This window comes from Acartia tonsa, chromosome 7 (genome assembly GCF_053477335.1).
Source record: "Acartia tonsa isolate MP-2025a chromosome 7, ASM5347733v1, whole genome shotgun sequence".
Taxonomy (NCBI): domain Eukaryota; kingdom Metazoa; phylum Arthropoda; class Copepoda; order Calanoida; family Acartiidae; genus Acartia; species Acartia tonsa.
In genome coordinates, this window is record NC_137266.1 from 30,301,062 (window position 1) to 30,445,240 (window position 144,179).

The window sequence follows — 144,179 nt, forward strand, 5'->3', positions numbered from 1 at the left end:
GGAAGAAATAATCGTCCGTGTCCTCGGCCTGGCGTATCATTTTTTCTACGGCTTGTTGTTGTTTTTCATATTATTGTGCTCCTATTATCTCATATAGTGACTTTAACTCCCCTGCCCGTCTCATAGCCTTTGCTAATCTGGCCCTTAGGATCTTATTAGTGGCCCAGATTAGCATAGTCAGAAGATCTTCTATGCAATAATTGATGAATAGCAAGTACAAGTCGACATATTGGCGAGTCATATCGCTAGTCATATTATAGCAAAGATGAACTGAAATAGGCCTGGTAGGTATCATCCTATTGAGAAAATAGAAGCAATTACATCGATAAGGATGCATATTAAGAAAACAATATTCTGAAAATCGATCATTACTGCGTGTTATAAATATTTTCCCATTAATTATTATTATAGAAGTCTATTACATTTGTTGAAATAAGTTTTTCTTTAAAGGAAAGACAAGGCGGCGGACGTTATTTCCTCAGATTATAAAAATCTTGCCTTAGTCTTTTTACTGTAGGTTTTAAACATAAGAAACTTCTATTATTATTACTTTATATCTTTAATAATTAATAAAACTAAAATGTTGTAACACTATGTTTAAAAGGTTTTGACTAACTGAACCCTTTGTTGCTTGGTTTTCAGGTCTTTGAACTCACAAAGTACCTAGTTTTCAGGAATGTAGGAATATTTTTAAAAAGTCTTTTCTTATTTATTTTAATGAGTTCTTTTTTCTAATATTAAAAATTATTTTATTATTTTGTAATAATTTATTTTGGTTTAATTTAAATATTTTCCTATATTCCTTCATTCCTGTACTCGCTTGGTCTTATACTTTTTATGTTTATAACATTCAAAGGAGTGTTTTTTACTCGCTTTCTCTTTTACTAGGACAGGGAGATATATTTTAATGTTTTTTTGTGTTTGTTCTAATTTTTTATTTGTTTTCAGGTGATGTTGTCCTGGAGTGCTATGAGCCTTTATCTGACTAAACGCCGTTTGTTACGTCAAATCTCCAGTCTTAATAAGCAGCTTAGTGATATGGCTGTAGAGCATCGTGGTACTATTCAGCGCATGTCTCATGAGAATGACTTATTGAAAGGCCGTTTAAGTTTCTTAGCGCTTAGGTACCATGATGCTCTGCTGGAGGTTAGTAGCTGGCCCCAACACCTCCGAGAGATAACTGATACGCGGATTAGAGGTGCTGAGACTGGGAATTTTGGACCGCTTTCCTCTCATTTCGCGGTTATGGAGGACAGAGGACGTGAAAGTGCCGAGCCCATATATGCTGCTTTAGATTTTTCGGGCTCGGCCGCTGGTGTGGCGGTGACCGGTCTTGTTACCGCCGCCCAGCAGGGAGTTGAGGAGAGAGGGATTTTTGAGAGTGTCTCCATATCTGAAGTCGAGGAAATTGATCGGGTAAGTTTTTATTTTGTTTAGCTTGTCTCATAGCTCTCATTTAATAATTATGTTTCTTTTGGTAATCTTTTAAAGTATTTGTTCATTTTACTGACTTCATTGAATCTTTCAATGTCGTCAATAGTGACGAGCCTAAAGTGCTTCGCTATTTTGGGGGGTAGTTGATAATTTCCAATCAATTCTGTCTTTATCACTTTTAACTGTGTCGGATTTACTCTCGCTATAGCCGTTGATACGATGTTTTCTATCGTAATAAGTGTTTTTCCCACATGTCTTACTTTATAAACATATAGGTCAAATAATGGTTTGTTTTTATGAAATACGTGTCCTTTTTGTGCGTCTTTTTTGAGTAGCACAAATTGGTTAATTTTTATTTTATGTGGATATCTATATTGATTTAATTTCTTAATTTTCTTTTCTTGTCTTTTTATAATTACTTCTCTTGTTTCGTCATGTAAGCTTTTGAATGGTTTTTGAAATTCTTCAAATCTTGTTTCTAATGATTTTTCATCAAAACTAAATTGAGGCTTAAATAAATCGTCTGTTTGGGTTATCCCTCCCTCGAAACCGTACAGACTTAACCAGTGTAAGTTGTACGGTGAGAGGGAGGTTCCTATTAGTTTCATTGTATTTACAATATGGATTTGTGTGCTTAACGCAGTTTTGATCTTTATACTTCCTGCATGGGCCCTAGCTATTCTTATTAAGTTTTGGACTATTTTGATACGGTTCTCTATATTTCCGCAACTTGCGGATTTATAGGGAGCCGAATCTAAAAATCTAGCCCCTAATTGTCTCAGTAGTTCTGTATTATTCTGGTTTTTTAGATTTTTTCCATTATCACACCATATAAATCTGACTTGTCCATGAATCATAATATAATTAGCTAGGCCCATTTCAACACTTTTTTGTTTAAGATTTGGTAGGAAGTATAAAGTAAGATACTGTGTTGCCACATCCATCGCGACTAAAATTCCTGCGATATTTTCTAGTTTCATATCTTTGTTTTCATTTAGTCGCTTAGGAAATTCTAGAATGTCAATTGTAACAATATTATTTCTATAAAAATTTGCTCTTGTTATTGACGTCTGTTTTTCTAATTTCATATGATTTGCCTTGCTTTTCAGGCAGGTGAAACATAATGATATTTGGGCTGTTATTATTTCAAATAATTTTGACTTATGTTTTACATAGTAGATTGTTTTTATATTATCATATACTTTTTGAATTCCACTATGTATCATATCAGCATGCGTTAGTGCTGCAATATATCCATAAAGTTTAAAAGGCAAAATTAGTTTATTGTTATAGTATTTTAAAGAAAATGGGTAAACATCGTTACTCATGCCTTCATTTATTTGTAACATTATAAAGGTGGACTTATTGAATACTCTAAGTCTTTCGAAAGTTGCATTAGCGTTAGGCCTTAATATAATGCTGTCATTTTCCTCGTCTTCTATATGACTGGGAAATTCATTTTCGTTTTCTTTAGAGTTTTCTTGTTGTTTTACTGATTGGTCTAGATAATTTTCTATTATTTCTTTTCGCATAATTTCCCTTTCTTCCCTGGTTGGTTTTTTATTTAATCTGTGTTCTAAAGATCTTAAACTTTTTGCAAGCACTGGTTGATTTGAACTATGCAATATTGAGTTTAAGTCATCATAATTTATTATGTTGTTGTCGAAAGTATTTTCTAAGCTGGGGGAAAGTGTGCTTTTATTCTTACTTTCTCCCTCACTTGATAATTTATTGTCTGGTATTTTAATGTTACTTTCTAATTTTTCCCCTTCAGGTTTTTTAGAAAGTTTATCTTTATTTTCAGGGGTTAAGGGATCATTAATTTTATTGTTTTTATTCTCTGTTATTATTATTTTGTTGTTTTTGTTATCTGTTTTTTCTGATAATTGTTTACTTTCAATTTTCTTAGAAATTTGATTTGTAATATCTCTCTTCGGAGTATTTATTACCTTTTTTTCTTTATTATTACTTATTATGTCAGTAATAATATGTTGTGGAGTGGGGTATTGTACCTTTATAGGTTTTTTGGTCGGCGTTTTTTCAGGCATTATACTTATCACTTTTTCTTTAATTGCCTTCCCTGTTTTTTTCAACTCCTCATATTTTTTAATAACTTTGTCCGCCACTCCCCTTGTTATGGCTTGAATATCTACTTGATTATTTTTATTTTCAAACCCCTCTCGGTCACGAGCAATGGGTGTAGGTTCGTAGATTTCAAAATCTTTTCCTATATATACTGGTTTTATGTTGTCAATTATGAAATTTAGTCTTTGTTTTTGCTCAGGCAGGAGCCTGCTTACAAAATCAGCGAGTTGCTCTTTTGTTGATATACTTAAAAATGAAATATATCGTCCTACCCAAAATAATATTTTTTGACTTATCCAATCTAATTTTGACTTTCTATTTTCTATTTTAGTATTTTTTAATATTTTAAAACAAGCAATGTTGTCTGTCAATACTAAAGTTTTTACTGGCTTTATGTCTGTCTCAAAAAAAGTAAGTCCCTCAAATATTGCTAAGATTTCTAGATAGACAATGCCTGTCTGCTCCATAACGTTCGGGGCAACTGTCTTTGAGAAAAATCCTAAAATTTTCCCTCTGTTTTTTATGTCATTTGTGCCTTTTTTCATTGATTCTTCTACTAGAGAATATATTTCTTTATCACTTATATCTAGATTTTTGTCTACCTTTTTGTAGATTTTATCGTTTATTTTAACATCTTCTTTTGAGCCAATATAATAATATATCCCATTATAATGTATTATATTTATTTCAGATGACTCTGTCTGAGAAAATCGACGATGGAGATCTTGGTCAATAAACTTCCCGTCTCTGCATGACTGGTAAGTTAATTTTATTTTTCTTTTGCTGAAAGTCGAAAAAGACATAAATAGGAACATTTGATAAAAAGGACACTCCGGGGGATATCCCCCAGCCCGCAAAGTATTCATTCTTTCTACGAATAATTTATTTTTCTGTAATTTATCCAATTCTACATTATCTTCTGTTGTTTCAAGAAGATAGGCTAATTCTACATTCATTGTATAATGTATAGAAAAATTTGTTTTCCATTTTTCAAAATCTTCATTCTTGTCAATGTTTAAGAAATTAGAAATTTTATGAAACAAAGATAAATAATCTTCATCTTGGTGTATTATACCAATTTCATTTGAATTATTTAAATATGCCTTTATTTTTTCTGGCATTTCTAAAAAGGGGGGGAGATTGACTGGTATTAAGTCCCTTATTTTATATCCTATTAAACTTGCACCGATTGCGTTCTTAGACGCGTCGGTATAGAGCAGTTGAACATCGCAATCGATGGCTGCGTCATTACTAAGGGAATCTTCTAAGAAAATCTTTTTTATGCTTTGGAAATTATACTCGGCTTCTTCATCCCAACTAAAGTTTCTTACTTGTTTATATAAAGCATTCATATGGCCATGTATAGTTAGGGATAGAAGGCTTCTATAGTATTGAAGATTTCCTAAAAAGCTTTGAAGATCTTTTAAGTTTTTTGGTCTGTCTATTTTGGCTATAAATTTCCTTTTCTTATCAGGGATTACAATTTTCCCTTCTCCTATATCGTAGCCAAGAACAGTTACTTTTTCCTTGCTTAAATCTACCATAAATTTGCATTTATCTAGATTTAGTTTAAGATTAAGTCTATTTAATCTGCTAAGTAGTATATCTAGTTTGGCTAGATGATCCTCAATGCTTTCTTCTTTCCAAGAAAACATTGAGAGATCATCAAACCAAACTAGAAGTAATTCAATAATTTCTTGTAGGCCCATCTTATTTATATGGATATTGGATAAAATGTAGTGTAAAAGTAGACTAGGTGTCCCTGCATATTAAGTGCAGTCAATATTCTCTAAAATGGCTATAACATTTGGAATGATTGTGCAGCTATTACCTTTTATGATACAAATAAGGATTTTAATTGCCAATTATCTGAAAAGTTTATATCTTTGAGCTAAATTTTTTTTTTAATTTATAACTCTGCTAACCCTAAATCTTCATGCGGTTTTTAATATCTTTGTTATGATTCAATCCACGCATATAACGATTGCTTTAATTGTTTTCCAGGTCCCATAACTGTGCTGCTAGACCTTTATTTTTTAAAAATCGGTTCAGAAATAAGGATTTTAGAAGCTATAATATTAGAATATTAGTTGTTTGATCCTTATCCTATTGGGGAGTCTGATGGAGGTCAGGAACAAAGCCTAAAACCAACCCTAAGACATTTATAAACCTTCCCTTAAAAGTGTAACCAAATTGGAACAGTATTAGCAAGCTGTTTTCGTTATCGGCCGGCCGGAAATCGGCCGACTTCGGCCGGATTCGGCCGATGAACATAATCGGCCCAAATTTTCTTCATGTTAAGTTTAAAAATATCGTATTCGGCTATTCCTCAGCCGATTTAGTCGTCTAAGGTGGCAAAAAAATAGTCCTGGTCGTAATAAATTCAAATCCGTTGACCAATCTAAAATCCGTCCACTGGTTGTCGCGTAACGATGTTTTTAAAGTTGTAGACATGATAATAATTGCATAAAATAGAAGTAAAATTTAAAAATACCGTAGCCGGTTATTCCTTGGCCGATTTAGTCGGCCAAGGTGGCAAAAAAATAGTCCTGGTCGTAATAAATTCAAATCCGTTGACCAATCTAAAATCCGTCCACTGGTTGTCGCGTAACGGTGATTTTAAAGTTGTAGACATGATAATAATTGCATAAAATAGAAGTAAAATTTAAAAATACCGTAGCCGGTTATTCCTTGGCCGATTTAGTCGGCCAAGGTGGCAAAAAAATAGTCCTGGTCGTAATAAATTCAAATCCGTTGACCAATCTAAAATCCGTCCACTGGTTGTCGCGTAACGGTGATTTTAAAGTTGTAGACATGATAATAATTGCATAAAATAGAAGTAAAGTTTAAAAATACCGTAGCCGGTTATTCCTTGGCCGATTTAGTCGGCCAAGGTGGCAAAAAAATAGTCCTGGTCGTAATAAATTCAAATCCGTTGACCAATCTAAAATCCGTCCACTGGTTGTCGCGTAACGATGTTTTTAAAGTTGTAGACATGATAATAATTGCATAAAATAGAAGTAAAATTTAAAAATACCGTAGCCGGTTATTCCTTGGCCGATTTAGTCGGCCAAGGTGACAAAAAAATAGTCCTGGTCGTAATAAATTCAAATCCGTTGACCAATCTAAAATCCGTCCACTGGTTGTCACGTAACGATGATTTTAAAGTTGTTATAAATGCTGCGTATATTATAAATATAATAATGTCGTCTTCGAAATGAAAATGTCACTCTAAGAAAATTTTTGAACTACAAACAAGTAACAAATGTGATTTAGATGGACCTTTTACCATAAAATTACTTTTTCATAAACTAATTATTATTTAACTACCTTTTTTAAAGTAGCTGCAACCATTTTCCACCCAAAAAAAATTATTGACTGCACTTACTGCATATCCTGTTATAGCACGTTTGAAACGAAAACACCCAAAACTAGTCACTATGTTACTTACACCACTTTCTAATACTTTATCTGATAATCTTAAGTTATAAAAAGCGTTCTTAATGTCTACAAAAGTGCCATATCGGACATGGGGTAAAATGGATTTAAGCGTTTGCATGGGGTCCATTGTTATACTACTTACATTATAAGGGATACTTTCATTAACTTGCCTAGCATCTATTATTATGCGGGGGGGAGCTTGCCGGTCTTTTCTCCCTGTAACAAATACTGGAGAACCAAATTGTTGGTCTGGGGGCGAGCATTCTATTATATCCATTTTAATGCAAAGGTCTATAAAATATCTTAAATGAAGGGTATCTACTAGAGTTAAATTATAAACTTTGGTATTATGGTTAAAGTTTTTTGGGCAAGGAAAGTCCATTTCTACATTTGAAGCCCCTATATCAAAATTATGACTAGCACCCGAGTTATACTTTAGTAATAACTCGGCTACTTTTTGTTTATGATTTTCATTTGTTATATAATCTAACTTTGCTTTAATTTCATCTAATGTTAATGGCGGAGGGGGGAGTGGAGCGGTGATTTCAATTCCTTCTTTGTTATTTATAAACTTATCTTCTACATCTTTTAAGCAAAGAGCGCTATTTTCATCTGCAGAAAATATACTATTTATCTTAAGTTTTGTTTGAATACTTTTATATATTTGGTCCTTTTCAAATATAATAGTCTTAGGCTGGGGTTTTTTCAATTTTTTAGTTTCACTTCAAATGGGAAACTTTCTACTAGTTTGGTTAAATAATTTGCTACTATATTATTTTTTATGTAGTGTTGTAGGATAATAAAAATGGCTGAAACTATAGAACGAAAATTCATTTGTACTACTAGGTCTTTAGATTGCTCATTATTTTGATTTTTTTCGTCCATTGTCTCAACTTTTCTTATAGATCCTATCTTACTTTTTTTAAAACCTTTAATTTTATTAATTGGTTCTTTTTTATTTTCAGGTGTGTAAGGGATTAATCCAAGCAGGAGATCTCCGCTTTTCAAGACAAGATCGTTCTCTCCCACATTCTTTATTGTCACACCGAGTGTCACGCTGTTTTTGCGATCAATTTTGTATATTCTATAGTAAATGCTTATATTGTTGTGGTTGCTATGATGAGGTAGGTAGAGTTCTTCTTGACCTTTATTTTTTATACTAAAAATTTCCTCTTTTTCTTCCCCTTGACTGAGTTTAATATTATTGATGTTTACACAATAAGGTATTTTAGCTTCTTTAGTTTTTTTCACTGGGTTAAGGTTTATTGTTATTTTCTCCCCTTTAACTTCTAGTGAAATATTCATCTTGGTCATAAACGGGCGTCCTAAAAGGCTAATATTATCTTCCTTTAGTATATGAAAGTCAAGAAAAACTTTACCTACATCGTCGAATACGCATGGTATTTTTTTACAGGATTCAACTTCTATGTTGGCTCCTTCGACAGAATTAAGGCGATATTGTTTGGCACTTTTTAGGAACTTGTATGTGGGGAGCAACTGTTTAATTAAGTTGGCTGATATACAGTTGACTGCTGCCCCACAATCAAGTTCCGAAATGTGCCTCTGATTGTTAAATAGATAGGGTACCTCGATTTTTTCGAGTACAGAAATGTTTGATTGAATAGTTTTGATTTTTAGGCCTTCTTCAATATTATTCAAATCAAACATTTTCTCATTTTTGTTACTGATTGTGCTCATCCACTCATTCAATTTTAACTTCCCATAATTAAAACAGTATAACATAGTGCTTATACCCATTATTAACCATGGCGCAAAGTGACCGAGAGAGTTAATGAGCATTATCAGTAACAAAGTACTAATTAGTGTGTTTTCCTCTAGTTTGTTTTTAATCTTTGATTTCATTTTATTGAATATGCTATTATTTTCTGGGTCATTGTTTTCAATGTTTCCCTCTGATTTTTTGTATTGATCTATGTATTGTGTTTCAGAAAACAATGATTGGCTTGTGTTTACTGAATTGTCTGGAGTTTGTGCGCTATTCCCTTCAATATTTATTGTACCTTCTAATAAGGTAAATATGTCTGTTTCTTTATCAGAGGTTTTGTCTGTTTGTTCGTCATTTAAATTAATATTAGCAACTACGTATGCTAATTTTTCTATTTTTTCTTCTATATTGTCCGTATTATTATTTTCTTCGAATTCTTTAAAAATTTCGCTTATATTGGTTAGATATTCTTCAGAATTTGTACTATTTGTACTTATATTGTCATCATTAATACTGTCCTCTTTGTCTGATAGAATATTAATATCGTCATCGCTATTGTTTATGAATTTTTCTAATTCATCTTTTATTTCCGCTCGACTCATATTACAGTTTTCCATTAGTAAGTCTGTATCATCAATGTCATATTTAAAAATGTCACTTGGCAATTCTTCATTGTCCTCGTTACTATTATCTGTGTTTAATGATTCATTATTCGGATTATTTTCTATTTTGTTTATGTCTATTTGTTCGTCTTCTGATTTTTCATCAGACTGATTTGTTTGGACGTTATTATCATCCATATATAATGAAGGGGTTATTAATGATTCGAGACTGCTTGTCCGACTGTAATTGGGGGTGGACACGTTACTTGTAGTTATAGAAAACATATCATTAAATTCCTTATCGATTTTATTTACATGAATATTTAATGGTTCTAATAAGTTTTCCTTATCAATGTCCGAATTTTCTTCCTTATTTATTGTTATCTCATGCATTTTTTGATTTAAAATTTCAGAATCTTGTAATTCTTCAAAATTTAAGTTCGTGTTGTCTAGACTTTTTTCTACTTGTTCTAATTGTTTTAACTCTATTATGTTATCTATTTTAGGTTGAGGCGTTAATTCTGTATTTGTATCTGGCTCCATGAGTGGAATGTGTTGAATATTATTTAAAAGTGAGTTTTTTTCTTTTATATTTTCTTGGCGGCAACCGCCGGGCATTTCCCAATAAGTGTCGGACATATTTACTTTATTTACATTAAGTTGGGCTTGTTGGGAGATGCTCGGCTGCCTATCTAGTTTTTTTCTGGGATATTGCAGTGATTTATGGGGTGGTGCCTATGGAATAAACCGTATTTTTCGCACCTCTTGCATGGATCTTGGCAAGGCGTCACCCCTTTAAAAATAGGACAAGTATCGGCAGCGTGGCTGTCCTGATTGCATAAGAGACATTTTAATTGTAGTCTTATAGCTGCTTCCATCCTTTTCTTTTCAACCCAATCCCTATTCTTTTGACGCTGATCTGGGTCAGGATGTCGCATACAATGTTCCTCCAAGTGTGTTTCTTTTGCACAATGAGGGCAAGGGGGGTATGTTTTTCTTGGGGGCCTATAGTTTTGATTTTGGACTGGCTTATTTTGGTTTTCATTTGTGTCCACTTTTTTATCTTCAGTTATAGGCATTTGTTTAACTGGTTTTGGGTTAGACTTATTTTCCTTTTTTCCCTGTATTTGGCCTATATTTGCCTTATTTTCGGGCCTTTCTTTATTTCTCCTTTTCCTTTCAATGGCTTGGTCAAAGAAAATTTTGTTCACACTAAACCAGTTTAGAATGACTTCAAGGTTGCAATCTGGGGTGTTAGTTGCAGTTATAAAACTACTTTGCAAGTTACTAGGGATAAGATAATTATTCACTTTTTCCCTTAGCTTACTCATTTGAGCCTCTGGTGTCTGTCCAGTCTTTTTTAGCCACGCTGCCAAATTTATGGCACAAACATTAGGGCGATCCTCATCTTTAGGGGTGAACTTGTATGTATGGAACTTTTTCTCGTAGTCCGACGACGTAAGTAATTCACCTCCTATTGTTGTGATAATTTTGGTCACAAATTCAGTCCCTTTTAAGTTATTCGGATCTATTTCTAATTGGTCCATTTTATTTCGGGCCTCTGGGCTGAAGTAATGAGCCAGAAGATTATTGTATGTTGAGTGTGTGAACGGCCTTTTAAAGTCATTTATGTATGAAAAGGATCCTACAAAAAGTATAGGATTAGTAGCTTCAGAAAAGGTGTTCGGTATCTTACCGAGCACCTTTATCTCTTTGCTAATTCTATAATGATCACATGGTCCTTTAATTAGTGATTTTGGCACAAGTTTTATAATTTTCTTTATATTAAGGTCTACAGCTGAGTGAGTGGATGTTAGTAACTGCTTGAGTTGGTGGACTTGACTGTCTGATAGCTCTAATTGTTTTAACAGGTTGGTATTTTTCTCAGCTTTAGTTTTATAGCCGTAGGAGCGTTCGTCATCACTTGACGAACTGCTTTCTGACGAACTACTAGACCAATAATGTTTATCCCTTTTATTTTTTCTGTCTTTTTTTCTGTCATTGTCACTGTCAGTGCTACTATCGTCACTGCTATCTCCGTGACCTTCTCTTTCTCTTTGTTTGTTTTCTCTTTTTTTATTGCCTTTTTTATCATTTTTGTCATTTTTGTCATTTTTGTCATTTTTGTCATTTTTGTCATTTTTGTCATTTTTGTCATTTTTGTCATTTTTGTCATTTTTGCGGCGTTTGTCATTGTCCTTTCCACGTTGGTCCTTGCCGTGGTTTTTGTATTTTGTGTCTTGTCTGTCATTATCTGTTGTGTCATCTGTATCACTTCTGTCATTTTTGTGATACTTTTTTGTTTTTGTCTGTCTGACAGTTTCAGACTCACTATCAGATGAATCACTGCTGTATGTGTCATATTTTGTTTGTTGCTTTTTTGTCTTGTTAGTTCTTTTTCTTTTATAGCTGCTGTCTGTATCTGACTGGTCACTAGGATCTTTATTGTGACTTTTTTTATTTTTGCCTTTTTTATCTATTTTAGTTCTCTCATCTACGTCAGTTGCGTCATATTCAAATTCTGTGTAATCTGATGGGAGGCCTTTAGCTTTTGGATATGAGTCAATGTCATTTGGGATATTTTCTTTGATTGGTCTATTAGTTTTGTCTAGTTTTTCTTCCTTTATGCGCGGAGGGGCTACTGGCCTACTCTCCTTGTGTACATCGGCTTGTACTGTTATATTTTGTGTCCTGTTTTTTAGTTTGTTAAATAGCGACATTGCGGTAGCGGAATTTATATTTTGACGAGACTCAGCTCTCTCAAGATATTGTATATCTCCGTCAAAATCGTTTGCACGGAGATATATTTCGCTACCGCTGGAATGTGCGTATTCTGGGTTAAATGGATATTGGTTAAAGGGATGATCTTCAATATATAGATCATCATCTAATGATTGTATATGATCTCTAACTTTGCTTGTCATTATAATTTTATTTTATTTTAGGTGTTGCTGTGAGATTATGTTGCCAGAGGCTGCCTTTGTCTGGGCCCTGACCTTCCTTCTACTCTATGTTGCCTTAGCTGTCCGATTTGTTATAATGATCTGGTTCTATTTTGAATATTTATTGGTAAGTTTATATATAATTTACATCTGTATCCCACATTACTATTATTTTCTCGTTTTGGTCCTTTTTATGAGAATAGAATAGTAATTCCGGGGAGGTATTCACTTTTTTATCTATTTGGAAAAATAGGTAAAAATGTGAAAAAATTGTATTTTGAAACAGCCTAATGTGTTATTCAAGTAAATAGGCCTTCTTTACTCAATTATATTAGCTAGTTCCAAAATATCCCCCTCTGGAAAAAAATTTCTATTATTACTATGGTTACTTACTTTGATTGGGTGACGATGAATCCGGTAACGGAACCACTTCTGGGACGTCTCGCTGGTCCCGAGGAGCTAGATTTGTTAATGTCACCTAGCTACAACTCTCACTTACTCGTAGATACAGCCGATTTAACCGTCCCGTCAGAAATATCAATGTATTTTTTAACCCTTTTGTACCATGTCCTAAATTTTAGGTCAGATTGAGACTAAGTTATTTATACTTTTACACCTAGAGTCAGTCTGCCCTAAAACTATCAGTTTTCCTACTCAAGTTCTACTGCCAACCCTTATCCCTGGCCTTCAAAGTTTATTAAACAATTTGTTAGGACGTTATTTCCTCTAGCCTGGTTTTTAACCCAGACGTTTGTTTAATAAGCCAAAAGCGGAGGACATTCTGCTTTACATATTTATTAACAATATTGGGATTAAACCCTTAAATTAAATAAAGAGAAAAAAAACCCATTTAAGTTTTAGTATTTTATTTACAGTTCTAAAATTCCAATTTAATTATTAAAAACTATTTCATTACAGGTTTTGTTGCTGTACGAGTTTACATCACAAAGGAACGGGCTTGCTGCAAGATTTAGAAACTGAACCTGAGATAGTGGTACCCCGAAAACTGATGATGTCTTCCCTTGTCTTCTCATATTTATAGACACATCCAGTGAAAGTTTTAATATGTGGAAGGTGAGCTAACCCTTTTTGTGATATGTACTCGAACAATACAGTGAAAATTTTATGGGAAAAATAGCAAAATCACACATTTTATAGAAAAAATATTTAACATACACTATATCATTACTACTATTTTTAAATTACTGGTTTATCTACAATAATATATAAATGTTATCATTTTATTTTTACATGTTAAAAATCACAAATTTTGATAATCTATTATTATTTGATTGTTATACAAATTTATTGATATTTTTATAAGTTTATACATATCCACTTTCCAAAGAAGAAAAATACACTTTTTGTGGTAAATTTGTTGTTTTATGGAAACGTTTATCAAAGTAGAAAGTGTGTTTGTCTGTCTATTGCATTATGATTTTGTTTGCGCAAAAATAGAAGGTTGTAGCGCGTTTTATTCTAACTAGGCCATTTTAACATATCTGGATAAAACTGGATATAGAAACTGGATAGAGCGAATGTTTTATTTAAATGATTTTTATGTATGTTAAAGTGGAATGTTCGTCCGAGTCTTTGTTATGTTGGGTGATTCTGTTTTATTTATGTTCTTAGGCCCCGTGAACAAAGACAGGGTCGAGTTCCACGGATTTTACTACTTTATTACTGTTATTTTATAACTTTCTCTTTTTCATAAAGGTCAAAGAAAAGTACTTGTTATTTTATAAAATAATTCTTAGAAACTGTTTTTTGGGTCATATACGACCCAGAGTTTTTTGTGAAGATTTCTAAATCAATGAGAATTCCATATATATATACTTTAGTTGTCCGTCAGACTGTCGGTCATAAAATTTTTATTTAACTAGCAAGTTTCATTCTATATTCATATTTGCAACTAACCAATACATATGACTTTCAGAGCATCTTCCCATCTTAAAACACTGACAGTAGAACAAAGAAGTTTTGATGTCTATAGTTTATAAGAAATTCCATAAAAAGGTGGCTTAAAATATCACAAAACAGTAACAACAACAAAAAAATTTCTATTGTGCTTTTCTATCAAGTAATAAAAACATACTTTTATAATTTAAAAATACATACTAAAATCATAGAAAAATGACAAAATAGCCAAAAACTATCTCGTGGCTTAAATCTAAAAATAAAAAAGCTTCCTTTAAAAAGCGAACTTCATCATTTCATTTTTAATTTTGGGACTTTCCTTCCAGGTGCTAGTGGAGCAAAAGACCCCCCAAAACACAAAAAATATGAGATCTGAGCTTATTTTTAAAGATATCAACCTGATTTTTTTAAAGAAAATTTTTAAAATAAAACAGAACTCAGTAATGATTACACATTTCATTTTGGGACTTTCCTTTGAGGGGCTTGTGGAGCAAAAGACCCCCCAAAACACAAAAATATGAGTTCTGAGCTGATATTTAAAGATATCAACCTAATTTTTTTTGAGAAAACTTTTTTAACATAACCAAACTCAGCAGGGGCGTCCAAGCTTTTTTTGGGGGTGGGGGCACGCCCAAATTCGTTTGGGGGGGGGGGGGAAATCCCCACTTTACCCCCCTCTTGGACGTCTATGAAACTTAGTAATGTTTACTGATTTCATTTTAGGACTTTCCTTCTAGGGGCTAGTTGGGCAAAAGACCCCCAAAACTAAAAATATGAGTTCTGAGCTTATTTTTTAAGATATCAACCTGATTTTTTTAAAGAAAATTTTTTAAAGAAAACAGAACTCAGTAATGATTACACATTTCATTTTGGGACTTTCCTTTGAGGGGCTTGTGGAGCAAAAGACCCCCCAAAACACAAAAAATATGAGTTCTGAGCTGATATTTAAAGATATCAAACTGATTTTTTTAAAGAAAACTTTTTTAACATAACCAAACTCAGCAGGGGCGTCCAAGCTTTTTTTGGGGGGGGTTAAAATTTTGTTTTGGGGGGTCTTTTGCTCCACTAGCACCTGGAAGGAAAGTCCCAAAATGAAATATGTATAGGTTGCTGAGTTTGGTTATGTGAAAAAAAGTATTCTCAAAAAAAAATTAGGTTGATATCTTTAAAAATGAGTCCAGAACTCACATTTTTAGTTTTTGGGGGTCTTTTGCCAAACAAGCCCCTAGAAGGAAAGTCCCAAAATGAAATCTGTAAATGTTACTGAGTTCAATTATGGGGGGTCTTTTGCTCCACTAGCACCTGGAAGGAAAGTCCCAAAATGAAATATGTATAGGTTGCTGAGTTTGGTTATGTGAAAAAAGTATTCTCAAAAAAAGTTAGGTTGATATCTTTAAAAATAAGTCCAGAACTCATATTTTTAGTTTTTGGGGGTCTTTTGCCAAACAAGCCCCTAGAAGGAAAGTCCCAAAATGAAATCTGTAAATGTTACTGAGTTCAATTACGGTACAAAAGATTTTTAAAAAATCAGGTTGATATCTTTAAAAATAAGCTCAGAACTCATATTATTAGTGTTTTGAAGGGTCTTTTGCTCCACAAGCCCCTAGAAGGAAAGTCCCAAAATGAAATATGTATAGGTTGCTGAGTTTGGTTATGTGAAAAAAGTATTCTCAAAAAAAATTAGGTTGATATCTTTAAAAATAAGCTCAGAACTCATATTATTAGTGTTTTGGTGGGTCTTTTGCTCCAAAGCCCCTAGAAGGAAAGTCCCAAAATTGAATGTGTAATAATTACTTAGTTCAGTTTTATTTAAAAAGTTTTCTTTCTGTGTGTTGATATCTCTTTTACTTCTTGAGATAACTACTGTTTACCGAAGAGGGGGGCAAGTAGGGGCACAGAAGTTTAACTGCCAGTTTTTGCCGGTTTTGGTGCTGGAGGCGCCGATTTTTTTTAACTGAGCATAATATCTTAATAAGTTTTAACTATAAGCAATGAAAAAAGTGACAAAAAAAGATATTTTTTAGGCCTTTTCAAAGGGAAGTTTTGAAATACCGTTATTTCATAAAAAAAATTAAAATGCCTAGAGAATGGCTTGGAAGATGAATTTAAGTGTTCTGCATATTTCAATTTAAACACATAAGGCCAAAGATATAATATCCCAAAAATCTTTTGTCAAAGTCTACTCTACACCTAGCGCTGGCGATTTCTATTTTCACAGGTATAAAAGGCATGATTTTAGAAAACTGACTGGCGCTAGGTGTAGAGTAGACTTTGACAAAAGATTTTTGGGATAATATATCTTTGCTCTTATGTGTTTAAATTGAAATATGCAGAAGAGCTTAAAACCTGCACATTGCTGTGATATTGTTAAAACCGCCGTGCTACCGTTATCTGTTGATATTTTACATGCCTGGCGCTAGGTCGCCAGTAGAGATAGAGAGCTGAAATTTTGTACATGTATTTCTAGGCTCCTAAAGTAACTTTTTAGGTTAGCAGAAGACTAAAATTCGAAAAAGAGTATTTTCATGAAAAGATCTAGTATCCAGGATTAAAAGGGGTTAAATCACAACCTCCTGTCTTTTTTTATTCAAGTGTATTTGGTGATCTTTTTTTACACATATAGAAATTCAGAAAAGGTTGCTTACACTTATACCTGTAAATGAACAACCAGAACCCAACCACTATCCTTTTTTTAAAATAATGAATGCAATATGAAGGAAAAATTAAAAAGCAAAAACATTAAGCATGAGTAGATGTAACCTAATCTACCTAATAGTTATTATGCTAGTTTTTTGCAATCCCTTTAAACAAAATTCTAACTTCCATATTTTTTCTGTTAAAACTAAAAATCTAAGGAAATACACAATTTATATCACTGACAAAATATTAGTTTGTATTTGTGAGTGTGTTTTGTATATGGGTATTGAAGTAGGATTTTAACAGATTTTTATTGCAGTTGCATAACAGTACAATATCAGCTTTAATATAGCCTAAATCCTGCTGTTATATAATTTTCTTTAGGAATGACCTCAAGTGAGCCAGAGGTTAATATCTGAAGTGGGCCGGGGTGGTCCTCCCCCCTCCCCGAAAATGCCCAAATTTCTACCTCTGTTACGCCTCTCAAGGGACTCTCCAAAAGTAAACCATTTTTGGATTTTCAAATTCATTTGTAAATATTGACGATGCTTTTATAGTTATCTTTATTACCTAACTCCTACAGGGAACCTCTACCTAGAGGGACCTATACACGCCATGCTCAAATCCCGTTAAAACACCATGTTTCCAATTGTAAAAAAAGGAGACAAACTTTATTTGAATATGATCATCCTAAAGCAGTATAGCGAGATGTCTAAAAGATTATATTACAGAATAAGAGAGTGTCCTTAACACTCTAGTTTATGCCTATGCATATGTATGGTATGGTGGAAGGTCTATAATCTGGCTCACACAATAAATAAGACTCACAGAGTGTACTCTTAAATCCACTTGATTACGCGTGTGTGTGTGTAAGGTATGGTGGAAGGTCTATAATCTGGCTCACACAATAAATAAGACTCACAGAGTGTCCTCTTAACTCAACTTGATTACGCGTATGTGTGTGTAAGGTATGGTGAAAGGACTATAATCTGGCTCACACAATAAATAAGACTCACAGAGTGTCCTCTTAACTCAACTTGATTACGCGTATGTGTGTGTAAGGTATGGTGAAAGGACTATAGTCTGGCTCACACAATAAATAAGACTCACAGAGTGTCCTCTTAACTCCACTTGATTACGCGTATGTATATGTAAGGTATGGTGGTGGTAGAAGGGGTATAATCTTACTCACGCAATGTGCATTCCTACCGAATATTCCCAGAGATTCTTTCGTAGTCCATATATCTGTATACTTGTGCTTTCTTATTATTTAAAATACATTGATGCTTTTTGGAGCATATTCTATTAAAATTTAGATTTTTAATCATAAATGGCACAGTATTCATAGTAATGAAGCTTCCGATATTAAGGGAACAGAACATTTCGATATTAATCCCTAGTAAATTTGCTTAAAACTCTAATGCTTTATAATGAACTAGCAGATACGCAGGACTCTAGGGACACGTAAAATCCTTTTAAAAATTTGTATGAAAATCATCCATTTACCAAAAATATTATTTTCGCCGCTAGATTGTGTAAATATCCACAGGGTGGTGTTTTTATTTTTATTATTTTTGGCGATTTATCTGGGGAGGGTGGTGGCACCCTCCCCCAAAGTAACTATAAACCTTCCCAGGACCTATGAGAAGCTGCCCTGTTAAGGAGAACCCGATCGGTAAAGCGGTTAGCGAGATCCATCGGTACACACAAACAGACATCCTGTTACTTTATTATAAGGATTTATTGGCTTATGTATTTTGATAAATAATTATCGCCATTAGAGAGTTACTACGATGATACGTAGCTAAGATTATACCTTATTAATATAGGAATCATTGATTTTATGTTGATCTTTATCTGTAACTTTTGGATGATAAATATTTTGTAAATTTGCTACTGAAACACTAAAAACAATTTAAAATCAACAAATTCTAATAGCTTTTGCAATAATTTCAAAAATACCTCCTATTTTATATGGTTTTCTGAAAATTGCTGCTTAATTATAGGTTTAAAATGTATAACAGTTCAGAAGGACTTTCCAACTAAAAGTAATGTGCTTATTATTGTTATGCTACTTCAAAACATAATTTTTGTTTCCATCATAGTGCCTGTCGAGCACTGAAACCCCCTTATTAGAATTAAGGACGAGGTAGCTTTTTTTCAATGCCAAACCCCTGCTTGAATCCCTAACCCTGCGGGGCTGCCCATTGTTTAACCTTTCCCGAAGTATTAAACAAACTAACAAAAAACTACCAATCGCCCTCTAAATTTTAATTTTATTAATAGGATGTGGGGTTTAATGTGCTCAACAAAGCAAATTGATGGAAAACGCCGACATAGTTATTCTTCTGCTACTACAAACCAAGCATTGTAAAATGGTGCTGCATTCTAATGTGAATCAGAGATGTATAAAAAGAGTTCCCAAGTTATTAAAGGTATCATTATAACATCTTTCTCAAGAAAAGGTCTCTTTTCAAATTATTGTAAAGTTTAGGGTTGTACAGAAATCTTACTTTAATGAGGATTCCTTTAACAAATAAGAATAATCATGATAGCGTAACAAATTTACATACTATAATTGTTTTAATATCTTGATATCTGAAATGGTGATTCATAGTACAATTAGATGAAATTTTAAATTATAAAATAACACTTAATCAGGGATTTAAAGGGATAAGACAATGGCCGATAAATTGTTGTACATCCCCAATGAATGTGAAGATACACAAAATAACCCCTTCTGAATATTAAAATTAGTGGTTAAAACTTTGAACACTCAACTTATTAAACCAACCAATCAAGTCCCCAAAGTTGTTATGCCAACGAATGAGAAAACATTTTTATAAAACTTTGGGTACTAGTGTAATAAACAGCCCATTGTACCCTAGCTCTCTGACTTATAATACTTCATTAAGTAGAAACTTCGACACATCCCTAGGTTATGAAAACTTTTTTCAGATCCATATTATATACTTTTGTCCAGAAAAGGAAAGAGATATAAAAGTGACCGTTTAGCCCATTTCCAGGACAATTATTAAATTTGCACTTTTAGCTTAAAGTAGCTAACTTTTTATACCAACATCTTTTCTTTTCTCTTTTCTTTAATTTATTTCATGGCTACTGTACAAGTTCGCACGTCTGTATGTCTTGTTCTGCAAATGCAGACTTGATTGAATCATACTACAAATTTGAAGCTTTTAGCATTATTTTTATAGAAAAAATGGTACAGAACTAATACAGGTCAATAAGATCCAATATATGTTTCTTATAGGTAGGGAGGGGACATTGGGCGTTTATTGTACTAGCCCCCAAAGTTTTTTAATAACGTTTTCTTATTTAATGGCTTAAAACTTTGGGGACTGGAATCTTAATTGGTTGGTTTATTAAGTTTAGTGTCTAATCGTTTCAAACACTAATTGTAATCTGCAGAAGGTACTATTTTGTGTATCATCTTTGGGTATGTGCATCAATTTATCGGTTATTGTCTTATCCCTTTAGACCTCTCTGTTGCTTACGTTTAAGTTTTTTTATTAATTCTAAGCTTTCCTTCTATACATTTTATCGTCCTTGTTTCGCTCCTTTTTTGGACATAAAACATAATTGCAATTACAATTTTGCAGGCAAAAACATTGGTGGGAAAGTAAGGTTGGGACAGTAGCTGCAAAATTTAGCTTTTTTTGGGGGGGGGGGAGTTGAGCAATATTCTGAAAAACAATTGTTAAGAACAATTGAGAGATGAGAAGAAGTGTAAAAGGAAACCCCTTAAAAAGGATGGATCTATTGACGTCACACGGCTCATTTTTTCAGCCTTTTTGTCGAGTCTTGTTTTCGCAAAATGGGACAAAATACTTGTCATCCTTGCGCAGGGGCCATGCTAATCTTCTCTGTATCGTTCCAATTTTAGTATATGTACTGCCGAAGCAAGTACCGGGACAAAATACTTATCACCTTATTTTTAACTTAATTATATCAAAAGTTGAGAGGAAAGAGGTTTTGTGCTCGACAACGGAATTTGAGTGAAAACGCCGAAAAAAAACCCAGACGAATTAGGTTAAATAAATTCTAAAATTATCACTTATCTAACTTTTCTACAGAATATATGTCCCTAACCTTGACAGAGAGTAGCTGTGCCACTTTTTTTAGGTGTCCCGTCGTGAAAATTTTACTCAAAAACATAGGCTTAGGGATAAATAATCATACATTGATTTCTGTAAAATATCAATTCACCTACATAACTAATAGAATGTTCATGTTAGGTTATGATTATTATGTATATAAAGATATTTGGGGGGGGGGGGGGGCGAGGGCTGACATTTTTCTACTTGCAATTTTTGGGATTTGCACACTTTTTTTATCTTTACATTTTTAAGAAAAAATATTTATCTGTGTTTGTGGTAAGATTAAGAAAATAATTTTAAAAAACTTTTTTTGGGTGGTATAAAATTGCAATCTTTGGTAGCGTAGCAACTTTTATTTAAGAATATATGTTTAACTTAACCCTTACAGATCGGAGGGGGGGGGGCAAAAGGTGCGGTCTGACCGATATGACTAGAAAAAGTAATTTTCTCTAAAAATGTAAATGAACCACCACAAAAATTTTTATGTCTCTAACTGTAACAGGAGCCGAGATAGAGAAGGGGGGGGGGCTAAATTAGTCCCCCCCACTCCCGATCTTTTTTGGTGGAAATTGGGGCCCGATCTGTAAGGGTTAAATGAAGAAACCAACATTATTTTGATTTATTTCTACTTTCTACTTTTTTTGCAGCGATAATTATTATTGCTCTGCTGGTTTAGATTTTGTCATCCTTTCTTTTGTTTATGAATTACAATTCATTACCTTTCATGGATGTTATAGCTTTATTTGGGTCTGAAACCCTCCAAAGTTTTTATATTGGTGTAAAACTGATCCAAATCTTGCGAATAAAGTACATGATTATGCGAACAAACGTACTACCGACAACTAATCCATTTTTAACGTCATTACTTAGGCCGTCATTCGAATTCATCTCCTACCCAACACCTGTTTGTCCTGTTTTGATATTTATTTCCGTGTCCCTGTACAAAGCTGTTATTTGACTATTTGATGGAAAGCCACAGGAGGCGAGTCAGAGCAAAGCAAATTCAAATTAAATAAAATAAAGCCAACAAATACACTCTAGTTGAAGAGTGGTTAGATAATTATGTACTAGTTAGCCTAAACAAATTTAAAGGTTGTATAATGTATCCCACTTGCCGAATCTTGGCGCAAACAATGCCTTAACTAAACTAAAGAAGTTGCTATGTCAGATGAGCACTAATTATGGTATTAATTGGGGAAAATGCCTTAGCCCCAAAAAGGCGTACCATGCACAATTGGGATTTCTAGTTCTTGCAATCAAATGGTTGGTTTTCTGCATTAATTGGGATTATAATTCCCTGATATCTACTTTCAGATATTTAGATTGTGTTGTTTCAAAATGATATATTTCAACTTTAGGAAAAGATATCATACATATTAAAATAAAAGTCATGAACATTCTACATATATAAAAAGTTACTGTGTAATCATAATTACTATTTTAATACAACACAAAATATTAAATAGCAAAATTGTTATAATAATGAGTTATTATACAGGTTAATAGTAAATGGCATACGTATGTCATTTAAACAAGGATATGACTACTACACAATTAATTTATCTCGTAGCTTGCTTTTAGTTTTAGAGAAATTATTTCAATGGGAATATTATTAAAGTTATGTTAGGTTGTATCAACGTAGTGATTAGAATCCTGCCTGGGTATAGCCTTCCACATGAGTAAAAGGTATGATTTGTGCATTTGATAATTTATATACGTTTAAGTTCTACTAGAAAAATATTTATAAAGAAAAATCGTTCATATGGTTGTTCTACATTTTAAAAATATCTTTAATATTCTACTTTTGTTGAATCTACTTTGGTATTGAAAACATATCAGTTGGTTTGGTTGACAAGTAGCTGATATTACAAAGCTGAACAGGGGGGCATTTATTCAGCAATTTTAATCAATTATATTTGTGTTATTTTCTCAGATTTATCCTTTCACCACTAGTGAAACTTTCCTTGATTTGCGAGATCAATTACAATTTCTTATTTGAACAAAATACGTCTTTTTTTAAAATTCATTATTAGAAAAGCGTTAAATGGAAGGTATAATTTAACTAGTAGGGTTTTTTAATTAAAGCCAAGGATCTCGAAATTGGCTGACTGATTAGTTATGCTTTTCATATAAGCCTCATGTATATATTTTTGTGGTTTTAGGCAGTTTTCTTTACATTGCATTGCATTGTAGAGCCCCTAGAGTGTAGGGTCAAAACCGCTAAATTATCCATATCTTTATCTATTTATATTAAAAATAATTAAAATTAACTTAATATAATTGCCATAAACATGTCCACATCCTTGTTATAAAGCATAACAGGTTAACATATTTCACATAGGGGTCAAAATAATAATATTTGGAGTAAAACAGGTGAACACTAAAGTAATAACATTCTAAATAACTTGACATATTTAAATGATTAAGTAACTACTGAAAGTTTAGTGTATATTTCATATCAGTAATTGCTAGAATGCGATTCCATAGATCTAGTTCTAATAAGATTTATTAATGGGCAACATCGTATATAAGTTTCCATGGCTTGCTAGCCAAGGAGTAAGGGTTTCCTTAGCCTTAAATAGTTTTAAAGGAATATGCAAGACGTAGCAAGTCCATTAAATAAAACATGACGATTTTTAACTTTTGTGACAACAATGTTTTTTTATTTTATATGATTATCCTATTCATTCTGCTTATTCAGTTCTGACACAAGTTTTAATGTTAGTTTTAAAGTTATGCTTTAATGGAAGTTGTCATCCTTGTTTTTGTTTCTGTTAGGTTCACAGAAAATTAACACAGCAAGCCACTTTTTCAACTGATTTTATCAAGACTAAATTTTGTCATTTGCCTACAGTTTTATTAACCAACAATTTACCAGAAAAAGAATATAATTAATGGTCAGGTCATTAACAAAATAGTAAGATTAGGGTTTAGTTTTGAAATGCCAGGATTTAAAAATTAGGATGACAACATCCGTAAAAGCAAAGCTCTGAAACGGTAGGACAAACTAACATTAACAATTGTAGAGTGTCAGAAATGAATTAGTAGAACATTAATTTCAAAGTTAAAAGTAAATTTGTTGCAAAACTGCTTAAATACAGGATACTGTAAAAGGACATACTTTCATTTTTACGATTTGATCATAGATATGACTCGCTTATAATATTGAACCTTGTTGTCCTTGGAATTATTGTTTCAAAAAGCAGATGTATAGGATAATTATATCAAACAATAAAATGTTGTCAAAAAGTTTTAAATGGACATACGGACTTTCTGGTAACATTTATAGAGTTGCTACGCTGCTAAATCATTCCTAACTGATATAGGAATCAAAATAAAAAGTTTAAAATCAATAAGACAATTCCGACATGTATAGATTGACGAAAAGGGCTAACCGTTATGACGGACGGACCAACCCTAATTTTAGAAAAGCTTCGCTTTGAAAAATATTTAAGATATCTGGACATACATTTTATGCTATATCTCTCTTATTTAATTGATAAAAAGCAGGGTTTTTTTACACCATTTGATAATCATACTAAATGCTACATCAAAGCTCCGACAGAAGATAGCGAATGTTTTAAATTTTTTTTTACAAAACTTTATTTTCTGTTCTTTTTTAAAAGCCTACTAATAGTAATAAAAGATGTTATTATAAATACAAAGATGGAAAAGTAGATAGTAACTGAAGCGACAAAGTAACTTCGTAATAATCCGTTAGTTCTCTTCTTATTCAAATCCTCTCTCTTTCTTTCTTTCTTTTCTTTATTCAAAGGTGGTCCTATTTTTCCATCTCTCTTTCTCACTTTGCCTTTTCCATCTTTCTATTATTTTCTTATTCTTTCTAAACTTCAAACAATACATAACAAAGTGTAAGAGAGTGTCACCCGCCCGCCCTAACCCACCCCAAAAAAGAATAATTCAAACGCGGGCCGCCTATTTTTGTTTTGTGTCCCTTTTTTGTCTATTTTTGGCTACAACTAGTTGACAATAGACTGACCACAATAGCCAACTAATAGACTGAGTACTTGTAGGGACAATAATAACATCGTGCTATAGCCCTTTTCTTTTGCGCCCTTTTTATTTAGACCCTTTGCCGGTGCAACCTCGGGCTGTAGAGAAATATAACAATAAGTTGAAATAAGTTAGGTGAGAAATAAAGGGGGGTGACTAATTTTTTACCTTATTGTGTTATAGGATAGTTCATTCTTTGACGACATAATGCTTTGCCTCATTTTTACCCTTTCCTCAATTTTTTGCTTTTGTCTCCCAGATTTTTTTTGGCACAGGTTTCAGTAATTAGTAAGGTTTCTGCTTTTTCTTATTTCTAAAATTTTGTAAAGATTTAAATTTATTCCCAAAAAATACTTTTTCTTATAATAAACACCAAAAATAATAAATTCTTTTTAACCTTTAATTAATATCTACACCATTAAGAATGATAAACTACAAATATAATTATGATTTAATTTTTATTAATAATTTGGCATATTTAAATATATATTTATATACTATATGTTATCACAGACATAGAGAGGAAAAAATAAGCTGAAATATGAATTACATTGACAAAATATCATCAATTCCAAATCTGGTGAATTTTTCAACTTTCAGGTTCAAAGGAATAATTTGTTCTTGTTGTGTGGCAGGTTCTGGAGACATGGAGGGCGCAGGACTGCAGGATTCTGATGATCTACAGATAGTTCCATGAATATTACCAAGCTTCTCTACAATAAATCCAAGTTCTTTGGGTTTAACATCCAGGTGAGCTGATTGGAGGTGGGATTTTAATTCAGATCTGTTGTGGAATGTTTGTGTTGCTGGACAGATAGGACAGGAAATATTATGGATATCAAGTTGAATAATATTGTGAATATATAAACTTCTGGCTTGAGAGAATCCTTTACCACAGTCTCCACAGTTATAAGGTCTCTCCTTGGTGTGAGTATATTTGTGATCACGCAGATGATCTTGTCTTCTGAAGGATTTGTTACAAATATCACATGGAAATGGTCTCTCATCAGTATGGGTTCTCTCATGAATTAACAAATTATAAGATTTACTAAATTCACGGTGACAAAACTTGCAGATAAATCTTTTCTTTGGCTTCTTCAAGCTTGCTCCTGTTGTGAGGGGAGGTGAACACGGAGGAGATACACATCCACCAGATAACAAGGACGAATATACCATGTAAGGATAACTCAAACCACTCAACATTGTTGTGGGAGAGTGGGGTGGTGACGGAGGTAATTGGTAGCAATTTCCAAGCATTGTGGCTGCTGTGTTTTTATTTGAGTTGAAGTAACTTATCGAAATGATGACCAAAGGTCTACTGATTCACTACCGGTGTTTCTTCTCTTTATATAACCTTTCCTACCAAAAATCCTCTTTCCCCATTCCCTATCTTACCACCCCTTTTTCTTAACAACCACGCTACTACTAAACCCCCTACCCTTTCTCCTTTTGTTATATGATTAAACACTGCAGCCACCCCCATCCCCTTTTTATTCACCCTTTTTGTTAATCAACTATTTAGTGTGAGCCAATGAGAAATATGTAAAACCTGAGCAAAAGCTAATGAAATATGTAATGAGATTTTTAATAGCAAAACTTTCCTTTATATCATTATATTTTAATTTTTACTTGGTAATTCCTAGGATTATTAGATACAATGTTACAAGAATAGTACGTCTGAGTGATTACTAAAATTAGTTAGGCAAATTCTGAATTGGAAGGAAATGTATAACATTGAAGTTTTGTTAAGACTTACTAACAATATTTTTTCTCTTAATATAAAGAATATCCCTCTATTTGTCGGTGTTATTGTTTTTTCTATGATTTTCTGATTAGTTGAGTTTCGCTTTCATGGATGTTGTCATCCTTGTTGGGTATTCCACATTCCTAGTAAACTTTAAATATTCAAACAAATGTATTAGACGAATATTTACATGATTAACTTGAAATTGAAATATATTTCTTAATGAAACAATTATTTTCAATGGGTTAGAACAATTTTTTTCTCAAAATTATGAAAAACACATATAATGATGGCTAAATGTAAAGTAATATGCTCACCCTTTCAAATAAAATTGCTTTATCAAATTAAATTTTGCTTTTTAGGAAAGCTTTCAGGAAAAAAAGTTTACTTATATCTCGAAATTGTATCAAATATAGGATTGATACAAATCTGCAAATCAAAACTAAAATTATTAATCAAATGAGATCAAAACCTTTAATCAAAAAGAAATATGAAAATTAGGAATAATATTATATTTATGCTATAATTATTAATTTTCATAAAGTGGAATATCTAATTTACTTATACAATAGTTACTCTTAGGCCTAATATTCAATTTTAATATATTTTTTTAACAATATAAAAAAAATACTGGTAAAATGTGCTTTTTTGTCCTTTTTTTCAGGGATCGGAAGCCTCACATAAGCCGCGCATAAGCCTCAGTTTTAAACCTGCTTGTGAGCAGAAAAAAATTTAAGAAAGAAGGATTGTCTGCTAAAGAGCCGTTTTATACATCCAGCTGAATTTTATAGTGATAAAATCACGATTTCACTGAGGCTTACACGCGGCTTACGTGAGGCTTCCGATCCCTGCTTTTTTGCCCTTTTTTTGCCCAAATAAATAAACAGGTGGAAAGAAAGGCTTGGCTCCTGTTATTTATTTCATGAGAAAATACTTAAGGTTTAAAAGCCTAGTGGCTAACCCAGCAGGAGTGGGTACGCAATTGTCAACCCGCAAGGGTATAGAAAGTTTAATGAACAAGGGGGGGGGGGGGAGGTAGGAAATAATTTCTGTAAAAAAAAATTTTACCAAGCAATTTTCATTTTACAATTTTTATATTTGACATACATTACACATCAAATATATGTAGCAAATCAATTTTTTATAGTTATGGGGGGGGGGGGCTAAGCCCTCCTTTAAAAGTAGTTTAGAATATTGTCTATATGTAAGCAATGCTCAATAGATTGACAGTAGGCCGCTGGGTTACTCAATTTTTTCTCTTTTCTAATTTAGTCACAGATTTAAACTTTTGCTCTTTAATTGTATATAAAAATTGTTCTATTTAATATGGAAATATTAAAAGCATCTACTCTTTATATTGAACATAATAATCAACCCTCCTTATAGAATGAAATATTTGATCGACATTGATATACCAAAGAAACATAGAGAATCAAAAGTTTAATTGTTTTATTTTTAAACTATCATGTTTGAATTGTATATTTGTTTTTATAAAAAAAAACTATAAATAACATTAAAAGTCAGCTTATTATATTGAAGAAAAAATATGTACAAAAATATTCGTGGTATATTGAGAGAACTAGAGTATTCTCTAATTCTCACATACATTAACTTTTCTTCAAGGATAGAGTTAGCTTTTATTAAAAATAAATTGTAGAACAGACAAACAAAGATTAGAGCACAATCTCTACTCAAAAGTGATATGATGATTGTCTGTGTGGTTGTACCGAAGGACCTTGCTAACCTCTAACTAGACTGGTTTATCTTTATAGATCCAGGGAAGGTTTATAACTCTTTTGGGAGAGAGTACATCAACTCTCCCATGAGAAAACAACCCAGGAAAAATACCTTGACCCCAAAATTATTTTTCAAATAAAAAATACAAAGCGGAGGGTCGACCTTCCTTTCCTTAAGTACCCCAAGCGGTCTCTGTCGGCGCAGCCGCTAATAGTAGTAAATAAACAGCTAGTAAATAAAAATAAATGCAATATTTAAGTCCATTTTTTCTCTTACACAGAGTTTTAAAACACACAACTACATACATAATTAATGTGATTTTCAATTTCTCCCATGATATCAAACATATTTATCTATTTATTGATGAGAAGACTAGTCCCAAATCTCGCTTGCTTCAGCCCCGAAGAGAAATACTTTCATTCCGTAATGCTAATTTGACCAGCGTACAAGAAATTTTTATAGACCATCTAGGATTTTTTTCGATAAAAAGAATAACCTATTATGCTTTAATTGTTGTAGTCCAAATATTTTGTTTACATTTTAATTCATACTTCTATTTGAATTTAAAAACTTAATTAAAAACAAACTAAACTAAGTAAAACTAATTAAAATTTTTAATTTCTGATTTTTTAATAAGCTAGCATAAAGTATTGTTTTAAACTAATTATTTAATTTGAAATAATAAGAAGTGAAATATTATGTAAAAAGAGTGTTTAATCCTCAAAAGGTTACTGAGTTTTAACTTTGAAATACAATTATTATTTCATTACTTAGGCCCATAATAGAATCTATATTTTTATAAGGTTTCGTGACTTTTTTACAAGTTCATGTAACATGCTTTATACCTTCGAATAAAATTGTGTTATTGTTATATTTCTATTCTGTAATTTTTTTTGTTAAGATTTAAAGCTTAATTCTGTATGCACAAAAATCCAAGATAGTAAAGATCTTAAAGTTTTCGTCTTGATGTAAGGGGCAAAAAAGAGGTTGTAATGTATATTGTACTTACTCCTAACAAATAAATATCTTTCAACACATTTTTCTTCATACAGTTAGTTGACTAAATTAATGAAAAACATTAGAAGATCTTACAAATACCTTTAAATTATAATACATCCTTATTAACTGTAGCTATCTGTCTATTGTGATACTTAAAAATATCTAAGAGACGGATATACAGACAGACTAACGTACTCACAAACTAAAGATATTGAAAAGCTGCACTTCTAATCAATATAAATTCTACTTTGAATGCTGAGTTTTTATTAATTCATTACAGTTAGTAAAATTACTTAAAATCTAGAGAGCTCTATCTATTGTAAGATTCTAAAAATCAGCCAAAATTGGTCTTGAAAATTTCATATTTTTATATGAATTTGTTTTAAAATTGTCTGTACTTTATTTTACTATCTTTTCTTGGAAAAATGCCCTAGTTCTTATTGTTTATCAATGGATATTTAAAATGCAAAATGCATGAACACACTTTATGAATAAAAGCAAAGAATCTTTTGTTTGTCGCTATCGACTCAATAACAACTTAGAGATAAAGATATTTAATGAATTTTAATTAAATGCCAGATTTAAAAAGTCAACAAATAATCTTTACTAAAAAAATAATAGTAAGTGGAAATTGACTTTAATTAATCCTACTGTTTAATTCAGAAGTGAAAAAATATTTGACTTTTGTCGGTATCAGTAATAAGCATAAGCCAAAAATTTCATAGATTTTAAAACTATGCTAAATCCTTCCCCTATCCACCCAGGATCTTAATCCCTCATAATCCTGATTATTTATTGCAAAGTTTTCTATGAAATATTTTCGCGGATTAACTTTGGGATTAATCTAGTGGTTAATAATGGGAACAGGTTAGAAAGTGCGACACAAATAATGAAAATACAAGTAGATTAAAACAGTTTTAATCTGGAAAGATTAAAATTTTAGAATTTAGTGTTATTTACAAGTTTGTACACCAAACAGAAATAAAGGGATTTTTAAGGTAAGTTTCAAGCTTTATGGTGGTTTAACGCTATTTTCTGAATCTTCCCCACCCTCCTTTAAGGGCGAAGAAAATAGTAGAATAGTAGATTTATTAAACAGATTTTTGAAGTGTTAATATTTATTATTTTTAAATGGAAATAATCAAATTCAATTATAAAATAAGTTGGATTTTAGTAATCAGCTAAGCAACATACTGGTCACATATTGGTTTTAAGCTGTTTTTTGAGGTAACTAGCAAAAATCAAAGATCGTTGTAAAACACCCTCTATAACAAATGAAAAAATCTCATTATTTTTTATTCTCTACACATACCTGACACATACTTACCTATGCAATCCCTGATGAATTGAGAGCCTCTTCTGTCAATCAGATTTCTTACTGGGATCAATTAATGGACAATAATTGGGAAACAACTGAAACAAACCCGCGCAGGTTGATAGATAGCTAGTTAGATAGTTGGAAATACAGATAGATAGCAAATAATATGCAGAAATGAGAAAGGATAATAGGTAGACTGCTACATTAGATAGTTACATATGTGGATATTCATAATCTATAAACTTAGATATTACGGATTGCAACTTAAAAATTTCTTCTTACAAAAACATAATTCGAAAAAGTGTTAAGATAATCAAATCATAAAAGAAAAGCTGAAAAATCAGAGAAATTAACATTAAAAATATTACAGTTAAGAAATGGAATATCATTTAGAAATATAATATAAGAAAGAAGAATAATGCAAAACTAATTAAATACAGGATGCATATTTTGCTTAAAAGTCCTAAGAATCACCATTAAAAAAACTGGTTGTGAAAAGTATTGTCAAAGCAGCTGAAAAATAATTTGTATGAGATTGACGCAAATATGGTAATAATTATAGAAATTCTTTGCTTTCTAAATCGTACCTGATCGTAACATTGATTTAATTTAAAATATATGACTATTCTTACATGACTAATCTAACCAAATGAGTTATTGTAGCCGAAGAAATATTGCAAACACTAATTCGTTTGAAATAGATAATGTTTATAAATAGATTTTATTATGAACCAAGTTTAACTGCGTAATGAACCAAAATAAATATAAATAAAACTTCCAAATATTTGGAAAATTTCAAGTTATCTAACCCCGCGGGGTTCCTGCTGAGCTAGGCAGAGTCAACAAGAATTTCTTTTGTTCATCCCAAATTAAATTTACTATGATTATCAGAATCTTTAGATTCTAGTGCATTGTATTTAGCGCGGCTCCGACTGAGCGCGCTCTTGGGCGCATTTACTGTAGGCGCTTACTGGTTGTGGTGTGCGCCCACGCAGGGTATGCACCCCGCTAGGTAAACAGATAAATAAAGCACAAATTTTTGGGTGCTTTAATATTTGATATCAAGAATTTAAGGTACTGAGAATTTCATATAAAAGTATTTTTATCCTACTTATTTCCTTTGTAAAACCTTCCCAGGACAAATATAAAGTTGACGTTGTCCTATAAAAGAGCTCTATTAGTTCAGTAGTTTTAAAAAAATCAAGGAACACAAAGACAGACAGAAAGCTTGCCTGTATTTTTTTGACATATTGATAAGAAGATGGGGGAGAAAACTGGTTTAGTTGACTTCTTTTGCCACTATAATTTAGCATCTACCAGAGCAGAATTTCTCGAATTATAATATAGAACATATTATAATATGGTTTTCTTGTTTTTATGATTGATCATTTTTAACAATACCTTGTATTTCTGGGTATATTTAAAACCATTATGACCAGATTTGAAAAATGTAAGATTATCAAAGTATAACAATCTATAACCTTTGAAATTCTACAAATTTTTGCCATTACAATGGGACAGATGTTATAGTTTTTTTAACTGATTTTATATTATAGAAAAAATAGATAGAAATGTTATTATAATTAAAAGCGTTCTTAAAATCCTTAAGCTTCTACCGTCGAGCCATGAGTTAAGTCCTTAAAAATGTAAATTCGGTTAATCTGCTATAAATCATTTGTGTAAAAATCTCTTAAAATTGGATAATATATATTGTTATCAAACCTTTATATGATTTTATAGATTGATTTGTACAAACCAAATTTAGTGGTGAGGCTATATTATACCCATTAAGTTTTTAAGCACCTACTTCTGTTAAAAAAGCAAATTAATTTAAAATAAACATAATTTCTAAAGCACATTACCAAATTGTTTTATCTCTAAAACCCAGAATCATTATGTCTACCATTAAAATTTATCAAAACATTGCACAAATTACGACATAATGTGTGTGTGTTTTTTTCTGTGTGTGTGTGTGTATGACAAAACAGAAGCATGATAGGTGTCTGCCTATCCCCTCCGGTCCAGTGTGGAAGAAAAACATCCTGAATAATGAGTAATCTGAGCATAATCTTTGCCACCTTTGGGCTGTAATTATAACATTACCGCTACCGTGCCTAACTTGTAATTAGCCACCAGTAAACAATAACATCGCACACAACTTTTAGCAGGTTTTAGAGATCTTTTAAACACAGAGTCACACTAAAACAACACCTCAATTAGCACATTATCGCGTTGTTATTTCAATAAAGTATAAATTACCTTTTAAATTATGCCGCAAAACCCTTGAAGGTATTATGACTAAAGGGGACAGATTGAATTAAACTGTAAAGAAAAGTGTTAGATTTTCATAAGAAGATAAGTTGTCATATAATTTAAGTATAAAATGAAAATAATGTAATATACAGAATTGTTATAGGTTGGTAGATTATTTTTCTAATGATATATTTTCAGAAGAGAGAATGATATTATATGAAAAAGGAAAAACAAGAAAGAAACATTAAAAAAAAACAGAATAGAAAATAATAAAGAAAAGTTAAAAAGATAAAAGGACAGATTATGAATTAAATCTACTCGATAGGACAATAAAGACCTTAAAGTAACACAGAGGCGTAGTTACTAAAAGACAGACCCCGGTTGCACAATTTCTTTCCAACTAAAAAAATATTCATATCTTAAACTAACCCATTTTAATAAAAGACTAAAGTGGTCATTTAAACCCCTCCATCAAAGAAAATTTGTTTGCGCTAAGGCCTGTTATTAAGTGCTTAATTTCTGTCTAAGAATCCTGATTTTTAAGCAAGATAACTTCTGTAGGTTTAGATCAAACAAATTTGAAGAATTTTTATTAAGAATAATTATAAATTAAACACACACTGATAAATTTTTGTGTAAACTAGAATGATAACATCCATAAGATACAAAGCACGTAAATATGAAAGATACAAAAAAGGACAGAGAATGAAAATCAAAGAGTTTATTTCATTAATCAGGAGAATCTTCTCAGGGCCTTTCAGATGCCTATTTTAACTATTCTCACGCAAAAGTTAATTTTTTATTATTAATATATTTGTTAGTAATATAATAGATGCTCATTTGTTATAGGAATTTTTATAAAAAAAAGATGCAATCGTAATCATCTTAAATAGCAACTGAAAAAATCTATATTCCTAAAAAAAATCAATGTTCTCATAGAATTACTGACGGGGATATAGACTAGTAAAAATTAAGCTGTTTTCATATACTTTAATAGAAGCCAAGAAAATAAAGTAAAGGCTAGCTGACGTACGTTGTGTTAAAGATAATAAGATTGGCTTCACAACTAATAACATTTATATTTTGATAGACAACTAACAAATTGTCTAACTCTAATGCATTGATGAACTTTTTTTTAGTAAATCTTTAATTTTAATTGTTTTTTAGGGTCAATGATAACAATTTTTTCACACAAACTTCCATAGACATAAGAACTCTTTTTCACCCCAATATTCTAATCCTAAACTTACAGAATTACCCAAACAAATGATAACAAGGAGCAAAATATCCGAAAAGTATATATATAATAATATGACTTCTATTTATGGTCAAAGAAGGCAAACAAAGTTTTTTTTCTTTTAAAATTTAAACTACTAGGGACTGCGCTCCTAGCATCTAGGAGTCCTGTATTCGAAAGAGTAAGGACAGTAGGAAATTAGCCTAAAACCAAACTTAGTTATTACAACTAAATTGCCTAAAACCAACCATGAGCCTATATGAAGCTTCCATAAAATGTGGAGAAATCAATCTGTTTAGTAGTGAAACCTTCCTACTTTATTTCCTACTGTAAAGGAGAACCCGATCGGTTCAGCGGTTAGCGAGATCCTTCGTTACAAACAAACACACAAACAAACAGACAGACATCGTTCTACTTTGTATAATAGATTTAATAAGATTCTAAATCGATAAGACAATACCAATAATTTGTTATTGAAGAAAAGTAAGTTTTAGAGTAACTACACTACTAATGAACATTTTTTGTAAAAGTTGAAAAGATTTCAGACATTTAACTCTGGAAGAGCTAGGCTCCATATGAGGGATCATGTAAGCTAAGGAAATGTTAATTGAAAGCGACATTTATGCTTGGAAACCCATTACACAAAATATGTAAATATGCCATTTTTTACTAAAGCATTTTGACCCCTTTTCATTCTCCCCCTCCCCACTCCCTCAGGACTTTGGGGGGTTTCATCTTTTTATTACTATTTCCTTTTCACTGTAATATATATTTTAGGAGCGAAACTTCTCTAATAGTTACATACACTGTTTTTCCTTCAATAAAAAAGCATTATATGTTGATACATGTCCCAAGAAAAATGCTCTTTAAATCAAAAAATCAACCTATCCCTTATTTTTTTTTCATCTTTTCAAACTTTTATGTTGTTAAATCGACCTTCACTAAAAGTTGCTTCTTATGGATATAATAATCCTTGTTATTAAGTTCATTTGTGGGGTTAATATAGAAAACTTTCTCATGGACTAAAATTAAGCAATTATAAATTAAAATTTTAGAAATAGTTATCTAAAAATAGAATCAGAAATTATAGTAATTTATCTTAGTTTGGTGTCATCAAAGCAATTTGCTAATTTGTATTTCTTTTAAGATTTAAAAATAAAACATAATCTCAAATCTTAGAGAAAATAAGGATATAAAAATAGCAGCCGCAACAAGTTCAGCTGCCAGAAGTAATAGCAGGTCGCTGCTTACATTCAAAAACTCATTTTTTAAAATTTAACAACTGCGAAGATATGTTTAAAACTTTTCTAATAAATTTTAAGAGGTTTTGCGAAAAATGAAAATAATAAAACATGGATGACAACATACATTAACCCGTAGACAAATCTGACAGACAAACACATTAAATATTTAAAATAATCCGAAATAAATTAAAAATTACTGTTTGCTTTTGAAACTTGATTACACAGATGCTTCGCCTTTAACATAGTGCTTAATCGTCAGAAAAAAATATGTTAAATTTAGATGAATATGATAATTATGTCATATAAATTTTTTGTCAAAAAAGTTGAAAACGCGGACCTACAGATTTTGGTTATGGTATAGGTTTGTATTTCTTTTTTAATTGTTACAGGAACCATCAATGATCAAAGTTTGAAATTAAAACAAATCTGTTACAGACGGACAGGCCCTAAGTTTAGGAAAGCTTTGCTTTAGTAAAATATATTGACAAATAATCACAAATAGGATTTTAATTAAACACAAAAAAATGAACCAAACAAACAAATCAAGGACAATGCATATACAAAACAACATAAAAGGGTTAACAAGGGCTTGTCATGTGTGGGATTTCAAAGCTAGGGGGTTAGCATCCCCCCCCCCTGCTGTTTGTCTTTGTGCAATTATCTAAAGCGAAGCTTTTCTACATTTAGGTTTGATATCAATGAAAACCATTCTAATTCGGAACGGATATTGAACTTAAAGAAAACCTTTGTAATAAAAGATGAAATTTCTCTAACGTTTAAAAATGAAAATCGTAGCAGCTCTATAGTCTATTAAATGTATGCACGTCCAATTTTGATATTTCATTTTAGGCTAGCATCTCTATGAATATAACAGAGAGTTTTTATTATTGAGTTTCTTCGAATATTTTGCTATTTGTTTAAAATTACTACTCTAAATTTTGTAATTTATTTGTATAAATTGGTAAGCTTTGCTCTTATGGTTGTTATTATTCTTGTTTTAGATCAACTAGTTGATACATAATCAAATAAAAAAGGGCCCATTGTGTATACTTAACCCTAACATCAATAAAATCATAGAAAAACAAATTTGATTTTTCCCACAAAAATGTTTTTTTTTGTTAATTGTATTTAATATACAAATGTCCTTACTAGGTAGATTAGTGTTTTTAGTAGTAATTTTATGCTTAACAGGGAAGCTACAATTAAAAAGATTTAAAGCGGCTTTGGAAATTAAAGAAAAAATATTTGTTTCTCACATTAAAACAATTTCCTATGCCTAAGTCCTAGGAGACGCTAATATATTGCTTTTATTTATAACATATCGTAATATTATTTGTTTTATAGAATTCAGACAAATTATTAAATAATAAATCAATAAAATGATAAAAAAGGAGGAGTTTTTAACGAATTATTTTATTTCTTATTATATGTAAATATTTTTGGATCTCCGCCCATTTATTGTTTAATGAAATCTCCGCCTATTTTTAGAGCCTTGTTGGTTTTTTCTCCGCCTATGAGATTATAAAATAACTGACCTTAGAATAATAAAATTTGACTCATTCACATAAACTAATATGTATTTTAAGGATTAATCTAAATGAGTAAATAAATAGATACTTTGAACAATCCCGCCCATTTTTATACTTTTTATAATTTGTATTTTTTTCATAAAAAGTAAAAAACTTTTGTGTTTTTTATTAACAAACAAAATTCAAAGACTAAGTCAAATTCTTTGAATAAAAAGATCAATTTCTTTAAATAATAACCAATATTTTGTTTATTATTCTTGAAAAGCCGGGCCGCTATTGAGTTTTACATTTCTTTTTCTAATTGTGTCGGTTTAAACTCAGTTTTTGTGTGTTTTTGTTGGCGGTCAAACTGAATACCTTTGCCGATAAGAATCTACGAGAGTTAATAACTTTGGATTGTCTCGAAGAATAAAGATTATTGTAGTTTCAACTTCTTTTGTTTGTCCAAAGGTTTTATCATTTTATTGTTTAAAATCTTCCCTCCCATTTTTATTTAAACCACACCCCCTGATCAATTTACCCCCACCCTCAAACCCCCCGAAAATATTGGTCTCAAAGATACTTTATCTACTTTGTTGCTATTGACCGGAATTGTATAATCTATACAATGACAAAAAGAACTGAGCAATTGGGCATGGCTCAATATTTAACCGATTACGAGAAATTGGGGAAAGGGGGGGGGGGGGGCGGATAGAGTCCAATTGAAGTCAAAGGGGGTCACCTTTTCAGGATAAATTAGGGGGAGGGAACTTGTGTCCTTTTGCTTTGGTTATGGTCTAAACATTCAAATGTAACCGAAATTCAATTCTTTTGACTTTTCTTTCTCACACAAAACCCAGCATAATCACCCCTCTCTCCTTCCTCTCGTTCTCTCCCTTTTTTCTACTTCTTTTTTATTTATCAGGAGACAAAAAGGTGGCAGACGCCATGCTGATAAAGAATGTCCCCCTGAACATGCCTTGCAGCGGGGGGAGGTCTTAAAGTTAACCCCCCACCCCTGCCCTTCCTCGCCTACCAACCCTGAATAATTTTCTATTTTGTTCGAAGGAAATGAGGTTTTTTTTTAAAATTTGCATATCACAAAAAGACAAAAAACTAAGACTGGCCCAAAAAGAATTAAAATAAAGGTATATCTGTTACTATCTATAAGATTTTCTCCAATATTTTTGAAGGTTTAATTGTTATTTAAATTTGTAACAAGCTATTAACATTAGTTTAAATGCCAGACTATAGATTTATACCGCAATATCAATTAAGCTAATTGTTTCTTATAAAAATCATGTTTTTTTAATTTTAAGATCTGTCAATAAAAAAAGACGGACATATCTAAGTTATAGAGTAGATGCGCAACTTAAAAATTAAGAGAGGTCAAATCAAATTAAAATGATCCATCATAAGAAAAAACATTTCTCACATTTCCTCTGTGGATGTAAGTGTCATTGTCTGACCAATTTGTAGATAATATCTAACAATACATGTTTATTACCATATTATTATTATTTAGTTAGGTACATATATAGATTATTCTGTATTGGGTAGGAAATATTACTGTAATGTAATGCAGTGACTTGCAAATTGGGTGTGTCGACATCCACCAAAAATATTAAATTTGGAGATCTGCTTTTCCCTTTTTCCACCCCTCATACCCCTCTGGTGAAGCGCTGTGTACGCCACTGCTGTAATCTATCTCTTTAATAGCAAGTGGGTTGATTAGAACATAGAGACCAACTTTTGTAGTAAGTCCTAAGAAACTAACATCCCGATTATTGCAGACAACCAACCCTGTAATTAAGTCCATTTTTTTACATTCATTAAAAAAGATTCTTTTTTCAAAAGCTAACTCGAAAAAGTACTTTTTCTCTCTGAACCTTTCAAAATTTGTATGAAAATCAAATGTAGTCATAATGTCTTTAGAATATTGTTATGCACACAATATGTCAGTAACGATCCCTTTTTTTAATTCCATATTGTCGACAAAAAAGGATAAGTCATTTATAAATGACATTTCGATAATATATCAGCTATGACCACTTTTATTTCATGTCATATAGTCAACATAATTTCTTTTAATAATTGGAATTTATAGAGGGTCATTAAATATCATTTAGCCGTTGATATATTACCCATCTCCACTTTAACAAATGTCATAAGCATAACAAAGCATAACAAACCATTTGTGTATAAAACTGTAATAATTGAGTGGTTCTTCCTGTTGTACGAAACTAGCTGTGTCGGTCACTCATGACGGCCAATCAATCAGATTTACATGAGAAAATAACCAAATAATTATGTAGTAAAAATAACACCACGTGAAATATAATTTTAACCCTAAAGGATTTATACTAAACAAAATTGTTTGATATTAAAAAACCAGGGATGACAACGTTCATGAAAGGAAGCTCAACAATTAAGACGAACTTACTGATATTTTATATTAAAATACTAACGTTTTAAAACTTTACTACTTGGTGTCCAATAGTCATAAGAATCGACATTTCAAAAATCATGGCTATAGAACAACTTTAAAGGTGATAAATTATTATAGTTGTGTGGTTGATAATATTTTCCTCTCTTTTAAGAAAATCTTATATAATAATAATATTTCAACAACAATTTTTATATTAGTTTTTATTTTAAAATATTCTATTGTCATCCTTGTACAAATGGATAAAGTAAATAAGTAATAGATATATTGACAGGGGGGTATTACAAATGTGGACCTAATTTGTCGGTCAGTTCGTTCATTAAGTAAACACTCCTGATGTGAGGGACAAAATATCCCACCTCCCAACCGTGAAAAATAGAAAGATAGCGCAAGTGATAGATAGATAGACAGATAGATATATAGAGAAGGTGGTTTTATGAGTAATTACCGAGTATTTTGTTTGATAAATATGTAATTAGACATTACAGGCTTCCTAATTTCACACCAGTGTGCTTTAGGTTTTTAAGCTTTGGCGGAATAATTTTGGCAAAATTATTTTTCGGGGATTTTGTGTTTTAGAAAATTTTCCTACCTCATAGTTATTTAATCCTTAATTTTATAAAGTTAGTAATCTATTTTGTCAATTTGAATAGAAAAAAAGCAACATGAGCAGAAATCAGAGCTAGGAAGTCGTGCCTTCATGCGCGCAACTGCAACTTCATTCTAATTTGTGGCTACGGTGGCTGAAGGTTGCTGAGACTGAATAAGACTGCGGCTTAGAACAGATAAATCAAAATTTGATAGTGGAGGGTGGCTGAGGCTTTATGGGTGGGTTAGAAATCCGGCAGATGATGGTGGCTGCGGCTGCCGAGCCTTGGCATAAATTAAACAAAGATGGCAAAATGCCTCATTAATAAAGATAACAAGCATTATTTTAATTCTTAAACAAATGAACAGTCAAATATAAAAAGTGAATCTTTATAAAAAAAAACAGCTTTCTATATCTTACATCTGAATATTATCACAATTTTCCCAAAGAGCTGAGGACTGAATATTATGGGGATGGACAGACAAAACTAAGCATCATAATTTTCTTAAAATTTCATCTGGGAAATTTCAAATTGGTTTCTGTTACCAATTAAGCATATATGATTTTACCCAGAGTAAAAATAAGCAAGGGTGGGAAAGTTGTTAATCATCATTAACTTAAAAATACTGGCCATTGGGACCTGCAGATAAAGTTATAGGTAAATGTACAGTTTGATTTATTTCTAATGTTTTAAATGCAATTCTACTCTGTAATTTACTTTGTCTGCCAGGCTTTAATGATAAAGGAAGATTAAGATTTAATTTTTGATAAGTATTATCAATGAGCTTTTTTGATTTTAACTTAATTTGTCCAAAGAACAGTTTATTGGTGGATTTTAGATATCCACGTATAATAATTACTTTATAGTATACTTTAGAAAAATCTGAAATTACTAAAATTTTTCCGTCCCTCCTTGAATAATGGTATTTTCTTTTTTCACTCGACAAGTAAAGGCCGTTTGAAATACCTTAAAGATCATACAAAACGCTGAATTACAAAAATAAAATTTAGCTTATTTATATATCCTCCAAACTTTTTAAAAGACCTATAGTTCTCGCCCCTTAGTTAATGGGTGGGGTGGGGGCGTGGTTGGATGCAAATTGACAGTGACATGTACAAAATCTGGACTTTATCCAGGGCAGACAGGGAAGGGACATTGGGCTGTAAATTACTTTGGTACCCAAAGTTTTATTAGTCTGCTCAAGATCTTTGGGTACTTTTATAAGACTTTGTTTGGCAGGTTCCAAACTAGTAGTGTTTAAGATTTTCAACTAATATTTTTTATTTACAATTTTGTTGATTTTGTTATCATAATTGGGGATATGAAGGCGTTGTCCATTGCCTTACCCCTGTAGGTCCAAGGGACGTTACCCAGGGTCACCTCAAATAATGTGAATTTTGAATAGGGTTGTAACAAAACTAAAATCATTATTCCTAATCATAGTAATTTTTTTAATTCTAAAGAATAAATGTTAAGCATAAGTTCGTTAATTTTTTTCAAAATTTAAAAAGTTATATTATAGTAAATCAAATATGTAATAAAAAAGGATGAAAATAGCTTAATTTTTCTTGAATTTATAAAAAGAACCCCGATTGATATAATGATGGATATTTCTGTAAATTAGGAAAACTGTTACAATATTGTGACAACCCTATTTTCCAAGATTGATGGTTGATGCCATTCTTGGGTGTGAAAATGAGTCATTAGCAACTCTTCTTTAAAAACTCCCACCACCATTGGCCAAATTTCTGCTCCTCCCATACCTTAAAAGGAAATTCTTAGATTTTGTTTTTGATTTATTAAAAAAGAATAAAGTTGTAATTAATAAATGATTCTAAAAGTTACTTCATATTTTTAATTTTCATTCACCATTAGTTCTATTTTATTAAAAAGTAAACTTAGAGACAAAACTTCATAGTGGAACCAATTAAAAAAAGATATGAGTGTCCCTTGAACGACCACTTCCCTTGTATCTAACCCTTAATTTTCTTTTTTACCATCTCCCACTTCTTCTTCTGTGGTTATAGGTTTGAATCTGTGCAGTATTGATGTGGTGTAAATAAGGGTTATCACCGGGGATAAAGGATAGGGAAAAAACCCTAAAAACTTTATGTACTAAAGATATATATGGTTTTGTTTTACATGGAAGATTGAAACATGTATAGATCATGTTTTTATTTTATTTTATTAGTGTGTTGGAAGGGTTTATGACACTCTCCCCCCCCCCTTCCTTACAAGAGAAATAAATATTTGGGAAAAACAAAACTTTTAAAACTTTTAAAATGATCATTTAGTAAGGGGGAAAGCGACCAACTACTAAATTTTAGCTTTCGTTTACGAGTCAAAAATTACTTATTTATCTATTCCTTTAATTCCTGGGAAGTAAAAAGCTTAAAGGATGTCCCGCTCTATAATTACTTATTGTTTATACGGCTCCTACTCCGACACACCTTATACCATCCAGCAACTGATTAACCAGCCATTAATCTACCTATACGACCAGAAAGAAATTAATCTATTTTCAAAATAGAGGCAGCAACCTAGCATCCAGGGGTTATGTATGTAAAGAGGGAGGGAAAGGGCTGAAATACAGGCTAAAACCATCATTGAACCTTTATAAATAATTTCAATCTAAGAAAAGGTAACGTCGATGAAACAATAAGGCTCTTTAACATTGATATACCCCTCCCTCTCCTGAAGCTTTAAAAGCATTGTCAAGCTGCTAGATACCATTGATTTAAAGCCTAATATAATGAAATAGGTATGATAATATTTGTGTTGGTAACCTTATTTTTCTATCCTAATTATTAATAATTAAGGACACACTCACTCTAAAAAGAAAACCGTCTTCTTTTTGTAGATGGTTTTGGTCACGCCCTTTCTTGCCACTTAAACGGAATCTTTTCGTTCTTGGTATATTATTTTAAGCTGTATTTCTAAATCTAAAAAAACGGAGCTTTCATGATTAGGATATCTCTGTCTATCAACGTAACGGAGAGTTCTTATCGATAATTTAGCCATGTTAGAATGTTTTGAATTCCTGCAACAATTGATACATTTTAGAAAGGTTAGCATTTCTATACTCGTTACCATAAAGTCCATACGTACATTATTTACAATTATATAAATTTTTGTTCTGCTTTTTATGTTCTAACACCCTGGAATTGTTGATGTTAATTTGTCCTACCGTCTTGTCTGAGTTATAGAGACACTTTTATGTATTTTGTAATCCTTATTTCTATAAACTGAATAGAATAATGTTAAGGTTAGCTATGGGTAAAAAGTGTAAAAAATTCATGATTGTGAACAATTATACTGCTCTGCACTGATTATGAGAAAGAGAATGTAATGTCAACTTTCAGGTGAGCTTCGCACACTCCCTTGCCAAAAACCTTTGCACGCCACTGCCTTTCTTTTAAACAAATGCAAATTTGTGACATGTAAACGGCTGCTTGAGAGTAAGTTTATATTTTTTTTCGGAGTATCACTGAATTTCCATGAATTATTGAACTCATTATAACTAGATTATTATGTGGGTAAGTAAAGTTTCACCACAAAACAATAATCAAAACAATTTAACAAAAATCTTATTAACTCCGAAAATTATCCTCAAATCTACTCTGGACCAATATTCAGCTTCCCTAAACGATCGTGAAATGATCAGTACAGCTGTTTACAAGATCTTTCCAAACAAACGGACGTAAAAAAAATTACAAATAGCAGACTAACTGTATTTTTTGTTAATTGGATCGATCAAATTGCTTTCTGCTATTTTGCAGCGCTGTGTTAAAATTTCCGAAGCTAGTAGCTGATACTCAAAGACCCAATTAAATGTCGGAAAGGGTACCCACCTCTTGAACATACAGTTGTTAAATCCCTGCCCCCTTTATTATTTTACTTCAATTGACAATCCATCTATATATCTGACTGTCCGTTCATCTGCCTATCAGTTGTGCGTCACCTCTATCATATAATAGCAAACACTATTTTGGTTGACTAAACAGGACAAAAGACCAAAATTAAAATCAAAGTAAAGTGTCAATAATTTTTATCTTTAATTAAATACCCTCTAATTATCAATTATGAAAAAAATACTACTGACAAACAATTAAAAAGAATAATTATCAATTTTCAAAACAAGACAAGGATGACAACATTTATTTGAGCGAAAAACAAAAAGTAATAACATTTGTACAGATGGTTTGGGTTTTATACTATAAATACAGCGAGGAAGGGGACATTGATCTGTTTATTACACTAGTCCCCAAAGTTTCATAATGACGTTTTCTTATTCGTTGGCTGAACAACTTTGGGACTTTAAAGAATTTTCATTGGTTGGATGGATCATTAAGCTGAGCGTTTAAACCACTAATTTTATCTACTGAAAGGGTAATTTTGTCTGTCATCACAGGAGATGTACATCAATCTATTGTCTTATCTCTTTAGATCCCTTATATTACAACTATAATCAAACACTTATATCACGTCCCTGAACGTTGTGACATACAAACCGTAGTTATAGAAAAGCTTGTATTTAAACAAAATTTAATAAATTCCCAAACCTTGATATTGAGAGCACACGAATATAATTTGACACTTTGACTTTATTTTGATTGACATTAAATCATTTAAATTATAGGCAATCAAAAATACTCAACGATAAATTAGTTTTCAAAATTGATTTCCAAGATTTATTCTTATTTAAAATTGATAGGATGTGTGTCTGTAGCTTAAGATCTCGCTAATGACGGAACTGATATGGTTCTCCTTTTTAATAAATTGATAATACAATACGCCTTTTATATTTTTATTTAAAAAATCAGAAGTATAGAAAATTGTTCCCTTTTTGTGTGATGTAAAACATACAAATAGTTACTTTTCGGTGCTTATTTTTTTTCTCTATCTTTTCAAAGAATATTGGTATGGGTACTAACTAGATCAGAAAAAATACATTGAATGTTTACCTTTATTATATAGGTTAATCTGAGTACTTTTCCTATTTTAATATCGTACAAACTTACCAAATTTTGTAAATTACTTTAGTCGAAAAAATCGGATGAAAATAGGTTTTGAATTTGATTGAAATTCAATAAGCTTCATCATTAGATAAAAAGAAAACATGGCCACATGATGCTTATATTATTCATAAACAACTGCATGATATTATTTCAAATTTGTTGTCTATAAAATCAATTCATATAAAGATTATTTTTCATTTAGAATAATTTTTTATTGTTTAAACCAATATCAGTATAATTTTTTTACTTCAAATTTGGACTAAAAGCAAGCCATAATAAAAACATTTTTAAAAAGTTTGTTATGGATTTATAATATTCTAATCAATTTTAAACTTGTATCAAAGTATTTTATTATCTAATTTTATCATAACGATAACGACATTTATTTTCTTCTAAATATTCATGGTTCTTTAAGGTTGCGTGATTATGATAATATATTGGATTATTTAGGATAGAACGAATTTGAGATTTTAACGAATGCTTAGTACTGGTCTATGTCAATTTTGTGGAATCAAAGAGGAGGTATCTCGTGAATAAAACTAAAAATAACTTCTATCCCCCCCCCCTTTCTAAAAAAAAACTAAATTCCAAAAATGCAGACAATATATTTTTTAACAACAAATTTGTAATAACAAAAAGATACAGATATTGAAACTGAGCATTGTTACACACATAAATCTCATATAAAAAAAACATAATTTCATAAAACACATTAAATGTTTTACCATAACTAAAAACAATAATAATGATTCCAAAACCTTGAATATATGCCAAAGCATTTTTGCCTGAAAGATCTGATTTTCTTTTTTAACCCTGACAAAAAATTACAAAATGTTTAACAAAATTGTTCTAAAACTAAATTGAAATAGGTTTTAGAATAAACAAGGATTAATATATCCATAAAAAATGCACTAAGTTATAAAAATATTTCTTGGTTATTAATAATTATTTACAAGACAATTTAAGATATTTACATGAAATTTTTAGACTTTTTTTGTTACTTTTAAAGAATAATTCAAAAAATACAGTAAAAATTAAATTAATAATCAGTCCTTAACTGAAAAAATCAGTAATTTTACCTCAAAAATTGACTGATTTTTTTTAGATAAATTGTTAGTTAAGGAACAATTATTAATGAATAACAGTTTAATACATTATTTCTACAATATTTAATCCTCACCCAAATATCTCCAAAATTATAGCATGGCAAAATTAGGCAAAGTCACAAGAAATCTAATTCTTAAGTAAGACATTTAACTAAAAAAAATGTCAAACTTAGGAAAATTAAATCTAAAAACTAAACTTTAAAGGTTTTTTAGTATAGCTTTTTTCATGAAATTACCAAAAGACAAACTTAAGATTTTTTATACTTTTTTTGGACTAGAAATAAATTCCAAAGACTTAGTTTTTAGCATCATAATATAAGAAATTATTTACAAATTTATTATACATGTTTATTATTTTTTCTTGGTTTATATCTTTTCCTTTATTCTGTCTCACTGTTAATATCAAGCTTGCTCAAATTCTTTCTTATTCCTGAAATTAAATTAATTATTTATAATGATGATATAAAGACGACCATTATTGATAATAATTTCAGTAATGTTATAATTCTAGATTTTGCAATTTTGACCAATTTAAGCAAATGTTGGATGCTGTTTTACTCATAGCTTAGGTTATATTTAGTTAATGATTACTACTGTAAAGCCTACAAGATTCAGACATCTAGTTCATGATAAAATTGAAAATGATGAAAGGGTTTAGTAATCTCTTTCTTTTACCCAACCTTCCATATACCTATATAAATACCCTTTTATTTCAATAATGGGTTATTTGCGTTCGCGGGTATAACAAATAAACAATTTTTATACCTGACAAAAGATCAATAGATCCAGCAGGAGAAAACAAAGAAAATGTGGCCATAGAATCATCCTGAAAAATATTTATTTATTACAGATTGGCTAAAAAACATAATCAAATATATTTTCAGCTTTTCAGTTAAGTGGATTTTTATTTCGTCAAAGGGGGGGGGGGGGGGGAATTTCGGGTTATCGGTATTTTGCCATAAGTTCATTAGAGTACATGAAAATCTGGTGCAACATCCATGTAATAATATATCTATTCTAGTTACTTTACTGAGTAAATTTAGTTTTTAAACACCCCAAGTCTAACTTTCATTTGAAATTGGTAAATTGGGATTTGATTCAAGAAATAAACTAAATAAGGGAGGTGACATTGGGCTGTTTATTACGTTTTCTTATTCGTTTGCTAAACAAATTTGGGGAGTTTTTTAAAATGTCAATAAATGATATACTGTCTATAAAATATGAGTAATAATTTAAATTTAATCAAAGAAAAAATATAGTAGATTTAGATCCCTAAAAGATACAAAAGAAACAATTGTATCCCATGAATAAAATTAGAAATAATCAGTTTTCTGGAACAATAGAATCACAGTGGAGCAACAGTTAATCCTTATTTTCAATTTAAGAGTTGGTAGGGACTCTGTGCTTAACAAGGTTCTTCGAAGGAAAACGCTGATACAAACCTGTTGAGTTACAGGGTGCCAAGAGTTTGTCTTTCTCAGATTTCTTTTCCTGACCTCTCCGGGACTCAAACCATTCATGGATTGATCGTGACGACCACTCATCTTGGGGGACCTAAAAGCATAACGTTCAGTTAAGATTGAAAAATCACGAAACCTTGCAATTTTCTTATGTTATGGTTTAAAATGATAACATTTTACAAAAGTGAAAGGGTGTCTGTCTCCTGTTTTTAACCAAAATATATCGTGATCTATATTATACATTTATGAGGGTTTCATCTATTTGGGGAAGGGTAGGTACCCCCTACAAAAATAAATATATCCTTGTATATGTCTCGGGATAATTTGACATTTCCCTCTCATGTACGAGCATGCCTTTTTAACAAAGATTGTGCAATGAAATGGTCGGTAGCATGTAATGCCACAAGTATTAAATTCAAAGCCCAATAATATCTACGATTAAAGTCACCCTGAAGTCGAAATCATTCATAGTATTGATTACTGATAAAATTAATTTTATTGTTAAAACCTGAAGAACGAAGAGCTGGTAGATTTGACCAGCATAGGTTTCTCCTGCCTTGCAGCAATGTTGATGCCAGCTGGATGCCTGAAGGTTCCAGATACCTGGAGGCCTCCAGAAGCATGGTTATGGCCGTTACCACTTTCTTCTAACTCAATACTGAATATAAATATATACACATTGACATATATGGGGAAGAAGACAAATCTTTATTTTAACCCATATGAAAAGCCCAGTTCAATATGTTGATCAATGTAATCTAAATGAACACCAGTAATGGTAAATATCATCGCGTCATTATGTATAATGTTCATGAGTTTAAATTTAACAGCAAATATTTATTAAGTTGAGCAGCTACTCCATAACTTTGTTTTTTAGTCTTAACAAGCCACGTCTGCTTATATTTTGTGACAAAAGTTGAATGGAATTGCCTTTTTTTCGAAGTAAAAACGCTATATCAGACAATCATACAGACATATTGACACTTTTCTTAATTAAAGTTTTCATATTGATGTTACAGTTCGTAAAAATATTTTTGATGAGCTACCTCTGGACATAATTGCCCTATTTAAGATGTTGTATTTACCTTGGTGTAGAGTTAGCTTCAGATCTTGAATCAGAATCACACTGGTTATCTACAACAATAATTTTTTTTGAATAATAGTTTAACAAAGATTTAAAAATCACCAAATCTCCACTATTACGTTAGTAGCTGGATGAATCCCCTTAAAATATCTTTTAAATGGCTGCCCCAATAGTTATAAAACTTTCAGAAAAGTTTTGAAATGCTGTTTACAGCTGCTCCAGAATAGGCTTAACAAATAGTTGGAGAAAGTTAACAGAGTTATTATCTTTAAAAAATCACGAAATCTTTCCTTTCTAATTCTACTAAAATAACTAGCGGCTGTGCCCCTAGCATACAGTGGCTTTGTATTCAAAGGGGATAGAGAAATAGCTTAAAACCATCCCAAAACATAACTATGAAAATGAATTGCCTAAAACTATCACTGGACCTATGTAAAGCTCACATAAAATAGAGAAACCAATCAGTTCAGTAGTTATTGAGATCTTAAGCTTCAGACAAAAAATCCTTACTACTTTATAAAATAGGATTATTTAAATACATGAGTAATTTGACATGTTTTAAATAAGCTACTCTAAAATTCACCAGAGCCATGTGTATAACTACTATAGTAGTGAAAACTAATTAAATAATGCAAGTAATTTAACGTGTGTATAACTATACTGCAGCAAAGTTACTCTATAATTCACCTGAGCCGTGTGTATCACTACTATTATAGTTGCTGCTGTGATATTCTGAACTGTTGCTGGTCAAAGAACTGTAATCGCTTGTCTGAAAAAAAAAGTTAGTTTAGAAGATTTTAAATCTAATATTGGGGAATTCAGGATTAGAAAAATGGACAATATACTCTTTTTTCTCCTAAATGTTTATTGTGGAAAATTCTGCTTTTTTAGAAATATATCTATTGTATAATCGTCATACTAGAGACGTTAAAAATGGTACAAAGTACTGACATGTCTTGTACGTGACAATAATAAAGAGAGAGGAGAGGGAATGACTTTTCCCGTAAACACAACTCATTACTATGCACAGATAAGACTTCAAGACAAATGTCGAACACAGTAATAGTGTCTGACTCATTATGACGTAACAAAAAAAATTAGCCAATGAGAGGCCACTATAAATTTTACCATTGGTCAATAACGGCCTCTCATTGGCTATTTTTTTTGTTACGTCATAATCAGTCAGACACTATTACTGTGTTCACAAATGTCGTGCAATCAAAGGGTTGATAATAATTGTATAGCCCACCTCTGAAGTCTTATTGATGGGGTTAAAGTAGATAGGTGCCACATAGCTTGGATAGACAGGCATAGACATGGCAGCTGACAGCTTTCTGTGACCAGTTGATATCATAGCCTCCTCACCTGAACTTCCTGACTCAGACCTGAACAAAGAATTATAGTAGCGCAGATACTATAAAAAATTGGGGTATAGTCCTTTCCATGACATCGCTCCATATGGGGCGATGATTTTCTATAGCTCCTTCAAGGAGCTATAGCATAGCCTCTTATCATATGGAGCGATGTGATAGCCCCTTTTAAGGAGCGTTCATATCGCCCCTTATGATAAGAGGCTATGCTATAGCTCCTTCATGGCCTCTTAATAGCTCCTTTGAAGGGGCGTTAATATCGCCTCTTATGATAAGAGGCTATACTATAGCCCCATGATGGCTCCTTCATAGCCTCTCCATCGCCCCTCCGTAGTCCCTTACCTTAATTTATATAACAACCCACTTGATGGCCCCTACATCGCTCCTCCATCGCCCCTTCTCCAAATTTATATTACATTGTACTTTGATGGCCCCTACATCGCTCCTACATCGCCCCTTCATCGCTCCTACATCGCTCCTTCATCGCTCCTTCTCCAAATTTATATTAAATTGTACTGTGATGGCCCCTACATCGCTCCTACATCGCTCCTTCTCCAAATTTATATTAAATTGTACTGTGATGGCCCCTACATCGCTCCTACATCGCTCCTTCATCGCTCCTACATCGCCCCTTCATCGCTCCTTCTCCAAATTTATATTACATTGCAACTTGATGGCCCCTACATCGCTGCTACATCGCTCCTTCATCGCTCCTACATCGCCCCTCCATCGCTCCTACATCGCTCCTTCTCCAAATTTATATTAAATTGTACTGTGATGGCCCCTACATCGCTCCTACATCGCTCCTTCATCGCTCCTACATCGCCCCTTCATCGCTCCTTCTCCAAATTTATATTACATTGTACTTTGATGGCCCCTACATCGCCCCTCCAAACCTCCATCGCTCCTACATCGCCCCTCCATTGCTCCTTCATCGCTCCTTCTCCAAATTTATATTACATTGTACTTTGATGGCTCCTACATCGCCCCTCCATCGCTCCTACATCGCCCCTCCATCGCTCCTACATCGCTCCTTCTCCAAATTTATATTAAATTGTACTGTGATGGCCCCTACATCGCTCCTACATCACTCCTACATCGCTCCTACATCGCTCCTTCATCGCTCCTTCATCGCTCCTACATCGCCCCTTCATCGCTCCTTCTCCAAATTTATATTACATTGTACTTTGATGGCCCCTACATCGCCCCTCCATCGCTCCTACATCGCTCCTTCATCGCTCCTTCTCCAAATTTATATTAAATTGTACTGTGATGGCCCCTACATCGCTCCTACATCGCTCCTTCATTGCTCCTACATCGCCCCTTCATCGCTCCTTCTCCAAATTTATATTACATTGCAACTTGATGGCCCCTACATCGCTCCTACATAGCTCCTCCATCGCTCCTCCATCGCTCCTTCATCGCTCCTACATCGCCCCTTCATCGCTCCTTCTCCAAATTTATATTACATTGCAACTTGATGGCCCCTACATCGCTCCTCCATCGCCCCTTAATAGCCCCTTACCTTAATTTATATAACAAAGCTCCTATATGGCCTCTCTATCGCCCCTTAATAGCCACTTAATTTAATTATATAACATTGCCCCTACATAGCCTCTCCATCGCCCCTTAATAGCCCCTTACCTAAATTTATATAACAAAGCTCCTATATAGCCTCTCCATCGCCCCTTAATAGCCCCTTACCTTAATTATGTAACATAGCCCCTACATAGCCTCTCAATCGCCCCTTAATAGCCTCTTACCTTAATTTATATAACATAGCCCCTATATAGCCTCTCCATCGCCCCTTAATAGCCCCTTACCCTAATCTATATAACATAGCCCCTACAAAGCCTCTCCATCGCCCCTTAATAGCCCCTTACCTTAATCTATATAACAAAGCTCCTACATAGCCTCTCCATCGCCCCATAATAGCCTCTTACCTTAATTATGTAACATAGCCCCTACATAGCCTCTCCATCGCCCCTTAATATCCCCTTACCTTAATTATATAACATAGCTCCTACATAGCCTCCCCATCGCCCCTTAATAGCCCCTTACCCGATTTTATATAACATAGCCCCTAAATAGCCTCTCCATCGCCCCTTAATAGCCCCTTACCTTAATTTATATAACATAGCCCCTACATAGCCTCTCCATCGCCCCTTAATAGTCCTTTACCTTAATTTATATAAAATAGCCCCTATATAGCCTCTCCATCGCCCCTTAATAGCCAATTTATATAACATAGCCGCTACATAGCCTCTCCATCGCCCCTTAATAGCTCCTTACCTTAATTTATATAACATAGCCTCTCCATCGCCCCTTAATAGCCCTCCATCGCCACTTAAAAGCCCCTTACCTTAATTTATATAACATAGCCTCTACATAGCCTCTCCATCGCCCCTTAATAGCCCCTTATATCCTCCTTCAAAACAGTTATACACCTTCCCAGGATCTATTGGAAGCTACCCTATAAAGGAGAACCATATTGGTTCTGCAGTTAGCGATCTTCTTTGATACATACAGACAATGATCCTGTTACTTTTTATAAGGATTAAAAATAAAATGGCCTAAAGCCATCTCATTACCCATAGGAAGCTTCACTGTAAAGGAGAACCATGTCGGTTTAGTGGTTAGCAAGGTACAGACAGACATACATACAGACAAAGATCCTGTTACTTTATTATAAGGATTAAAATAAAATAGTTATTAACCTCCCCAGGACCTATGAGAAGCTACCCTATTAAGGAGAACGATCTCAGGACCTATAGGAATCTTCACTGTAAAGGAGAACCATATTGGTTCAGCGGTTAGCAAGATCCTTCGGTACAGACAGACATTCATACATACAGACAAAGATTCTGTTAATTTATTTTAAGAAATACAGATAAAATTGTTATAAACCTTTCCAGGCCTAAAACCATCTCAGGACCTAATTTCTGCCGTTGACAACTCGAGTTAAGTTACTATATTATTTTTACAATGTTTAACTTATCTGTTATTATTGGCTGACGAAAAGTTTGGGCAAAAAAAAAATTTATTCTTCAATGAAATATCTCTCCAGTATAATTTTGCCAAGTGCTAATTTATTAAGAATAAAGTTTGCCACAAATTTACCAAAAAATCTCATTGTCATTTCGCCAGGGAGGATTAGGATAGTTCCCAAAGTGTTATAAGTTGGCTTATCCAAGAGTGCTGTCTATTCTCCAAAGTTTTATAATACCGTTTTCTTATTCGTTAGATTAACAACCTTGGGGACTTTTTATTGTTTTGTGATTGTTTAGTTCATTAAGTTGAGTGTCTAAATGTTTCAACCACTAATTCTAAACTAAAGAAGGGGTAATTTTGTGAATCATCAATGGGAATAATTAATATATAAACATACATATATATACAGTGTTTTTTTTTATGAGAGCATTTTTGAAAGCAATTTTACCCTACTTATAGTTATCAGAATTTAATGATTAATGGCTTATTCTCTTCGTTTTTTAAAACCATTAACAGAAAAGCAAAAAAATATTTCAGTTTTTATTTAAAAAGTACAGTAAATTCAAAATTTCAAAACATGGGTGTCAACATCTAAAATAGTTATTTCTCGCATCGTATTATAAACGGCTTTCCGCGGATATAGAAAGTACAATTATGAGATTAAAACTAGTTTTTTTAGCCCCGAGGTGCAGAAGGCACCGGCTAAAAAAACTGGGTTTAATCTTATGATTGTACATATCTATATTCGTAGAAAGCTGGATATAATACGATGCTAGACATAGTTTTTTCGTATGGATGAGAACCGGTTCCTATCCACCGGATTCAAATGAATACGAGAAATGGTTTTAGCGCATTTTTCTTATGCTCAAATCTTCTACCCTTTCCAAGAATGGAGGGAGTACATTGGGGGGCCAGTATTCCCTCCCTGGTTGAGATATGGCCTTCAAATTTCAAAATGTTCTAGTACATGTCACAAGTAGTATCTATATAAATTTTTAGCTCAATATCTCAACTTTGAAGCGTTTTGCAGCCATTCTTGCATAGGTAGATTATAAGAAAAATGCACTAAAACCATTTTTAGATGTTGACACCTAAGTTTTAAATTTTTTAATTTACTGTACTTTTTGAATAAAAACTGAAATATTTTTTGCTTTTCTATTAAAGGTTATAAAAAAGAAGAGAATAAGCCATTAATCATTAAATTCTAATAACTATAAGTAAGGTAAAATTGCTTTCAAAAAAGTTCTCATAAAAAAACACACTGTATATATGTATATATATCATTTTATCGACAATCGTCTTATCCCTGTAGATCTCTGATTATCAGAGCATTTTTGAAATATTTGCTGCTTATTTTTTGGCTGCCTTTGGCAAAATAATTTTTTTTCATAAAAAATGTATACAAAATTATCGTATTAATTTGGTAAATATATCATTGCACTTGAATTATTTTTAAGTCACTAACGGCTAATCCCATAGATGACCCTAGGAGTACTTTAATGAATAGATGTGGTGGAGAGGGGGGGGAGGGGGAAGGTTAAGAATTTAAGGGAAGTGATACCTTCCGGGGGCTGAAAGTGTTAGTCCCCTCCCCAAAATGAAAACTTTTCCTGCGAGTAAAATAAGCTTCAATGTAAAGGAGAAGCATATCGGTTCAGTTGATACTGATAAACATCCTGTTACTTTAATGTAAATATTAGTTTAAGGATAGTCTGTATAATCTCAGGGATAAAGGAAACATTAGGCAATTTTTACAATAGTCTCCAAAGTTTTATAATGAAGTTTTCTTATTCGTTGGCTCAAAACTTTGGGGACTTTTGTCATATTTTGGTTGTAGTGTTGCAATTTTGTGTATCGTTATTAGGGATGGATAAAAATTTATCGGCCATTGTCTTATTCCTTTAGATCCTTGGTATAATCAACTGAAAAACAGTTCCAACAACAAAAATTAAGATATTGCTTCGCTTTTTATGGACAAATATCCTGTTATTTTATTATAAGGAAAAAAAATAAACTATCTTAAAATCATCTCAGTACTCAGCGGTTAGCAAGATCCTACGGTATAGACAGACAGACATACATCATATCGGTTTAGCAGCAAACGAGATCCTTTGCTACAGACAAAAAAAAACTTTGTATATCGACTAGCGGCTACGCCCCCAGCATCTATTGGCTCTGTATTCAAAGGGGAATGAATAAAAGCCTAAAGCCTTCCCAGGACTTAAAATAGAATAGCCTAAAACCATCCCTCGACTTAAAATAAAATAGCCTAAAGCCATTACAAGACAAATATTAAGCTTACCCGAAATAGAAAGCCCAATCTGTTTAGTAGTTATTGAGATCTTAAGTTTCAGAACAGAAAGCCTTACTAACGTGGACAAACACAGGATATTTCGGACAAATGTCGGAGTGGACATTATATAAGTAAAACGCAGAAGTGTCTATAATATCTTAAAAATTAGGTTTCAACAACATTTGTTTAGTTATTTCTACACAGGTTAGGTTAGGTTAAGATATAAATATACAAATAAGCCCCCTGCAGGGGTTAGGCATATAAAAAAACATATTTGACAGTTGTAAACAATGTGAGAAAAAAATATGTTTTAGTTTAATGAAATGTTCTATCTGTTTCAAACCTTTGCCTTTCGATAGAACTTACCTACTTTGGAAAACTGTTAGACTGATTTTAAAATTTCAGTCTGTGAGAAAAGATATTCAAGATTTTTTTTTGTTTTGAAAGATTTTTATCTTATAAATAAAATAAAAGACACTCCTGCGTTTTACATAAGCAATGTCCACTCCGACGATTGTCCCATTCCTAGGTTTGTCCACTCCAACGTTTGTTTATGTTTTACTACTTTATATAATAGGATAATATGTATTCTTCTTTTATATTTCTCTTTTCTTATTCACTTGCAGCTGCGCTCTTTTTAATGTAAGGAGGCAGAAAAATAGCCTAAACCAATTAGGGGCTTAAATCTGAAAATGAAAAAGCAAAAAACCATCCCATGACCTATGTGAAGCTTCCCTTAAATGGAGAATTTAGTCAGTTTATGAAATTTTTAAGCTTCAGACCAAAAAAAATACTTTTTTTGTTAAAAGAGAGACTTTTCTACAATTAGGGCTAGTCCTTTCGTCATTGCTCTTCTCATTAAGTTAAGCATGTGGTTTTCTCTGCTATTGTTAAAGATAGACTGTTGAGATTTTTAGTGAATATTCCCATGACATATGTATATCCAGTCTATAAATTATTTTGTCTGTCTCTCAATTATGCTTCAAAAGACTTAGGTTTCGTGATAATCTTTGAGTAATAGCATATTCTCTTAAAGTCTGCTCTATAACTTACTTTGTCTGTTTGTCCATTATATGATCCTTATTCAAATTTCTATTTAACTAAAAAATTTCATTCTCTTAGTTTATTTTTTTTCTTTATTTCATTATGTTATTATATTATTTATATTTATTTTATTAATTCATTATATTTTCATTATAATTTTCCTTTTTAAATGCGAAACTTTTCTATAGTAAGGATTGGTTTGTCCGTACGTCCAAACGGTTAGACGACATTTTCTTTAATTTAGACATGTTATAAATATCCTATCGATTTCAAACTTTGCAGAATGATTTCTATAACAGTTGGGTACAATACTATATTCATTACTAGAAAGTATGTACGTCCATTTTTTTGTATAATATCATTGTCCCATTCATCTGGGTTTTGGAGTAATGTTTCTTAGGACAACAAGGTTTAGTATTATAATCAAATACTAAAAATAAAATTATGCCCTTTTACTATATTCTATACTAGCAGATTCGCCCCTAGCCTCAGGGGCTTTGCCCCAAGAGGTGATAAAATTTTTTTTTGGCGAAATTCGTAATAGGACCAAGAAAATCTTCAGCAAAAAAAAAATGGGGGGGGATTTTTTTGTTTTTGGGGGGGTTGGGGGTATCCCACCCCCCAAGAAAATAGCCTAAAACCACCACAGGACCAGTAGGTATATTCCCTGAATAGTAGAATATAATCGGTCCAGTGGTTACCGAGATCTTAAGGGACTGACAGACGGACAGACAGACGGACAGACAGACGGACAGACAGACGGACAGACAGACGGACAGACAGACAGACGGATGGACAGACATCATTCTACTTTGTATTATAGATTTACGCTAATTTTAACAAAATTTATGTTTGACCTCCTGATTTTAGAGCTATGCTTTTGTGAATGTTGTTATCCTTGTTATCTTGCTTTTTTTTCCTTTTTCATAACCTATTATATAAAGTAGTAATCTTTTTTTTGTCTGTAGAAAAGCTAACCGCTGAACCTATATGGTTCTCCTTTACAGTGAAGCTTCTTTTAAGTTCATAGAGGGTTTATAATTATTTCGAGGGAGGGTATCTCCACCCTCCCAGAAAATTCACCCCAAGAAAAATATTACCCCATCCCCTCAAAAAATCTTTTTAACTTTTTAAAAGCAAAGCTTTTCTATATTAAGGATCAGTCCGTACGTCCGTAACGGTTAGCTATTTTCGTTAATTTAGGCATGTGATTCCTGTAGTAGAAAGGTACGATTTAGAAAGTCTATAATCATTATCAGAATATCCATACGTCCATTTTAAGCATACTAATTATTAACTTACAACAAATTTTTATGTATCAAAATTATCCGATTAATCTGATTTCTGGGATACTGATTCCTAGGACAACAAAATAGAATGTTATAAGCGAATCATATCTATAATCAAGTCCAAAAAATGTGAGTACGTCCTTAAGCATTTTCCTGCATGTAAGCAATTTCTCAATAAATTTACTTACAATTTTGTTTCGAATTTTAAATTTATGTACTGACTATTCAGTTCTGACACTCTACATTATTAATGTTCATTAAAGGACGCCTGCAAGAAATAACACGCTTTAACTGCTAAAAGACTGCCACAAGAAGACCCAATACCCCAAATTATAAGCCTTCAGCTTCAATAACAAAAAAGTTCTAGGCATTTCAAAATAGCATTTTATGTACAATGGAATTTTTGAAAGATTTCCAATGCTCATAAAAGAAAAAACAATATTAAATTACGTTGCCTAGACATAAAATTATAACCTTATCTTTGTCAGAAACTTAGATTGCCTGTAACTGATTACATTTTTACAATAAAAACACCACATTTCATAGTCAAAATCTATGAAAAAAAATCGATTTAAATTGCATTTTTAAACGAAAATCATAGCGGAAACAAAGGGGTAAACTAATACAAGCTTAGCTGTGATTGGTTGTTAAGCTGATTCAGCCTTCTGATTGGCTACAGTACATTCGGTACAACGCAAGTAAAACTTATTTTTTTTTAATGATTTTGACTATAAAAATGGGTATTTTTATTGTAAAAATATAATTAGTTACTGGAAACCTAAATTTATGACAAAAAAAATAAGCTTATAATTTTGTTTCTAGGCCACGTAGTTTAATTTTAAAGTTTTCAACATGAGCATTGCAATTCTTTCAAAATTTCCATTGTACATAAAATGTCATTTTAAAATGCCTAGAACTTTTTTGTTATAGAAGCTGAAGGCTTCAAATTTGGGGTATTTGGTCTACTTGTGGCAGTCTTTCAGCAGTTAAAGCGTGGTATTTCTTGCAGGCTTCCTTTAAACTTTTTTCTACCGTTTCAGAGCTTTGCTTTTATAAATGTTGTCATCCTTGTCATCCTTTTAAAACTTAAATTTAAAACTGTAGAGGGTCACATTCCTTCCTTACCTTAATGCCCTACCTTCTATAATGAAGGGGCAATACAATTACAGAGGCTGTACAGGAGCCATAAAGGGCCTATGTTATATAAATTAAGGTAAGGGGCGATGAAGAGGCTATGAAGGGGCTATGTTATATAAATTAAGGTAAGAGGCTATTAAGGGGCGATGGAGAGGCTATGTAGGGGCTATGTTATATAATTAAGGTAAGGGGCTATTAAGGGGCGATGGAGATGCTATGTAGAGGCTATGTTATATAAATTAAGGTAAGGGGCTATTAAGGGGCGATGGAGAGGCTATGTAGGGGCTATGTTATATAAATTAGGGTAAGGGGCTATTTAGGGGCGATGGAGAGGCTATGTAGGGGCTATGTTATATATATTAAGGTAAGGATTATATAAATTAAGGTAAGAGGCTATTAAGGGGCGATGGAGAGGCTATGTAGGGGCTATGCTATATAAATTAAGGTAAGGGGCTATTAAGGGGCGATGGAGAGGCTATGTAGGGCTATGTTATATAAATTAAGGTAAGGGGCTATTAAGGGGCGATGGAGAGGCTATGTAGAGGCTATGTTATATAAATTAAGGTAAGGAGCTATTAAGGGGCGATGGAGAGGCTATGTAGGGGCTATGTTATATAAATTAAGGTAAGGAGCTATTAAGGGGCGATGGAGAGGCTATGTAGGGGCTATGTTATATAAATTAGGGTAAGGGGCTATTCAGGGGCGATGGAGAGGCTATGTAGGGGCTATGTTATATATATTAAGGTAAGGATTATATAAATTAAGGTAAGAGGCTATTAAGGGGCGATGGAGAGGCTATGTAGGGGCTATGCTATATAAATTAAGGTAAGGGGCTATTAAGGGGCGATGGAGAGGCTATGTAGGGCTATGTTATATAAATTAAGGTAAGGGGCTATTAAGGGGCGATGGAGAGGCTATGTAGAGGCTATGTTATATAAATTAAGGTAAGGGGCTATTAAGGGGCGATGGAGAGGCTATGTAGGGGCTATGTTATATAAATTAGGGTAAGGGGCTATTTAGGGGCGATGGAGAGGCTATGTAGGGGCTATGTTATATATATTAAGGTAAGGATTATATAAATTAAGGTAAGAGGCTATTAAGGGGCGATGGAGAGGCTATGTAGGGGCTATGCTATATAAATTAAGGTAAGGGGCTATTAAGGGCGATGGAGAGGCTATGTAGGGCTATGTTATATAAATTAAGGTAAGGGGCTATTAAGGGGCGATGGAGAGGCTATGTAGGGGCTATGTTATATAAATTAAGGTAAGGAGCTATTAAGGGGCGATGGAGAGGCTATATAGGGGCTATGTTATATAAATTAGGGTAAGGGGCTATTTAGGGGCGATGGAGAGGCTATGTAGGGGCTATGTTATATATATTAAGGTAAGGATTATATAAATTAAGGTAAGAGGCTATTAAGGGGCGATGGAGAGGCTATGTAGGGGCTATGCTATATAAATTAAGGTAAGGGGCTATTAAGGGGCGATGGAGAGGCTATGTAGGGCTATGTTATATAAATTAAGGTAAGGGGCTATTAAGGGGCGATGGAGAGGCTATGTAGAGGCTATGTTATATAAATTAAGGTAAGGGGCTATTAAGGGGCGATGGAGAGGCTATGTAGGGCTATGTTATATAAATTAAGGTAAGGAGCTATTAAGGGGCGATGGAGAGGCTATGTAGGGGCTATGCTATATAAATTAGGGTAAGGGGCTATTCAGGGGCGATGGAGAGGCTATGTAGGGGCTATGTTATATATATTAAGGTAAGGATTATATAAATTAAGGTAAGAGGCTATTAAGGGGCGATGGAGAGGCTATGTAGGGGCTATGCTATATAAATTAAGGTAAGGGGCTATTAAGGGGCGATGGAGAGGCTATGTAGGGCTATGTTATATAAATTAAGGTAAGGGGCTATTAAGGGGCGATGGAGAGGCTATGTAGAGGCTATGTTATATAAATTAAGGTAAGGGGCTATTAAGGGGCGATGGAGAGGCTATGTAGGGGCTATGTTATATAAATTAGGGTAAGGGGCTATTTAGGGGCGATGGAGAGGCTATGTAGGGGCTATGTTATATATATTAAGGTAAGGATTATATAAATTAAGGTAAGAGGCTATTAAGGGGCGATGGAGAGGCTATGTAGGGGCTATGCTATATAAATTAAGGTAAGGGGCTATTAAGGGGCGATGGAGAGGCTATGTAGGGCTATGTTATATAAATTAAGGTAAGGGGCTATTAAGGGGCGATGGAGAGGCTATGTAGGGGCTATGTTATATAAATTAAGGTAAGGAGCTATTAAGGGGCGATGGAGAGGCTATGTAGGGGCTATGTTATATAAATTAGGGTAAGGGGCTATTTAGGGGCGATGGAGAGGCTATGTAGGGGCTATGTTATATATATTAAGGTAAGGATTATATAAATTAAGGTAAGAGGCTATTAAGGGGCGATGGAGAGGCTATGTAGGGGCTATGCTATATAAATTAAGGTAAGGGGCTATTAAGGGGCGATGGAGAGGCTATGTAGGGCTATGTTATATAAATTAAGGTAAGGGGCTATTAAGGGGCGATGGAGAGGCTATGTAGAGGCTATGTTATATAAATTAAGGTAAGGGGCTATTAAGGGGCGATGGAGAGGCTATGTAGGGGCTATGTTATATAAATTAAGGTAAGGAGCTATTAAGGGGCGATGGAGAGGCTATGTAGGGGCTATGTTATATAAATTAAGGTAAGGGGCGATGGAGAGGCTATGTAGGGGCTATGTTATATAAATTAAGGTAATGGGCTTTTAAGGGGCGATGGAGAGGCTATGTAGGAGCTATGTTATATAAATTAAGGTAAGGGACTATTAAGGGGCAATGGAGAGGCTATGTAGGAGCTTTGTTATATAAATAAAGGTAAGGGGCTATTAGGGGCGATGGAGAGGCTATGTAGGGGCTTTGTTATATAAATTAAGATAAGGGGCTATTAAGGGGCGATGGAGAGGCTATGTAGGGGCTATGTTATAAAAATTAAGGTAAGGAGCTATTAAGGGGCGATGGAGAGGCTATGTAGGGGCTTTTTTATATAAATTAAGGTAAGGGGCTATTAAGGGGCGATGGGGCGATGGAGGAGCGATGGAGGAGAGATGTAGGGGCCATCAAAGTACAATGTAATATAAATTTGTGGAAGGAGCGATGAAGGGGCGATGTAGGAGCGATGGAGGAGCGATGTAGCAGCGATGTAGGGGCCATCAAGTTGCAATGTTATATAAATTTGGAGAAGGAGCGATGAAGGGGCGATGGAGGAGCGATGTAGGAGCGATGTAGGGGCCATCAAGTTGCAATGTAATATAAATTTGGAGAAGGAGCGATGAAGGGGCGATGTAGGAGCGATGAAGGAGCGATGTAGGAGCGATGTAGGGGCCATCACAGTACAATGTAATATATTTTGAAGAAGGAGCGATGAAGGGGCGATGTAGGAGCGATGGAGGGGCGATGTAGGGGCCATCAAAGTACAATGTAATATAAATTTGAAGAAGGAGCGATGAAGGGGTGATGTAGGAGGCACATTATTTACGAAAAAAACATTTTTCTGCATGAGGTCTCAGATTTTGATAAAAACTTCCAGTCCCCTTCATTTGGTCATAAAACTAAGGGCTGGGTGATTTTTAACCTTTTTAATCCATTTAAAGTCCGATTTTTCGCGCATTTTCTCACTGTGGTGTTTTCACAATGAAAAAAAGGCATTTTTTCATGATTTTCAAGTTTAAAATTTTTACATTAATTTTCAACTTACATACATGTTTTATATATCAAATTAATCCCCCAGATGGGTACAATATAGAATTTGTCTTTAAAATCACAAAAATCATGAATTACAGGGTGTCCCAAGAAAAATGTCAAAACAGGTTTTTTAAACTTTTGACACTGTCAGGAAACGAATTTTGCCCATTTCTTGCCTTGAGAGTGAATATCATCCATTTTACAACACATATGAAGTAAATTTGGCGTGGTAACTCCAAATTTGGACACCTGAGAAATTTTTGAAACACCCTGTAAAAGTGATTTTTGCGTCTGTAGAGCTAAAAATTGGTCCAAATTGATTATTTTTTTTCAAAGTAGCATACAAAGTATTTAAGTATGTTAGGCCTTAGTGTTTTCTGACCAGATTACAATTTTTATATTTTTTGGACACCCTGTATTTTCAAAAAAATGAGAAATTTTTTTTGTTGTTTTTTTTTCTTTTTTTTCTTTTTTTAAGTTACCCAAAACTGTCATATAGATACAGATTTTGACTAATAACAATAATATTTGCCTATTTTACAAATTTACACACTTTTGGGACACCCTGTGCATGTTTTTAAAAAATGGTGGTTTTTGCCCCTTTTTGGTGGGAAGGAGTCGTTTTAGGACCAGAGACTATTACTTCATGTTTGTACAACTTTTCAAGGCACATAATTTGTTATTTATACATCAACCGCCTCCGGCGAACCGTTTTGCCGTTATTCACCGCCAAAGGCGGAATTTTTACCTTTTTTACTGTTCTCGAGGTTTTAACGGGCATTTTTGGTCTGAAGGCGTTGGTTTATCATGATCACTCTGAAATACTTTTATTTAGGCAATTTTATTTACTAAATTTTATGTGAAGTAAAAATTTTTGTGCATCTAACCGTTTTTCGTCAAGATGGATTTCAATTGTTAAAACAAGTGAATGGAGTGAATATAATATTAATAATTGATATAACATTAGTAATAAAAGAAACATAAATCACGTCCATTTAAAATTCCTTTTGACATAAATGGGTTGGATATACAAAAAATTTTACTTCACATGAAATTTAGTAAATAAAATAGTCTAAATAAAAGTATTTCAGAGTGATCTTGATAAACCAACGCCTTCAGACCAAAAATGCCCGTTAAAACCTCGAGAACGGTAAAAAAGGTAAAAATTCCGCCTTTGGCGGTGAATAACGGCAAAACGGTTCGCCGGAGGCGGTTGATGTATAAATAACAAATTATGTGCCTTGAAAAGTTGTACAAACATGAAGTAATAGTCTCTGGTCCTAAAACGACTCCTTCCCCCCAAAAAGGGGCAAAAACCACCATTTTTTAAAAACATGCACAGGGTGTCCCAAAAGTGTGTAAATTTGTAAAATAGGCAAATATTATTGTTATTAGTCAAAATCTGTATCTATATGACAGTTTTAGGTAACTTAAAAAAAGAAAAAAAATTTAAAAAAACAACAAAAAAAATTTCTCATTTTTTTGAAAATACAGGGTGTCCAAAAAATATAAAAATTGTAATCTGGTCAGAAAACACTATGGTCTAACATACTTAAATACTTTGTATGCTACTTTGAAAAAAATAATCAATTTGGACCAATTTTTAGCTCTACAGACGCAAAAATCACTTTTACAGGGTGTTTCAAAAATTTCTCAGGTGTCCAAATTTGGAGTTACCACGCCAAATTTACTTCATATGTGTTGTAAAATGGATGATATTCACTCTCAAGGCAAAAAATGGGCAAAATTCGTTTCCTGACAGTGTCAAAAGTTTAAAAAACCTGTTTTGACATTTTTCTTGGGACACCCTGTAATTCATGATTTTTGTGATTTTAAAGACAAATTCTATATTGTACCCATCTGGGGGATTAATTTGATATATAAAACATGTATGTAAGTTGAAAATTAATGTAAAAATTTTAAACTTGAAAATCATGAAAAAATGCCTTTTTTTCATTGTGAAAACACCACAGTGAGAAAATGCGCGAAAAATCGGACTTTAAATGGATTAAAAAGGTTAAAAATCACCCAGCCCTTAGTTTTATGACCAAATGAAGGGGACTGGAAGTTTTTATCCAAATCTGAGACCTCATGCAGAAAAATGTTTTTTTCGTAAATAATGTGCCATGAGCGATGGAGGGGCGATGTAGGGGCCATCAAAGTACAATGTAATATAAATTTGGAGAAGGAGCGATGGAGGAGCGATGAAGGGGCGATGTAGGAGCGATGTAGGGGCCATCAAGGGACTAAGATATATATAATAGTGAAGGGGCCATGAAGAGGCGATATTTAATTAAATAGCCCCTTGGGATAAGAGGACATATCATCTCCTCTTTAGAAGGGGCGATAAAGGAGCGATAAAGGATCATTTAATCGCCTCTTAGGGCAAGGGGCTATTAAATCGCTCCTTTCAAGGAGTCATAACATCGCCTCTTGTTATAAGGGGCTATTAAATCGCTCCTTTCAAGGAGCCATTACATCGCCCCATGTCATAAGAGGCGATCAATTAAAATCATCGCTCCATATGGAGCGATGTCATGGAAAGGACTATACCCAAAAATTGTCTATACATCAATACGCTCAATTATAAATAAGCTTCTAAATAAGACACATAATATCTGCTGTTTTGTGTAGATTCATAAAACTTACAAAATTTACAGTCCTTCTATACATGAACAATGTTAATTGAGCAATAATTCATCTGCCTGCCCGTCTGTACGTTCATCAATCTTTATATCTATGATTTTGTTGAACAAAAATTAATAACAATTCTTCCACCTATTAGTCTACGACTAAAAGCTATAGTAAATCCTTAGATGATTCATTATTATCTTATTAATCATACTAGTCTCTAATGGTTGTCCACCTTTTTGTAGTCAATAATCTGCACCTACCTAGAATCATAGCTGGATTCAGCAGATAGCAAGCCTTGTGGCAACCATTGCTTCTCAGAACCTATAAATCAAAATATAGCATTAGCAATTGAACAAAATATTTTGTGTGTTAAAAAACGTCCACTCAGACACTTTTAAAAAAAGAAAAGTTCAATATTAATGCATCTTTATTTATTGTTTCCAAACTAGAAGTGTTCAAACTTTTCAACATATAATTTAAATCTACAGATGGGGAAATTAGCATTGGGGATGTACTGTGGTAATACGACAACCAGACGGACAGGCAGTTTACAGAGTTGCTACGCTGTGACTTATCATAACAAACCCACTGCACTAATCTTATTATATCACCATCTATCTCATGACCGATGTTGACCCCGCTATCTAGCGGTCAAACTGGCCTGCCTAAGTGTGGGGAGGGGCTCAAACATGCAACTATCACGCGCCCCTCACGCGCTTATATAACCGGGAGGCGCTGCCTCCCCTTTTACCACCGCTGCCCCCACAGCCTGTCTACCGCCGGGAGCTAAGCCCTAGCGTCCCACACCCCCTTCAAACCTAACCATTGTTATAATCTGTTGTATATATATAGTAAACATTGCTTGTAAATATTATTCAGTTAAATATATAATTTCTGTATGACTAAATCCTGCTAGTTTGTTTTGGTAGAATAATTCAAGGCTAGGGCTCGTTGAATCCGAACTCGTTACCCTGTGGGCCGAGAACGCTCGGCTTACCAGAGTACATCATGTTATTTTCCATTGTCTTATCCCTAAAGATTTTATTATACCTAACATTTCTGGTTCCTCTTGTCCAATATGTCCAAGCTGATTTTTACTATCCAGGCCTCCAGATTTACAGACTGAAATTGTCTTCGTCTTAACTAAACAAGAAAAATCATTGTATATCATAAGTGAAGGAGTTTTACTGAAGAATTTATATTGTGTCAGGGTAAATTTGGGATTTTTAGGAGGTTTTCCTCTTTTTTGTTGACCAGGAAAAACCTACTTAGAGCATTAAAAAAGCTTTCCTGTATATAAAGGAGAAAAATAAGTCCGGCACTTCTGGTATGAATAGACAGACACACATAGATAGATAAACATCATATTTTAAATAAGATGAAAATTGTGATAAATAAAAAAAAAATATTTTTCTTTACAACTCAGTGTGTTTTACCTGAAACTGTCTAGCGAGCACAGAATCCCCTTTCCCTCAATTTTTTTTCTTCAAATTTATGCGTAACCTTGCGGGGCCAATACCCTATGGGTGTAAACTGTACCCAATAGAACCTATTACGGATTGAGTCCGTAACAGAACCTAACCTAAACTGACCCAAAAAACCAACACAAGAAAAATATTCGAAATAAGGTGGGGTTGGGGGGGGGGGGGGGTTCTTAGCTCAACTAGGCATTTAAAAGGAAACCACCAAACCCGGGATTGAGGTAGAAAAATTATCTTACCGTCTAGTTTCTTATAATCAGCATCATTCACTGACTGTTGGTCTCCACCCTGGATTTCACCTTGTCTGAAAAATTAAAATAGAAATATTCAAGAACAACTATTTTTCAGTTAAATTGATCGTTGAATTACTTATACATAACACGGGGATAAGAGATTAACTTTAAGTTTAATTAGTTATTTTATCTAAAAGTGTAAGGGAAACAAAAAGTTAGAGAGATAGGGGACAATGGGCTATTTATTACATTAGTCCCCAAAGTTAACGTTTTCTTATTCGTTGGCTTAACAACTTTTGGGACTTTCTGAATTTTGATTGTTCGGTTTATGAAGTTGAGTGTTCAAGCGATTCAATCACTAATTTTAATCTATAGTAGGGGTATTTTGTTTGTCATCATTGTGCATGTTCATAAATTTATTGGCCATTGTCTTATCCCTTTAGATCCCTGCAAACATTCATCTATGCGTAGTTTAGATAATAAATGTTACCTCTGAGCATAAAGTTCATCCTGACTTTGTTGGGCCTTTTCTTTTCTGTCTTTCTTCCTTCTCCTAAAAAATAAAAAAAATATATTATTTCATAATTATTCACGAAACCTTTTACAACAATTTATTTTTATAATTTTATTTTATAGTTCTAAGATTCTTTTACACATGAAGGTAAATTAAATTATTATGGTTAAATCATAATAGAAATAAAGATTTTAAAAAATCCTTTTAAATTGTATAACAAATGTTTGATTCATTGGAAAAATTAAATATGATGAAATGTAGATAAAATCAAATGACAGATGTAAAAATGAAAATAATAGAATATTGTAAAATACAAATTTGATTTATTAATTTAATTGGAAATTTAATTTACAAATGTATGAATGAAACATCCAACAATGCATTAAAAGTTAATTCTTTAACAACAGAAAAAAATATTATAAAGAAAATTTTTATTTATATGATATTTTGATAGATAAAGGTAAAGTAAAGTAACATGATTGACCATACGGACAGCAAGACCTATAGTTATAAGGAAGCAAATCTTAAAATGTAAAATTAGTGAATTACTAAATAAAATGAATAGATTTTTTAAATATTTGTTTTCTGGAATTTCCCATATTTCATAAGATGGTGCAATTATTTCTATTTATTTCTTGATTTAACCTTATTCTAAAACTTTATGTTCAAATATATTTTAATTTGTAATTTCTGTGTTCGTGAGATTTACTAGTTACCAAAGACAGATTTTCAAAAATAGGTCTTTGGGGGGGATTTGCGTTTCAAATAAATTGCTTGAACACTTATAACTCCCCCCCCCCCTTATTTTAAAATAAATTTAAACTAGGGAGGGGATAGGTTATTTTTTACATTTGCTCAACCCCTCCGGGAGGCTATAACACTTTGGGGCGACAAAGTACATAAAATAACCTAACCAGACCAGACCAAAATTAAAAAATCAATCTCCTAAAAAAACTACACAACTTCTTATTTTTCAATTTATTTTAAAAATAAGGGGAGGGGGATATCAGTGCTCAACAAGTTACTTTGTATGAATGCACATTTTATGAATATCAAAAATACTTTCTTGCAGTATTAGACAATACAAATTTAATTGATATTTTTACATCATACATGATGTTTTATATTAGAGCAAACATTTCTTTATAACACCTTTGTTTTTCATATAGTCGTATTAGTACGTTATTCATTGTAATGAAAGTTAATGTACAGTAAAGTTTTTTTTTTACAAAATAAAATTAAGTAAATCTTAAAGTGTAATGTTAAGTTAATTAAAAGGAAAGAAAATTAAACGGGACTTGACGAGCCAAATACCGCATAATACTATACCATTTTTCTCTTTTTTTTTTCATTACTGTTTCCTCTTTATTTTCATAACTTTCTTTTTCTTCTTTTATCTAAAACTCTCAACGATATGCTGTGTAATTTGTTTAGAATTTCAAACAGTTGCATTTCTATTTGACATGATATTCTTATCTAAAATTGCACATTTCAGACAGAGATATAACATAGACATACTAGCATTGATTTGTCATAGAGCGGCTTCACGCTAGCCAGACAATATAACACATCTAAAATGAATGAATAATTGAATGCAAATATTATTATATCATTTCTATCAATAATTCTGTATTAATTTAGTTAATCGTTTCTAAATAAAAAGTGAAATGTTTCTTTTGATCCTCTAAGTCGAATATTACTGGAACGTCAAGACATGTAGGATTATACGAAGAACCTGAAATTTACAGTCGCAGTAACACCTATAATATCTTAGGATGTTTCAGTATTTAGTAATTTTAAACGCTTTGTTGAAGTCTAAAAGGTAATTTGCTCCTTACCTGGATGAACCTGCCAGATATACTGGTATCTTGTGCCCGCCAGGATTGTGTTATTTAAAAAATCCAACAAGTGTTTAAAAACATTATTAAAAAGTCAGTTAGTTATAGACTGATATTTTTTACACATAGAAAATAAGCGAAGGGTGGGGGTGTTTTATGTCCCCCCACCCAGTAAAATTATATTCTACAAAATGTCTCTATTTGAATCTAAAAGATAAACAGCTTTTTACCTTTTACTATGACTTAATTTTGTAACAAATATCCTATGATAACAGCGTAATTTTGAAAGTACAATGCACCCTGTGAAAGTACATTCAACCTTAAAATTCCAGAAACACACACACACTGTGTTCTATTTTCAGAGAAAGAAAAGGGCGCTAAATAAATATACGCATGGATGGCGTAATATCTATACCTCTGGTGAAATAGGTTAGGTGATTGACCTCACAGGGTTAGTTCTAATGAACTTTCATTCGTAGTAGTAGTATGACTCATACAGAAAGTTTTTTTTTACATTTTTTAGATAGTTTGATAATAACTATAATTATAAAAAATATATCAATCCTTACATAAAAGTTACAAGATCTTTTTGCTGAGGGATCTCGCTAACTGCTGGACCGATATGGTTCCCCTTTACAGTGTAGCTTCTCATATGTCCTTGAAAAGGTTTTAACTATTTTTGTGGAGGATACCACCACCCTTCTAAGAAAAAACGTCCTTAGATATAATTGCCATCTCCCCCTCAAAAAAATATTTTTACTTGATTAGTATGATTGTGGATATACAACAATTTATCTAAAAGAAGATCCCTAAAAAAATTTGCATATAAAACATGTAAGTCAAATGGTATAAACATTTATTGGTAGATAAAATGACTAATATCTTCCATTGCATACCGCAACCCTTAGTAATTGCATTCTTATATGTCATTTAAATATGCAAAACCTACAGATTTGGATTCTTAGAAAAAGTGACGCAATTATGACCACATGTAATATTTATCTAGCAAAATCTTCCCATTTGAGTCATGCATCAGTCAAAATCAAATGAATAGATACTTATAATAGTATTTCAAATCATCAAAAATGCCTTATCAAAATATGTAAAGTAGTAAGGTTTAATCTGAATCGATGGAGTTCTTCATTTTATTCGTTACCTTCATATAGTTCCCCAGATGTTTTTTATGATATTTCATTTAGGTGTCGAGAAGGTTTTATGCTATTTTTCAATCTTAAAAAGTTTAAATACAGAACCCTAATTACTAGGGGCGCACAATACTCATTTATACAGTAGTAATGGTTCGCTTTAGTTTAAATATCTCAGAAACGGCACTTCTGATATACTTTTAATGAATGAAAGATTCATTTTAGTTATTCTTCCATCCACCTCTCCCCCTCCCTTTCTGCAAATTATTAAATTATATTGAAGAGTAGCTGTGCTTCTTGTAAATAGTCTGTTGACCTCTGAAAAGTTTATTGCATTGTCTAGCCCTTACCAGGGCCGGGAGGGGACATTGGCAGATAAATAAATCGTTATTTACATGAAATTACAAAAAAACATTATTTTACCTCTATGAAAATGGAGAAAGAATAATTTTATTCTCCATTGACGTATCCTTGCATCCTTGTGCCTATGCCCTTGTTTAAATTAAGAGTGAAGTCCCATTTCCTTCCCCCTCCCCCTCTCTCCATGAAAATTAGAATAACCCTAAAATACTTCCAACCTCTGACAATATTATGTTTAGAACTGGCTCTTGACAAAACATGATTCACATGGTATATAAAACTTCAGAGAAAGCGAAAAATATTCGGGAAAAAATCTTTAATTGCTTTCATTTATGCATTCTATCACAACTGCTAGGTTTTACATTTAATAAAGAATTAAATTACATAAAAAGAGGATGTGTTTAATCATATAATAAAAAGTAGTAAGATTTTATTCTGTCTGAAGCTTAAGATCTCGAAAATTTGCTGGTTTTTGTTATTTGTACTTTTTAAGGAAGTTGTATAAATATCTTGGACTGGTTTTAGGCTATTTTCTTGACGTTTCATAGCGCGCATAGCTATAATTAGAATAATTGTAAAAATATGCAATTATAATGATTGGATAAAATTATATATTATGGAATATGTAAATTCCTGCATAAATTATTTTAAGAAGGATGAATTATGTTTCAATGACCTAATGATTATATATCAAAATTTAAAATCTTAGTGTTCCTTATTCTATGATTTAGTATGTAGAATATATATCCCTACCCAACCTTTCTCTTAGTAGTACCAACTTGCACCACTTTAACATGACCATATTTAGACAAAACATGCTTTCACTTCCCTGGGAAATATGCGTCACACACACACACACTCAGACACCAAGACAGACAGAGAGAGAAATATTGCGTCATTTTCCCCCCTGCTCCCCCCCCCCCCTTCCCTCTACCGGCTTCTGTGGTAGAACACAGCGTAAATGCGTAGCAAAGGTAAAAATGCGTCATTTTTAGCGCCAATACTTTTATGTCTCATTTTTTGCGCATTTTATGGAATACTGTTCTAGAAAGTTCTAAAGTTGTATGTGTGTGTGTGTGTGTATTGTGCAATTTTTCCTATAAACTTTTCAGCTTCTTGTACTAACTTGAAAATCTGATGTTACTTTGAAACATTGAATTATGGTTTAAACAAAACGTTTTAATATAAAATAAATAGGTATACCTACCTCGAGATAGGGTTCATATCTGCCAGTTTAAATGTATGTTTAATGTTTATCTACTAAGCATACCAGTATTATGTTTTTTTATACCTTTGAAAAAATATTCTATTTCTCCATTTTATGAAAGCTTTTTGAAAGAAGAGTTCGGGGCTTAAGTAGTACGTTTTTTTTGTCTTTAAAGAAAGATCTCGCTAACAGCTGAACAGATATTGGTCTCCTTTATAGTAAAGCTAATCTATAATACAAAGTAGAACGATGTCTGTCTGTCTGTCTGTCCGTCTGTCTGTCTGTCTGGCTGTCTGTCTGGCTGTCTGGCTGTCTGTCATATATATTTTATTATAACTATTTCATTGGGGGGGGGGGGGGGGACACCCCCCCCCACACAAAAAATGAACAAAAAATTTTTCCTTATTTATTACAATTTTCTAAAATTATCAATAGTAAAATAATTTTCCCCTAATGGACAAGTAATTAAAAACATTTGATCTTAATTAAGAAGTAATTAACCAAATTGCTTAAAATCAATATAAAGCTCTTATAATTTTGTTTACAGCTGGCTTTTTACACAAGTTACCACAAATTTCAAATTTGCAAACAAAAAATAATTTGGTATTCCAATGTTAAATAAAAACTATAAGTTTTAAAAAAATATTTTCATAAGGTTTGGTTTCATGATTTATTTATGCTTTTGACTAATATATTGTTTTAAAAGTACAAATTATCACTGCTAAAAGAATGATTTTATTAGGTCAAAATCTATGTATCTGAAAATACTTTTAATTGTACAAAATGAATAAAAGACTAATTTCCCCCTTTTAGCCTTCATGAGTAAACTATTTGTATTTATTTGTAACTATAAAATAGTAAGAAGCAATGCTCATAGGTCGGCTACCGCAAACTAGCCATGGCCGATTCTAAATTAAATAGCTGGCTGAGAAGATTTGGCGGTAAAAGAAACATTAAAAAAACACTGCAGCTAAAGCTCAACTATTTTTAGCCATCAGCAGCTATTCTACAAAAGAAACCATAGACGTCTGCAAGGAAAATACTTGCTGCGGTTCGGCTAATTAGTAGGATAAACAGCCGCGGCTGCCAATTCCTGAAAGTAGGCTAGGCAAGCAAATAATCCAGGAAAAATCCTGAATGAAAAATTCCAATGCATGACTCTTTCTTCACGTACAGGGACAGGTACAAGAATTGTTAAAAACAAATATTACAAAGTACACAGCAGAAAAAATGTTTTTGGTTTACTTTCAACAAAACAAGAGCTATCGAATTGACACATGGCGACACTAATGTATAAAAGCTTCGCATCTAGAAATAAAGTATGTTGTAACTTTAAGCTTCTAGAAGCTCTAGACGTGGCCAAAGATCAAAAGAACAGCAAAAAACATAGTGGAAATTGATAAAACAAATATGTTTGATAACAATCTAACTAAACATGTTTTATAATTCAATAAATGAAATCATTTGTCTCTGTTTTCACGTGGAGTCTTTATGTAAACAGGTGGCAAAAAAACAACTCACCCTTTTTTAAAACACACGTGGTCTAACTAATTTAGTCATTATTACAAAAAAAGAGAAGTAAAATAAATGAAACTAAAACAGACATTTCATTTCAGACCATTAAAAGAGTTATAATCAAAAGATCTTCGAAACGGTTATTCGAATTGGGGTGTCCTTTTCATAAAGCTACTTATATTTCGTGAGATGGTTTTAGGCTATTTTCTGAAACACTGCATTTGCTGGAAGCCTCAGCCTCTAAAGCTAATCCTATAATAAAAAGCAGAGATATTTTTTATCTGCAGAGAAGTATCTCGCATACCACTGAACATATAAGGGTCTCCTTTACAGTGAAGCTACTTATAGGTGCAGGGAAGGCTTTTAACTTTTTTTTGGGGAGTGTACCTCTACCCTCCAAAAAGTTTTCCTAGTTCATTTTTATTTTTGAAATTGAAATGAGGCGAGGGACAGAGTCCAATTCCCCCTACCCCCACCCAAATTCCCCCTAGGGTAAACGCTAGGTTAAATATAAGGTAAAACATTGGTAAAAAATGCAGGAAAATGGTCCAACTTATAAAATAACATATGTTACAATTACATGATTTAAATAAAGCACTTGTTTATGTAATACTTTTTTATAGACCCACGTGAAGCAAATTCAATAAATCGAATAATAATTAACTTACGTTAGAAAATAGTTTAACAAATTTTTCTCGTATTCATTCGAATCCGGTGGATAGGAACCGGTTCTCATCCATACGAAAAAACTATGACTAGCATCGTATTATATCCAACTTTCTACGAATATAAAAATGTACAATCAAAATTTTAAAACCAGTTTTTTTAGCCGGTGCCTTAGGCTCCTCGGGGCTAAAAAAAACTAGTTTTAATCTTATAATTGTACATTCTATATCCGCGGAAAGCCGTTTATAATACGATGCGAGAAATAACTATTATTGTAGAATCTTTTATTTCTTTATTGATAAACTGTTCGTTGTAACTGTTAGCTGTGATATGATTTATTTTGATTTTTCTGTTTAATTTTTATTTTTTTGGGTACATCATATTTTAAAAATAGATGAATGCAATTATAAGTGAACATTTATATGAATGTTGTCATTCTTGTCTGTAAATCATTTTCTAACTTTAGATAAATTAAAAGGCAAAGGACACATACAAAATTGTCATGGTCTTAAAAGTTAAATATTATGACAAATACATGACGTTGTTGTATCTTAAAAGTCATAAAAGGATTAAAATCCTGAAGGGATTTCAAATGAGCAATATCCTTGTTTGTAAAATCTAAAGATGCATATTACATTTAGATCCTAATATTCAGAATTTGATTTTCTGAGATTTAAAAACAAATAAACGAACTAACATTTATTTTTTTTGTAAATATGTTAATATTTTCTACTTATTTACCATAATAATATGGCTCATAATGAAAATAGGAAAAAATTCTTTTTATGATGAGGGGGTTGACCCACCCTCCACACAAAAGCCCTATGTAAAATAATCAGGACAAAATTACATTTTGAGAAAGAAATTGTAAAATTTTATAACATTTCTAATTATGTACTTTAATGAATCTATTTGCAGATTTTAATTTCAATGAATCAATGAAAAAACGTGTAAAACTAATTTTCAGCTGATTTTTAAAGCATGCTTATCTAAGTAAAATCTAAGTATAAGTATTTAAAGGTGTCTTTTCAACTCCGCATGTTTATAATAGCAAAAAATTGGAATGTCTAATTAATGAAAGAGCAGTTTTCCCCAAAGTGCCTAATCGAGCAAAGAAACCCTTTTTTCTTGTTTAGAAATAAATTGAAGATAAAAGGGGATAGGTGTCTGCTTATTTAAAACGTTTGAAACTTAACTAATCAAAAATCACTGGAGTCCTAAAAGTTGTAAGGCAATGAATAAGAAAACGTTATTTAAAAACTTTGAGGACTAGTGTATTAAACAGCCCATAGCCCCTCTCTCTAATATAATGTAAATGTGCAGACATGGAGGCGCACCATATTTAGTTCATCCTTTCTTTTTTTAATGAATCAATAAAAACGTGGCGCCTAGATAAATCAGGATTAGGGACAAACCTTTGAAAAAATAAATCAAAAGGCTGGAAGAAAAGGATTTTAAATACCTTATGAAAAAAATAGTTGTATCAACAAATACTGTATTGATCATGTCATTTGAAAAAAATAGATGTCAAACGTGAACACTTTTATTGACAGCTAGACATAAACATTATTATGTTATTAGAATAATGGCATATCGAAGATAAGTCAGCCTTGGCCACTTTCAAATAATGCCATATGGTCGAAATACACCACTCAATTTGCATATAATATGAATGTAGTTAAAATTTCCCTATGCAGCCTTCATTAATTTTTTTCCGGAAATGACTTATGTATAGTTTGACCAAAATACACAGCACTATTTGAATAGTTATTTATCGCATCGTATTATAGACAGCTTAACGCGGATATTAAAATGTAAAATTGTAAGATTAAAACCAGTTTTTAATTAAAAGTCCCGGAATAACAAAAATGGTGTTAATTTTATAATTTTTATTTTAATATTCGTGTAAAATTTCTGTAATACAATGCTATAAATTATTTTTAAGTATGACTGACAACCGGTTCTAATCTAGCGGATAATTTTCGGTTTTATATCCATACTGGAAAAATGTTTATTTCTTGATATATTTTAAACAAGTTGGAAAGGCCCATTAGCTCAGCTCTGTTTATCTTGAATGTCTCATATCCTATTTAGAAAACTTGCACTTTAAGCATATTTTTTAGGTTTAAAGCCACTTGAAGGGAAGGGTTTAATGAAAAAAAATATCTTAAATTATATTAAGAAATCTTTTAGAGAAAATCTGTCCTTAACAACATAAATAAATAGCTTTAAAACCTAAGGATTATATAATTCTAAAAGCAAGTTGTCTTATAGATTAAAGCTTATAAATCATATATTACATAAACATGAAGGCCTAACTTTATTGACCCCTTATCCTTATACAAATCATGTGTAAAACATGTGAATGATGCAATCTAGTTTTTGGCCAACACCACAAAGTACAAGGATGTATATGTGTATGTCTTTGAGTGTGTGTGTTGTCCGTGAGTAGTGTTGAAAGTGAAAGGCTTAACGGAGCTTGAGATAGAGAGAGGGAGGAGTAGGGTAGTGGGAGAATAAAAAAAGGCCTACACTCAGAGTTATATAAAAAGGCATGGGGGGGGGGGGAGGGAGTATTAGTGTAGAAAAAAGTTCGGGAAAGCAAGAAAATGAGTAAGGAGAGTTGGGGGAAGGAACAAAAGGGAGGTGGGTAGAAAAATGTTCCGGCTTTAAACAAGTGGTGCAATTTTGAACGATGAGTCAATAAAAGGTCTGATGAAACATGAATTGATTTAGTCTAACACAAAACGTTGTAAGAGAAACACTTGTTAAATATACAGCATATTATATACTTAAACTACACATGTGAAAAATCTGCCAAAAATGGGTAGAACAGCAAGTAAAATAAATCAGAAAATTGAGGATTTGCTTGCAAGCAATCCGCTGCCAAAGGCAACAGCAACCACAGTGAAAAAGGTTGCAGACACTATCAAGAAAAATGATCTAAGAATTAGTACTCTTAGAAAGAAAAAGAAAATGGCTGAGTTGGCTGAAGTTGAATCTTTGTCTGACACTGCCAGCAGCCTAAAAGACTTTAGTGATAAGATGTTGTGTGATGATTCTGGATATTTTGAAGAGACCATGACTAGCTTCAAGGATGATATTTCTATGACTGATGATTCTGCTTCTACAAACATCCTTGACAGTTCTTATGATGCACAGGAGGATCAATTGTCAGTAATTGGTGATGGATCAACTGTACTGCCCCTGAGGCCACTCTACTTTGAAATTCCAGGTAGAGATCCAATTGTGACCAGGCCAGAGGTTCAAGAGAAGATTCAGGAGGTATTAGCACAGAAAAATCGTGGAGTAATAATTTCTGGTAAATCTGGATCTGGAAAGACTTCTGTTATTCTGGACATCCTGCAGAGAAGTTATTTTGGTGGAGTTGCATCAGAGAGAAATTCATTTTATACCAAGGTTGTTGGATTCCATTTTGCCCAGCCAGAAGATCCTACAACCACAGAACCTGCCAGGTTTGTCCACTCCCTGGCCGCCCAGCTTACACAACATCCAGCCATGAGAGCCTACAGAGATCACCTGCTTAATTCACCTGAATTGGTCAACATGCTTTCATTAAAATCAATTAGAGAAAATCCATCCATGTCATTGAAGAAGGCAGTTCTTGACCCTTTGAAACGTCTGTACAAAGATGATCTTATTGAAATTGAAGAAGCTGTGATCCTAGTTGATGGTATTGATCAAGAAACCAGCAAGTTGATAGCCAACCTACTTGCTGCCAACATCCTTAGATTCCCTCACTGGCTAAAGCTTATTATAACCCACAGATGTGATGCTGAAGATCAGCTGATTAAACTAACTCATCTGCCAACCATCGATCTGAATGAGTACAGTGATGATGATCTGACTGCTTATGTTGAGTCAGTGATATTCAACTCCCACACAGTTTTGTCTCACATTGCCAACTATGACTCAATTAGAAAGAATCAGCTGCTTGTTAAACTGGTGAACTTTATTGTGAAACAGAGCCAGGGATCCTACCTGTATCCCAAAATGCTGCTGCATTTGATGTCAACTGGTTACATCACCATCAAGACTGCCTCATTCAAGCACCTGCCACAAAATTTGTCAGAAATATTCCATCTATACATGAGTATACACTTTCCAACAGCATCATCCTACCAGCTTGCCTCACAGATATTCTCCCTCTGCCTGTCAAGTCCAAGGCCCTTATTCATGCCCCAGGTGAAGAGACTGCTCAGCAGCAGCCTCGAAACCTGTCACCAAATTAACATTGACTACTCCAAGAAGTTGTCCTACCTACTTCCCACACGTTCAGACGGCAGCCTGATGTTCATCCATCCAGTTTTTAGCAGCTGGTTGACCAGCCCAGCAGCCACAAGATTCCAGGTTCAGCCCACAGCCGGCCACAACATATTTGTTCAGTATTATTCATCCATTGACATTGTTCATACCAGTGAAGCTTTAGATTTTATACATCATTTGACCCACACCTCATTGTTTGACCAGGATTGTGATCTAGTGAGTGATGGGGACAGAAAATTTCTGTATCTCAATTACAAAGTGGATTATAAACTATTAGTTAAATGTAGTAGAGTAATCAATTATCATACTTTTATTTCAAGCAAAACTGTTACACTGTTAAATCATGCCCTTGGCTCTAAAAGAGCAGTAAACTTAGATAGATAACTAATTTCAATTTTAGGCAGCTTTTTAAATTTACCCAATAATGTACTTAGATTTATTAATTTTATATATTGTACCTTAAAACTAAATATTGAGACAAAAAAATATTTGTAAATATTGTAATTAGAATATCAATTTAAGTTAGTCATAGAAACATACAGAGCAGCTTCATTTGAAATAAACTAATAAAAGACTTTTATTAATTGTTGATTTTAAACAAATTGTAGAATATATCATTTTTGGCTTTACAATTTTAGACCTTTTTATACTTTTATATTTATCTAGATAATTTAATTATAACTTATGCTTTGTAAATAATTTATACATATAAATATTAAAACTAAAAAATGTGATATTTTATTGTAATAATAATTGTTAAAATTTACAAATCATAGTTTCATACAGATTGTTATTGTTTGTTTATGATAAAATAATATTGTACTAGGAATAATTAAATTAATTAGAAAAATAAATAAATTATAATTAATTACCTATGGAGTTATTTTTCATATTTTATGTATTGTTGCAAAGCTATTCTAACTTAATGTGTTCGCCTGTCTGTAATTTTACATAAATGGCTTGGAACTTTCTATGAAAGAAAGGCAACAATTCATGAAAATTCTTGAATTACATTGCATCATTGAAAGATATTAATACAGTTGTGTAAAATCGGTAAATAAACGAAGTGTAGTCAAAACGTAACCTCTAGAGGATATGAAACAAGAAAAAAATTTAATTTGGTTTATCATTGAATTAAATCTTGCTAATGAGTTATTCAGACAACCAACCATTTGATTGCACGTTTTTGTCTGGAAATCTTGATTATGCAATGTGCATGGAATGACTTGCACGATGGCAACAGGAACTGTTTTAATGTCTTTAATTACGACGCGGCTTTGGCATATTATTCGAACATGCTACGTTACACAATTTTTCAATCTTTATAATATGCAGGTATCTTCAGGGATGAGACAATGGACGGTAAATTGATGTACATAGAATTACAGACTCGTGTAATTAAAAGTATTTATGGAAAAGTTTAGGCACTGCTAGTCTAAACTAACTAATAAAAGGTTTCATAAAAGTGCATAAAGCATTAAAACCAACATTTTTTTTATCTTGATCGGCTAAATTAAACACGTTGTTTAAGTCACACATACAAAAATACCATACTAAAAACTAGCTATTAAATTACTCCATTTTTTAATCAAAGGATAGCTTCACATTGGTTTCTGGAGGTTCATATACTATTTAATTTAACAAAATATATCTTTGGAAGGGTTTTAGGCTTTTTTTACCGGCTCCTCCCACCCCCTTCAAACTTATTGGCACAGCCACTAGTTAAAAGAGTTAATTAAAACATTTTAAAAGAATTATAAAAGAATAAATTTATAAGTCTTGCTAAAAAATATTTCGTAAAAAACATTCAAAATGATCAGAGCTGAAGAATGGCTGCACTGAGTGTTGCCTTGCAAACAAGACATTGTAATTTTCATGAATATAGCTATCAAGGGTTGCTTATGAAATGTTGAATAAATCGTCAAACTAATGAGATAAAATACGCGAGATTTTAAAATTGGTAAACAGTTTAAATTAGTTTATTATCATAGTTAATTTAATGGTTAGAGTAGTGGGGAATACCATGGCCCATCGAAAAGGCAAAACTAATAAACATACACTGAAATATCAGGAAAAATCATACAATTGCAGGGTTAGTTATATTTTTCTAAACATTTAAGTACAAAATCCTTGAAAGTTAGGGGTCAACAAAATTTGAAATGTCTCTCTTTGTCTGTCTGAACAAAAGGAAAAGTGTTCTTAAAACAAATAGTAGATAAATAAGGACAACTTTGTTTATAAGTAGCGCAGCAAGATAAGCCAAATATAATTTAATTAGAAAGAACTTTGAAGACAGGGAATGAAAATAATCAATTTATTTTTATAATTCAAACTAGTGTCTTTTAATTTTTGAAAATGAATTTTTGAATTTTGAGAAATCAATCAACAAGCAAGACAATAAGGATAATCGTACTTAGGGTATACTCCAAAAATATTCGTGCCCTGATTAATATTTCTATTTTACAAAGAAATGTCTTTATCTGTGTCTCTAAATAGCATTAAATATTTGGCATTTATGTCTAATATGATTATTGCAATTTAAGCTACTCATTAATTCATTAAGTTTAACCATGTTAAAATTGTAGGAATTCCTTGACTTAATGATTGACATTATAACGATATGCCATTTTTGAAATAGCTGACATAAAATCAACATATCAAAAGTTTAACTACACACTTATGTTGACATAATAACGATAGAAATTTTGTATATTGAAATGCATGACCTTGTTAGCGTCTGAATTAATTCAATAAGTATATTTCTGTATTTCAAGCAAGCGGCTGCGCCAATAGTATTTAAGGGTTCTGTATAAGACGGAGTAGGAAAAGACAGAAATAGCATAAAACAATCATAAGACTTAAATCTAAAAATATAATTGCATAAATCAATCGGTTTAGCTGGTATTGAAATCTTAAGCTTTAGACTCCCAAAAATTACTACTTTATGTAATATTTAATCTATAATGATATAAAACAACAGTATTTTAAGTCTAAGTAATGAAATTAAAGCCAAGTCTACAAAGACTGCAATTTAAATTATGCATGAAACAGTGCAAAATAAAATTATCTAATTAAAAATTGTTTATGCTGTAATAGAAAGAAATATTTAGATAAAACATTTTAAGTCATCAAAAACTTGATAATATTACAGCTAAATATAGGAGGGAATAGCTATTTATCGCTTTGTATTATAAACAACTTACCGCGGATATAAAAATGTACATTTATAAGATTAAAACCAGTTTTCTTAGCCCCAGATACCGAAGGCATGGGCTAAGAAAGCTGGTTTTAATCTTATGATTGTAATTTTTTTTGAAAACTGGATATAATACGATGCTACACATGATTTTTCAGTATGGCTGAGAATCGGTTAGAGAATCCACGGGATATTTATCGGTTTCGAAGTGATACTGGAAAAGTAGTAACATATTTTTTACTCGAATGTTTCAAAATTGCATCATTTTACTCATTAAATAAATTGTTATCTACTAACATCAGTTTCTGCAAAAGAAGAAATCTGCTAAGAACGAATGTAACTGTATGCAAGAGAGAAATTAAATTAGTTGCAATATTTGTTTTTGTCCAGAAAGATCTCACAAGTTGTAGATATTTTTGCGGTTAGTTTGTTTTTAATCTTTGGGTCCCTTTCTGGACATTTATCTATTAATGGGAGGGGGGGGGGGGGGGGTATACATTTATGTTCGATTACTTTCTGCAAAGTCCTTCACCCTCTATTTAGAAACCTTTCATTTTATTTCATTTTATGTCATTTAACCCAAAACCCTAGAGGATTAAGGTTTATAATAACATGCAAAACCCTCCATGTATAGCACTAAAAATATCTCAACTTAAAGAAAAAATGACTTAAAATGAAGCCTCGCTACCTAGATTATGTACACTAAAAGGGTTTTACAAAAGCAGATATTTTGAATGAATGATGTAAAAACAAGATGACGAACGTGAAATATTGCTAGATGATTACTCCTTCGGAAAATATGTTTATTTAGACAAAATACAGTAGCAACACTACTCTATAATTCAATGTTCGTCTGTCAGTAAAGAAGCTGTTACATCAACTTATTTATTCTGTTGATGGTTCATATGTTTGACATGTTTTGTAAAGTTTTCATCATGAACTGAGAATCCACTTTATATCTCACTTGGTCTATCTGTAGGATTGGCTGTTTTATCACTCATAGAAAATTGTTGAATATTTTATGAACCTAACTTATGGATATTTTCATCCTTGTCTTAGAACAAAATATTAACTCCCCATAATCTATGTAGTGTAGAATACATAAGCATGGATTTTTAAAATGACTATTACTTCTCCTTTTAAGATTTCTTTGTGGAATTTTTTTTTAACAGTTAAATCATTTTTTATCAGCTAATAAAAATCTCAAACATATGCTTTTATACTTAAAAAGCATTATTTTACAGGTGTTATGTAATGTTTTGTATAGTGTAACGTGTACATTTACTTACATAAATTATATAATCATGAATAAAAAATTAACCCCGTGAGTAACAGGATGTTTGTATCTAAATCTGTCTTTTGAATTAATAATATGTAAAGCTTTCTAATAGTATTCTTGGCGTTTTGTTATTCCTTGACCTTTCTAGACTAGCCCGAAATTTTTTTATCGAAGTTTCGTGATTATAAATATATCAGTAAAATTTATAATTGCACCATATAATGAAATTTTATGTTTTTAAAAGTTTTAAGATAAAATTTCATTTAATAAAGTAAAAAATAAATTAATACTTAAAAGCACAAAGCAAAATATATTATTTTTAAACATGACAATATACCTTACAGTGGCGTGCACATTTTTTTGCCATGAGGTTAAGAAAATGGTAAGGTAGGCCTACAAATTTTCAATATTAATGGGTGTTGACACCCCTCTAAAGCTCGCTACCGCACAATCATGATGCCTTACCTTCTAGGTCTAATAATTCTTGGTAGAAAATGTTCCAAATCCTCACTGCTAACACTGTGACTGTCAAAAGTTGGCTCAGATGTCGTCTTTTTCATGGGACCCTCCATTTCTTGTCTAGAAGAAGTCCATACATATAATTTACACAAAATTATTGAGTAGCCCCGCAGTGTTAGTGCCCCGACAGAGGTTGGTCATAAGAAAACACCCCCCCCCCCCCCCCCGCTTATCTTCAATCTATTTCATTACTTTAGTACTTAACCGGCCCTTTGCGTGAATAAACCCTCATATAATGGCAGTTGACTGCTTTTTAGCCACTGATTTATCCTTATACTAAAGTAACAGGATGTTTATGTGTCTGTGTGTTTGTTTGTACCGAAGGATCTCGCTAACCGCTGAACCGATCGGGTTCTCCTTAACAGGGTAGCTTCGCATAGGTTCCGAGAGGTTTTATAACTATTTTGGGGGAGGATACCACCACCCTCCCAAGAGAAATAATAATAAATCGAAATTTTTATTTAAGTATAGAGACTCCTACGTAACATTGCGAGGTATCGTATAAAGAGACTCTTACGCAACATATCGTAGAAACTTGAACGCAACAAAAAAACAAACATTTAAAGTTCAACTAAAGGCTTCTAGGGGCGTAGCCGCTAGTGATAAATTAAAGCAATATCTTCTGTATGTTATTTCAGGGATCTAAAGGGAAAATACAATGGTTGATAAATTGATATAGATCCCTAATGATGTTACACAAAATGGCCAATTCTGTAGATTAAAATAGTGGATGAAACGTTTAGACACTCAACTTTATTAACCAACCAATAAAAATTCAATAAAAGCCCCCAGGTTGTTATGCTTCCGAATAAGAAAAGTTATTGTAAGAAAAAGCCCAATGTCACTTCCCTCCTTGATGTTAATTACACGTACCTTCTCTGATTGATGGAGTGATAGGATGTCTTTTGTTGACTGTTCAAAGCTGACGTTGATTTAGCAGTAGTATTCTGGCTGTACATTGGGTTCTGATACATGTTCTAAAATTATGAGGGGTTAATTAAGGTTCCGATTTTGTGCAGTACCTAATTTATATTCTTTAAATGGGTTATATGGTACGTAACTATACAAAACAAAATGTATCTTAAAACCAATTGATTAATCATTTAAAGGCAGTATTTCAGTAGTTATTTGTACTTTTTAAACTTGCAGATATATTTGGTATACTGGATTTCGGTCAACCACAAACAGATTAATGGATAAGCAGAAGGCCAGAAAATCACATAATGATAACTCAAATACCTAGGTGATTCTAATATTCCAAAGTTCTAGCTGACAAATCACAATCGATGTTCTGGTATTAATTTTTAAATTCATATTTTCTATCTATATTATACAGGAATCTCCTTAAAAAGTTAAAGTAACAGTGTTTTTTAACATGAACACTTGAAAAATATTTTAAAAATTCCTTCTGGAAGACGACTTTTAATAAGTCCTTCTAGAAAATTCTAGAAATTTTGGGGTTACATAGTTATTTTTAGTAATATGACAAAAAAGATTTTCCAAGAATTTAAAAAAAATCATGATGAAATGTGGCAAAAAGGTGGAATTAATCTCTTTTTAAGAAGACAGAAAAATGAGTGGGCCCTTGCATTTTGAGCCAGATTCTGTCTACACTTGCTTATCTACAAAATAGGCTATCCTCTTAATAGTATACCTAACATTTCCTTAATCCAATTTACTTTACTGTACTTAGGCGCATGTACTGATGTCCGTATTATTAATATTTACCTGTAGACTGACTGAAGGATAGGTATAGACTCCAACAAAAGAATTCTGTGACTATATCATACCTGTAGACTGACAGAAGGATAAGTATAGACTCCAACATAATAATTCTGTGACTATATCATACCTGTAGACTGACAGAAGGATAAGTATAGACTCCAACATAATAATTCTGTGACTATATCATACCTGTAGACTGACTGAAGGATAAGAATAGACTCCAACATAATAATTCTGTGACTATATCATACCTGTAGACTGACAGAAGGATACGTATAGACTCCAACATAATAATTCTGTGACTATATTATACCTTTAGACTGACTGAAGGATAAGTATAGACTCCAACATGATAATTCTGTGACTGCTTGGCTGTGCTACTCACTGATGTAACCATTATTAATATTTACCTGTAGACTGACTGAAGGATAAGTATAGATTCCAACATAATAATTCTGTGACTTTATCATACCTGGAGACTGACTGAAGGATAAGTATAGACTTCAACATAATAATTCTGTGACTGGTGGCTGTGCTACTCACTGTTGTCCCTATTATTAATATTTACCTGTAGACTGACTGAAGGATAAGTATAGACTCCAACATAATAATTCTGTGACTATATCATACCTGTAGACTAACTGAAGGATAAGTATAGACTCCAACATAATAATTCTGTGACTGGTGGCTGTGCTACTCACTGTTGTCCCTATTATTAATATTTACCTGTAGACTGACTGAAGGATAAGTATAGACTCCAACATAATAATTCTGTGACTATATCATACCTGTAGACTAACTGAAGGATAAGTATAGACTCCAACATAATAATTCTGTGACTGCTTGGTTGTGCTACTCACTGATGGCTCACTAAATGTACAAACATAATTACCACATTAGTGGCTTTAAAGGGCCCAGTGAATCGTTTAAGCTAGTAAGAAGTAATGAAAAGTTGCGTTTTTTTTATCCAAATTGGAAAATGATTTTAAAGGTAACAGGATGTTTGTCTCAAGTTCTTGCTAACTGAGGGTTTTCCTTCACAGTGAAGCTTTACTTAAATTAAAGGTAGGTTATAACTATTTTGGTGAAGGATACCTCCACCCTCCAAGGAGAAATCTCCCCTTTTAACGTCTTTAGTTATGACCCAGTGTTACTTAATACATATTCTGATGAAATTTACCTTATTTTCTTTTTCAATTTTCTATTTCTAGTAGCAAAGCTTATCAGTGGGGCTCCGGTCAATTCCTAGAAAATAAAATATAAATAAAATAAATGTTAATAATTTAGATACAATGAAAACAAGAAGAATAATGTCCACATGAAGTTCACAGAATATCAATAATTTCATCAAATGCATCAACTTATCGAATTCAAATTATATTTAATACGCATAAACAGTTTCCTTCCCTTTGTCTTATTTCTTTTATTTTATAGTATCTAAAACTTGATCCTATGTTTTTCTGAATAAAAGCTAATATAATACATAATCTAGGGTTCGACAGCCGCGCGTCAGCCGCGAGTAAGCCTCAAATTTAAACCCGTTTGGTTGCTTTGAAAACTGTTTTGAAAAGAGGAACTTCCATATTTGGATACGGTTTAGACATCCATCTGATTCTTATAATTGTAAAAGGTTGATTTTCATGAGTCTTACAGTGAAGATACGGAAAGTGTCATGTGTGACGTCATAAAAATACGTCTAAATCCATCTCTTTTTAGGGTTTCCATTCCCATTTGATCCTTCCGTTTAGACGTATTTTTATGACGTAAAACATGACACTTTCCATAACTTCCTTGTAGGCGGCTGCCTACCCCTGGCATAATCTTAGCAAGGACGAAAGTAATCCAATTAACCATTCATCTGTATCAATATAAAATATTATATTAGATTAACCCATCTTCTTTTCATAGGTTTTACCTTGTTAATTATATTCAAACGCAAATAAAAGTTACATAAAATCAAGGATGATCATATCTAAATAGCGCAGCATAAACACTATACAAATTCGAAGTTAAAGGGGAATGATAGAAGTTATTGTAAATAAATCAGAAAACTTAACATTTTAGTTACCCTGTTCAGATAGGTACAAATAGACAGGTTTACCACTTTAGCGTTTTATTTATTTTATTTTATATAGATAAATTACTAAATAGAAAGATTAATAGATATGTATTCCTTTTTTTTCCTGACTATTTCATATCAATCTCTTTTCTTGGATATTTTATATCTATGGACACCTAAATTATTGTCTTGGTCTTCGTTGACTTTTTCTTTTCTTTAATATATAGTTAGATATATAGATAGGTCGATAGATAGGTCGATAAATAGGTCGATAGATAGGTCGATAGATAGGTCGATAGATAGGTCGATAGACAGGTAGATCGATAGGTTGATAGCTAGGTAGATAGATAGATATACCTGTGCGCTTAAAATCTTTTTCTGTCCTTCTTCTTGACTATTATTTTCTCTCTCTGCACCATTCTTTGGACTGACAGAAATCTTCTAAAAATTGTCAAGATTGTTTAAAAGATAAGGTTGACCAAAAACTATGTAAAATTTAAGGATTAATCAAAAATAACAGGATCTGTGTCCGTCTGTAGCGAAGTATTTCTTTAGCCGCTGAACCGATATGGTTCTCCTTTTCAGTAAAGATTCTTATATGCCCTCCCCTGTATAGTGTATAGCTACCATTCCAAAAAATCCTCACCCTTAATTTCCTTTCTTTTTGAACCTTGTTCACCATCTACCACCTTGAGTGCCCCTAGAGGCCTTACGAAAAAATCTTCTTTTATTGAAAATTCCAATTCTCCTTTCTTTATTTTTTACGTTCAGAACTTGATTTTCATCATTAATTTTAAATTCCATTTGAAATGCATTAAAATATTTTATCAGACTAAATTAACTTTTAGTACCCTTCATTTCAAATTAAATTATATAAGTGTTCTCTATTTTGATATATTTGTTTTATTAAGCGTCCAACTTTTAGGTATTGGAATCTGTTCATCAGTTCGACAACACTTCAGGAATGAATAAAAAATCAAATGATTGTGTTTATCAATGCCTAGGTATTCACAAAATCTAAAAATTACATTTATGAATTAGATTGTTTACAGATGTTTTATTTCATATATTTATAAGCAACATATCGAATAGTGACTTCGCCCTAAATAGAAGCATGTCATCCTTGCTTTAATTCTAATATTTTAAGATATTAAAATTTTTAAATATTTAACATACATACTATTTGAATTAAGAAATAGTATATAATATTATGTACTATAAATTCACACTAAAACTAAAATTGTTTAAGTGGCAAAAGATCTCTAAACTAAACTGATTTTTGCTTTTCAGGAAACCCTACTGTAGGCCTCCAAGTGATTTTATATTGTTTATATGTAAGTTCCTTTCTTTCTTTGCATAAAATTGAAGTCAAAATCAAGAAGAAGGGGTTATTGGTATAATAAACTAACAATTTGAGCATATCGCCCCTAATTAGTTCCTTTAAGTAGCGAAGTGTCCGTCAGTTCGTCTGGCGGCTATTTGAGATAGAATGATAAAAAATTGTGAAGCAGAATATATATTACTTGGTCCGTGCGTCAGTCATACTACCAAAGATCAATGCATATTATTTTAAAAAGGTTTCGTGATTTTTTACTATCTAGGTATGTATTTTTTCTTATGATTCTGAATAAATTAAATACTTGCCTGTTTGCGACGAAACTGTTGCTGCTGTTTGTTTAGATACAACCGCTGCGGTTGTGGCTGCAACTGGCGGCTGGCGGCGGCAAGTTCATGGCGGGGATAGGCCCCTGGTGGCGGCTGTAAGGGTAAACTAGCGGCGGTACAAGGCGGTGGACAAATATGATTGGCAGTCTGGAGAGAAGGCGGTGGCAGAGATGAAATGGTCAACCCCGAGTTTGTTGGACTACCTTGCAGCGGTGGCACGGTTGTAAATCCTGAAGAAAAAAAAAGTGTATTGATATATTAATATAAATTAATCATATGTAGTTAGATAATGAAAGAACTGTATGTAACTCTGTCAACAGGGCGGGAACACTGTCCAGATTTTACATTTGGTCTTTGAAATCTGCTAATAGTGTCGGAAATATAAACACAGCAAAAACCTTACAAAAAAAAACAAAAAGCAATTTGCCAGCAGACAAAAGTGTCTCCATCAAGTTTTCTGAATTATACATCTTATACTTATACATTTATTTTTGAAATGCCTTTCTTGTGTATTAGATATTCGTTATTTATTGATTTGAAAACTATATTAAAATAAAAAGTTAAGGTACAAAAAATTGTAGTTTTGAAAATTTAATAACATTTGGTATACACACACATAAAGAAATTTATGTTCCAATGTTTACAAAATGCATCCACCTCAATATGGCGGACAAAGTTTAGAAAAATTAAATGTAACTATTTTAGTTTTGGACTTTTTTCAGGGATAATGATAAACAAAATTACACCTTCTTTAGTTTAAAAGTATTGGTTAATTCTGCTGTTTTTGAACAAACCAACAAAATTTAATAAAAATACCCATTTTCACCTTACTAGTTTGCATTTTGTCCACATGCAATTTCAAACTTAGTTTCGCTAATATGACATTTAAAGATAGAAGTCATGGCTAACATGTTATTCTTGTTCATATAGTTAGAGCAATATAGAACTCATGAAAATATAAAAGTCTAAATATTTCCATTTGTGAAACTTAAAAAAGTTAAATAGATATAATGGCTTGTTGTAATTCGATAATCTAATTAATGTATGTAGCTATATTTATTTGTTATAAAGAATACATGTTCCTTTTAATGTGCATTCAAAAGCATGTCCCCGCGGAATATTAATATTTTTAGGTACAATATTTTCCTTTTTATTTTAAATATTTGGACTTTTTAAACCTTCCTTTCAATACTACATTAACAAGGACAGTTATATCAAAACGCAGCATATCAAAACTTAACAATATTTTGATAGAAATGATCCCATGTGCTTATGGAAGTTAATCGTTTTTAAAAGTAAATATCCACCTAAATTTTTGTGGAGTTTACCTCCAAAAAGAATTTTTTTAGAAATTGAAATTGAAAACATTTATTATTTATAAGGTTGGGTTGTATTATACATTTGTAATTTTACACATATTATGCACTTTGAAAATGAAAAATTGACTCTTTTACATATTAGTGTTTGATTTGTTTTTATTGGCCCTCTTTAATGGAATTAAGAGACTGCTTTCTTTGCTTACTTCTATGTAGCATTCCACCTATTTATTTCATTTAACTCTCCTTCATAATTTGTTTTCTCTTTTGCTATTTTACTGAAAATAGAAAATTTTGACATGAGGAACATTAAACAAAGTGTTTTAAGTTATCAAAATCAGTAATCTAATATACAAATCTTTTACATAAGCTAGAGCATGTAACATTTATTTGTGTAAATGCCATGAAAACTGCATTTTTTTGACCCACTTTACATAATAATATTACCCATAGGGTTAATAATTATGTAGTAACCTTCCACAAAATTGTTGCACATAAATTTGATTATTCTCAGTAGCTTTTTATGTAATTAATAGTAATGCTACTCTATTATAATGTTTTGAATCGAGAGGACGAGTCTAACATGTCTAAATTAACAAACATAGCAATCCATTACGGCCTTTAATGTAAACAAGGTTGACAACATTCATAAATAGCGAAGCTAAAAAGTTATAGATGGACATGTGGAAAAAAATTAACTATAGATCAGTGTCATAAAAAAAACATTAAACAATAAAATCACAAAAATTTAAAAATCTTGAAAATCTAGCACTCCAACCAAAAAGAAAATCTAAATGAAATTTGATGGAAATATGTGGAATGTGAACTTATTCCATCCCTGAAAAATTTCAGCTGTCGATCTTGAATAGGAGCCGAGAAAATCACGTTTCCTCCATTGCATTGTGTTATGGAAAGATGGGTGAAAGGACGGACTGGCGTACGAACGGACAGACAAAGTAAATTACATTTGGAGTAGCTTCGCTACTAAAAAAGCTTCGCTGTTAAAAATATGTTACATCTATTGAAAATGAAACCAACAGTTGCTGAAAATGAAGGCCAATATAAAATTTTGATTAGCAATATCCGTAGATGCAGGAAAAGACGAACAGGGCCAATTATTCAGATTTATAATCTTGTAATGTTTCTATTATTGTTGTAGATTTTAATCATACAACATTCTTTGTTTAATTACTACCCAATTACAAGAAAAGTGTAATAAGTTAAAATAAGATTCAATTTAAAAATTCATATGCTTTTGTAGAAGTGTAGAAAAATGTATTTAGCTCACTAGAAAACTAAGATTTAAATAGTGGAACAACCTAAAATTTGCTAGGGACCTAAATAAAGCTTCCCTATAATACATAACTCAAAATGTGAAGTGGTTAGTGAGATCTTAAAGGACAAACATATAACTTTAATTAATATCATATGTAATAGGATCAAGTATTTCATTTGTTAGATACAGTGCTTTTATGACAGGAGTATAATTTTATTGTCTTAAATAATTTCAAAAACAATTTTAAAACACAAATGAGTTAAATTCGCTGAATAATTGGCCCTGACCCTGGGAAAAACAAATAATTTGGGTACGTGTAAAATCACGCAATGTTGGCTGTTTCTCAAAACTATTTGATACCATATAATAACAGTAGAAATAAAGGCCTAACTAGCCTACTTCTATGCGGTAAAGATATCTTTAAACTTGGCTTGGCAGCCTTGAATTTTACCAATCAAACCCCTTTAATGGCCTATTATTAGTAGCGAAGCTTCTCTTTAAGCTTGGTTGGTGACTAAAAAGACAGTTTGGTAGTTTTGTATTATTTAAATATTTTTTCGTATGATTTTCATGGACTTTCAAACTAAACTGTGCCAAGTATGACAACGCTCAAACAAAAGAACAAACGAACATTAACACTTGGCTGTACAGATGCTTCGCTCGTAAAATTATGACTTATAGTCCTAAGAATCATCAATGAAAAATTCAAGTTAATTGAATAATTATTTCACGTAAAGAGTTGTTGTTAAATGCCTAAAAATTTATATGCTTGACTTTTTGTTGTACCTTAATTTCACTGGAATCTACATGCTACTTTTAGATCAAGGGCTATTCTTTTTGTGTGTAAAGATGTACAAACTGGATTTGAATGTAGAAAAGCTTCGTTTTTAACAAAAATTTTAACATACACAATTTATCTTTTTACATGGAAAGTAAACATTTCTTCATTGATTGATTGATTGACTATAACAAAATATTCAGCTATACATTATTCATAGTTTGAAGCAGGGAAGATTTTCTGTAATTTGCGAATGTACGCCAGTAACACTTGGGTTAATACTAATTTTGTTTAAGTTTTTGCGAAGCTACTTTACACTTCTACTACTTTTCATGCCTTTTAAAAGTTTATTTAAGAAAATTGTTGTGGGCTTCAAAGCTTTTTGAGGGAAAATTATCTCTTTATGTTTGGTATACAAGCGTTTTAACAATCAGCTCATTTTCTTTAAACTTGGTTTCCTCTATATATACTCAGTATGTCTTTTAGCATATTTCATATTTTTTTTTTTTTTTGGTTGATTTTTAAATTCAACATTTAATTTCAAGATGTTCTAAAAAATAAAACTTTTATCAGTTTTAGTTTCTATTCAAAAAACAAAATTTAATTTCAAAATGAGGATATTGTTATACTTGTTTATATTAACTTTTTATGCTATATTATGAATAAAAGTGAATGTTTTTAGCAAAGTAAAAAAGTACATTTTTTTTAAAAATGTACGAAAACGAGAACAAAAATGTTCATAGTTCAATCATTCAAAGATTATTATGGGCAATAGGTTATAAATTGCCCCTAGAAAAAAAAATTTATATTTACTGAAATGTTTGACTAAGTTGATTTATCTATTTTCTGGAAGCTTCACAATTAATTTTGATTTAAATTTTTTTTTAAAGCTCACCAAATATTTTTAAAGTTATTATTTTTTTTTTGGGGGGGGAGGGGGTATTTACAACCCCCAAAATTGTTTGGGGGTTCAAATACCCCCATAAACTGTCGTTGGGGGGGGGGGGGGGGCAACACATAGTGAAATTGACAACATCTCCATTTGCCGCCCAAATTTTATTTTAGATTTATTTCGCTTGTTGGTTATACCTCATTCCTGGGAAAAAGTATATCAATATTAGTTAAACGATCTAATCTAATAGTAATAATATATATTTAAGCATGAGAGAGATATATGAAAAGTGTTTTATTTTCATTAAAAAGATATAATAAGAAAAAGTTGTTACTTTAATTAATCAAAGTAAAAGATTTGCGATATAGATGATTTGGTAATGTGATTTCCTATGCTGAAGTACAAGCACACCATGAGAAGATCTGTAAGAGTAGATGAATGAAATCTATTCAATAAATAATATCAATGTATTAGCCAATATGTATCACAAGGAGTAGTTTCAACAAGTTCAGAAAAAAATATTTCTAAAACATTCTTATTAAAATATTAAAACCAAGGATGATAACTTCAATACGAACGGAAACACAAACATATTGTGGAAGGACAAAGTAAGTTATAGAGCAGATATTAAATAGATATGTAAAAAACGAAACCTTTTTTGCAGATGCATCGGTCTCTTTCGCTATTACCGACAGACTGATGAACTAAGTAAATTATATAACGGAAGCTCATTGGTATAGTGAATCTTCGAATTATACATTAGCTTCGCTACTCACAAAGTTTTAGAGCATTTAAAGAATTATAGATATTGTAGATCTAATAAGAAGGTCATAATGTCGATGAAAGTAATAGCAATATAGAATTTTAATGATATCTAGTGGAGAACGTTTACTAAATATCAGATAAAATGTAAACTAGACTAAAATTCTATAGCAACCACCCACAATCTTTTTCAAGTAAAGCAGCTTATAGTGCCTGATAAAAAATGACGATATACAATAAAAATGCTCAATGATAGGCCAGTATACATTGTATTTGATCAATGGTAAAATGTATACTGGCCTATCATTGGTCATTGTATGACGTCATTTTTTATTAGGCATTATAAGCTGCTTCTTATCAAGGTGCCTATTTCACACAACTAGGTAAATTATCCTTGATTTATATTTTAAATTGAGAATTACTGGATGAAGGAAAAATATAAAATGTATAAATATCCAAAAATAATTTTCTTTGATAATATCCGAAACAAGATAGATAATTCTTCAAAGATAACTTTATATGGAAGTAACTAGATGTGTTTGTCTGTTCCAAAAGATCTCGTTAACCACTTGACAAATAATTGACTTTCCTTTACAGTTAAGCTTTTGATTCTTAATAATTTATTTCATTTAAACACATATAACATGAAACAAACTATAATATTTTTGGATTTTTTTTGTTAAAATACAGAAAATTATTCAACATTACACAGATAGTTATGTTTTTAAAGTTCAGTTGATGTTTGATGTTTTTAAAATGATTTTTATTCCATTAAAAAAAAATCATTCACAAAATAAGTAAATAAACAAACATTAAACTAATGAGTACAAGTTATTATTATAGTTATAACACAATGGGACAAAATCATGATAAGTTAGAAGGGTTTAAAATGATTAATGTTTATGAGATTATCAGCAACACAATGTTACAACATAATAATAGACAGGCAAACTATAATTGTGAGTTCGATCTTGTGTAACATAATATGATAATTAACAGATGATAAAAGTTTTCCTTATTTAGTTTTGTCCAGAAAGATAAATTTAACTATTGTCACTTTTTACACTTTATACATGATCCACATAGACAAATATCAATGTTTATCTCTTTGCTGATTTCTTCTGCAGGATACCATGACTTGAAAGTGTCAAGGATGACCACAAATCGTCGACAGCAAGACGAAAAAGTTTCAATAAAGAAACCCCTTTATCCATGATGGCTGATGCCTGGTATGGATAAGACCATGAGGAGATTCATACTGAAAAATCAGGAGTTATGTCAAGAACAAAATAGTAATCTCCAAGCTAATTTGTTTTAAAGTTCCAAGATTTACCCATGGTGTTTGTAGATTTTGTGGGGGTGCAGTAGTAGTTATGTAAAGTAAGGGTCTGAAAAGGTTTCATCTTTTTTTAAACCCTCCTCTTTTTGCTTTTAAAAAACTAAAATTCAAAGTGTGAGGTAATCTTCTTCTACCCATCCTCCCACCCTCGTTAAAGAGCCTTTTAAGGCTGCTTAGGTAATATTTATTTTCTAAAAAATCTTTGTTAAATTTTAGCAAATATGTTTTAAAACACAAATTTGCATTTATTTTGTGTGACTGGAGAAAGATGATTGGCTGCTTAACATATAAAGAACAAACTAACCGCACAAAAAAACCTTTAGAGTAGCTTCGATTTGATAAAACTAATGATAAGCATTTCATAAATGAAAGAATTTATATATTTTACATTAAAGAACATTTGTACTTTTTAACTAAAAACTTCTTATCTTTTTAAAAGGTGAAGCTAATTTTCTAAGAATATATGTTTTAAGATTAACTTAGTATTAAGAATAGAATTAAGGGAACTAGATACTTTTTCTCTTCAAATTACTTATAAGGTAAAAAAAAACTAGAAATGTTATTTCATTTCATATCCAGGGTATTCATTGGAGTAACACCCAACAGACAATAAATTATTTTATTGCATAATCATTGTCTTAAAGTTCTAATTGTGTATGCGTCTATGTAAGAACATTTAGATACCTTTTAATCTTGTAAATTATGTCAAACGCCGGACACAGCAGTAGTATATATTATCATTGTCTTTAGTATGACACGGATTCAATACTTTTCGGTACTTAACATTTACAGGATTCAAAAACTTGCTTTGAATTTGTAAGAAAAATTCGCCAAACCTTGAAATTTGAAAGTTTATGATTCATGTTGTAAGATATGGGTCACTTAATTCAAATGTGTATTTTAAAATTGCGGTTGGAGTTTTTAGATTTGTTGTCGTTTTACAGTTTTCATATTCTATAAATATGCTTTGAAAGAGTGTAACATTTAAAAAATTGTCTATCAAGAGACAATGAACGATAAATTGATGACAAGATTAAAATCACTGGTTGAAAAGATTGTACACAACAATTCAAGATTTTTAAAAGTATCCAAAGTTTTTGAACAAATTAGATGTTTAATGTTTATGAAAGTTTGGGTACCAGTGTAATTTACAAACTATAATGTCCCCATCCTTCCTGTTTTTACATGTCCTTTACAAATGCTGTGCTTACCTCTTTGTGGTGGGGGATATCTAATCCCATGCACATGACCAGCCTGTCCATAGTGGGGCGGGGCATGCATGTGTACACCCCCGTGTCCTGGCACTGGTATCAGCTGGCTGTGGTGGTGGTGATGTACAGCGGAAAGGTGTGGATGATGGCCAGCTGGCAGGTGTTGTTGGCCAGCAGCTAGGTGTATGTGGTGGTGTCCTGTTGCCACAATGGTTATTATATTATTTTACAATTATCCCAATATATAGAGAAGCAATTTTTTTTGTATTTGCACGATAAACACTAAACTGATTCAGTTCACAATATTTGAGAAGCTTCACAACGGCTCCTCCCCTTTAAGCTATAGGCGCATCCGAAAGTTATAAATATAACTTCAAATCAAACATAAATAGAAAAAAATCAAAAGGTTTTAATTATATTATGTATTCTTGACTAAGCATAGCTCAATTTTAAGATTACCAATCAGCAAAAACACAGTATTTAGTTTGGTAATTTCTTTAAATTACTATTTTTTTGTTTCTATTCTGTTTATGTGAAAGATATCAAATCTAATATTTTTGTAACAAAAAATTTATTAACCCGTGCCTGTGACCGCCAGGTGATTGTGGTCTATGTGACCTGCAGCCGCTGCTGTGACCGGCGCGTGACCGCCAAGCATCGCGGGTCCCTCAAGAGTAAAGGGGACCATTACTCAGTTCAATTCATTTTTTTCTGAAAAAAAGACAAAATAATTTGAAATTTCTAGTTATTTGACAAAATTCAATTCAAGATTCCTTCTTTGTCATGCATCTAACAAAGTAGTTGACCGTAAATCGAATCTCTTCATCTATCTTAAAATTACCAAACATATTAATTTTACACACAAATATATTAAGTATATAATGTATAAAATCAAACAAGGATGACAACATTAATAAAAAGAAAACTTAAATATGAATTGGCAGCGCTTGCATTACCATCAATGGTCATATATCGCAAATTGATTAAAATACAGGATGCTTTATGGCTAAAATGTAAATGTTTTTGTATAATAATAAAACATAGATGACAACATTTATAAGTAGTGCAGCACAAGAAGATATATTAAAAGATAGCAAGAAAACAAGCTGAAAAATTTTAATTTACTACAGTGCAGGCACACAAATATTTGTAGAAAAGTTTTGCATTTAAAATAGTTTTTGTTAAGAAACAAAACATGGGCTAATTTTGAAAGTCATGCTTAATAAACTTGACTTTTAAAATATGATTAGTTAAGAAAAGTGAACAATTTAACTAACTACCTTCCTTTTTTCTACCCCATTGCATTTAATATTCTTTTCAAACGATAGGGAGCTTTTACAGGATGTGTACAGCTTTTTTGAAACTTTACATGAAATAAAAATTAGAATGATGTCTTTGTGACTGTCTTAATCTTTACTAAAAGTCTTTTTAATTACTTCTTTAAAAGTGACCTTTTTATTTTGGGGTATGGCCTTTATCCCCTTTTTGGGGACAAAGCAAGTTGGTTTAGGTCTTAGACCCCACAGATCCAACCAAAAGAGAAATCCTTGAAGTTTTCTTTTTCTTATCAGCGTACAGCTTTACAAAAAAGTATTCTTGATATAAAAAATTCAATTTAAGTTGATCAAGGCATCAAAAAAATATTATACAAATCTTGGTATGAATATTTGCGACTTTGTTCCTTATTAAATAAAGAAATGCAGTATATACACATGTAACAAGGATGACAACACCAATAAGTAAGGAATAAATATTAAACAATTAATCTATTATCAAATAGACCAACAAAATATAGAGTAAATTTCCTATGGTTAATAAAATCGTGACAAGTATTTTCCGACATCTGTAGCAGCCAAGAATCCTACTTATTCTAGAGAATTTACTTTTCCACTAAAGTTTGAAAAGAAAACGACAAAAAAAGTAAAAGAAAAGAATCTTACTGGTCATGGGAATCTGCTCAACAATTTATACATTTCTACCATTAAAAGAAGCTGGTATTTTAAACCACAGCGTAGTATACAGACAAACAAAACATACATATGAATTATATAGCAGTTTCGCATCTAAAAATGCATAAATGGATGTCCTTCAAAAAATTAACCATGACAAAATGAAAACTCGTACACTGGAAAAAGAAAAGTTCCATAAAATTAAAGCATTAAATAATTTTGTTCCCAGATTAGTATTTTTAAAATTCAATTGATGTTTTTAAAATCCTAATTGAATATGCATTTATTAATTTGATAATTACTACTTTATCTTAATTTGAGGTTTAATCTTATTTTCTTTTCTTGACTTGATAATTCAAATGGTGTTTAAACCAGGTATCTAAAGGGATAAGACAATGGCCGATAAATTGATGTACATCCCCAATAATGATACAGAAAAATTCCCTCTTCTGTAGATTACAGTTACTGGTTAAATGTTTGGACACTGAACTTAATGGATCAACCAATCAAAATTCATTTCAAAGCTTTCTTTCCCTCACTTTTTATTTCGGTATGTAACTATGTAACAATAATATTACAGTTGTTTGAAATGAGTTTATGTATGTTCAAAATAAATGTATTGAAAACTAGAAGGGGTTAATATTCTCCTTACCACCCAGTTAATAATTTATTGGCGGTTTCCTTCATATTGCACCTGGACCACAAAAATATGCCTTTTTTATATAAAGTTGGGCTAGGTAATGGTTATAAGAGGATAGTACCCCATATGACAAAAATATTTTTATCGCAATAATTATGGAAACATAAAATTATCATCTTGCTGACACAATCTTACAACACCTCGGACAAATTCTATTCACGCACCTGGATCAATGCATTTATAAAAAAATGATAATTGAAAAGTTCAAATTAAGCATGTAATTTTTTTTCTCTAGCAACAAACCTGTTCAAAATTCAGAAATATGCAGGTATTAAAGGTTTAGGGAAAAGTAATACTTGCTTAGATTATCCAGTTTAGCTTCTAGTGGCTCTGTATTAAAAAAAAAAGTTTTAAAAAGAAATTAGCCTAAAACCTCCAAGGACCTATGTAAATCAATTCAGTGTTTTAAGAGACAAAAAAAACTTATTACTGTATATTTAACTAGCGGCTACGCCCCTAGAAGCCTCGAGGCACTTAAGGTAGGAGGGGGAAAAGTCGACCTCATCCCATTTTAAAGTTGAGTTTCAAAAGTGTGAGGAAAAAAAATTTAGGGGGGGGGGAGGAAGGGGATGAATACACCCTCCCCAAAAATAGTTTAAAACATTCCAAGAACCTATAAGAAGCTGCACTGTAAAGGGGAACAATATCGGTTCAGCGGTTAGCGAGATCCTTCGGGACAGACAAAAAGCGCTTACTACTTTATATAATAGGATATCGGCCAAAGGTCCCAAAAAGACCTTGTAATTATCTAGAATAGTAAAAATCATATACACAATTAACATGTAGCTTTCAGTAAAAGAATAATTGGATCTTCCAGGTTATTTATTGACCTAGTTGTATAGTAATCGTAGCTAGGCTTACGGTTAGACGTTTGGCCGTCAACAAATTTTTCCATAATTCAGAGAAAAAAAACTGTTCAATGCATCTTTGATTAAATTTTTCTTTTTTCAGTCTGCTTACTGAGCTTTTTATTTCATGGATTTTTATCGTTTCTTCTTGCTCTTGGGTTTTTAATTTTTCCTTGTATAAAATGCAAGAATTTAGTAGAATTAAGAATTTAATTAGGATTATTAATAAAGAAAAACATTATCTTATTCGTTGAATTGTAGTAGAAAAATCCACGTTTCCCTCTAACCACGTTCCTTACAGACGGACGGACATTTCGAATTGTCAATACAAATAAAAACATTTAAAAACTTGAAATCATATAATTATTAATTACATGACAAACAAATATTGTACTTCCTATTTGATTAAAATACTTGTATGAAAACCCAGGGATATAACGATAAGTCAATCAATGATTAATCAATCATATGTGTAGTTATTACAGACTGCGTAGATACTTGAATACTCTAGAGTGTGATCAACATAAGGAGTAAATCCCTTTTTATATAATATTTCTAATAAATGTATTAGGCTCTGTTTAATTTTACCAAAAGCTATGGTTTGTATGTAACATAATAAGTCATTCTAGCAAGCTAGAAAAAGCTACTTGACCTCTCAAATTAGTGACTGTCTTAAAGAAGCATCCAAGGGCTACGTATTTGAAATATGAAAGCCTGAAACTACCCTGAACCCTTTAAGCTTTCCTAAAATGGAGAACTTAATCGGGGAGATCTTAACTAACAAACAACAACATACTTTATATAAAAAGATTATTATAAGGATATGTATATGTTTTGAACTTTTTTTTCTTTATCATAATGTTGCAAATCATTTCTTGTTCTTTGGCTAGGGACAAATAATCCAAATAATCTTAAATATGTAATCCACAGCAGTTGCAGTTGTATTTTCATCAAAACCTAAAGCAGTAACCGCAGCCACCGAACACTAGCATTAACAGCTAAACTTTCCGCTGCAAGCAGACAGCGAGAAACATTATTGTGAACCGCTCAGTATTTCAACAGCTTCACTTATTTACCGCCGAAGCCATTCCGCTTCTAGTTTGATATCATTAAAACTAAATTTAAATGGCTAAAAATACATTAGACTAAAGACAGAAAAGTAAGATAAATATAATTTTTAGAGGGGGGGGGGGGGGTCATTTGACTTGGTATTATGAAGGTACTCTCCCTCAAAATAGTTATAAACATTACCTATATCTATAAGAATTCACTGTTCAGGAGAACCATAGACATCCTTTTACTTTTACAAAGGATTGAAAAGTAATTCTAGATAAAGTTAGCTTATTGTTGCTGAGCTATTTTGAAGAGTATTACCCTTGTTTTTAAACGTGAATTGTCATTTATTTTGACAAAATATTTATCTTATACATTTGGGAAAATTTTCATTTTATTTCTTGTAATATTTAAAATATAGTTCATAGGAGAGTCATTTATATCCAAATAGGACAAGGATGACAATATACACTAAGAAATAAAGTTAAGTTTGATATCTTATTTTATAAAGAAGTAAGCTTTTTTGTCTGTAGCGAAGGATCTCTCTAACCGCAGAACCGATATGGTTATCTTTTACAATGAAGCCTTTGATATGTCCTGGGAAAGTTTTTATATTTCACATTAATGACCCCTAAAGGCTGCTAGGAGCGTATTAGCTCGTAATTTATACAGTATTACTTCTTGTACATGAAATCTAATCAAATGCCAGAAGTCTATATCATATAGCAGCATAATTTAAATTTTATTTCTCTCAAAGCATTACAGGCCAGCAGATGAAAAGAAAAAGTAAGTTGAATCTTTACACAAAATGTGTAGTGAATCTTATTTACAAGTAAAATCTAATTTAAATTAGACATTACATCAAACTAACATTTGTAATTATAGTGTGATTGTGCTTTCGATATTTAAAATAAGGTTTTAACTCAAAATTTAATATTAATATATTATAAAAATATTCAAAATCCAGAACGCTTATTATGGAAATACTAACATGTTAAATACATTAGCATTGTACTTAATTCGTTCAGGAATCACCGTTTTAAAACTTAATATGACAATCATATTCTTGCTAAGATTTCTAAATTATCTCTTATGCAAGGATGTTTTCAACGTGCTTGTAGTTACAGACACTTAAAATGTGTAAAAGCTTCGCTTTTAATGTTTGTCACTATTTTGTATGAAATATACAATAACAGGGAACTTGGGAAGTAAATACCTTTCACTAGAATTTTGTCAAAATAAAATATTACGCACTTATATATCATACATATATAACATATATATCAAATATATGAATGTTAATATAAATTTCATATTAAAATCAAATATTAAGTATATAAAAACCATTTGGAGATTTTTTTAAATGAAGTTTATGTATACCAAAATTGGGTAGTACTTTTTAGGTATCATACAAAGCATTTTTTACCCTTTCTTTAAATAAGATAGTTAGAATTATCATATTGATATGACAGTAGTAAAAACATATAAGAATTTCACTATTTTAACATTTAGATCACTGAAAAATTTAATTTTCACATAAACCAGTCCCAAAAAGGCCAAATTTTGGTAGATTTTAGAGCGTTAAAATGGTGTACGCAATCTTGGTCTTGCGTATTATACTGGATATAGATGGATGGATAGATAGATACATGGATGGATGGATGGAGGTAGTGTGTAATTACATCCGCTTATACATTAACAATACAAATTTATGTTCAGAAATGCATTTAATTGTTAAAACTTTTGTCTTCAACTATGAAATATTTAAAACTACCAGTTAATGTTGATTAAAATTCAACATTGTTATATGGTTACCAATAAACAATTATGATGTAAATATGTACATTTTAACTGAAAATTGTTGACTACTAATAGTGCTATATATATTGGTTGGTTTTTCAGCTTTTCATTTATTTTGATTTGGGTAAATTTATTATTCTTTAAAATAATGTTTCTTTGGTATATTGATTTTGGGATTATATAAAACTAAGTGTGTAAATGATAGCACACTATGGATGTACCCTTTCCCAACCCAACCATATCCGCACAGCGTTAAGAAAGAAAGAAAGAAGAGGGAAAGAGAGATAATTTTCCTTTCTTCCTCTCTCTTTCTTCCTTCCTCTCTCTCTCTTGCTAGAGCTCGCTCTGTGCGCTCCAACGCACTCTCCTCTCTACCCTTGAAGGGAGTCTAGATATGCACCCCTCGCTAAAGCCATCCAATGGTTAAGTATATCAAAGAACAAAGAACTTTAGGTATTTTTAAATATTCCTTTATTATAAATGTACAAATTAGTATTTTTAAACACTTAATGAAAAAAAAAGTAAAAAAAGATAGGAAATTAATTAATTCAACCTTTTAAATGGATCATTAGCAATATACTTTTAAAGAAATGATTACTTTACTTTAAAATATAATTCTTAGTATGTAAAGATAAAATATTTCTATAGTCGTTTCGTATAACTTTAGAGAAAAGAGCATCTTATTTAAATGCTAACACTATCTAAGAAGCTCATTAACAGCAAAAACAGGAAAACCTAACCCTGCGAAAATTTCATAACATTAGGAAAACAATTCTACCGTTTTAAAGTAAAAAAAAAAAAAAAAAAATTTAGATGCGGTTTTTGTTTAAACTTCATTGAAATATCCAATATTGAAATCTAGCTTGTTGTGGAATGTAGATAGATAGATAAACCAGGATCTAAGTTGAACTAAGCTGAGCGTTAGTGTAACCAAGGGCATAAACAGGTCTTTTGTGCACGCACACACACAAACAAACACTTACTAACTGGTACACACACACATAATCAAAATTCTTCACATATAAATTTTAACACTTTCCTAAAAATCTTCAGTGCAGATTGCAGAATACTTTTTTTATTTTGCGCATTTCTTGACATTTTTTGGTGGATTTTTTTCTTGAAAGAAATGAAAAGTGTATGATTTTTCAATTTGACGCTCTGTTAGTAGGATTTCACCAACGTATTCACGATACTCTTTAATGAAGAGAAGTCATTTTGATATGGAGAACAAAGGAATACATTCTCAAAATTCAAAAAATTACTGTTTTTACTTGTATTACTTGTACTTAATTGGATAAATTTCAATGTGTTAATAAGATCTATAAACAAACGTATGATACTTATTTTTCTAGGGCAGTATTTAGGCTATTTTGGAGGGTCAAGGCAGTATCAGAAGATGAATAACTCTTGAAAAAAAAGTTACAGTTTTGGTTTCTTGATTATTTGTTTGATTCTTTTTCTAGTAACTAGTTTAAGGGACTTTCTTTTATATACAGCATAAAAACAGTATTGATTTATTATATTCTAAACTTTAATTCAACCTAAAGACAATTTCAGATTCCAGGTTGAATTGAAAAACACAGTTTGCTATATTAATATTTGACTAAAGAAATTATTTTTAACTTCATTACAGTGGAAAATTTATAAACCAAATGGATATCACTTAAAACTTCTAAAATTTCGAGAGGTTGGCGAGCTTCAACGCCCTCCCCCTTTTAATAGGTTGAGGCTAGTAAGAATTACTTTTTTCTGTCAATATTGGTGATTTGTTCAATATAAATAACATTGATTCTTAACATTATTGAGGAGACGTGTAGTTGCCCTAATGTTTTCACCAAGAGAGAAAGAAAGGGATGTGGAGCACTAGGTAACAATTGGAGTAAGGGGAAGACGGGAATGGAAAGGGATGACGCATTTTTCCAGAGGGAAGACGCAACTTTTCAAGGGGTGGTTTTTAGGGTGCAAGGCGGGGTGGAGAAAATGACGCACATTAAACGTTTTCACACATCAAAAAATTTCTTCATAAGACTCTATATTTCATTCTTTTAGTTTTTGGACAATAAGCAACAAAAGAAAAACTGACGGGATGCCAAACTGACCTACTTTACTTTTAAAACCTTGTTCTATGTATATCTAATTTGACAAAATTTTAATACTTTCTATGTTTGAGTTAAATATTAATGTCAAAATTTAGAGAGAACATGTTGTAAAATAAATATGATAATACAAAAAGTTGTTGTTGAAAATGTTAAATAACATCATGTTTTACATGGACGTACGGACTTTCTGATAATGATTATAGAGTTGCCATGCTTCCTAAATCATATCTAACTGTTATAGGAATCATCATGCAAAGTTTAAAATATATAGGACAATTCTAACATGTCTAAATTAACAAAAAGAGCTTACCGTTACGGACGATGGGCCTATCCTAATTATAGAAAAGCTTCGCTTTTAGATACAAGGAAATGTAATGTCAAAGGAAAATTAGGTTCAGTTATAATTTTAATTTAAAAAATCCAGTTAATTTGCTGTTTATTTTTTAAGGACACTTGATCAATCATATGAACACCTTTGTGGTTTAGAGGGCAAGTTTGGGGTTGGGGGTGAAGTAATCGCGCTATTAATTTCCCAAAGGCATAGGGGAGGAATATGCCTATAGGGAGTTGGTAATTATTTTTCAGAGCAGGAGGGAGGGAAAATAATGACGCTTCAAAGAAAAGAGGAGAGAGAGAATATTATATCCCAATATTGATAACAAGACAGGATAACTTGTAAAATTTTAGCCCCATGATGATTTTGTTACTTTAGTTTTGAATAAAATTTTTATAAGCGAAGCTTTTCTATATTAGGGGTCAGGACAGTTAGCTCTTTCCGTTAGTTTAAATAAGTTAGAATTGTCTTATAGATTTCAGACTTTGAATGTTGATTCCTATAACGGTTAGGTACGGTTTTAGAGGTGTAGCATCTATATAATATTCAACAGTAAATACTTCAGTACATTTAAAACATGCTGATTATTGACTTTTTAAACATTAAATTTTTGTATTCAATGATTATCCCATTTATGTACAATTTTCTTTAGACTTACAAATTTATGTTCTGCTTCTGACACGCTACAACAGTTATTGTTTGTTTGTCTTTCTGCCGATTTTAGAGCTTCTCTTTTATGGATGTCATCATCCTTGTTAATTTATTTTTTTGAATCAAGCTTTTTAGACCATTATTATATTGTTATTAGATTCAAGGTAGAGTATAATTTATATGTCCAATAAAAAAAAAAGAATTGATGGACAAAATAAGTAACCAAAGTGTTAAAAAAACAATCACTTGTCCAATTAGGTTACAGGATGGAATAAAAACCTTGACATAAATACAAAATATTTTCCCGATTAAATATTTGGGTCAAAATCTATACATTCAAAATGACAATGGACAATTTTCTAAATCTTGTCTTCTGGTGTAGGGACGGAATAACAAGTTGGGGGACGAAATCATAAATAAAATGAGAAGAAATGGAAAGTTTGTCAAAGTACGCTACTGTACATTTGTTGGGTTAATGTAGATCAATTTGGACCGTTTATGAGTCAAGACTTAGATCCAAGGACACAGGAATGGGCGGTAATTGAAAATAAGGATAATTTTGTCTAAAAGTAGTGCAACAATAAATAAAACTTAACAATAAACTGTAATATGCTGACATCATGCCAAATCTGAGTTTAAAAATCCTTATACATCTTGGGCAGGATTTATGCTATATTTTAGGGAAAGTCTATGTCAAACTTGAAGAAAAAATTTTATGGAAAAACCGGCATATTATTTCTTTTTGGTTCTTTTTTCTCATCCTTATATAAAAGTAACAGGATATATGGGTGTGTCTGACTGTCCACCACTCTCCCAAGGCAAATCACCATAGATTTTAAAAAATTCTTTTAAATCTAAAATTATAATTTAAGGTTTGTCGATACACCCCCCCCCCCCCACCGAAATCTTTTTTTTTCTCAACCTCCTACCACCTCAAATGCCCCTAGACGCCTCTAAAGTCGTAACGCTAGTGCCATATATTGCAACCATGGTAAATTATAGAATAGTCTCACAACAAGGTAAGTAAAACAAGGATGACAACATCCATAAATGCAAAGCACTGAAACGGTAGGACAAACGGACATTAACACTTGTATAGTGTCTAAACTGAATTCTCAGAATATAAAAGTATAGGAGTCGAAGCAAAATTGTAAGTAAATTTGTTGAAAAACTGCTTGCTACAGGATAATGTTTATGGACATACTTACATTTTTAGGACTTGATAATAGAGTTGCTTCGCTTATAATGTTGTTCTTTGTTGTCCCAGGAATCAATATACCAAAAATCAGATCAAAAGGATAATTAGGTCACATAAAAATTTGTCGTTAATAAAGAAAAAAAATCGACATGTTTAAAATGGACATAAGGACATTCTGGTAATGATTATAGAGTTGCAACGATTTCTAAATCGTACCTAACTACTACAGGAATCATTGTGCAAAGTTTAAAATCGATAGGACAATTCTAACATGCCTAAATTAATGAATAAAAGCTATCTATCTCGGACGGACGGACGGACCGACCCTAATTATAGAAAAGCTTCGCTTTTAATAAGGACCATGCTTTGTCCGAATTAATTTGTTTGAAAATAACGTGTTTAAAAACAGATTAGCCATGAGTTTCTCAACTTTTTAAGGAAGTAAAAACCAACTCATTATTCATTTCAATAAGAAAATTTTCACAGGGGGCTTTTTGGTTTTGGTTTATATTCATCAATTATGTATCCAAAAAATAAGCTGGGTGTTCCTTTCATTGAAAATTCTAATTTTACAGTTTTATTTTCTTTGTCATATTGTAGTAGACCTCCAACTTTTTTGAAAAATTGTCTCCCCAGTATAAAAAAATCATCAATATTATCTGATATTCGAATTGTTAAATTAATATTTCCATAACCTGGTAAATTAAATGGTATTTTATACACTCCTATCACATTTATTGGATTATTATTTTCTATTCCAGTCAGTGAAATGTTATTTGGACCAGTGTAATATTTTTCATAGTCAGGGATATAATTCTGAATAAAATCCTTGGAAACAATATTATATTCGCTACCTGTGTCTAACTCAAAGATTATCTTGGTATCTTCAAAAAATATTGGGAAACAGAATTCTTTTGCTTTATCTATTTTTACTAATTTTGTTTTAAATTTTACTTTATTCATTGAATATTTCCGTTTATTCTTTTTATTTTTATGATATCTTATCTTTTTGTACTTTATCTTCTTTTTTATAGTTTTATAATTTTTTCTTTTATTTTTCAGCCAATTCCATATTAATAGTATCCAATTTATACTCTTTTTGGTACAGATATATGAAATCCAAAAGGTTCCTAGATTTAATACAATATCTATCTTTTTCTCCATGGAACTTATCATAAATACTGCTATCATAATTATCCACATAATTATAATTGGGCTTTCACTATTTTCAACAAATTTTTTAAATTTTTTCATAATTTCTATTTCTTTTAAATAATTTACCGTATTTTCTGACTTAATTTTGATATCTTGAACCCATTTATATCTCTTGGTTTTATTTATAATAGTTTTTCCCCATTGTTTTAATTTATTATCCTTAAATACTTTATTTTGTAATTCAGGTATACTCGGACATTGAAGGTTTGACTCCCAAGTAATCCAACTATTGGCTGGAAAAATTTCCTTTTCCTTCAAATTACACGTATCTGGTTTTAATTCATCTATTTTTTTCATTATTTCTACATCTTTTACAGAGAAAGTAATGTTACTATAACTCTTTAATTTTCTTTTTATTGAATTCATATCTCTTTTCAAATATTTCCTTATCTGAATAATGAAAGTATCTTTGATTTTATTAGTTTTATTTAGCTTTATATAGAAAACATTATGGTTTATATACCAATGTTTGGATGGTTTAATTACCTTATATTCTTTTTTAACAATTTTCGCTTCTATGCTTTTTGACACATTGCTGCTTGTTATTTTATTTCCATGCATTGTTATGTAATTTCTAACAATATTGTACTTGTTATTTGTTTGAATAATTTTTTCGCTACAAATATTCATATTGAATTTTTCATTGTTTGATTTTGAACATTTATGATTAAAATATACATTTGAATCTATTTTTCTTTTTCTATTTATTAAATTGATACAGGATATTTTATTATTGTCTTTCTTGATTATATTTTCATCGCAAACAGGTTTTATTTTTATCCATTTTATTTTTTCCATTGGATAATCATTTATTTTATTCAACACTAATGGATGGTTTTGTCCTTGTTTATCATTTTTAATTTTTATTAAATTTAAATATTCTAAAGATTTGAATCTATTTTCATAATTTTTACATTGATAACACCTGTACTTTAAATTAAAAAGGTTCAAATACCCTATTAATTTACTTAAACACTTGTGCATCATTTCATTTTTTATCATATTAATATATAATTCATAATTAGCATAATTTTGGCCTAATTTTTTATAATTATTATCATTTACTTTTCCAACTATAAATTTTTCTGAAAAACAACCATTTTTTAGCTCTAATTTATTTTTTGAGTCATTTTTATTATTAATTAATTTTTCAACTTTTTTATACCATTTTTCATTGAATTTATTTTTTATTGGTTGTTTTTTATTTTCTCTAAAAAATTGACCTTTAGGCATTCTTCTGGGGTATGGTGGTATTCATATTTTTCGGCCGCTTCGCACCTTTCACACGGTTTAGAAACCAATAGTTTCTTAAATATTTCACAGTTACTATCCTTATGTTGGCCCTTACATTTAAGACAATTTCTAATTTTTAGTTTTTGCTGATTTTTTTGTCTTTTATTTTCATCGGGATTAAATATACACTCGTCTTGAGTATGATAGTTTTTCTTACATATTTTACATTTTTTAAATGGCCTAGGCTCATTTTTTACTTTTAAAACATTGGAATCTTCATCTTCTTCATCACTACTTGCAGTAAGATACTCCTCCTCTATTTCATAATTTATTTCCGTGGTATTATCATCCTCTAGTTCATTTTCATCTATCCTTTTTATTGGAACTTTCTTTGTCATTGTAGTTTTGTTAACAAATCTGAGATATTTGTTTATTTGATCCCTATTAAGCAATATGAAATCATGGAGTGTTTCACTATTAAGATTTCTACCTAATTTAGCTTCTTCTATTCTCAAAATAGATAATAATTGAGTTGGTAGATATTTCATCATTTGAGAGTGTATTCTTCTTTCTTTCTCACTAGCAGACATAACATTAGGAGGTAGATTATTTATTTTCCTTCTATACTCATCATAAATATCCTCTATGTTTCTTTTGGATGTTTTAAATGTTTCAAGCATATAATCAATGTTATGGTTTGCTATACGTCCATTGTTAACAATGTCACTGACAATGTTAAGATAATCTTTGGTAGTCAATTTTGCTGGGTTTATATTTTTGCATTCAATTCTATCTTTGGTATCCCTTGGGAGAGAATTGTGGAAAACTGCATTGAATTCGAATTGTGAAAAGCTATCAAAGTCGAATTCACCAAACTGGTCGATGTAATCGATCAGTCCTACATTTTTCAGTGAGAGGAGTTGATTTTTTATAATTTTTAACTTATCGCTAACTTTCTCAACATTGTAATATCTTAGGCTTGTATCTATAAATTTTGGTGTGAAATCATCACAATTATAATACTTTGACGAGTTATATTTATTTTCCAATGTTTGTATTTTTCCAATTTTTGATAATTGTTTGATAACATTTTGTTTCATTTTTTGTTTTTCTGCTTGATTTGATACTAAATATTCCTCCAATAGTTCCACAGCTTCGGTTGCATGGGTCAACGAGAGTCCCGCAGGGCTAGAATCCCTGTTTTCCGCAGATCTATATACTGTTTTAGCCTCAAATTTTTCTCCTCTAGCCGGTTTTCGTTTTAAATATTTTATTTCCATATTTAGATTATCAATTTTCTTTTGTAAATCTTCCATATATTTTTTATTTAAATAAGAATCTCTATTTTCTTGAAAACTATCTTTTCTAGATTGTCTAGAATTTCTTTCATTTCTTTCAAAATATCTTTCATTTTTTGGATATCTTTGTTCTTGTCTATAATTAAAACCTCTAAATTCACCCCACTGATTTTGATGTTGATTATTATCATGATCATTTGTGTTAAAATTTTCTCTATCAAAATTAAATTGATTAGAATTATCTCTATGTTTATTAAAATTTCTTCTTTCAAAGTTCATTTCTCTATCCCTTTCATCCCTGAGATTTCCAAGTGAAACATCATCAGTAAGCTCTGTAAAATTTGTTACATAACTTTCTGCTTCTCTGTTGCGCAATAAATCCATTGTTTCTGTATTAAAATCTACATGGTTTTCACGTATACTTTTGTAATTTTCTCCATTTGAATTTTCCAAGTTATCTTTATACTTTTGTAGCCTTTCTAGATATTTTTCCTTATTTTTAACAAACCAATTACTAAACTTCCTTCGTCTGGCACCTGCAAAGTAAGGATCATTTTGTTGTTCTGTGTCCGACATTTTTTATTTTCTTTACCTTTATGTTTTAAGGAAAATGTTTTTTACAGTGTATAAAATAAAACTTGATTACCGTTGAAAGTTTTTATTTTGATCAAAACCTTTTTTATTTTTAGCTTACCAAATTATATTTCAGGAACAATTTTCTTGGTGGAGACTATCTTTATTTTAAATTTCAATGAAATTTAAACAGGAACAATGTTTTGATGACTTTCCAGATAAATCAGGTAGAGTTATTTTCCAAAATTATTTTTACCAATTTTTAGATTAACAAGTAGAATTATCTTTTAAAATTACCTCTACCTAAAAATTTTACAATGTTTGTTTGAACTTAATTCTTATAATAGTTATAGAACCAAGAGTAATTTGACAGCTTCGAATTTTTTCAGTCCAACTTTGCCCTCTAATTTCAGAACATAGAATTCTTAATTTCCATAAACCAAGAATATTTAAGCAAAATTTTATCATTTAATTACTTTAACAATAATTATTAGCTTTATAAATTAAACTTTTCTTTTGTGTTCAATATACAAAACTTTTATTTTACCTTTTTTAATTATCTTTATATTTAGTTTTATAATTTAGACTTTTCTTTTGTGTCCAAAGTACAAAACTACAATATTATTTTCTTAACAATTTAAAAATGTTAGGTAATTAAAAAATTTTCAACTTCCCAACCTTTTAATGAAATGATATAATTACTATAATTACAGTGTATGTCCGGTGAAAAACACTTGTGTTTTAAATATTTACTACAATTTTCATGAAAGTTTTCAATATTTTAATATTTTGATGACGTATATTTTTAAAACTTTATTCTGAATCAGAATGATAGATATTATCAATTTCACTGTTTCCAATTATTATCGTTCCACCTAAATATCTTCTAAACTCAGGAAACCTGTCTAAAGTTCTATTTATTCCAAAATGACTAAATGTGAAAGGACCTGCTATTTCTTGATCTACTTCTTGTCTATTATATGATGAATTATTATCCAGATTCTCCGCTGTACCTCTATCTTCTATACCTGTATTACCTTGTCTTATTAAATTATATCTATCTTGAATTAATCTTTTAACTGCATAATATATAATTTTCAAATTTTCCCCAATTTTAAATGAGAAATTTGCTTCATAAACATAAAAATTATTATCTTGATTTATTGATTGATTAAAGGTTTTCTTTTTTACATCAAATTTAATAATAACTAGTTCAAAAATGTTGATTATCAACCTTAGGACGTAATGGAGCATAAATTCAATTTTTGTTGCCCCCTATTTTTAGTAGACAAACTTTGTTTTTACTATCTTTTAGTCCTTATCAGACCAAATTATCTTTTTTTTTGTATATTACCGTAATTAGATTTTATCTTTTTGCCTCTATTTTTAGTAGACAAAACTTTATTTTTATTATCTTTTTGCCTTTATCAGACAATATTATCGTAAAAAAAAAAGGAATTAGATTTTTATTCACAAATTTTATTTGTAACCAACTAGATATCTTTTGAAATTATAAATTAGATTTACTTTAATTAAAAGTTACCATTCATCCGACTAAGAAATTTTGAAAAAAATAAAAATTTTTACCAAGTCCAAAAGCAATTTTCCTTGATTCTTGACCGATGTGGTTGCCAATTTGTAATAAAGTCCGCTAATGATGGTAACAAAAATAGTTTTCTTCTATATTATATTTCAGTGTAATCAGTTTTATGGTTATAATCTAACTCCACAAATACAAAAATATTACAATAATACATCACATAACTACAAGTGTGGTAATATTTATTATGTACGTCATAGAGATTAAAATTTATTTAGTTCACATCAATTATCTATAATTTTAATACTTAAATTTTATTACTTTTACTTAAAAGGTGTTACACTGAAATATTATGTTTAGCATCGAATTACAGACAATTTTCCACGAATGATAAAATAAAAATCATGAAATTAAAACCAGTTTGTTAGCCTGTTCCGGAGCTAATAAAACTGGTTTTAATCTTTATTAGTACATTTTTATGTATCGCATGTTTGCAATATTGCGCATTCTGAAATATGTTTCCAGCTTATACCAACAACCAAATTAATTCAGGGAAAAAATCACGAAACCTATAGTGATCTTCAGCTGTTGTTTGGGGGGGGGGGGGGGGCAGCACATCGTAGAATTGACGTCTTTTGATCCGCCCCATGTTTCCAGCATGATCAATATTTAAAAAAAAGTATAAATAACTATTATTGTTTCTTTTGTAATTCAAATCAAACAAAAAGTAGACCTTATAAAGATCGCATAAAATAGAAAACAAAGGAGGGGAGGGGGGGGGGGTGGGATTAATGCAACCATCTCGTAATCAATGTATAAATGGCACTTAGAATTAGATTTTCAATCTGAAATTTTGGATGAGTAATCCTTGGTAGGTCTATTTTCCCTAAATTGAACAAAAAGTTGAAAAAGTAACGGCTAACGGCTCAGCCGTTTAGCCGTTTTTTGTTGTTGCTATTTTTAGGGCAAATCTGTCATAAATTACGTAGGAATCAACTTTTTAAACATATTTTTGATTTAAATCATGTTAAATGATATAAAAAAAATCATTTATTAGATTTCTAGTACCAGCAACAACCGGCTAGAACCGTTTGAAAACGTTTTAGAGCGGGAAAGAGTATTATGTAGATAGGTTTCGTGATGGATTTACCTTCAAAATAGCTTAAAAATTCCTAAACGGCTGAGCCGCCAGCCGTTTGCCGTTACTTTTCCAACTTTTTGTTCGATTTAGGGAAAATAGACCTACAAAGGATTACACATGCAAAATTTCAGATAGAAATTCGAATTCTAAGTGCCATTTATACATTGATTACGAGATGGTTACATTAAACCCCCCTCCCCCCCTCCCCCCTTATATAATATTCTATATTAGTATGATATTTAATCATAAAATGGTATTTTTTGACATTATACGTGAACATGGTTTTTCCATTTACCAATTTTTATGTCATTTTCTATAAAAAAAATTATGTAACCGTATTTCTTTTGTAGTTTTTTTTTACGTACATTAGTAAAATTTAGGATATTGAAACGTATATTTTTGGCAGAACAGTTATTCTGAATTCAGGGTATCCGTCTGTCTGTCTAGCCGAGACAAATGTGACCAATTTTAAAAATATTGTAAAACTTATTAGGGTTTAATTAATATTTACCTGCTAGAATTCAGAGAGAGAGAGAATGGACAATGGACTGTTTATAACACTAATCCCCAAAGTTTTATAATAAAATTTTCTTATACGTTGGCTTAACAACTTTGGGGACTTTTAGTGAATTTTGATTGGTTGATTTATGAAATTGAGTGTTCAAACATTTTAACCACAAATTCTACATAAATGAGTAATCTTGTAAATCATCATTTGGGATGTCCATAAATTTATCGGACATTGTCTTACCTCTATGGATCCCTAGCTGTTAAATACCACTGGGTAGTTAATTGTAATGCTAGGGATTCTTATGGACAAACTGTTCTTGATAGATTACATGCTAAATAAAGCATAAATTAAAATTTTGAAATACTTATTCATTAAAAATTAAACGTTTTTACAGAAAAAGAGTTCTATATTTACATAATTTATTTAAAATATTAAACTCTTAAACGGGGCCACCGCTACCTTACTACAAACCATCATCTGAAAAGGATTTGGATACAATGAAACACCAAATTGTTTCTGTATTAAAAGATGGGCTAAACAACAAATGGATAACAAAATCCGAATTTAATGACATGAATCCTAGTGACAAAGGCCCAGGCAGGTTCAACCAGATTTTTAAGGTTCATAAGGAACATGAACCTGGCACTATCCCCCCAGGCCGTCCTATTGTTTCTGGTAATGGATCAATTACTGAAAACATATCAAGATTCGTTGATTTTCATGCAAAAAAAGTCATTCATCAAATTCCTGCCTTTATTGAAGATACTCCAGATTTCCTCAGAACACTGAAAGATTTCAATGACTCTGGAAACATTGAAGACACGGACATTCTGGTGACCATGGATGTCTCTGCATTGTATACAAATATTCGCCATGATGATGGAATATCTTGTATGAAATCTGCTCTAGAAAACAGACCAGACAAAACTGTACCAACACTCTTTCTAATTCAACTTCTGCAACTAGTCCTCACATGTAATATATTTGAATTTGACAAATCTCTGTTCCTGCAAGCTTGTGGCACAGCCATGGGCACGGCTTGTGCTCCAAACTATGCAACAATAATGATGCATAGTATAGATGTCAAGATAAAAAATCTAGCAAGGCAAGTGGCAGCTGGCAGAAATCCCCTAATTTTACTGAAAAGATTCTTGGATGACCTGTTTATGATCTGGAGAGGCAGTGTGGAGAATCTACAAATGTTTTTAGAATTGGTCAATACACTCCACCCCACAATTAAATTTACAAGTTCGTTCACCTGTCCTTTCCCTTGTACCTATCCTGCTGGATTTGAACATGACTGCTTCTGCCACTCAAGCCGATCCATACCTTTCCTGGACACATTAGTTACCATCAAAAACAAAACCTTGGTCACAGATATCTATAAAAAACCTACAGACCGTTGCCAGTACCTGTTGCCAACATCAGCACATCCTGCACACATTACCAAAAATATTCCCTTCAGCTTATGTTACAGACTAGTAAGAATATGTTCTGAAAGAAACACACTAATCCAACGACTAGATGAACTTAAACAACTGCTTCTTTCTAGAAACTACAACCTACAGATAATCAATGGTGCTATTGCCAAGGCTCTAAATATTGATAGAAATGCGGCCCTGGAAAAGAAAGTTAAAGTATCAACCAAGAGAATACTATTTGTTATTACTTTCCATCCAGCTCTACCTTCAATCAGCACAATCCTAAAACAAGGTTGGAAAATAATGGTAAAGGATGAGAGACTGAAAAAGATATTTCCAGAACCACCTTTGGTTGCATATCGTCAGCCTAAACACAGCTCTCTCCGGGAAATATTGGTGAAATCAAAGCTACCTGAACGTGAAAAAAGAAGTGTCAAAGGTATGAAGAGATGTAACCTACCTAACTGTCCCTCCTGCCCTCATGTCCGTGAAGCCAAAGTTGTCTACAGCTCAGCAAATAATTTTAAGGTACCTATTTCTACACCAGTCAGCTGCTCTACAAAAAATCTCGTTTATGTTATAACATGTGATAGGAGAGAATGCAAATACACACAGTATGTAGGAGAAACGGGGAAACAGCTTAAAGAAAGATTCAAACAACATTTAGATTGTGTCAGATCTCAAAATGAAAACTTGAATAAAACTGCAGTTGGGGAACATTTTAATCTTCCTGGACACAGTGTTGCCAACATGAAAGTATCTGTTATAGAAAATTGCAGGCAGGAGTCAGCCATGTACAGAAAATGTCGAGAATCCTTCTTCATCAATAAATTTGAAACAAAGCACTTGGGGCTGAACAGAAAAATTTAAAATTATTGTTATTGTTATATATTTTTGTTAATGAAAGTAAATTTTGCTAATACATGTTGTTTTTTCTTGTAACATAATTTATACCTATTTGACTCGCAAATTGCAATATTTTTTTTTAAAAATGCTAACCCAACCAAAATTTTGAATATTTTCTTCCTTGTTGTTGTATAAATTCTTACCACTGTTGAAAAGTTTGACCGCCAATTTTCATCTGCTAACCCTTTCCCCCCCCCCCCCCCCCTTCCATTACAATAAATAATTCAGTTGTACATAAACTCTCAAACAATTAGGTACACCATATTTCAAAGTAAAAAGATTTGGATTTTATTTTGTTTTTAAAAATTCTTTTTTTCGAAGTTCTTAATATTTTTAACTTGTTTTTTGTTAAACTTATATTAATTTTAACTAGTATGAAGCTTGTTGTTTTCTTAAGAATTTTTGCAAATATGGTTATTATTTTATAGAATTGAGAAGGCTTGAATAAAGCGAAATATATTTTCTACAAAGAAGTGTGTTCTTCCATGTGTAGTTAGCTCTAGCCGCGCGTTTTTTGAGATAAACTCTTAAAATACATAAAAATATAACATATATAGGAATTTTATCTTTTTTTTTTACATATTTGACGTTATTAGTATCGTAGCTTCTTTTAGATACATTGAACTGACATTTATTTAACCACTTATTAATTTCCATAAAGTCGACTTTAATGATTTGCATGTACATTTATGTACTTTTAAAAAATGCAATTTTGTAAGGCTCAGCAGCCGCGCATAAGCCTCAAATTAAAACCCGCAAGTGGGCAAAAATATTTGGATTGTCTGTTTAGGAACAGGTTTAGACATCCAGCTGAACTTTTAAGTTGTAATTTGGTTATTTCACTGAGGCTTATACGCGGCTGACGGGTGGGTGCACACCTAAAATTTTATCTAAGCTTGAAAATTGATTATTTTGTTGTTCATCTATTTGATGCTGCGCTACGCACGGAAATGATTGTTCTTGTTGTTTATTACTTCACATTTAAGATATATTGCATGAAAATCACAATTTAGTCACAACTTATTCATTTTCACACTTTTAATAATAAATTATAATTTTCTTTTTTTAAATAACTTATGGCAAGTAAAAAATTAACATTGGACCAAATCCTATAACACTCTCTAAGTTTGCCTATAGGTTAAGGTTTCCTTTAGCCTACATTAATATAAAGAAGTGTTAGGATTTTGCCCATTATTTTTTATATTATTATGAAACAACAAACAGCCTTAAAACGCATTCATAAGATACATACATTGGCGTGCGCAGTGATTAACCGAGGGGGGGGGGGGGATGAAAAAAAAAGAAGACATGGCTTCTCAATTTCAACTTTAAAGGGATGTAGACACCCACATAAAGCACGCGACTGGATATATAGCATTGAATAATAAACAAAAGTAGGAAAGGAAGCCAGAAAACACAAAGTTTATTTTACAATTGGGATAATTGGGATATTAAGAGTTACAGAATTACAAAGAAGTGAGGGAAATTAAGCTTTATAGTACACTTTTTGTCTCTTACAATCTGAGTTGATTGTTAGAGAAATCATACTATGTATTGGTCATGTAAAAATATGATATTATTATCTACAGATCAATAATATTTAAATTGAATTAATAAAATCAATATCTGTAATCACATGAAATATATATGTAGATAGACTTATCTATCAACATATTAGGAATGTATAGATAACAAAAGTTTAACTTTTCTTAGTGTAAATTTACATCTGATATGTGCTTCAAAAATATTAAATTAAAAGGACATAAAAATTGTTATACTGGCTATAATTTTCAGAAACAACGGCTATAAATTTTAATCTTGATATGGCTAAGCTGCTGAAAAAGACGGTTAAAGAGCCCTTATAAAAAATACTAAGAAACTTCATAAGTTAAACACAATCAAAATTTTAAAAACCATGCTTATTTTTTATGTATCTTGAGGCTCCGCCGCTATCCTAAGGAGATGCATGGTTTCATCCCTGATTAGCAGCGCTGTCTCCGTTGATAAGTAGTTTGTATAGTACGTCAGGCTATAGTTCAATCTGAAAATTAATAGTAGTTGATTAAGGCTTTATCAAAGTATTAAGGTTTAATCAAAAATAAATAATAACAATAAATTTTCAGATACCTTCTACCCACAATTTCAATTTTAATTGTTTAGGTTAGGTAAGCTTTAGGAAAGCCCTGTGAAGTGGAGACACTCCACATGGGCTTACAAAAGGCTTTATAATCATTTTATTCTCATCTTTCTCTTGATAAGCCCCCCCCCCCCCATCCCGATCTTTTAAAGTACCAATTTGGGCCCAATCTGTAAGGGTTAATAATGAAATCATTATTTCTTACCCTCCTCTAAAAAACATTGAGCATAAATGGTATAGCCCTAATTTTAGCTCAAAAATTACTTTATTATTAGCATCCTCTAAAATGCATGTGCAGAATGTGAGAAGGGATAGCCCTAACTTAAATTTACAAATACTTTATTCCTACCTTCCTCTAAATACATGGGCAGAATGTGAGATGGGGTAGCCCATATTTTGACCAGAAACTAGAACCAAAACATCCTCCAATCGAACCTAAGGAAACTAAAAATATTAGGAGAGCTGGCATGAAAATAAGGATAGCAACATCCAAAAAAAGGTTAATAAATCAGAAAAACGTAAATTTTAAAGTGCCAATTCTCGCTAAAATCATTAAAGAAAAGAGATATTATTTATTTAATATAAAAATTCCTAAACTTTTAATGAATGTAATAATAACTTGGATTTTAATAATAATGTGGCATTACAATGTAAATTACCCTCAGTTGGATTCTTAAAAAAACTTTTTGGCTCACTACCTCACTAAAATTAGTGATGCTTGCTAAAAGTTTTTGTAAAAAATCCTCCAAAATCGCATTATAAATTTACAAAAATACATAAAAATTTTATGTTAATAGCCTTTTATGATTTTATTTAATTTTTGTAGATTTTTTATGCGATTTTGGAGGGTTTTTTTTTACAAAATTTTAGCAAGCCTTACTAATTTTGGTTGGATTTGGGAAATTTTGGTAAATTATGATTGTTTAGTTTCAAATTAGAAGGGTCAAAAATTTTAATCTAGATAGGTTAGTTTTGTATATCATCATTAAGGATGTATATCTATTCCTTAAGATCCTTGCATATTCAAAACCAAAATCTTAATAACTTCTTTGCGTCAAAAAATAAAAGTAAAAGTCTGTTTTTTCCTGTAGAAGATAGAAGATAGAAATGAAAATGCGAATTCTACTTTTTGCCTAGAAAACAAAAACGATATGTAAAATAGTAGTCAAGCTTTGAAAAAGTTATTAACAATTTGAAACCTTTTTTTTTCAATGCTGTTATTGAAAAAAAATTTGATTTCATGTCCTATATACAGTCAACCAATAAAAAGATGACAAGGCGTTTAAAATATACCTAGAGTGATAAAAGTGACAACGGCATCAAAAAAATATTTCTGACCGACCAACAAGAATACTCTAAAAGTTTAGTGATCTAAATGGATAAGACAAATTGATGTACATCCCCAATGATGATACATAAAATTACCTCTTTAGTAGATTAAATTAGTAGTTGAAACGTTTGATCACTCAAATTAATGATCTAACCAACTAAAATTCCCAAAACTCCCAAAAGTTGGTAAGCCAACGAATAAGAAAACGATATTACAAAACTTTGGGGACTAATAAACATCCAATTGTCTCCTGTCCTTCTGCTAGGAGTTGCTTTGCTTCTAAAAAAGGAATTTCTGCCTCAATTTGGATCAAACAAACAGTACACATTCAAAAATGAAAAAAAAAACCTCAACAAATCTTACAAAATTTACACATGCAAAGGGAAAACTACATATAAATATTCTTTATTTTTTGAGTTTACCTTAAGGGGGTCTATTTTTTTGTATGTTTAGGGAGTGGGGTTGATAGAGGAGATCCACTCTTAATATAAGTGCAAGACAAATAGAAAGCTTTCCTACAAAAGAAATGGTTCAGTGGTTGCTGAGAAAAATAGAAGATAAAATATTTTTCTTTATAAGGATTTAAACTAAAGATAACTGTTTTAAAAAAATGCTTTATAGACTTCTCAGAAATAAACCAAAGCTATTCTGAAAAGTACAGCAGGACAATAAAAGCCTTCTTGGAGATATGAAGCAACATTTTCCTCATAAAATAACCCCATTTTTTCCTACAACTGTACAATAGTAAAAGGAATTTTGTGTATCAATAATATTTTGAGGTTAGAGTACACTCACATACACACACACACACAAAACAGAAACAACTCATACACACTCAAACAAACATTTAAAGATTTGAAAAATGTTTGAATTATTCTTTATTTTTGGTAGGTATTATACATAAATCAATAAATAAAGCACATATTGTAGATTGTTTATAAAATTTCTAGAAATCCTTATTTAAAATGCTGAATATCCGTTAATATACAAGAAAGAGAGATATCGCCATAACAAATTTTGTAAAAACAGAACCTAGCTGCACTATATTAGCACTGACATTGAAGAAAGTTTTTTTCCTTTTGAAATTACCTGTCCCTATGCGTACATTCGCATAAAAAATATATGTATAGAAAGATTCAGACATCTGAGAAAATATTTGCTCAACATTACTAAATAAACAGTTGGTTCCAAAGATTACTTTCTTTGGGGGCGTGCAGGTGGGGGTGGGGGGTATAGGTACATAGGTACACCATACAGTAAAATATCATATTAAATGGCATGGATCTCACCGCTAACCCTTACGTTGCCTAAAACCATAAAAACAAACATATTCTTAACATTCTTCTTACAACCCACTAACTATGCTCGAACCAAATCAATTTTCAACGAAAAGTGTCTCAAACACCTTTCAAAATTATGTGCACGCTTCTGAGTTCAAAACTAACATATCCAATGAAAAATTTATGCATTAGTACTTCGAGGATATTGCTAAAGATACTAAATAAAATTTCAGGCTTTTTTGTCCAAATAATTTAAATGAACCTACTTTCGTGATTCTGTTTGTATCTTTTGATCCATTCGAAAAATTTTCTTATTAGATTGTGAAACTTTTTTACTTTAAATGTTTGCTACAGACAATTTTACACATGGGAAATTCTTTTGATAAAGATTTTACAAAAAAAAGAAACCATGATTATACCTTTTGTTCTATTAATTTGCAATTAAACATTTCTGGATTTGCCTATATTATTATGTAAAATTAACAGGATGTATATGTGTCCTAAAGAATTTTGCTAACCGCTTAACGCTGAACCGACCTTCGTCCTTATACTTTTAATGCCCCTAAAGGCCCGGAAGGGCGTACCTTCTAGTTTTAATATAAAGCATTACCTGAAGATCTTGGTTGGGAGTTGTATCTGTTCTAAATACATGTCCTGAAAAACAACAAGGATTAGAACATTACAAATAAAACAATAGCGTGGCTAACAAGCATATTATAAACCTTTGCAGAACCATTTTCTCTAATTCATTTCCAATGAGATCCTTTTTCTTACAGCTGCAAATTTCCAAGTGACAAATACATGACAAGTTGATTAATATTATACCATCCCAACTAATTTGTAGAGTAGCTCCTCCAGTTTTTTTTATAATCATTAAACAATGATAAAAATTACCTAGATCACCAAGCATGTTGAAATTTAGGTCATAATCTGTTCTTCTTACTATGTTCATATCCTAAGATTTAAAAAATATAGAATGGATTCATTTAAAATTAAGTTTTTAACAAAAGAAAAAAATCAAATAACTATATTTTAAAAAGTAGTCTTATAGTTTTCATATTCAACCAGAAAGTTTACATTAATACATATTTCAGCTTAAAAAACGTGTAAAAAATTTGTTAAAATCTGTATTTGGTTACAATTTTGCTAGAATGATATGCAATCAAATGTACCTATCCCTCTCTGTTCTAATCAATGAATATAGGATAAATGAGGAAAATCCGGGAGAATATAAAATAGATAAAAAAAAATCGAAAAAGACTTTCTTTGGGTCAGTTTCAAAGTACTTCTCTTACATTTTGTTACAGCTAACTTGTGACAAAACTGAATACAATATCAAAGTGTGATGGGCTGCTGGGCATCTTTAGAACGGGGCTTTTGATGTTTACCTTAAACGCTGACTCTAGACCGGAAGCAGCGACCATCTTGCTAATCATTCGAACATGTCTACACAAAATAAAACAAGAATAAAAATCATCACAGCAACAATATTACATCTGCAAACTCAATAATACGAAAACTTTACAAAAAAAATGAAATTGTAGATAATAAAACAGTTTTCCATCTCGATATTTTCAACTATCGGCAAAGCCCCTATAGAGGCCTGTAGACTGAGTAACTGGAGAGAATGCAACCCTCTACTTTAAATTTCAGTTTCAACATCTAAAGAAGAAATAAAATTAGGCGATTTCCCCAAAAATAGTTATAAACCTTCCCTGGACGTTTGAGAAGCTTTATTGTAATGTAAAGGAGAACCATATCTGCGAGATCTATCATTACAAAATCACAGACAAACAAACACGTTGAGAGACATCCTGTTATATAAGGTTTTAATACCAGATTATATAACATTACATAATTTCTTGTTTATTTAAATTGATTTTATAAAATATTTATGACAGTAACATTTAATTCAAATAAATATAAATATTTTGTCATTTTCTTGTTCTCATTTAACCTTTTTTTTTACTGTAAAATCAAACCAATATCCCACTTGAATTGTTTGTTCTATTTATAGAAACTATTAGCAGCGCCCCTAGCATCTAGGGGCTCTGTATTCCAAGGGGAAGCGATGGAAGGAAGAATAGCATAAAATCACCCCAATTGGATAGATAATAAAATAACCTAAAATCGTCCCAGGACTTATGCGAAGATTTCTTAGAGTGGAGATTATAATTAGTTAAGTAGTTTTTAAAGTAAGTTTTTTTTTGTCTAAAGCTTAAGATCTCAAAAATGACTTGACATACTGAATGGAACTTTTCAGAGCAGTTTCATAAATGTTTTCCACCACTCCCCTAGATAAAGACAGTCAACTTGAAGTCTGAACTGTTTCTATAAGCCTAAATCCTAAATGTGTAAAAATGGCTTTTGCTACGTGAAATTATCTCATTTTAAAAGTAACATTGTTAGACTAAAATGGAAAGTGGAGGCTCACTTACAACTCACTATCCCTTATCTAAAGTTCTCACAGGGTCAAAAATAGATTATGTGAATGATTATATTTTGACTTTCAAAAAATGGTGGAAATTGCCAACATTTAAAATTTTGTACAAAGCTACAAATATGAATACTGATCTCATGCAAAGGTCGTACAATCATCAATAATTTAGTAAATATTAGATTTGACAGAATTACATTATTTTCCAAATTTTCCAGATTTTTTCGGATTTATTAGAATAAAGAATTATTACAAAAATAATCTTTTTTTCAAGTAAGTCAATTTCAATCGTTTTTTTAATAAAATATATGGAATAGTGGTTTTATTTTTAGGAGTAAGAACAAGTTACATGCCTTTACAGTGTCATTTATCATTAATGATAATGCTGGCTTTCAATTTGGTCTTTGAAAATCCAACAATAGAGTCGAGAATATTAATACAGCCTAGTCGCTACTAAAGACCAGAAAGCAATTTGCAAGCAGACGAAAAGGTCACCAACAGGGGGATCTAGGTAGTTGTCTGGTTATACATCTATATTTATAGATTTATTAGCTGGACCAAAAATATTTTCTATTTTCTCATCAATCCCAAAATGTGATTACGAATGTTTTAAAAAGAAATAGTTCTTGGAATACCAAATTTAGTTATTGACATTTTTATTGGACTACAATTAAGTATAACTGTCTGAAAGATTTATTTTATGAAGTGATCTTTGCTTGCATGAGATCAAATCAAAGGTTAAACTATAAATTTTATATTTCATAAATTATAAATTCTATTTCTTTGTAATTGATCTTTGATTTTTCAACTTAACCCTGTCACGTAAGGTTAGATGAAAGGTTAAATTTAAAATCATGGATGACAACATCTACATATGAAGAGCAAATCAAAAATCATTTGGACAATCTGAGTTATAGAAAGAGCATATATTCAGTTGAAAAAAAATTAACGAAGGTGAATTTTAATGTGGACTTAGAGGGTGATTAATATATGAAAATAACAAAACCTTGATGCCTGACCGACGGACCAAGGAAGTTGTATACTGTATGGTCATGGACACGTTTGGACAGTTGTAAAGTCAAAGTGAATTATAAAGTACACTCAATAATCTAAGCTTCACTTTAAAGAAGAACCTTATCGGTCCAGTGGTTAGCGAGACACACACACACATCCTGTTATTTTTATAAATGGATTATTATCTTATTAGAACGAAAAGTACTTTAGCCTTTACGGTGGAATATTAAATATCCATACCTTACTGCCTGTTTATTGGCCTTGGCTGTGTTGTGTGAGTTGGTGAGTTGACCAGCCAGCATCCAGAGGTCATGTGAGGTCACCTCCTCGTCAGCCGAGGTCATTTCCTCCGGGAGGTCAAACAGCTCGTCGTATATAGCTGAGTAAACTCCGTTTCTGGAACCCTGCGAATAAGAATGTAAACTATGGATTGATTTTTAGAGTAGAGCCTCAAAGACTTTAATCACCAATATATTTAAGGGGCCTTTTCTAAGTAAAAGAAAAATAAATAGAGTTTCGTTTTTTTACGGAAAGTGCTCATCGAACACAAAACATTCCTTTATGCTTAACCCCTAAGAGGTGCCATAACCCTGCGTGGCCTATACCTAATTTGCTAATAGGCTACTCTAAAACATAATCTAATTTGACCTAAAGAAAAAAAAAAAAAAAAAAATACTTACCCAAAATATTCTTAACTACTTATTTTAAAAGAAAAAGTGGGGTTCTTTGTTTCACTAATCCGACAATTCTCAATTAATTCTTTTTTTCCTAATTACATTTATGACAAGCATACGAGATACCGAAGTTAAAGATTTGAATGGTTTTATAAGTCACCGATCTTGAATATCAAGAAAACATATTTTTCCAATTTTTTTTTCTGTTAGACAGACAAACATTTAGAATTAATATTGTAATATTGTAAATATTACCCTATATTACATAATTTGAAGAAAAAAAATCCACCCAAAAATTTTGCGCTAAATCAACATGGGAATAATTTTGTGCAAATCACAAAGGGAAATTTTGAGATTAAAATTAATAATTCAAGACATGGGACTTCAGTAAATTAGATGACTTGAGGTTTTTAGAATTAGCTACATTTATATCACATAATACATGATCATTATTCAAACAAATTAGTAATCCTTATATAAAAGTAACAGTATGTCTATCTGTCTGTGTAGTGATTGATCTCAATAACCGTCGAACTGATATGGCTCTCTTTTGAAGTGGAGGTTGATTCAAGGTTTGTAACTATTTGGGGGAAAGGGTAAAATCTCTCAACGTTTTAAAGAAACTGTAATTGTTGGTTAGATTTATCTGCAGACCAATGCAATGACAAAAAGAGTTTGTCCATACCTGAGTAAAATATTGACGAAGGTTTGTTGATATGGAAGCTCTTAACTGCTTGGAAACAGAACTTGGAATGTTGTTCATAGAACATACCCTAAATATAACAATATTTTAGCTTAGGCGTCTCAATACTAGAAAATAAAGATTATGCCATCTAGTAGATAATAATGAAACTAACCTAAATGTAGCCATTAAAACAGAGGCTAGGACTATACCATGAAGACTAGCACCCTCTAGTAGATAATAATAAAACTAACCTAGCTGTAGCTATTAAAACAGAGGCTAGGACTATACCATGAAGACTAGCACTATCTAGTAGAAAATAATGAAACTAACCTAGCTGTAGCTATTAAAACAGAGGCTAGGACTATACCATGAAGACTAGCACCATCTAGTAGATGATAATAAAACTAACCTAGCTGTAGCTATTAAAACAGAGGCTAGGACTATACCATGAAGACTAGCACCCTCTAGTAGATAATAATAAAACTAACCTAGCTGTAGCTATCAAAACAGAGGCTAGGACTATCCCATGAAGGCTGACATCATCTAAGCCACACTGTGTTCCAAGCTCTAGGGTTTCTAAAATAAGTAAAAGATTAAGATATAATATAATTTATTTTCCACCTAAGAGAAAGAAAGATAAAAATAAAAAGACAAGAGATAATGAAACATAAAATTAAAAGAAAGACAGTAAAGTTGAAAAAAAGCAAGGACTGACAGACAGACACAAACACAAATAGGATTTGCTAATAAAAGAAAAAAATGTCTTCCGATATTTTTCACCTTTTTCTGAAAGCCAACCTCTCAATAGACGGCTTCTTGGCTCATTTCTAAATTAAAATATTATTAATTGTTAAATGACTCTTCTTAAAAGCAGCATCTACTCTACTGCTCACTTGGTTCTCTGTCTTTCTGTAATGTTTAAAATGTAATATAAAATTTCTTTCTTGGGAGTGTGTTTTATTATTTTTTATTAAATATAGACGAATAAATTTTAAGAACAGTGAAATTCAACTCTATAACTTACTTTATCGTTAATCATTTAGCTATTGCAATTGATTTTTTTGTTTAAATTCCTCAGCATTGTTACATGTTTTTATCCTTTTTTTTTAATAATTTATATTAATTAAGAAACTGAAACATACCCATTAAGATTTTCTGAATTGACTAGTAGGGGTTCACAAGGAGATTTTCTTAATGGAATAAAGTGACTGCTTACAGCTTTCACCATCGGTACTGAAATTATACATTATGAATTTACATTGCATTGATTTCATCTTAAAGATATATCGTCATTCTGTTTTAATATACATATCTCTATGATTTCTGTATTAATTATGTCTTTCTTATTGATTCTATACTTGTAAGTGTGCCTTGAAGTATGTCTTTTCATGTGAATTTCGATATGCATTTATGTCTGTAAGATATAATGACTCTCTGTCTGTAAATATATCTTATGTCTTTTCATATTCAATATGAATTAAATTTCTCAATGCTTAATATCTACAAACCTAACAAACTATGAATTGAATCCTTCTATCAATCAATCTATTAAAACAATAAATAAATAACAACCAATCACTCTATTAATGAACTTATCAATGAATTTCTTTATCATTATACCTAAGTCCCCCAGATGGAAGGCAGAATCAGGTTGTGGGAGGAGAGATTCTAGGGTGGGAGGGAAGCCAATACCTCCTCCCAAACTCAATGGCGAATCTAAAAACAAATTATTTTTTTTTCAATCAAAAAGAGAAAACAATTAAAGTATACCTAAATAATCATTATTATTTTCTTTTTTTAACCTCTAAAAATAAAATAATGGATTGCCATACATCTTTTTACGGTAAAGTTTGAATCATCATTGTAGTAAATTTTAGTATGCGATACCTTACTAAACATACGATCCTATTATACACATTTCCAACTTGATAGGTTAATTTAACTAATTAATATTTATTTTAAAAATCTACCTTGATTTTCTAATTTTAGTTCGAGAATGTCCATAAATTGTTTGGCTAGGACCAATGCTCCTGGTAAGTCTAAAATCATTGTGTTTGTTATTGATTTCACGTTTCTGATATTATTTCACTAGAGTTGGCTCGATATAATTATCTCCCTATTGGCTAGTTTTCTATATGCATATCTATTTCTCAATAAATCTATTTTCCTCACCCGGCATTACTATCTAAAAGAAAGTAAATATTTAATAATTTAAATGATTTTAAAAAGATTTTTTAAATTATATTTTTTTCTTTACATTACCATCACTAAAGGGTTAATGATGCTGATTACAATTTTAGTTTAATATTTGACCACACAAAATGTCGCCACAATCGAATTCTTTTAAAACAGAGTTTTCTTAAATTTATTAAATTATAAATTTAAATTTTCTCTTTTATGATTAGAAATTAAATACATCAATATAAGGTAAATAGCTACATGAAATTTAAAAAAGGAATTTATTTTTAATAAAGTAAAATAATGAGTCTTATCGTTCTGGGCAATGAGAGTTTATTATGGATTATTGGAGCACTATGAGTTTTAGTCATACATTCCTTGGAAAACTTGAGCTCGTTTATAGACATTTATTTCCTATATAGATCTGACATGGATCTTGAAGCAAGTAAGCAGGCCGTTTTGTACATGTTAAAAATTGGAAGATTTCATTAAATAAAAGTTATCGCAAATATACTTAGTAAATAACAACGCTAAATTATTTTTAAAATAGATTTACACGTCCAATGATAATTATTTATAGCATCGTCTTTTAGGCAACTTTATGCAGATATTAAAATGAAAAAGATTAAACCAGTTTTGTCAGCACCGAACGGCCGAACGCCTGGACTAACAAAACTGGTATTAATTTTATGATTTTATTTCAATACTCGTGGAAAATTGTCTGTAATACGATGATATACATAATTTTTAAGCATGGCTAATAACCAGTTCTAAACCAGCGGATAATAATGCATTTTATGGTTTGTCACAAATAGCATAGTTACTCAATAATTACAACTCAAAGAATGTATGTCTACCTGTGATTGACGGATGAAATGTGATGAAAATAACACTCCTCCCCTCCTCCTCTTCTCCCCCACTGTCGGAAAAGTTCTCTATATCCCTGAAAAATATTCTATATAAATATTTTTATTACCGAAGCAAATGTTAAGCCTTGTTTGTTGGTTGTATGTATTTCAGTTTGTCACACACAGTAGCTTGCACACACGCACTTACAAGAACAGACTGGTACACTAGTACACACTCACACACACTGATATAGTTTGTCACACACAGTAGCTTGCACACACGCACTTACAAGAACAGACTGGTACACTAGTACACACTCACACACACTGATATAGTTTGTCACACACAGTAGCTTGCACACACGCACTTACAAGAACAGACTGGTACAATAGTACACACTCACACACACTGATATAGTTTGTCATACACAGTAGCTTGCACACACGCACTTACAAGAACAGACTGGTACACTAGTACACACTCACACACACACTGATATAGTTTGTCATACACAGTAGCTTGCACACACGCACTTACAAGCTTAAACTGGTACACTAGTACACACTCACACACACTGATATAGTTTGTCACACACAGTAGCTTGCACACACGCACTTGCAAGCTTAAACTGGTAAACTAGTACACACATATAGGCTTGATATCATTTGATTATTTGTTTATGATTGTAAAAGAAAGGTTCTTTTACTTATCTATTTATTTCTTTGATAAAATTTATTGTAATATTAACTTTTTCTTCGGTAGTTTTCCAATTGAACTACTTTTTCTTTTTTCAGTATTGAATTTACTTCTTAAAATTAAAGGTTTTAAGTACATTAGGTTTTTGGTAAATTTTGGGTAAACTTAAAATGATTTGGTATCGTATTTCATAATTAAAATATTTTACAAGTAACTTCGCCCTTAGCCTATAAGAACATTTTTTTCTTTAAAAGAAGGAAATTTGCCGGCTAGGAATTCATACCACTTTAATTTGTTGTTAAAATTCTTTGTATCATTTTTTTAGGGGTATGGTCAAGAACTTATTTTGCACATATTCTGATTCATCTGTCCAGATGTTTATAAAATATTAACGGACACACAAAGGGACCTACAAACATCCTATTACTTTATTATATAAGAGAAAAATAATTTTATAACACATTATATTTAATAAACCCAAAATTGTAAAACTTAATTATGTAAAATGATACTTTTACCTTTCTACTGTAGGTTAAATGATAATTTTTATAAAAAAGATATTTCAAAATACAGTTTTTGAAACAAGGATAGCTTTGTCCCTAGGTCATCAAAGTTTTTTTGAGAGGGGTTTTAAAGGTTTAATGGGGGTGTGGGGGGGGGGGGGGTTATCCAATATATTCTTTATTTTTTGAGGGGGCAAAATGATTGGTTTCAAAGTTTTAGGGAGGAAACACTCTTTAAACCCTGCACCCTCTTGGACGTCTATTAAGATATATAAGTTTTTAAGTTTTTATAAAGAATTTAAATGTTAGAGGTAGATTTGAAATCTGTATAATATTTTAAGGATATTTTTTTTAATAAAATTCGTTTTTTGTATAATTCTTTATTTAAAAGTGCAAATACAATTATAATATTTATAATTTATAAATTTCAAGATTTTGTCCAATAGCTTTTAGGACGATAAAATATCTAAGAAACCATCTCGTATCTTTTTCTTCTAATATTGTACATTTGTAGGGACCTTAGGTATTGATAAGCAATGCTGTACTAATAACTAATGTTACGCTATTTCATCTACCCTGCATATATCTAAGTAAGTATCTCCATTTATAATCAATTGTTGAATATACAACTAATATTGCACTGACAGCTACCAATTATATAGCAGCTATGCTCTACTAATGACTCATGTTTACCTATTTAATCTACCCTGCATATATCTAAGTAAGTATCTCCATTTATAATCAATTGTTGAATATACAACTAATATTGCACTGACAGCTACCAATTATATAGCAGCTATGCTCTACTATTGACTTATGTTTACCTATTTAATCTACCCTGCATATATCTAAGTAAGTATCTCCATCTAGTATTAATTATTGAATAGACATTTAATATTGCACTGACAGACACTAATAATAGAGTATCTTTGCTCTACTATTGACTCATGTTTACCTATTTAATCTACCCTGCATATATCTAAGTAAGTATCTCCATCTAGTATTAATTATTGAATAGACATTTAATATTGCACTGACAGACACTAATAATAGAGTATCTTTGCTCTACTAATAACTAATGTTTACCTATTTAATCTACCCTGCATATATCTCAGAAGGTATCTCCATCTAGTATCAATTGTTGAATCATCCTCTAATATTGCCTCAACCTAAAATCAAATCAAATCATAAAAAGCGCATATTTGTATAACAGCAAAAGTTGACTACTTCCTTTTGCTTTACTGTCATCATTAAAATCTCCCCCCAATTTTATTGTCATTGTGGCCATTAAGATAACAGACAGTAAATTAAAATATATTACCAAACAAAATGACCCTTTTTTAGAATAAAATCAATTGTTCAAAAGTGTAGACACTCATAGTTTAGACACTACCAATCAATATTCAAGAAAAGTACCCAAAGTTGCTGACCCAACAAATCAAAAAATGAAACTTTGGGTACCACTTTGGGCAATCATTAACATTTACCTAACCTAAACTAACATATCAAAAGCTACTGTGAAAATACGACGAAACCTTCGTTTTCTTTCCATGATTCCAGATTTGTTCTGATTTATAGATAAATTTATAGATAATTAACAAAATTTTTCTTACCTCAGGTCCTATAATGCTGGGTATATGTTTTTCTAAAGATTCAAGACTCAATATTTGGACTCTCCAGAGTGGACCTTGAAAAATATTAAATCTTGACATATCCTTATAATAAAGTAAAGGGGTCTCTGTTTGTCTGTCTGTCTCTCTGTACCCAAGGATCTCATTAACCACTAAACCGATAAGGTTCTCCTTTATAGTATAGTTTCTTATAGGTCCTTGAATAGTTTTTAGCTATTTAGGTAAGGGTACCACCACCCTCATAAGAGAGATTCCCCCCCAAAAAAATTTCTGGTAAACTGCTGATCTTAACATAGATTGAAAAGAAAACATTTTACTTGCCCCTAGAGGCGTATCCGCTAGTAATATAAAAAGGATAAAGAAACCTTTATGATGTTAAAAGGAAAGCATCTAAATGGAGTAACATAATTATTTTTACAAGTCTATAAAGTATTTCATGTTGCGTTTAATATATATTGATATAAAAACATAATAAAATAATCACCTGTTTCTGTATTAAATTTTGTATGAAGTACATCGCTACATTCAAACTAAACAAAAAGATTTTTTAAAATTTAATGAAGATTATGGCTTTGCCTCTAATTGAGAAGCTTTTAATAGTGCCTATAAAAATATGACGCCAAACTGGCCTACCATTGGTAATTTAGTCTATGTATTGGCCTATCATTGGTCATTTGTATTATATGACGTCATTTTTCATAGGCACCTTAAAGAGTTTCACTATGATTTTTCTTCTCTTTTATATGCAGGGTTGACCTACTTCCACAAAACAGCCTTAAACTTAAACTAAAATTCCCTCAAAACTAAAAATATGATAAACAGAAAAGAAACTGTTGATCTACTAATTAACACGCAGAAAGGCACATATCTACAAGATTTAACAAAAAAATGACAATTCTTTCAGATTACCTGTGTATCTAGTGGCAATACTGGACATTCCATTGGCACAAACATTTCTCTGAAACAAAGGAACAATAGAAAAATATATGCAATGTAAAAAAATGTTTTAATTATATTTAGCTTGACCGACATACCGATGCGATGGATCAGGATAATTATTCTGTATACTACAGTAAAACAATATAGAAGAAGGGGGTTAAGTAACTTTATGTCCACTTTCAGTGGACCCTGTGCTGACTTTCAATTGGGTCTTTGAATATTAGACTATAGCGTGGAATATATTAACACAGCCAATTTGCTACAAAAGAGCAGGAAGCAATTTGGTAGCAGACGAAAAGGTCCAGATAATTTTACATTAATGAAAAGAATCTACACAAATCTTTATCAGTGGCTGAGAAATCATGTTTCCCTTATCATTTCGCATCATAATATCTAGAATATATATCATACTTCACGTACAGACAGACGTAGTGAGATAGGAAACACTGTTTGTTTTTGAATAGTTATTTATCGCATCGTATTATAGACAGCTTTTCGTGGATATTAAAATGAAAAATTATAAGATTAAAACCAGTTTTGTTAAGCCTAAAGGGCCGAAGGCCCCAGCTAAAAAAACTGTTATCCATTTTTTTGTCTGTTCTGCGATGCTCTACATGATTTTTCAGTATGGCTGAGAAACGGTTCTAATCAAGTGGATATTAATCGGTTTCGTAGCCATACTGGAAATATTGTACCTATTTCCAATTTTCTTAATTCTGGAAGTGAGTTGTGGTGACTGATGTTGCATTTCTTGCAGACCAACCTGTACGGATCCTAACCAAAAATTTAAAAAAATATATATGAAAATGACATTAATATTTTCAGCGTTTTTCCTCAAAATGTATTCCAGAGCACAGGAATGCTTCCCCAACCCCTTTATCTTGAAACATCTAAGTAGGTTTATTTCCTTATCATGTACATTCAACCGTTCACTTTTAATCCCAAAAATTTTATTTTCAAATACAATGAAATTACCTAAATCTAATGTTGTTCTTGTATGAATTGTTAGGGCTACACATATATTTTGATTTCCATGTCTATGGCACCTAAACAAAAAATAAATATTAATCTACACCCATTAGTTAAAATTGATTAATAATACCAATTAAATAGTTAAAACCAATTAGTGAATTACAGCTTTTACTAGACCTTCTTTTTAAAACAATTTTCGATTCGGTGATTTATAAAAAGGAAGGTTATTTTCCGCTACGTACTTGTCGAACACTGGACCCACCCCCTCGCCTATTTTGGAAATAAACTCCAAAAAAGGATGGTGTAGTTGTTTTTCCCCATGCACAACTACTTTTCGGGAGGCACTTACCCTGTTAGAACTATATGCATTGCCCTAACCCTAACAGTAAAACCTAACCTAACCTGACCTATAGTAAAAAACAAACAGACGAGAAACTACCCAATACCTTCCTCTTATTTTCCATTTACTATACTTTTTAAAGGTTGGGTAATAGTGGAACTTTTTGTGGAAGCTCCAACATGTAATTTGATTAAATATGCTTAGTTAAGCACTGAAAAAAATAACAAGAATGGAATAAACCAGGAATAAGGAATAGCAGATAAAAAGGTCGTCAATTCTAACAAATGTTGCAGCTGAAAATCAAATAGGTTTCATGATTTATTTTTAATTAATTTCGTTGTTGGTATAAGCTGAGAGTAAACCCATAATAAGCTTCAAGTATAGAAAAAAACCTAAATAAAAAGTACAAAGTTTAAATATCATTGAAATAAGTTTATATAAAATTTGTTATAAAACTAATTATTTTATAATTAATTTAATTATATAGAAATAGGATAGTTTAAATATCTGAACAGCTAAAATATCCAAAAAGAAGTGTTTTTTTTACTAAATTTTTAAATTAAAATTTACATTTATGCAATGTGACTATTTGAAAATTAAACAAGGTAGGTATCATTTGATCATAACAAAAAAAGGTAAAATACGCTGTTTTAATTTCAATAATTAGATTGAAATATCAAAAACATAATATAATTCTCTAGCCTAGGAGAAATTAAGGGTACTCCCCCCCCCCCCCCCAACAGTATAGTTAAGAGAAGAAAAATAGAAATAATTTATTGAAGATTTTTTTATAGGTATTTATCTCTTGGCCTGTCCGTTTGCCTGTACTGCTCTGGAGATCACAAACAATTTATAAGAATTGTGTTTATTCCTAGCTGTTATCAAAGATAGACGGCATTACTAAATATATTGGATTCCTTTTCTAAAAGTACAGCACTGGCCGACCTTCCAAATAGACTTGTAGAGTATTTTAGCTCTAAACATAGACCCAATAAAAATTAAATCAAATAAAATATAAGTGGCGTGCACAGTGTATATTCCCAGGGGTTTTGGGGAAGCACCCTGAAAACTAAATTGGGGAGGGTGTTAGCTTCAAGCTTCTTGTCACATTAAAATTTTTAAAGGCAGTGTGATTTTTAAAACTTGTTTTAATGGGATGTATATCCCTTGTAAAAGGGAGTTGGTCCCTAAAAATTTTATCCAGCACCCTCCACCCCCCCCCACTCCCTCTTCTTCTTATACACACCCTTCGACACGCTACTGAATGAATATATATCAATATTTGACATATCTTTCAAGAACAATTCATTTCTTCTACAAAATGTACTTAATTAATTTAGAATTTTGGTTTTTAAATTTGATGATGTAAATGTAAATAGTTTCAACGAAAAATTTTTAATATTCGATATTTGATGTATTAAAAGTGAATAAGATAATTCAAAATTCTTGATTTAACTGAATTTTAATTTTAATGGTCACACAAATTCCATTTCTTTCTACAAAAAAAAATACGTTTAACACGCAAAAAAATGTTCTATAGGTCTCTTTATCACTCAAATTTTTAAGTGTTTTTTTAAAGACTTTGTATGTCAATAAGTTATTAATACAATTGTAATTTATATGTGAAAATGTATGATTTTAATGTTTAATTATTTCATGATAATTTTTTTAATTGAAGTACTTTTTGAATGTTTTCTATTTATATAGTTCATTTTTTCCCTAGCTAAAGAAGCATATTTTGTAAAAAAAAATATCAATAAAAAAAACTTACATATTTAAATATTGCTCTGTTGGTCCCAAGTCTCGCGTAACTCCTTTTTCGTTCATTTTTCGTTTTTTTATAGATTTTTTAAACTAGTATAAAATATTATAAATTTTATTAATAAAATTATTTCACAACATTGGCACATAAAAGTTTTTATTGTAAAGGGAGTTGAAATTTTATGGTTAGGGTGGCCAAGTATTTAGAAGTGGTTAGAAGCCATTCTTACATTCTGGTAGCCACTTTCAAACAAGATAATAAACACAAAACTGAAAAAGTTACATTTTATGATAAAAAAATGAAAACTGATATCATTTCGTGGTTATATGTATTATGCATTTGTCAACTGTATGGTATAATATAAGAGTTGCAATTGTTTAAATATAAATTATACAATACATATATGTATGTCTTTATTGGAATATGTCGACTTAATGCCATCAGATAAAAGCAGTCATAACCTAATTATTTGAAATAATGTAATTCTTATGCCATTATGTCTACATACTTAAGTTAATGTAATCAAGTTATATAAAATTATGAGAAAGGTGTTTGTCCACTTGTTTTAAAGTCCCTGCGGGAAGATTTAAAGCAGAATGGTTACTAAACTACCCAATCGATTCATAGATCAATAAAACCTAAAAAAGCACTTTTCAATTGCTTCTTTATCAACTAGTAATATTTGACATAAGATGATAAGACAGAATTTCAATATTATTGAACACAATCAAATAAAAAAAACATTTTTAAATTTGGCGATAAATGGCTACAAGAAAATCAGCTTGGTAGCATATTATCTCAATAACAATACGCAATCCATGCAGTGTGTGTGTGTGTGTGTGTGTGACTAAGCAAGTGCATGAAATTATATGCCTATGTAGGCTGCAAAGGTAGGTTGGTCTTATCACAACTTACCTGCCCTATAAAGCTTGGCAAGAAAGTTGCCACACAAAAAATATTACAAATTATACTCATTTACAGCTTAGCCCAATGTCCCCTCCATCTCTGATTTTTTAGATGGTTGTAAAAAAGGTGATTACGAAAAACAGATTATTTTTTAATATGACACTTTACCAGGAAGATATGTAAATATTAGACTGTAAATAAAACTGGTACCCAAAGTTTTATTACCGCACTCAATAGTAAGCCTATAAATCATTGTTGCTTTTGTTTGATATTTATTTGTTGATTCATCTAGCAGTATCCTAACATTACAACCAATAATTTCATTCTACAAAATGGATGATTTAGAGAATGAAAATCAGTTTTCCGTCCATTTTCTTATCCCTTTATCTTATACTTACAACAGTGTGGGGGCTGAATTCGTGCAACACACCTGTATTATGTCTACCTGTCCTTATTAGTAACAGGTGCCTACATCAGGGAAAGGGAAGTGGGAGAGAATTTGAGAAATATAAAGGGGAAATCCCTGAAGAAAAATAGGGGACCTTAAGGGATAAGACGATTTCCGGTAAATTGATGATGATACACAAAATTACCCTTCAGTACATCATTTAGAGGTTTAAACGATTGTGCACTCAACTTAATGAACTTAAACAATCAAAATTTAATAATAGCTCTAAAGTTGTTAAGCCAACTAATAAGGAAACGTTATTATAAAATTTTGGGATCTTGTGTAATAAACAGCTTAATGGTCCCTCAATCCCTGGTGAAAATAGTTATTGGCCATTTAAAACTAGTATTGTTTCTAATATTTACGGACTAAATGAATCATATAATTACTATTCATTAGATTTTTAAGATGCTTGCAGGCAGCGTTGCGGAGCCGTTTGATTTTGGTGCGGCTCCGGCTCCAGCTACGGCTTCGACCTAAAATCAAGAAAAAACTCGACATATTTTTTCCCACGTCTATTTTTGACTTTTGAAGGTTTTAAAAGTTCAATTTTTTATAAAAATGGACTTGAAAAACATTTGCACTTGACAAAACAGAGTTATCAAATTATAATTTATAAAAAATCTGTTATTTATCTAGTCCCGAGCCGGAGCCGTTTTTTAAAGAAAATTACGGCTCCGGCTCCAGCAAAATATGGCGGTTCCACGGCGTCCGGCTCCGCAACACTGCTTGCAGGTTCTTAGCGGACATACACCCGACTTAGTACTTTATGGTATACGATTAGCCAAGGAAATAAATCTAAAAAACTAATTTTTATTTACTTTTCACGATAATAGATTTAGACCGAAATGATAAAAAAGATTGGATACTCAATTAGAAATGAAACTCTTTTTAGGAATTGAATCTTTAAAAGCAACCAATTGATAACGCCATACTCATGCAGCCATGCTTCATTATTTTAGTTCAATGTATGAAACTGGAGCAATTATTACATTCACTAAACCTCTTTTCTTTAAAAAATTAGTATTAGGTGAAGAAATACTGTAAAGTAATCTAAACTTGTTTGATAGATTTTTATTAGCATTAACTTTCATCAAGAGCTCTTTCCTGTGACGATGGTATAGGCTGTTGTAATATGTGGGCTATTATGGGAGGGATGGGACAATAGAATGTAGATTATACTAATTATCAAAGTTTTACAAACATGGTCTCTCATTCGTTGGCTTACAAAAATTCAACTTTTAAAATCTTAATTGGGTACAATTCAATGTATGAAGTTCGTTTATCGTAATTGAGGATTAAACATTAATTTAACGTTCATTGTCCTACCATGTTCACCTGGATTTATTATTACTTGGATCTTACACCAGATTAGAATTTACTCTAATAAATACAAACTTGCAGTTGGCTAAAATAACGATAACACTCATCCACCTCCACTACTACTGGATGAACGAACTGCCCAATAAATATTGTCCATGTTAGCAACCTAAATTGACGACAATTATTCTCCTATCATAATATCCACGTATATTCTTTATCAATTCCTGGTTTTTTTATCTAAAGGGATAAGACAATGGCCGATAAATTAATGTACATACCTAATGATGATTCAAAAAATTAACTCTTCTGTAGATTAAAAGCTTTGATTGAAACGTTTAAACCCTTAGCTTAATAAACCAACCAATCAAAATTCACTAATGTTCCCAAAGTTATTAAGCAAGCTAATAAGAAAACGTTATTTTAAAACTTTGGGGACTAGTGTACTAAACAGCTCATTGTCTCCTCTCTCTTTCTCTCTGTTTAGATCCTGGTGCCATTGCTCTCTCATTCTCTAAATATGAACGCTTTTCTATTTGTCAGCAATGTCATTCAAAATTTGTTCAGATTATGCGTCAGAAGGGGGGGGGGGGGGATACAAAATATATTTTTTGAGGCAGCTACTCTATAAATTATTAAAAGCGTCCTTCAGTTTAAAAAAGAATAATTACTTTTAATCCATATAAAGTTTTCGGGAATTAATCACACAAATTAATAGTATTGGGAAAATTGGCTTTGTTATATTCCATTTTTTTTATAATTTTGTAGACTATTCACAAATATTGCATACAATGCCAGGTTCAATTTTAAGTGCTTTTATAGGCTTCACAATTGAAACTTTCATTTTAGATTTCAATATATTTATATTGTTCAAAGCAAAACTTTTCTCCACTAAAGATGTGTTATTGTGTAACGTAATTTTGTGTATTTAATTTTTAGTATTAGCAATTCTAGAACTTATAATTCTTAAAATGGAGATTCTTATAACAATTGGGAATAATAATATTGCAAAATCAAATGTAAATACGCCTATATTATTTATCACGCTTTTGTGATAGATTTATATCGAATTCATACTTCATCACAATACATGTTTCATTTGTATGAATATTCTATTTGCTTATTTATGGATGTTGTCATTCTTGTTTAAATATTTATTGACAAAGTATTGTCATAATGCATATAAACATAATATTGGAGTTAAAATTAACTTTTACAGCATAAAACGTTTGGTTGAAGCTGTTTTCTAAAAAAACAGCACTGTTATTTAGGCACATCTTTAATCAGATGATTTTGATTTTCCTCTAAGTGCCTAGTTGAGCACATAATCTCATCCACCGCTTTCTTTAGTCTGAAATGAATTAAGAGTGGAGTAGGAGGGAGGTTAAATATTACTGTGGAAATGTTTTATCTTAGGTTAAGTTAGGTTATATTGGGTAAAGGGTAGCCCTGCTGGGTTATAAAGCTTCAGGTAAAGCCTCCCTCACCCCCGCATAAATTAAACATGAAGAAACCCCCCTTATTTTCAGTTTTTTTTCAAAAATATTCTATTGAACTAAAGATATTTTAGAATTTCTTTTTTATGAAAGACAAGAAAAGCTTATTACAATGTAGCATTACTCTATTTACACTCAAATGAATTATTACTGCGCTATTACAGACATGAAACCACTCACCAAAATAACCTCTAGACATCATCAGCTATTTTTCAAAGATGAAACGTTGAACAAGAATAATCACATCCATGACAAATTTGAAAGATTTGAAATATTTATGTCTTGTTTAGAACCAATCGATTTTGCTTAATAAATAAGGATGAAAAAATCCGTAAGTAGCGAGGCACCAAAAATATAAGAAAAACGTACAAAGTTGTAAAGTTAATTTTCAGTGGTCATAAAAGAGAGAGAGAGAGATAATTGATAAAGGGAATCTCTACAAAAAAAAATCAGCCGTCTGTCTTTAATAAGAGATGAGAAATACATGTTTTTTCCCTAAACGAAATTTCTGTAGGACAAGCATTTCAAATAATAGAGTAGCTTTTCTACTAAAAACCTAAAATTCTTACAATGTGTTAAAGATAAGCTGCAAACTAAAATTTTTGAAATGTGTACCTTGTCTCTATCTAACACTCAGGAGTCAAGAATATAAGAGTATCTAAAAAAAACAATACTTCAAACATCTTCTTTATCATAGGGTTGGTTTGTTTATAAATAGTTGGGGTTACAAACAGTAATAAAGTAAATAGAGGAAACACTTAATCACACAGCTTAACAGGATAGTTATCTGAAAAGGAGCACATGAAAGGATTTAAAAATTACCACATCCCTTGATTTTAGACCCTACTGGGACTAGAACTTGTCCTCTCACCAAATTGATTCACCTGGCCAGTTCCTAAGGTCTGTCTGTATATTAACATTAACAACATAGAAGCATTTTAGGCTTATATCTTTCAGTGTTTTTAAAGTTTGAAAGAAGTCTAAAACCTGCCTTTGGTGTTGTCCTCCCTGGGGACACAAAATATCTTTTTCCATCCATTTATTTTAGACTAATGAAGCTACTACACAAGTCATTTGCAAATTTTAATGATTTTTAAATTATTTTTCTAATGTTCAATTTTCTTATTAAGTTGTATTACATTCTTTTATTGCCTCTAAAAGTTTATTTTGGTAAGTGGGGGGGGGGGGGGGCTGATATAAATAACTGCGGTGCACTTAGTCCTGTGCCCAAAATAACCTAACCTTAGGTAAAACACGAAAAACTAGCCTAAAATCTGCCTAAAATAATATTTAGCTCATAAAACTAAAAGCACAACGGACAGGTAGTTTCCGAGATCATGCGGAACACAGTCGCAGTATTTTTATTGGATAATAGTTACAGAAATTGTATAACAGTCCTCAATCTCATGTTGAATAAATGATTCGAAATAGATTGCATTCGATATGCAATCACTTCCACATAGTGCTTTTAATCAAACAAGGATGACAACATCCATAAGAGCACAGCTCTAAAATGAGACAGTATAATAAACAAATATTAAACTTTGTAGAGTTGTAAAACTGAATAAGCAGAATATCAATTTATAATTATAAATAAAAATGCAAAAGTACTAGATAATATTGTACAAGGACATACTTTCATTTTAGGACTTAATTATAGACATGCTTGACTTGAAGTATAGTGTACTATGTTTTCCTTGGAATCACTGTTTCAAAAACAGATGAAATTGTTGTCAAAAAGTTATACATCAGTTTACTTAGATGGACTTGCGGACTTTCTGGTAATGAATATAGAGTTGCTACGACCTTAATTGTAGAAGTTATCATAATACAATTAATAGGACAATTCTAGCATGCATAAATTAACGAATTTTAAATTTTAAAAAGATATAATAATGTCATAAATAAAAAAGTGAGGAAGAAAATACCCACTGTTTAATGCAAACAATATCTAAATTATTTAAATTTTCAAATTTTTATGAATAAATGATAGGCATTGTTTAATTTTATAACCAGATTATTTTTTTGTTTTGAATTGATAATCTACAACACATAATAAAACAATGTCTGTCTTTATGTCCTACTGTCAGGAATTCCCATACCGATATGGTTTTGCCTTGCAAAAATCTTTCAACTGCGAGATCAAAAGTATATCAAAAGGGTTTTGTAGCTTTTTGACTTTTTAGTATTTGTCCTATAAGATCATAGAAACGTCTTAAATAAATATGCTCCATCAATAGACGTTAAAGAATGTACTCTAACTTATCTGATATTCAGGTTTTTTTTCTCAAATTAATTCCGCTCCTCCTAAAATGGCTCGTCCTTGTTATTTCCCGCCTTAATTTGTTCTCTGAGGTTGGAAAGATAAATCATAAAGTTATAAGTCTGAGTGTCAACATGAATAGATTTATCCACAGGGATATAATCCCTACACGTAGGGAGGGGACATTCGGCTTTTTATATCTCTAGTCCCCAAAGTCTTATAATAATGTTTTCTAATTTGATAATAGCTTAACAACCTTGGGGACTTTTATTTCATTTAGATTGGTTGGTTCATTTAGTTAAGTGTCAAAACGTTTCAACCACTAATTCTAATCTATAGATGGAGTAAATATGTGTATCATAATTTAATATGTACATCCATTTATCTACCATTGTGTTATCCCTTTAATCCCTGTCACACCTCTGTGCTGGTATTATATCAACACAATACTTTGATAATGTATTAAGAATACTTTAATAATATCGTTATTTTTTTTCAAGCAGATGAAGCAGTGAAGATGTCACAACTGTGAAATTTAGAATTTCTAGTTTGCCGCTAAAATCCACTAATCACGTGCCTCCTTGTCAGAAGACATCCAATAATATGTTGGTATTTTGATTAGGAGATACATGATTTTTCACAATGTTACTTCTTCTAATTCGGATAGGGTAATGACCCATATCATCCTTGTTTAATAATGGATTTTAAAGATGATTTAATTGTAAAATCATATTTTCAAGGTTCAGGGAAGTTTTATGAATATTTGGGAGGGTACCTTCTTTCTCCAAGTAGAAATCGCCTCTAGAAAATATACATCTCCAAATTGTAAGTAGAGGGACGCATCAAAACCTTCTGCGTAGCTCCTGTGATTAAAATAAAAAAAAAACAAAGCAAAAACTTTATCCAGTAAAATCTACTCATAACTATATTATCCTTGTTCTACAAATACCACATTATCTCCAATTTATATTTTGTACTCCGGATATGTCTGAAAATTGAGCGCAATCCATCCTGAAACTTTTTGCTGGCAGGCGTGAGAAGATTCACGTGGAAACTATTTACAAATTCCAGGGATAAAGGTAACAAACATTAAAAGCTATTTAATTTTCCCTCTATTGCTTCTGTATGTGTAATTATGTTTTGTGAAGCTTTAAAAGTTGGAGGAAAGACAGGGTTGTAGTCTATTTCTTCTCTAATGTCCAACCAAGTTAAGGAAAGACGAATAAAGATTCTCAAATTTAGAAGCTTTACAAAGTACATAAAATTTATCACAATATTACTAAAAAGACTAAAAGTAATTTAAAAATACAACTTCTATCAAATTCTAACTTTAATTTGGTAGCTACTCTATAAAATCTCTATATAATATACAGTGTGTGTTTTTTATGAGAACTTTTTTAAAAGCAATTT

At 31.5% G+C, this 144,179-nt stretch overlaps 4 protein-coding genes and 1 pseudogene across 5 annotated transcripts; 1 reads left to right on the forward strand and 4 right to left on the reverse strand.

Annotated features, from left to right (window-relative positions):
* Window positions 1-20,615: 20,615 nt before the first annotated feature.
* Window positions 20,616-20,712, reverse strand: LOC145325288 (U6 spliceosomal RNA; annotated as a pseudogene).
* A 4,648-nt stretch (window positions 20,713-25,360) lies between these two features.
* On the reverse strand, window positions 25,361-26,230 carry LOC145325255 (uncharacterized). The gene has a single exon (XM_080168187.1). The coding sequence runs from the start codon at window positions 26,171-26,173 to the stop codon at window positions 25,463-25,465; it is 711 nt and encodes a 236-aa protein (XP_080024313.1). The 5' UTR covers window positions 26,174-26,230; the 3' UTR covers window positions 25,361-25,462.
* A 19,370-nt stretch (window positions 26,231-45,600) lies between these two features.
* LOC145325256 (uncharacterized) lies at window positions 45,601-97,152 on the reverse strand. 2 transcript variants are annotated; one of them, XM_080168189.1, is made up of 19 exons: window positions 97,025-97,152; window positions 96,440-96,637; window positions 88,845-89,095; window positions 87,558-87,641; window positions 86,322-86,386; window positions 85,930-86,011; window positions 84,290-84,393; window positions 83,363-83,476; window positions 67,381-67,443; window positions 66,897-66,961; window positions 66,227-66,319; window positions 65,437-65,497; window positions 49,910-50,045; window positions 49,348-49,429; window positions 48,662-48,710; window positions 48,085-48,234; window positions 47,559-47,670; window positions 46,882-46,942; window positions 45,601-46,546 (listed from the first exon to the last, which is right to left on the reverse strand). In XM_080168189.1, the coding sequence occupies exons 1-19, from the start codon at window positions 97,125-97,127 to the stop codon at window positions 46,497-46,499; spliced, it is 1,923 nt and encodes a 640-aa protein (XP_080024315.1). In that variant the 5' UTR covers window positions 97,128-97,152; the 3' UTR covers window positions 45,601-46,496. The 2 variants fall into 2 exon arrangements, with proteins under 2 accessions (XP_080024315.1, XP_080024314.1); XM_080168188.1 differs by having other exon boundaries at window positions 97,019-97,146.
* An 18,002-nt stretch (window positions 97,153-115,154) lies between these two features.
* On the forward strand, window positions 115,155-116,873 carry LOC145324494 (uncharacterized). Its single transcript, XM_080167079.1, has one exon. The coding sequence runs from the start codon at window positions 115,155-115,157 to the stop codon at window positions 116,871-116,873; it is 1,719 nt and encodes a 572-aa protein (XP_080023205.1).
* A 554-nt stretch (window positions 116,874-117,427) lies between these two features.
* On the reverse strand, window positions 117,428-136,542 carry LOC145325257 (uncharacterized). The gene is made up of 20 exons (XM_080168190.1): window positions 136,346-136,542; window positions 134,238-134,308; window positions 133,958-134,036; window positions 133,233-133,281; window positions 132,808-132,853; window positions 132,306-132,379; window positions 131,779-131,861; window positions 129,502-129,587; window positions 128,437-128,505; window positions 128,087-128,182; window positions 127,609-127,699; window positions 127,247-127,293; window positions 126,955-127,042; window positions 126,467-126,554; window positions 125,348-125,511; window positions 123,045-123,102; window positions 122,551-122,611; window positions 122,267-122,310; window positions 119,396-119,481; window positions 117,428-118,950 (listed from the first exon to the last, which is right to left on the reverse strand). The coding sequence occupies exons 1-20, from the start codon at window positions 136,399-136,401 to the stop codon at window positions 118,836-118,838; spliced, it is 1,551 nt and encodes a 516-aa protein (XP_080024316.1). The 5' UTR covers window positions 136,402-136,542; the 3' UTR covers window positions 117,428-118,835.
* Between the last annotated feature and the right edge of the window lie 7,637 nt (window positions 136,543-144,179).

Bases quoted from the DNA above. Each gene is read 5' to 3' on its own strand.
- LOC145325255 (XM_080168187.1), bottom strand. From the start codon at position 26,173: ATGCTTGGAAATTGCTACCAATTACCTCCGTCACCACCCCACTCTCCC.
- LOC145325256 (XM_080168188.1), bottom strand. From the start codon at position 97,127: ATGGTCCCCTTTACTCTTGAGGGACCCGCGATGCTTGGCGGTCACGCG. The intron at 86,012-86,321 runs GTAAATTTCATC...TTGTACATTTAG, and splicing joins AAATTGAAAAAGAAAATAAG to TGAGCCATCAGTGAGTAGCA. The intron at 65,498-66,226 runs GTATAATAAAAT...TTTGATTTATAG, and splicing joins AGAGGAACCAGAAATGTTAG to GTTCTGAGAAGCAATGGTTG.
- LOC145324494 (XM_080167079.1), top strand. From the start codon at position 115,155: ATGAATCCTAGTGACAAAGGCCCAGGCAGGTTCAACCAGATTTTTAAG.
- LOC145325257 (XM_080168190.1), bottom strand. From the start codon at position 136,401: ATGAACGAAAAAGGAGTTACGCGAGACTTGGGACCAACAGAGCAATAT. The intron at 131,862-132,305 runs GTAAGAAAAATT...ATTTGATTTTAG, and splicing joins CCAGCATTATAGGACCTGAG to GTTGAGGCAATATTAGAGGA. The intron at 119,482-122,266 runs GTAATGCTTTAT...TAGTTTCCTTAG, and splicing joins CTCCCAACCAAGATCTTCAG to GTTCGATTGGAGGATGTTTT.